General features: G+C 40.3%; 3 protein-coding genes across 6 annotated transcripts; all 3 read left to right on the forward strand.

Annotated features, from left to right (window-relative positions):
- Positions 1 to 575: 575 nt before the first annotated feature.
- smim32 (small integral membrane protein 32) lies at positions 576 to 6,002 on the forward strand. 2 transcript variants are annotated; one of them, XM_042493845.2, is made up of 2 exons: positions 576 to 1,405; positions 1,649 to 6,002. In XM_042493845.2, exon 2 carries the CDS (start codon positions 1,767 to 1,769, stop codon positions 2,103 to 2,105), a length of 339 nt encoding a protein of 112 aa, XP_042349779.1. In that variant the 5' UTR covers positions 576 to 1,405; positions 1,649 to 1,766; the 3' UTR covers positions 2,106 to 6,002. The 2 variants fall into 2 exon arrangements, with proteins under 2 accessions (XP_042349779.1, XP_042349778.1); XM_042493844.2 differs by having other exon boundaries at positions 640 to 1,405; positions 1,733 to 6,002.
- Positions 6,003 to 6,679: 677 nt separating this feature from the next.
- On the forward strand, positions 6,680 to 59,102 carry diaph1 (diaphanous related formin 1). Of its 2 annotated transcripts, XM_042493120.2 has the most exons (18): positions 6,681 to 7,524; positions 36,472 to 36,498; positions 37,308 to 37,472; positions 38,409 to 38,510; positions 39,311 to 39,441; positions 41,636 to 41,719; positions 41,816 to 41,879; positions 42,372 to 42,511; positions 42,823 to 42,928; positions 43,163 to 43,273; positions 43,513 to 43,631; positions 45,116 to 45,232; positions 47,671 to 47,786; positions 51,515 to 51,579; positions 54,130 to 54,309; positions 56,359 to 56,919; positions 58,684 to 58,798; positions 58,957 to 59,100. In XM_042493120.2, the coding sequence occupies exons 1-18, from the start codon at positions 7,426 to 7,428 to the stop codon at positions 58,995 to 58,997; spliced, it is 2,343 nt and encodes a 780-aa protein (XP_042349054.2). In that variant the 5' UTR covers positions 6,681 to 7,425; the 3' UTR covers positions 58,998 to 59,100. The 2 variants fall into 2 exon arrangements, with proteins under 2 accessions (XP_087937202.1, XP_042349054.2); XM_088081076.1 differs by lacking the exon at positions 36,472 to 36,498 and having other exon boundaries at positions 6,680 to 7,524; positions 58,957 to 59,102.
- A 39,943-nt stretch (positions 59,103 to 99,045) lies between these two features.
- On the forward strand, positions 99,046 to 124,295 carry LOC148188898 (protein diaphanous homolog 1-like). 2 transcript variants are annotated; one of them, XM_088081078.1, is made up of 11 exons: positions 99,046 to 99,193; positions 99,329 to 99,423; positions 100,527 to 100,628; positions 101,034 to 101,273; positions 101,702 to 101,831; positions 102,024 to 102,148; positions 102,311 to 102,475; positions 103,700 to 103,832; positions 109,163 to 109,252; positions 121,851 to 122,050; positions 122,190 to 124,295. In XM_088081078.1, exons 1-10 carry the CDS (start codon positions 99,055 to 99,057, stop codon positions 122,036 to 122,038), a joined length of 1,407 nt encoding a protein of 468 aa, XP_087937204.1. In that variant the 5' UTR covers positions 99,046 to 99,054; the 3' UTR covers positions 122,039 to 122,050; positions 122,190 to 124,295. The 2 variants fall into 2 exon arrangements, with proteins under 2 accessions (XP_087937204.1, XP_087937203.1); XM_088081077.1 differs by having other exon boundaries at positions 121,851 to 124,295.
- The last annotated feature ends 8,582 nt before the right edge of the window (positions 124,296 to 132,877 follow it).

Raw genomic sequence — 132,877 nt, forward strand, 5'->3', positions numbered from 1 at the left:
CTTGCTCTCTATGCCTGCCAGCCATCCTTTTGTGACAGAACAGGTGCGGATGAATATGAAACAGTTCGGCAGAGCTTTTAGGGTCTGGCCCTTTGTATGCACACTCATGTCCGAGGCACCATGGAAGAGCAACCTATCTCCCAATCTCCACCTTTCTCACCTTCATTCCAGTGTCTAGCACCCAATGTCAAATCTGTGTCACAAGGAGCACACACATTTATGTTCTAAACACACAGATAGGGTCATGTGAGATGCAGATGCAGTTTTGTTGCTCTTTAAGTCTTTCCTCCAGGAAATGGGCTGCGGATGAGTCAGGCACTAAGACTCAGACAAAAGACTACCTAGCAGACCTTTTCTAAAATGTAATCACCCCACTGAGTTCTTACACGCACTTACCAATCTCACACCCTTTCCTTTCCTCCCATCACCCCAGTGTGAGACATTCCCCACACTGACACAGAAATGGCTCCGAATCAACTTTCTCTGATAGATAGATAGATAGATAGATAGATAGATAGATAGATAGATAGATAGATAGATAGATAGATAGATAGATAGTGACACTCTTTACAATAATAACACACATCCTTGTATCCCTGTCTGGTGACGTGCCTCCAGCGCCCTCCCTTCTCTAGATCTGCAACTCTCTCTCTCTCTCTCTCTCTCTCTCTTTCTCTCTTTGTCACACACACACACACACACACACACACACACACACACACTCAAATCTAAGGCGAGGATGGGAAGCTGTTGACGACCCGGTATGCTGCTGTGTTTTGTCCTTCATTAATCCCTCCTTTCGTCTCGTTTTAGTCAAACTGGATCGATAATTCCGTAAGGGCAGGCCTTTGGTAGCTTCTATCTGACACGTATCGACCCTTTACTGGATAAAATAACAAGCGAGGGGGGTTGAAAAGCACCGGGATCCGGCGTGCCCTTCCTTCCTCTGCGCCCCTGTGCGCACAAGCAAAGGAGATCTTGTTGAAGCCTGCTGCGCACCAAGACGCGCAAAAGGACGTGTATGCGCACCAATGATCGCCGCTAAACTTCGCCACCTCTGACAGACCCTAGAGTCATTTGGATATCGCATCGCAGTCTGTGCTCAAACACACGCGCGGCAGGACGATTTGGATTTAAACGCCAACAAGTGGAATGTGCTCTTTCACGGGGACCCTGATCTGCGCTGACACGTGGATTTGATCAGTTTAATGTTACGGCAGACGCGGCGTTAATATCCCATTACATATGGTCTGTGGGCGCAGGTTTGAAGCTATCGACCCGCCGCTTCTCCACAGCGCGTCCTCGGCGGGGCTGGAGCGGACACAGCCGGGGACGCTGAGGAATGCGGAGCCGGAATTTAGTCTTTTCCAGCTCACCTGCGGAACTCTTCGCAGCGCAAACCAAAGTAAGTAATTCCACACAGAGTCATAGTCGAGGAGAGTGATTGCAGCCTACTTTATGGTGTTTTTATTAAAGCTTATAACATCATTATGACCTAATTTGTATGCAGTGTAGATGATCTGTGTCACTGGTTGTTTATCAGTGACCTTGTCAGACATAAAAGTATTTACGTGCAATGGGATGGCTGGATTTTTTTTTATATTCATATCCTAAAATCCCCAAATTTGTCACACATTCTTCTTCATAGGTGCATTAGAACTAGGACACCCAGACTGCACAAACACGGGGTCAGTAGGCTACATAAGCTTCTCCGTGTCTTTTCATCCTCCAGCCGACCGACGCAGCCGGTGAGCACGCGGGGCGCCATGCTGAGGCAGATCCTCCTAAACTCCACCGACTCCCCAGACTTCGACCTGGTGCTCATGGCCCAGTCCACGCACGCCCCCTCCTCCCTGAACGCCTCCCACGGCGGTTCGGTGAGTGTGGCCGCTCTCCTGAGACCCACCACGGGGCGAGGGGGAGGAGGGCTCCGGGAGGGCGAGCTCCACAAACCGGACCTGATCACCTACATTGTCATGTGCCTACTGCTCTTCCTACTGGTGCTGCTCATTGTGTTCTTCATCAACTGCCAGCTCCGGAACTCTTTTTTCGCCTCCATGCCATATGACAGGTCGCTGAGAGAGGCCCGGACCTCCTACAAGTAGGTTAGACCCCCGGGACAAGTCTCTGGGACTTTGGGTCTTAAGTGAGGCTCTCGTGGGGATTTAAAGGGACAGTTAACCCCCCATATCAAAAATACATATTTAACCTCTAACCCGTAGTGCTTTTTATCTTACTGGATTGTTTTGGTTTGGAGTTCCCCAGTGTTAGATATATCTGCTGTACAGATGTCTCAAATTTAATGGAACGAGATTGCACTCGGCTTGTGGTGCTCAAAGCGCCAAAAAATACATCTGAAAAACAGCAATGTCTTATTCCAGAAAGCTTGACCAAATTACTCAAGATAATCCACGGACCTGGTTGTGAGCAGTTTTATGTAGGAACTGTTTTCTTTCTGCTAAACCACATCGCCAACCTGATCACTGTGCGGAGGGAAGCGTGCATCTACTGCTAGCTCACCTAGCAACACTAGACTTGCTACCGTGACAACCATACAGATCCTTAATGAGTCTTAAAAGGCATTGGATCCATTAGCCTAAACATAGGCTTTAACTGGCATTAAAAAGTCTTAAATCAACCTTTCAAAAGTCTTTAGAATGTTCAGTATTAAGAAGTAGGATTTTTAGGAATTGTTTTTTTCTTACATTGCATTGGAAGAGCTCTAAATAATGGGTAACTAAAAAAAAAGAACAGTAATAGTAAGAATAGTTTACCAACTATCTCTTGCATTAACATGACCAAAAAGTCACATTTTATGTCTCAATATTTATTTAAAAATAAAATGAAATTCTCCCTTGCCTTTAGTAATTGATGTTGGTTCGTGTTGTTTCTCTTGTCAATATTGGCTACTGTAAAATTGGTCTTAAATTTTATTCCAACTGGCATTAAAAAAGTCTTAAAATGTCTTCCCATTTCCCCTAAGCAGTAGGAACCCTGCAGCCAAGGAGAATGTCATTAATGTGAACATCTTGTGCCGTCACGAGCACAAGCCTCTCATTCATGAGTAGGCACACGCTTCCTTCTGCACAGTGATGCGATTTGCAGGTGTAGTTTGATAGAAAGAAAATAGTTCCAACATTAAAACTGCTCACAACAAGGTCTGTGGATCATCTTGAGTAACCAGGTTGGGATTTCTGTAAATTGCTGTTGAGATTTTCAACCGTTTTGCCATCTAGTTTCATTATATTATTGTGACATCTCTACGGCCAATATCTCCAACACTCTGCAACTCACACCAAAATAATCTAGGTCAATAAATAGCACTAAAGGTAAGAGGGAAAATATGTCTTTCTGATTTTGGGGTGAACTGTCCCTTTAAGGACTAACTGGCCACCCCTGAACTGCTGCTGCACGTACTGGACTCACAAAGTTGTTGCCTTGGACACATTGGAAGGCCTAAATAACCTGGAATCCCTAACAACCCCAAACATAAGTAGTCAGGGCCTCAATTAGAACAAGAGCTGCCCACATGTGTCACTTTTAGGCCCACAGCCCCTTCCCCAAAGATAGCACTGCAGACCATGGGGTACCATTAAGAAGATGAATGGTGTGCATGGGCCCACTGCAGGTGGAAAGATAACAGTATAACTCCTGGTCAAATTGGTGACTCGTGTATTTTCTAGTAATGAATGAATAAAATGTGAAACCATCCATCATCCCCTGCACCCCCCCTGTGGTCCCAGCGCTGCACTTCCAAAACAAATTGTGCATTCCTTTACAGTGTACTCCCAAGCTTGTATTAATTCATCTAGCTGCTTTCAAATTTGACCTGGAGAATGCAATTTGGGTCCAAATTCACAGTATTTCACACTGGCCCTGACAAGATTAAGGTTTTTTTTTTCATGGAAACGTGACTTCCGGTAACATAGAGAGCATCTACCGTAGATTGTATATAAGATATTTTGTATGACTGTAACTTAACCGTCTTGTCTTGTGAAATGATGCAATCAACACACAGTTTCCACCCTTTTGTCCGTTGTAAAATGCTGATTAAATTACAGACTGTAGGCCTTTAATGTCACATAAAGAATACTCAAATGTACATTGAAGTGGTAGTCTCTGTCTATGTGTATAAATAGCTGAAGATGATACTGCAGCTGCTGATGTGAAAGGCCGAATGTTAATCACTTAATATGTCCGCAGACGTATTTTCACGAGTACAATAGGGCTGCTAACCTTATCGTGCTCTTTCCCTTTTAATTAACCTCTCCCCCGCAATTTATAGAGCCAATATCCCGGAGAATGAGGACTTGAGGCTGAAGTTTATGACGAGACCTGTGCGATAAACCACACTGTTGTGGGTTTCAGTGCCACCGGTGATGCGCAAATCCTCTCCAATCTTGTTGTTAGAAAACACCTCTCACATACCAAGACAGAGAGATGAGCCTATCTCTGTAATCCTGTGTGTGGTTGTGTGTGTGTGTGCGCGCACATTTGTTTGATTACGTCTGAGAGGTATAAGAGAAACACTGCATTTCGAGTGCTGGACATGATATAGAGATAGCTGATTATTGCTGTGCGTAATTTTTTTTATCTTTTCTCAATCTGAGAAGCGCTGAGACAATACAATGCAAACTGTGAGCAGACAGTCGCATCTGCCTGTAGCGCTGAATTTATAATAACCGGCAAACTAGCCTACATGCTGTTTTTGGAAGACAAATCAGCCACAAATTAGGTCGATTTACTCAGCATATTCAGAACAATACTTGCCTTCTTGGGTCAATCATTTGCTGCAATTACCTCTAATGTCCCTTCACCCAGTGCAAATTGTATCTGTGAATGCAAAGAAATCGTTTTAGAGAACAATAGAAAATAGGCTGCAACAATACAATTGCCTCCAAGTGGTACATTAACTTTTGAAAAAAAAAAAAAAAAAAGTCTGATGACACTGCAGCGTCTGTCACCGCTTGGTGGCGCCCCAAGTCCGATTATTTGTTTGCATAATATGTTTACACGACAAAATGGCCAAGTGCCCAAGCCACACATGTTGAAACTTCACCTTTAAAAGATATATGAAAAAACACCTGACCAAAGTGAAGCAGCGCAACTGGTCTTGTTAGATCACTAAGAAAGGAGAGGTTACTAAATATGACTTTTATTAACACTAACATTTGCACAAGTGAGATCAGATAAGATTAACTGCTTGTGCAATACTGATGAGAGTGCAATCTTACATGTTTGAATAGAGGTTTAAACTTGTGACACAGAGAAAGAAATGACTTTTTCAGTGTGTAAAGGTTACAACAGAAACAGTGGCAAGAGCTTTTACTCTATATGAATCATAAAATCACTGGGAAAAAATAATATTCCTCAGACTGACCTTGGAAATCCCAACTTTCTTTGATTATTTTAGTGCTAAATTGTAACACTACTGGACATTTTCTAGTGCTATAAGTTGAGCTTCAGTGTGATGCCAGAGGTTACTGTTACTGAACTCAAGTCATTGTTAAATAAGTAAAAAGAACTTGACATCTCTACAGTACAGTGGTACTTACAGGCAGATTATGAGACAATGGGCACAGATATGCAAAAAGGCCCCACCACCATATAAGCAAGACACACAGATTTTTGTTTTTTGGCTTTTTTTCTTTGCGGTAATTGTGTGTCTTTTTGAACTCATTCTGTTTCTATTTTGTGTGTTTACTGTCTCTTTATTCATTTTGTGGGTTTCTTTTGGTCATTTTCTGTCTGTATGTGGTATGTTGTTTCTATTTGTGGTCATTTTGTGTCTTTTTTGGGTAGTTTTGTGTCACTTTGTAGAAACTTTTGGTTGTGTCATGTCGCTCTGTGGACATGTCTTTTTGGGTTATGTTGTGGTTAATGGTGGTAATGTGTCTCTTTGTGGACGTGTATCTTTTTTTGGTTGTTTTGTGTCTCTTATTCATTTTGTGTTTTTGTTGGTCATTTTATGTGGTAATTATATGTCTCTTTGTGTAGCCACATTTTGTGTCTATTTTGGTTATTTAATGTCTTTTTGTAGTCATTTTTTGTAATTTTGATTGTTTTATGGGTCTTCGTAGTCATTCTGTGCCTCTTAGTGGTAATCTTGTGTCTCTTCGCGGAAATTTTGTATCTTTTTTTAGTCATTTTGTATCTCTTTCTGCTCAGTACACATGTTAAATCAAGTGCAGTGTTGCAAGTGTAGGCCAGTAGGGCCTCTGGACCTGTGCCTGGTATGCCTTTTCAGTAATCCATCCATGGTGGCACCTTTCTGCTATACTTAGAAACAAGCTGTTTCAATATTCAGATTAAATGCATGCTGGTGTTGGGGTATTCTACTACACTGCTCATTTGACTTTTGAATTGAACATGTGTTTTTTTCACGTTTGTTTACTTTATATTTAGAGCCCTTGAAGTAACTAAAGGGCTAGTGCACACTTCACTGTTCTAGTGCACTAGTTTATATAGTCTATGTCACAAAACGGTGTTGCATCATTTACTGCTTAAAACGTCATGAATGGTGATGTCAACTGGACAATTTCTATTGCAAAAATAAGCAGCTTGGCTAAATTATATGACATCGCATTAAATGTATTTATTTGATCCGTGGATTCACAGCTCAGTCATGGAAAAACTGTCAGCTAAATCCTCTCAGCCTCTCAGGTGTAGCTGCAGAGCGCAGGCTCCTCCCCAACCAGCTCTGACCGGACTGTCAGAAGAACAGGAAGACTCCTCCAGCGCGAGAGACCTTAGTCGCTTCCCCCTGTCATTCAGGGGTTAAAAAGTTAACTTAACTTGTAAGCAGTCATGGAAACTAATTTAGGAGACACCGTCGGACCAAGTCATCCGTAATACCAACTCACCGGCCGTGTTGTAGTCACCACAACAACTCGTGGAAGTCGGAAGAGCGGAGCCTTTTTTTTCTTTCCACGGAGACTTCACCTACTGTAGTCAAACGAGCTAGGCTAGCTGAAGCTAACGGTTAGCTCAGTTAGTACCGCATATTTTCGGGTCTTAAAATCCACATTGTTTATTGCTTCCAATTGCGTTACACGTGGATATTGGCAGAATAAGTCCTCGTTTGTATTTTATAAACGCAACAGGTTGTTTCGTACTTTTCGACTCGAGGACTCGGGGCTGTGCTTTGAATTTCCCTCCTTCTGTGATACAGACAGGCGGCTTAGCGAGGGGCTCGTTCGGTGTAACAGTTGGCTTTCTACCAAATCATTAGCAACGTTGTGCTAATTGTGGCTAAGTTAGCCAGGGCACTAGGCTAGGCCCAAGGGAATAAACAGTTGACTTTTTCGCAAAGTTAAGAAGCACCCTCGGAGGAATCATTTGCTTTGTTTTTCACGTTTGATTGCGAGGAGATTAAAGCCACCCGGGTTTATTTTGACACCCAGTTCAAGGGATTACGGTATAAATATGGATCCACACACGGGGAACTCAGCCTCAGCTTCTGTTCCCAAGAAGGACAAGAAAGCAAAGAAGAGCCTTGAGGATGGAGATGGAAAAAAGAAATTTGTGAGTATACCACAGGTTCAACTTGTTGCACTTCTATGATCTGTTTTTGTATGTGGGCTCAGAAGTGTTTCCTTAAACTCCTGAGATGGTTATATTTGCTTCTACTGTTTCAAGTGATGCTACAGAGCAATAAAGTGCCACCATGCCTGTATTTACCTTGACTCAAAGCTGTGTATCAGCTGTCAACACAGCCTGAACTATTAGGATTCATGATGTAAGACAAAATAGTTGTCAGCATTTGAGGAAGTAGGTGGCTCTCCCACTTTTGAAGTGTTGAACTGTGCAATAAATATTAAGTAATGCAGTCCCGACTAACTGCAACATGTCAACAAATGATTTACATGTTTTTATTTTCAAACAGCATTTATGATATGCTATGCAGACCCATCATATTGTACAATAACACTAAATTATGTCTGTAATTGGTACAGAGAGGGCTGCATGTACACTGTGAAATCTGACAAGCTGATTTTACTTTAAAAATATAGGAAAGTGATTGCCTTAAAAAATATATGTAAACATAATTATTCATTTTGATTTATTCACTTCATATCTAATTGGTAAATTTATTTAAAAGTTTATTTATTTTCACTTAATTTTGTGAAGTTATTTCAACTTCAGAATGAGTTTAAATAAATCAGTCTTTCTAAGTTCTAGTAACTTCAGTAAAGTATACTGTGCTATATATAAATTCTGGTGTTTGCTATCTAATCAGTCATATTTGTATATTCTTGAACATGTTAACAAAACAGAACTAAGTCAGACTAACATGGTTTACAGAAGATGCTAAGACTTATAAAGAACAAAGTAATTTCACTTGTCATTTTTAAGTTGCAACATCTTCGCAAAACTCAGTAAATACAGTTAAATTTCAAGTAAACATAACACTTGGATGTAAAGTAAACATAAATTATGATTGTTATATCTACTTTCCTTTTTTCAGTGCAATTGGTTTGCAACATTATTTTTTTAAGTAAGATCAACTTGTCAGATTTCAGAGTGTATTTTTAACATTATGAAGAATTAAAATGTGTGATTGACCTAACCTATGGTAAGGAGTGGCATTGACACATTGAGTTTTCTCATGATGACTTAATTGTGATGACATCATTTGGTGTCTACCTGGCTGTGTTGGCATGTGTGATTCAGTGTGGGTGTCTTGAGGGGAGCAGCAGAGCAGTAAGTCACCAGTGGTTATGCCTTTCATCAGCCCTGAAACACTGTTGCGTAACATAACCCCTTTGCCCTGTCTAGCAGCAGGTGAAAACTGATATTGTACACACTGACAAATGGTAACCATAGAAGATTCACAGCATAGAAGACACATCTGGTCACTAAGTAAACAATTCCTACACACACGTTGTATGTAACCATAGAAGATGCACACACACTTGCTTTCAGGGACAACTCAGAGAGTTTTCAGGTCCTGTATTACACCCAATCAGAAGCCCTGTTTTTTGAAACACAAGGTGTTTTCAATCTTATCTATAGGAATGAACTCAAACAATTTCTTACATAACTTATTTACATACAGAACATTTTGTTCAGGCCTTTTGTTCAGAACTTTTTCAGGTTGGTAGTACCACCAGGGCATGAGCTCAGTGGCATGTATGCGTAACAGTACTGGTAGGAGGTTGTAGGTGGTAGTTTAATCAGATTTAACATTTTTTTGATACATTGATTCTGAATATTCAAAATGGTCTCATACTCATTTTCCGCAGTATGGATTTTAATGTTTATCACAGTAATTCCGCTATTCTCGCCTACTAACCAAGAAAAGAGAAGTCGTTGTTGTGATGTTCATCTGTCAATAAAAAAAATCTATGCCCTTAATATCAAATTTTCCCTGTGGTTTCAAAAACAGTATCAAAAACAGATTTTTTTCTAGGCATCAAAGTTAAAAAATTCCAGAGGTGTGACAGCACTAGTAAGCAGTCTTTGTTGTTGGCATGGTGTTCATGACAAGACACAGAGGGCAGCATGAAATGTAAAAAAATAAAAATAAATCACATCATAATCATTATGGCACATATTGTGAATGTGGAATGAGTCACGATTTCATTAGGAAGGTTGTTCTTGAATACAATTTTCACTGGTAAAAATATAAAAATGATGATTATCAGATTTTTGCTGGAGTTGTTACCAAACAAGCATGTACCCGTACATCTGAAATGTTATTAGTAGGACTTTATAAGGATTTGTGTCTGTAGCATCACAAATCTTCATTTGAAATGGCTTTTTGTGACACGTTTAACGTTTATTAAAAAACATCAGCTGCTGCAATTTGGATATAGCACTTGGCCATAGTGCAATTTTGATATTATTTGGATAAATAGTGCACAATTGGGTTTTATTGCCAAGTACTTTTACACATACAAGGAATTTGACTTGGTGTTTTGGTGCAAAACAGTTAACATAGAGATATAGCAGAAAATCTGCCCACGCTGTTCTGTTAATAATGCTCTTGTTCTTATTCATCCTTTCAAAACAGAGACAAAGGTGGAAAGTATTTGATGAATGGCATATTCTTACAGTAGTACTTTTGTATGTGCAGGTTTAGGTAGGGCTATAAGTAAACATTAGTCAATGATGGAAATCCATTTGGCAATGTCCTCAGATAACACTTCACACGAGTCTGTGTTTGACTGTCATACTGCCAGATGGTGTGAGTACATACCTGTGTGTTCGGCCAGACTGCCCACCTTAGAAAGAGCCATGCCCTTGACTTCAGTCTGCCTCTAACTCTGAAATTCGAACCCGTTCTGGCAGGATTTTTATTACACCACAGTCAGAGTTCAGAGAGAGGTTAAGGGATGTAGATGTACTTGATCTACAGTGTGACATCGCCTCTCTCAAGTCTCAAATACCTTGTCTGTGGCATTAACTTATCTATGACTTCATCACTCACCGCTTTTGCGTCTTCTCAGACAGTGATTATAACATGATGAGATATATGACTGAATGAAGCGTGTATTGTCTCCAGCCTGCTTGGTATTTGGCATACCAATCTAGAGTCTTCTCTTGTGTGAATGTTTCTCTATTGTGCTGTCTGGGAATGAATGGAGCAGTGTGGGTGGGATATCCACTTTTAGTCATCTCTTTTTCTAGACATTGCCACTATTTTTGGATCACTCTGACATGGGATTGTTGATTTTTTTTCTACAGCGTGTTGTTGGGATAATGCCACAAACAATAGTTAGGTTTGGCGTAAGAATTAATTATATGGTTGTTTGCAGCATGAACAGTTTAGGACAGATGGACATTTTTTCTTTTTTTAAACCAAAATAAAGTGTCTTTATGTTCTGCTGCTCAATCACCATCCAGTGCATCAAATATTGCTTAACCCCAAATTGAACCCCTGTTATGTTTACCACAGCTCGACCCCACAAAAACACAGTGTATTGTTGTAATGTTCCCCTGCTGTTTGTCAGCACGTCTACAAGCCTAAATACGTGTGTGTCTCAGTTCACACACTTTTTTATGACACATGTGACCTTCACAGGAATGCCTAACAGGATTCTCTGTGCTTACAGGTACCTCTTTAACTGAGCATGAACCATGTATTTTGTTTGAAGCGAAAAGCAGGTCATTTTAGCTTTGCTCCCTAAAGCGCTATCTGTGTTCCTCAGGCCCAGAGAGAAAGGATCACCATCCACAAATGCTGTTGACATAAACAGGCTGGCTCAACCCAGCAGGCAGGCGCAGTGTGGATTAGCCAGGGATCACTGCCTTGGACAGTTGTTTGGGATACAAGGTGAACTGTAGATTGCAGATTCAGGCTCCAGGACATCTTGTTTAGTTTGGCAGGTTTTTTTTTTTTTTTTTTTGGGTGAAAGGTTTGCTGAATTTTTTTTCAGGCCCTGATAGTGTTGTGAATATACTGGGATTTCTAACTTCAATACAATACCATAAAAAAAATATTTCAATACCACAGGGAAAAATTGACATTGAGGGCATAAAATGTCATTTTTTATAAAATTCAAAGATGAATATAACAAGGCTATAACATGACAATGCCAACTTTTTTATAGTAGCAGAGAACAGCTACTGTACAGACTGTAGTTAATATTAACAATAAGAGAGAATAGGAAAGCACAGGTGGTACCTGCGTTGTAATGGTACTGCAGAAAATGAGTATTAAAACTCTTTTAGATATTAAGAATAGATATTTATTGATAAATGGATTATTTTACTAAATTAAGCCTTGATAAGGAATAATGGTTATCAAGGACACCAATAACCATTACTTTGAGTAAGTTTTGAACATGTTCCTTTTTGGACTTATTTTGAGGTATAATTATTAGAGATTTTAGGTTGTATCAAACAGTTGTTTGCATGACATAAACTTGCAACTCCAGTTTGAAAGAATATTGCCAATTCTGATAATTTGAAAAAACATCATTAACATTTTACAATATGTATTTTTTTGACTTCTTGTGTAAACCAAGCAGTAAAACAAACATGCAAATGCACATGAAACTTTTTCCTGGAACTGGAGGAGGACAATCCCGTTATGTTACAGTTGTTGATGCCAAACAGAGAACCTTAAAGCAAGTGTGAAAGCAGCACATACTTTTCTGTCAAGTTTAATATTCCCAGAGTTGGAATATATGCTGACTTCCTTATGCATGCTACCCAAACCTACCAGTTGAATTACTTCTGTCATGTTTACAAAAGATTATGGAAGTCATCTGACTTTTCTATAGGAACAGGACATTGAAAATGTGGACTGGAATTAGAAAACAGACACGTATAAAAACAAAAAATTTAAATGTAATAACAATTGTTTTGTAATTGGATTTAAGCACCCTGAATCAAATCAAGTGCAAGGTTTCCTAGATGTAAAGTCTTGATACAGAACACACCATGATATATACAGATTATTTGTCCCTCACCTTAACTGAAGCAATGCATTTGTGTTGCAGCCTCTGAGAAAAACCACAAGCACTATCAATCACGAGAGCGACCAAAAAAAAACTCAAATAAATTATGGGATAGCTGTTTGCTGCTGTGTTTGTTTGACTTATATGCAGAGTTGTATCCAGGGATGGTGCCCAACTTATTGTTTCTAAGAGCTAAAGGCAGGTTAACACGTTGGTGTTTATCATGATTAATTGCAATGATAAGTGCACCTTCCTTCAAGCATAAAATCATGTGCCTCCGTGTGCCTTTGTGCAGCAGTGCACCGACTTCCTGGGGGAACCACCTCAGCAATGCTTGATTTATAATAAGGCCATGAATTAAACCAGTCAGGTCACAACTCTTTAGTCACAGTCTGACTCAAGTCGTCAGAGTCAAGTAGAGTAGTTAAAAATTTGCTTTGGTGCACAGTGGGTCTCTTTTGCCCTCTTTCTTTTATGTACTAGTCTTCCAACACACAAACGTACCTAGTAGGCACACACAGACACACAGTTTCCTGTTCTCTACATCTCAGGGGAAGAAGAGCATACTGTGAGCTGAAGAATAGGATGACTGAGTGCCAGCATGAAACTAGAGTGGTTAATGGACGGCTAGTGGCAGGGGCCTCTTGGCTCAGAGTGAACAGGAGTATTTTAGAGAGCAAGGCTGAGCAAGGGAAGCAAGTGAGCCATGAATGGGCAGGGGCTGGAGGAGACAGAGGGAGAAGAGTAAAATATAGGCAAGAAGTTAGAAACCATAACTGTGGTTAAGGATATCAAGGAAGGAAGACAGTGCACAGGAGTGGGGGTGCAGTCAGTGATAATAACAAGTTACAGTTGTGTGATGGGTATGGAAAGCTTAAATTACTGAGTTGATTCTAAAAAAAAAACAAACTCCAACAGTTGTAGGTAATTCTCCGGTTGAAACTTGTTAAAGATAAAACTCCTGGTGTGACATAACTCATTAGATGTGGACAGAAGTGCTACATGATTGGAAGTTTTAATGCACAGAGAACAGGCCTGCCATTGCAATTCAGCGTGGTCCAATAAATTGTTAATGAGGCACACGACAGATTAACATTCACACAGAGTTTCTTCTTCGAAACTTTTAAATTGATTTCTGGACGCAGTTTTAAATACCCAGCTCACATCTGTTGTCACTCACTCTCGAGTTAGACTAATGTCTTGTCCAGACATCAGTGGCTAGATGAAATAAAAACACTTGTTGGAATAATCTGGCGTGTACAGTGCTCTCTGTCCGCTCTATTCTTGCTGTACTTTACAGGTTGAAAAGGAACGACTGTTTCGTTTGCTCTGAAGCCTGTTCTGACTGGATGTTAGAGTACAGTTGTGTAATAAAAGTGCTGCACAGGCACACAGAGGAATGCAGAGTCACTACACCACTGACATACCAGACGTAGAATGGAATCTCACTTTCACCTGAGCGGTTGTTTGATTGAGATGTGCTTTTCTTTTTAAATCTTATGCTGCACAATTGACATTGTGAGCCCGTATTTTCTGATTACAATACATCAAGTTCCTAATGGTTGGTCCGTGTAATAGTGGTAAATGGACTTGGACTTGCATTTGCATAGTGATTGTCTAGTCGTTTGACCAAAGCACTTTCACACTACGAGTCACATTCACCAATTCACACACCCGGGTCTCTGTGGCTACCATACAAGGTTTATTTAATGTTTGTTTTTAAACATTCCTGCACACTCACATACCAATGGCACAGCCATCGGGAGCAATTGGGGGTACAGTTTTTTGCCTAAGGATACTTTGCCATGCAGACCAGAGGGGCTGGGGATTGCTGACCGCCCGGTCAGTGGATGACCCGCTCAGCATGTTGCTTCAGGCAATTTCCAACATGTCTTTGCTCTTCTCAGTATTCTTTGAATATAATATTGTAATTTGTTGTCTCGTTCTCCTCTTTAGTAGCCATCTTTTTGAGCAGCATCAGTATCCTTAGCAAGGCTGGGCAATATGGCCTAAAAATACCATCTCTGATTTTTTCACACCCAACTCGAATCATGATTTTAAATGATTTCTTTCCCTCTTAAAAAGAAACTGCAAATGACAAAGAAGTGACTCAAGTTTTGCTTTGATTTTAGCAAAAAAAGAAGAGGCAAAGGCAAACTGGAAAAGGAAGAGGGCTTTCAAGTCAGTATTGCACATTGCACAGTTTCGCATTTTGTGCAGTTTTGCGGTCGAAGAGTGTTGAGTATGACCTCTGAAATCATACAATTGTAGATCAACATTAGTTCCATGTTAACAAATGATGTTATTTGTTGTGTTCAAATTACTGAACCATTGGTCTGTTGTAGTGGAGTCAAAGGACAACCTTTCCAGCTCTCAAGTGATTTTTTTTTCTCACGTGTACAGTTGTACAGATGAGGCAGGGCACCTTTAGCACCTTTTGGTAGCGCATACGTGAGGTCGATAGTTTTCAGCATGTGGATAAACCTCAGGCTTTTCAAATATAGGTATGGGCATCATATCTTAAGTGATATGCAGTGCGACTGCATAAGTAAAATTCTTTGCGCTGGGTTGCTTTCCTGTCATATGGGACACAATGAGAAAATGATTCCACTCACACCGGCTATTTTTACCAGGTGCTTGTGGACTGAGGTGGTGTTGTGCATCTCGGAGTGAGACACATTTCTCCCAATTGGCTCCATGCCTCTGTTTGAGATGTGGACATAAGTTGGTCACTCTGCTGCCTGAAGTTGCAACAGCCTTTAAACAAACTTTGTAGCGGATTGTGGTTTGTTTGAGATCTGACGTCGCAAAACCGAACCAGTTCCAAACAACTGTTACCATATATATCTATATTGCAATATGTATTATAGGGCTGAGATGAGAAGTTTATCAGTTTTTCAATAGAAGAATAGTTTGTCTAATCGATAAAGAATAATCATCAGTTGCCTCCCTTGTAAAATAATGTATTTTATGATAGAAGACTTAACCCATATCACGCAGTAACTATCACCTAGTTTTTTAGAAACTATTGTACTTTCTGTGGGCTGTGCTGCTGACTCACTAACTGCCTGACTGTCTAAAGAAGGAGCCATTCAGTTACCTGAATTGTTCATGGTGACCTGTGTCACCATGAACAATTCACAGAGGGCAGAGTTGGTGTTGCTGTCTAATTAGTCCAAACCACTGTAAAGGCATTCTGCATGCTTTAGGGGGAAACCCTTTTCTTTGCAGCTGTCATACTGTCACTTAGTAAGCTAACAGATCAGATTTGTTATTTTTAGGCCGCTGTGCAAAGTTAAGTCCAGCAGTAGCAAGGCAAGACATTTAACAGACAGTAATGATGAATGATTGTCGACGAGAAGGAGAGGGAAGACTTAGGCCAGATGACAGCTAACTTATACTCTGACAAAAAAACTGTCAGTGTCAAAACTCTCCCTTGTCAGATGGTGCAGCTGTTTTTGTGTTACTTATGTGTTGTCCTGCAGTCTGTGGTTGCTTAGTAATGTGTCACATTCTGTCATGCATGTGTTATTTGCTGTGCTCCAGAAAGGCTGTTTCCCTGCATGTCATTCTTTGTCATGTTTATTTACCCTTACTCAGCAGAGCTTTCAACAGATACCTGTGTGCATATTTTGCATGGAGCTGAATATTTATCACAGTCAGTTTCACCTGCTCAGATGTTTGCCGAAGGCCTTCAATAGGTGTAAGTCCATTCAGTTAAAAGCATCGAAATGCTAGTCCAAACAGTGGAGTTTTGTTCACTCTCATGTCTTTAACTTAAAATAAACTGCCACCTCTGTGCATTTTGGGCACTTTATGGCAGTTAGAGAAATGTGGCTCCCTTTTTAAGCAGGGGTTGTCTCTTCTTCAGTGTAAAAAATATGAAGCAACATATTCATTTTGTGTCAAACTAGTCTGACCTCCTGAGAGTTCACCTATTGTTCACATGCTCATTTTGTCAGCTGTTCAATTTTACTTCTCCTTCTTACTTTTCTCTAGTTGTGCTTATGTACATTAACGTGTGCATGCACACGTACACACAGGCACACACAGATATGTCAGTGCTTCCACCCTATTATTATTTCTCAAATTCTGAGGGCTGTGACAGGAAGTTGTGCAAAAATAACGAACAGTAGGCTTCCTTATTCGTCTCCATTATTGCTTACCCTTATCTCTTTCCTTAACTCCTTTCCATCCATTGTGCAAGGAGGTACCAGTGGTCTACTAAACATGTTTACATACAGCCCTGTGTCAAATCTCTGGAGGTATGGATGTCGTTAAAATATAGAACAGAGTTTTATCATTAGAGCCTATAGATTGGATTAAACAGACTCAGTCTCTGTAGTGTGTGGTTGCTTCCAGCTTCTCTGTGTGTGTATTGAGTTTTGCCAAGTAGGCGTATGGCCGTATGGCTATATGGCAGTAAAATAATATCAGGATACTTCAGGTTATTTTTGAAATAAAGATATTCTTGATGATATGACAAAAATACTGAGAATATCTTCAAGAGCATACATTTACAATTAAATAAGTGTATTATAAGTATATTTCAACATAAATGTAGTTTACCTTCAAATATTCAGTAAAAACTGAATGAAAATTCTCTCTGTTCTTAAGTTTGTAAACAACAACAGTAACTCATAGTGAGATTCAGATTGTGTATAAAATTTAAATATTATAACAAAATAATATTATTCAAAAATAACACATTGTAACAGGTACCAAATAGAAAAAGCATTGTCTGCAATCTATAAATAGTACAAAAAATACATGTATGTATATGACTGAGTTACTTTCTCCACCTGGACTTGTGCACTGCTATTTCTCCTCCAATCTTCTTCTAATAAACGCGCTCTGCTGTGGACATGCTACAGCAGAGGTGTCGCGCTGCGTCCATTTCCAATGTACTTTGGCTGTCAGCCCTGAGTTCATCTTCCAATTTCCAGTCAAGATTCTATTAGTGAACCAAATGTCAAAAAATAGTCAAAAATGTCCATGACAAGTTCACCATTCACTTTTTGTTGATAAAAAAGTTTCAGGCTAGAGCACCTTGGTAACTAAATGGTTACAGAGCTTACCACATCAAACTAGGTTTGATCTGAGCTGGGTATCTTTCTGCTATCTGCTATCATACCCTTCTTTCTTTCCCCCATTTCCTGTCTGCCTCTTTGCTGTCAACAATTCAATAAAATAAAATGACAAAAAATAATAATATTAAAAAAGAAAAGGTTGCAGGCTTATTATGCAGTCTAAACACTGCTTTACCAGTAGGTTTTGTGCTCCTGACTGGACACATTATAGTTTGATTTCTCCACGTTTTAATGATGAAGCCTGCAACAGAATTTGCTCTGTGCTTTCTTACTGCAGTATCTCTGATTAGCTTTCTACTCTGGTCGTTGTAAAACACAGAATTGCTCAAGCAGCATAGATGGTATGTTTTTGACTTTCAGCTTAACGTCTTTGACTTTATCATCGTACCATCATCATATCATATTGCTTTTCATCATTCTAATTCTTTCAGGGTGAGTTTAGGTATTTTGTGGATTTCATGTTGAAATCATTATAAAACACTCTTTTTTCACACCTTTCTCTATGATTCTTGCATTTTTCTCTCAGTCATCCAGCAATTTACCTGTATTCCTGTGTGTGTGTCCGTCTGAAGTTTTGAGTTTATGCTGTTAAAAAAGGCTGACTGAACTGGCTAAGATGAATTGAACTGAATTGAACTTCTACAGAGGTGCGTGTTGAAAGTCGAATAGCTTCAGAAACCCCTCCCCCTTTAGCTTTTCCATGTCGGATTATGGGGGGCTATAACCTTATAACCTTGTAGGACTGCCCACTGTATTTAAACATAGCAGCCAAACAGAGGTCAGTAGAAGGCTGTTTAGATAAGAAGCCTTTTGAGATTTTCTATAGTGATGATAAATTTCACTAGAAAGGTTTGCAGTGCACTAAAAAAATGTTCATTTATTCTCACCCCTATTTATATATGACCCTTATGTCCCATTTATGTTACTTTATGATAAAGATATTATATCACAAAATCTTTGTTAATAAACATTTTTTGTACAATGTGCTGAGATGTGTTTTGGTCATCCCATGGGGTAGTTTTAACAAAATGACTGACATTATTGTAAATGTACAGAGATCTCAGCTTGTATTAGGCCCACTTCTTCCACAATGGCACATGGTACTGTGTCCTTCCCCTTGAGATAGGTCGCAATGTCACTGCCTCCACAAAGAGATTGTCAGTGAGTAGGAGATACTAGTTGGATAAAGATAGTTATTAAAGTGAAAGTGGTTGAGACAATAAATGCATATGAGACAGATGAAAGACAAAAAGACATTCAGTTACACTTTCATGGGATCACCACAATGTCTGCATAAGCTCATACAGGGTGATGCTCTTTTTCCGTTTATCTTTCTGCAGTCAGCCAGCTAGTTAGGGACAGAGGGCAGTGTTGTGGCAGGAATTTTCTATAATGCACCCGAACTTTCTATCTTTATAACAAGGAGTTCACTTGTAAGCCGAGAGGCGGATAGTTAGACCTGTACGCTAATCTTCACAGATATGAATGCTCTTGACTGTGTTACCTATGCTGTGTATGGGGGGCTTAGTTGGGATTACAGTGTCAGTCCTCCTCTGTGACTCTCCCCAGTCTCCCCTTGACAGATTACAGCTAATCTCAGACAGCTCTGTGTTTCTCAACACCATGACTGTAAACAGCATGGGTCTATGTTTTGCTCTTACAACTGACTGTCTGGAGGGCAGCAGTCTATTTTTGTATGAAAGGAGCAAGACTTAAGACATTCAGGACTCTGGGAGAAATTTAGCTGCTGGACACCGATGCACATCCTGCGGTGTCTTGGCGAGGAGTGTAGGAAGCTTAACCTGAAATCTGTCATTACTTTACATTACAATCACTATGTGAGCTGATGTATAGCAGAAGCTTTAGAGCCCACGGTCTAGAAACAAGTAGTTGGAACAGTGCTAGACCACAGGCAATAGTAATAAAGTTAAATAAATCCCAAGTAAAGCATAGTAATATTTGAGGTTCTCTTTTCAACTAAACTCTTTGTCTCTACAATGTTTTTTTCATAGCTCCATAACACTGAATAAATAGTCTCTTGCCAAAATTGGCTTGGGGAATAGCCGGAGGGGAACCTTAGGCAATAAGGAAGGGAGATTGTGTCTTCACAGGTATGTTTGGGGGCTGGAAAATAACAGGTGAATGTGTCGCTTGTTTTAATTATGTGTATTGAAGTTTTGAGTTTTGAGCACTTTTCAAACAACTGTTAACGCTTGACTTCATTTCAACTGTAGTGAGCAACTTCATTTCCCATTGGTTGTTGTCAACAAAATCTGTTGACAACAACCAATGGGAAATGTCAAAATTGCATAAAAAAATTGACTAAAGCTATTTTGTGAGTATCTTGAGTAACTTGAAATACCAAAATATAGAAGGTAATATATTTCCAATGACTGGTAATCACCACACAACAATTTTTAAAGAGATACCTTGTCGATATTATACTCCCAGCTTTGTATTGTAGCAGTGTGGATAGTATGTGTAAATTAACTGTGTTAAATTTACCTCCATCCTACCAGTGCCTAGGTTTCCCTGCTCATTTGAAAATCGTCTGGATGACACGTGGGATGCTCTCCTGCTGTTGCTTGAACTACAGATTGTACTTTCTTAATTTTGTACACCTACTGCCACCACGTATTCAAAGAGTGTTGAAGCAGATTGAGAGAGAGAGAGAGCTGCCAAACATGTTAGTGCTCTGTTTGGCTGTTTTGTGAGATTTTGTGGGAATGGCACCACGGTGTTTCCAAAAAACGGAGGCAGAAGAAAATGAGATCAGGTGGTAAAACTAGGCAGTGCTGATATAATATGAACCAAGATTTTGTTACTGTATTGCTTAGTTCTTGCCTAATATGTTGCCCAAACATATCTTGATTAATTGGTACCAACCGTACCATAGTGTTTTTCGATGGGCAGCTCACATTACATCACCCATCAGTGAAAGTGTTTATTGGTCTGGTGTGGTGCAGTGCATTGTGGTAGTTGTAGGTATTCTACCTTTTGAGCAAAATTGAATGCCCCAGCCCTTCACTCTGGTCAGGTGTCATAGACAACCTAATTTTCTTTTCTGTAGAAAAATACTTATTTAAAAAAATAACTCAAAGATGGAGTTAATGTAGTTGAAATTACATTGTACATTGTCATGAGTGCTGTTGTACTGTGGATACATGCAGTTGTTTGGCTATTACCTCCTTTTTTTTCAATTAATTAATTTTTTTTACCCAGGTTGAATTCTGTCACTTTACACCCCCACTGTTATTTAGGTACTGGCTTGTATTTATTAATAGTTTACATTATATTCCCACATCTTAATCATCTGTGCTCACAAGCCTGTAATCAGTGGCTTTCAGCGTGCTTGAGTTCATGTTGTGGCCGTGCACACAGCAGTGGACAGGGACACAAAAACTTACAGAGAAAGAGAACCTTCATGTGGTTTCCCTCTTTAGCTTTTTGCAGTTTCATTTCTAGGCAGTTTTTTAGGCAGCTGTTTGGCCTCTAAGCTACCAGCCACCAACAAAACCAGCCCCTGTCTCTGTTGATTCAGAAGGCTACAGTCATCCATAGATCGATGATGCACACATTGTCAGCCAAGTCTCTGTGTGCTGTTACACAGGACTTAGTATGTGAGGGTAAGAGGGAAGTGGTGAGAATTTTTGTTTGTAGAGACAGTTTATAGGTCTTGTGGTAATATGTAGGTAAAAGTTTGGGGTTTTTATGCATTATGTAAACTTGTGTTGTGTGTGAGTGATGTTTCTGTTAAGTGCTTTGATGGATGCTCCATTGTGCTTGTGCAGGCGATGTGTGTAGGTGGAAGAGTTTAAATGTGCTGTGTGGCAACCGCATCACTTCTAAGACTCGAGGCTTCAGGATACAGACGTTATTTAAATGACTCTGAAGGTCCAACACCCCACCACCAGGTTTTTTAATCTGTTATGAAATGACGGTGAAAGTGTAAAGTAAGCTGAGCTCGGTGAAGCGTGTAGTCATGAAACAAAACAGCTAACAAAAGTAAAGTCTTTTTGGAGGCATTACAGCGTCAGGCTAGGTGACAGCACTGGCAGTGAACCAGTGGAAAACAGTATAAATACTCAAGCAGAAATGACACTATCAGGAAATATAAAATGGCTGTGACATTGTGCACTAGTTCCACAAATTAAAAGGAAACTTACAGAGTAACTCCACCCAGTCTAATTATGTTGATAGCCTCATTATTTTGTATTTTGTGGCAACTTTTCAATTGGATGTATAAAGTTGTTCTGTCTGGGTGTTGCAACTTTGGCAACAGATTGCTTGTGAAATGCTTTTTAACATCATGACTTTGAAAATAGCCAGTGGAATGATTTGTGAATATCAATCTTAGAAATAAATGACTTTTTATTGGCATTGTTGGGCACGGATGCTACATTTTGATCACTTGTAAATGTCAAGGATTAAACAACCACTTTTAGGTTTTGTTGTTGGTGATGATGAACTAACATGAACTGTGCTGTTGATATTGCAGGAGAATGGAGGTGGTAGTTGTGGGTTGACGGTATTATTTAAGTGCTGCTTTTGTTTTTTTCCTGACCCATATGAACATAGAGTATGGGTGAATGAGTCATCGTCGAATGCTAAAGTTAGTTTATATGCATTTGTTGCGGTGAAACTATTTACATTTGTAAAACATTTTTATGTGACATCAAAAGACATGTTTGCAGGTTAAGTTTTGCCTATTTGCACATCACTTTCTGTTTTTGGGATTCTGACTTTACACAGCACAAATGAAATGTGGATAGTGAGATATTGTGTATCAATAGTACACTTTAGTTGATTGTCTTCTGTGAGTTACAGCTATTTAAGTCCAATTTTAACCTCCACACCACTCTCTCTCTCGCCTTTCGGGGGCATAATTGAATTGCGTAGTGGTGATTCAGATATTTCCTTAAATATCTCTAAGTGCTCTGTGAAACCCATTTGTAAAATCCTGCTCAACACCAAATTATAGGTTTGGGCTTAGACTTGATGTTTAACGCACGCACGCACGCACGCACGCACACACACGCACGCACGCACGCACGCACGCACGCACACATGCACACGCGCACACGCACGCACACATGCACACGCGCACGCACATTTTCTACTGTTGTTGGTGTGTGACATTTTACCTTTGTTATTGTTGTGTTTATTTGTTGGTCTCCTTGGTTCTGCTCTCCCAGAGTTAGTGGTATTTCCTTAAAGTTAGATTTTATTACATTACATTATATATTACTGGATATACGTAGATATATTTCTAGATATATTTTTTTCCTAATAATGTGCGCAGAATGTGATTGAAATGCAGTAAATGGTTTTGCAATTGTAACTGCATAGTGCCTGGGGGTTGGAGAAGCATCAAAATGGTTTACTATATAATGATTTGGGAGAGCAGTTTGTCTTATATATGGTGAAAGTTAAGAGTTAAGCACACTGTGCACAGCTTACCCGTATCAGGTACCAGGTATCTGTGAACTAAGTGTGCTGTTGGATTCACTTTTAGTCTCCTGCTGTACAGCTTTTGATTTAGACAAAAATTTTGTGACATTTGTGAGTTAATTATTGGTAATCCAGCAAGAAAGTCTGAAAAGTTTGTTTGATTGTCAGGAAACCTGTAAGTAAAAGCCCTTTTAATTTTTGCCAAACAGATCACTTTTCTGACGTGGATTGTCATAATTACTCATTTGAACAGTTATGGGCAAGTGTTTTGGTTCTTTTAATGAAAATAATAAAAGGGTACAGCAACACTTTTTTTTAGAGCTCTGTAAGTACATGCAGCAGTTTCAATAAATTTAATGTGATGTTGCATTTTGTTCCTCATTGCAATGGAGAAGTTTTCTGAATTGGCTAATACTCTGGCTGGTGTCTGTCATAGCAACAGCCACTGAAGCTCTGGGGACCTTTGCAGTTGATTGGTTAGATCCTGTTGCCATTCAGTACATATAAAATAAATCCACAATAACAAAATATGTGCTAATAGCAAAAAGCTGAGCTAAAGAATTACTTTTTTTTTTTTTTAGTTTTTAATTCAAGTTAGTCAATTTAGTATACATACAGTACAGGGTACTGACATTTTCTTTCTTTTTTTGTTTTTGTTTTGGACAACACAATTCAAGAGAGATAAATTAGAGTACAAAAATATGAAGCCTATGTTGCAAAATCATTCATACAAGCGACCACAACAACAGTAGTAGTTGTTGAGAAGCAACCAAACAAAAGGAAAGAGGGGAAGAAAACAAAGAAACAACAAAAAACAAAACAACAAAAAAAAACTAAACAAAAAAACAACAACTAACTAATATAAAAAATCAAACAAATAACATCAACAAAAAAATAAACAAAATAAATAAATAAACGACAAAATAGAATGGGCGGGGCAAACAACTCTAAAAAGTAAATAAAAGTATATAAAAAAATATTTGATTATAACAATTTGAAAGGAGGAAAGGAGGCTGCATACATGTGTTCCTTAGGAAAGAAACAATAGGAATACAAATAAACTATGAACCATTAAAACTTAAGTAGCTCATAATGAACTTCCGAGAAATTATGTCATAAGTATATCTTCTTCGATCATGTGAAGTCCCATCTTAATGAGGATATATGTTCAGTCCAACATGCCCAACAGTTTTTAAACTTACCCTGTTCGAGTCTTAAAAAAATGTGAGTTTCTCCATCACATAAATATCATGATTAACGTTGATCTAGTCCTCGACCTCAGGTGTATCTGTTGTCAACCACTGCCTTCTTACTTACAATCAACATAATGTTAAACATATATTGATTTACAAATCCCTTAACAGTGTCTATGTACAATGTACAATGTCTCGAAACTGAACGGGATAGTCACCTAAAGTACCTTTTCCATTAAGTTTTTAATTTGTGTCCAGTAATTCAGAAGCAGTGGGCATTGCCAAAACACATGATAATTATTTGCCTTTCTCTCCCCACAGGACCTCCAACAAGAAATATTTTTATTTAAGAAGGGCTGTGTGCCATTGTTGTTTAATCATTTTTCCCATATTTTAGATACTCTAATTTTTATGATGTAACTCAATTTAAAAATTACCTAGATATTTTAAAGGACATGTTTATGTCCTTTAAAGGTAGTAGTTGTGTCTCTCCTTGTTTGCCCTCTTGGACATAATGACTGTAAAAGACTAATTAAATGGTTAGAACCTGAGGTTTCTCTTAGAAGGATTCATTAAACATCATTTTTGGGCAAGTTTGACAGCCCTGGTGATATGCAGGCCAGTTCCTTTGCACATGTGAAAGTAAAGAGAAATTAAAAAACACAATATTTGTAAGTACCTTTGTATTGGTGCTCCATGTGTAGCAACACAGAACTTTAACTCGTGACAAAATACCTAGAAGGAGATACATTGTGCAACCTCCAGTGATATGTTTTAAAATCTAATGACAAAGTAGTTTTTCAGGTTGAAGTCTGTCTGTATGACAGGAGCGTCACTTGCATAAAATGCAGTAAAGCAGCTAATAAGGGACAACTTTCACCAGTTTCTCTAAAGGAGACATTGCAGATACACAGTTTCTTTGGTGGCCAGTTGTAGTTAAGAAGTGGGGCAGGATGTTGGTGGGTTGTGTTTAGTTCACTTCACACTGCAAGACTTTGAAAGTCATCATGTCTCAGAACTTGTTACTGTTCACAGCTTGCTGTCTTGTAATCAGGAGTCTCAAAGTTGTTGTGGTTTTCACACAACATGACTGACCTGCCACAGGGGGTCTCACACTGCAGAATCTTACTTCAGAAGGAATCCCCAAAGAGTTTGTCATGTGATGTGTGTGTCAACCCACAACTGGGGGTCGGAGTATGCTTATCAGAAAATATCACAGTCGAAAAGAGGCAAAGCAGTGTTTGGAGTAAGTTATTAGACTAATAGCTTACAGCAAGTTTCTGTGCAACAGTCCACCTCCTCTTCCCCTGTCGTTCATGTCCTATCTCTGCCCCTCAAACAAATGCATGCATGCATGCATACTCACACACACACACACACACACACACACACACACACACACACACACACACACACACACGCACACACAATGAAAAGCATCTAGTTTCAGTCCCCAACCCATGTCTTGCGCTCTCATTGCCGTTAATTTGCTGACAAAGTTCTAGACAGTTTCAGATACTTAGCATGCTAGATGTGGGGAGCGTCTGCGATGCATCAGTGAGCCTCTTGGCTTGTGGCTAAAAGCTAATTATAGACAAGAGGTTGACCAATTTTTTTGGTTTGGCTGGTTATTATATTATTTTATTATTGGCAGATTAACTGACTATTCGCTTTATCCTCCTCCAAGCTATTGTTATTATATAGTCAGTGAACCTCTAATATAAACTGCACCAATTTCCACCAAAATAGTCTCATTTTCTCAACAAATAAAAACTCAGGGCATCAGAATAATTCGAAAGATGCTTTTGCAAATGTTTCTAATGGCAATTTTCACTAATAATAACCAAACATTCTCAGGGTACTATTTAAAATTTAAATACCATTAAATCTCCTTAATATGGTTGGGATATTTGTGCTGTGCATCTCTGTGAGCTGTTGAGCTGTTGAGATGTTGGTAAAATGCATGTGGTGTTTTATAGGATATAATTGGCATTTTGAAAGGTGTTGCATAAGTGGCTTGATGCAACAGAATAGAAAAACCTTTATTGTCATTGTACAAGTACAATGAAATCTGAAAGTGCCACTTCCAAAAGAGTGCAAGTATGAAACATATTATTGTATTAACAATGAATTAATTAAACAGGACCATATAACTATTTGCAAGACCCTTGAAGTAATTTATAGGGCAAGATGGAAATTTATATCATGCAACACAACCCCATAGAAATAGGATGTTATAAAGCACTAGTGGGAAAGGGTATAGTGTCTCAGAACAGCTGTCAAAGTAAAGAAATAGTCTGTGAAAACATGGGAAGTGATGTTTTCAGTTATGTCAGCTGTTTTTCTGGGGGATTACTATTCTGTTGTGAACACAAGAGTAAATTACGGATTTAGGTTTAAGAATTACATGTTATTCATTTTACCATTGAACTTAATTGTATTCCGTTTGTTAAGTTCTAGAGGACAGATAGACAGGGAAGCAAAAAGAGAGACATGACAACAGTGCCCTCCCTTGTTTATGTAGAGGCGGGTGGGAGGTGCTTGGGTTTTGTCTCACAATTAACAACAGTAGACCAGGGGGGAGGAGCAGTCATGCAGCAAACATGCCCCACTTGGACTGACATACAGTAATAACGTCTCTCACACGTAGACAGTCAGTGCACTCAGATACCTTGAGTCAGTAGGTCAGTGAGGCATGTAGGAGTTTTACAAAGTGCAAACTATTGTGGGGTAGTGGAGAGAAGACATTGACCTCTGAGGGTTTGACCTCACAGTCTTGGTTAAATATTGCGTCTTCTGTTGTTGGGACTCTTGCCAACTCATAACTTTGCCCAGTCTTGCTCTTTTTATGAATGTTTGTGTTTGTCACAGGTTACTTGGAAGTTGTAACTCACCTGGCATGTGTCAACAGGCAGAGTTTCTCTGAAAAAGTAGCTACAATATTGTTATAAGTAGCTACAATACATACCCCACTCTGTATAATGCCAAAATGAGCATCTGTGATAGATCAAAATTGGCTACCTCATTTTTGTTTGGGATGTTATGCTTTTTAGCCAAGGGCAAAATCAACTCTTAAAAGTGGGAGGCAATGTACTTTTTTTGCTTAAGAACCCAGTTCACTAGCTTTGTGTGTGTGTGCATTACGTCAGTCTCTTTGGTCATTTCCTGCTCAGGCTCTATTCATAGGAAACTTTTCTGCTGTTTCTGGGTGTGCCTGTCCCAAGAACTGCTTCCCCAGTGCGATATCATGAGTACACTCTGTATGTAGCCATGGCAACGTTGTAAGCAATACAATGACAAGCCCACTGCTCTGTGACTCCACAACTTTTAAGGTTCAGTGGTCAGAGGTTATATATAAGATCTAAATGTTGCACCCATCTTTCTTCAGAGCCTAAACAGTAATATATAATAATAATGACATACTTCTTTCACACTTCCATTACCTTTCATCTCTACCTTATTTTCCCCCCACTGCCACGCATCATACACTCAGCACCTCATCTGCCCCCTCTACACATTCATGATACCATCATACCGCCGTCTCTTACCTATACTCCCTTCTCCCACCTAACTCTGTCTCCCAGACCTATTCGCATTAATTTCCACAAATGTTACAAGAGAAGACAAACAGAAATGTGAGTGCAGTAACCCCACATCCATCTTAACAGACAGGTCATTTGTTTTCACTGTATTTCTATGAATACTCTGTGAAAGCATAAGACCAAAGTGATTTCAGTGGGATTATTTTGAGCTTCATACTTTTGATAGTCGGAGACAAAGGTTTAAAGTTTTGTTAGAGCCTATATATAAACTCTGTTAAGCATCCACCATTACTTTTTATTGTGATTCTTCATGTTTTTTCCCATATTCCAGTTCATCTTTTTTTTTTTTTTTTTAAACATAATGAAAATAACAGGCCTGCCCCTGGCTGCAACTTGACTTCTATTTTAGTATTGAATGGGTGTTTATGTGTGTGGAGCTACATAATAAGACCAGATGGTGATTGAGTGACACTGCAGGCAAGGCTGAGACAGAATCAAAGCCAATAAAATGTGTACACTAATGGGCACGGCTTTACACTAATTCTTGCTTGGAGATCACTGATAAGTGACTCATGCTGACAAACAAAAATATGTAAATCCACTTTAAGTTTGACTTTTAAGACCTTCTGTCCATTTATTTGAACACAGTTGATTGCTTAGGCCTTCCCCTTCTCTTGGGTTTTTTTTTTACTTCCAGGAAAGTGTAGCATACAATGGATACAGTGTTAGTTTGATGAAAAATGTATTCATTAAATATATATGTAAATGTACTTATGCCTAACAGACTAAATTAAAATTGAACAGTATTATACCAGATCTCTGACAGCAAAAAATGGCATGGGACTAGCATAAAGTGGGCATGTCTGTAAAGGGGATACTCATGGGTACCCACAGAACCCATTTTCATTCAGATATTTTAGGTCAGAGGTCAAGGGACCCCTGTGAAATGGCCATGCTGTTTTTCCATTGCCAAAATGTAGCCTAGCTTAGCCATGTTATTTAGCTTCCACCCCGAGACTCTAGCATAATATAGTTGGTACCACTGGATTCAGGTCTTCCAGTTTCATATGATATCCGTATTATCACTCTAGCTGGTGATTAACGTGATGAACAAAAAAAAAGTGTCATGTTCTGACCTTAATCGCATCGCAGTTAACATTGTGTTAATGTTGACGCTTACATCCTTAATCAAAAGCTTTCGCCTTCTGAATATATTCAAAACTATAACAAACTCGCCATTCACTATTATGTAACATGAAATGTTAATTTTTATTTTTTTTGCAATGTTGAATATTCAAATACATCTGTAGACACACTGGTATTGGTATTTCTCAGGAATGAAGGTAATGTAGGATATAAGATACAGGCTGTGATAATAACTGCATCCCGTGATGCTTCCACAGGGATGAGGTCATCACTGTCATCATCACTTTTGTTTTTTGGTGTGATTTTTAATAAATATAATAAATTAATGGAAATATGGGCTGCTTTGGCTCTGATGTAGCCCCTTTGTTTGCAGTCAGCACTATGTAGCCTCGCTCAGTGTCCCTCCCACAGCACTATCTGACTGGTTACACCTCACGAGTAACAGCCTGTCAGCACTGAAGGCTGCTGTTCCACTGATGGCAAAGACTAGAAACTCTCCAGAGAGTGAGCAGATTTGCAACTGTGTTTTGAACTTAAGACAACGGATACTACTGAAGTTGTAATAAACATCACAATCATACTGTAACCCAAACCATGTTGATGTGTTACTTTTTCACCCTGGTGAGAGAAGTATCCATACATTCACAGCCCTATATAAGATTGACACAATACACTAATAATGGAATGTTATTCAATTAATTTGTAAATCTAGCCCTAAGACACATACAGAATATGTCCAAATCCTCATAAAATTTGCAGTATCTGTCAGAAAAAAATCATATTTTTCCCCTATGGTGCGGCCCAATCATTGACTTAGTGTGCATCAATCAAATCATCATCTGACAGAACTGTCAGTGCTTCACTCATTTGCCTGTAAAAGTGGCCACTCTGCTCTCTGCCAGTCTGCATTTACTTGGTTTTCTTGCTTTCTTTCTTGCTCTGATTTACATAATCTTCCTCACCACTCTCAGGACCTGCTACTTAAATATGTATGCACAGACAGGTGCAGGGACTCACACACAGAGAAACATCAGCAGCACTGTGGCTGTCTCATTATTTCGCTGTCACAAGCCAAATGCATCTGCTGATTTTGCATCCTCTTTAGCTGTCTAGTTGAACAGACAGACAGACAGACAGAGCCCAGTCCCTGTCCTCCTTATTTTGGTGCCACCTCCGAGGCTGTGTAATAAGGCTCCCTTTGGAATGTTTATATGTACTGCATGTACCGTGCGTGTGTGTTTTGTAAAGCATTGGGGGACTGAACGCCGTTTGTCCTCACTTATGGAAATTATAGCCTTTATTGAAACAGTCATACATATCACAACTTTACCCACTACATTTTGGCAAACTTTTCTGCAGCTTTTTGTTAGGATTTAGACCTCCAATTACCAATTTTCTGGGGGTTACCCTAATATTATTAGGCAGGTCTATAGATAATATAGTGCAGTTTAACTTCCCTTTTGTAAAATGTATAATAACTTAGCATTATAAGAAAAACAAAACACTAATGTTCCTAGCCCCCAGTGGTGGTGAATCAAACTCCTTCTATGTTAGAAACTCCAGACACTGCACCACGTTTATCTGGCTGAACCTGCTACTGTTACTTACAAGCCTGTTCCTGTCTCGACCCACCTATGGGCATGATGTAAAAGTCGCTTACTCTGGTAAAGTGTTGTTGGCTTGATGTTCACCCAAACTGTCATATGAGAAAGCCTGCCACATGCACCACTTCATCTAATCAGCTCATTGTGGCTGATTAAATGAATCGGCTCGCTCATCTCACAGCTGCTTATCGAGCCCGCTGCGTTATAATTGAGAATTTTTTGAGTTTGGTATTTGGTCAAAGTCTACAAAACCTCTCTGAGCCCCAGTTGGGGGAGCTTTCATTTTTTAGTGATGCCATTTCCTTTACGTAATAATTTTCTAATAATTTGCTCCATAAGATGTTATAAAATTGTGGAAAATGCCCATCACAAAATCACCAAACTCAAAGAGATGTCTTTGAGAAGCTGGCCCATGGTGGGCAGTTATGCTTGATAAATGTAGATCTGTACCAGACTCAGAATTATGCCAGTCGAATTGGATTTGGCTGTTCAATAGGAATAGTCAACGATTCTTTTTGTTTTCCATGTAAAGTTAATAAGTCCAAACAGGCTCTGCGGGATGTTCAGTGTGACTGTGGCATTCATGTCATATAGTAAACAAGCTAAAAGCGCTAACAACGAATCGCACATGTGCAACAACTTTTTTTGCTGATACTAGATATCAACAAAACCTAGAGACTGTCTCCTATTAACTAGCAGTTAGCTGTAACTAAATTACTTCTTCACCTTACGGTCTGATCTCTCTCTCCCTCTGTGCCAATGCCTGCATGTCCGCAACTGCGGAAAGTAGCGTGAAAGACAAAAGCACTCATTCTACAGCAAAATCTGGGGACCAAAAGGTCCCCAGAAGTACACTGCAAAGAAAACACGACAGCTAAACTTGATGTAATCTCAGTTGACTGAAGGTCTCCTACTAATCATTCAATCTCCACCTTTCAAGGGACAGCCTTAGATAAATGATTTATTCTACTGTCAAAGTTCTGATTGTATTTCTTTTTAGATCGCTGGTCACTATTTGATTAATAGATAGGGCCCTGACACAAAAGCCATCCGATGGCTGTTGGTCAACGCTGGACATTTGTGACAGTCTGTTACCCTGTTTCTGAGTGTTATTTTGTAGGCAGCTTGACTTGCTTGGGTTTCTTAAGGACGTTTCACCTCTTAATCGAGCAGCTTCTTTAGTCCTGCTTCAAGCAACTCAAGCAAGCACCTAAAATTACCGTGACCTGGATGACTAAGAATCTTCACCTACGTCTGTTATCCTAGTTTTATGTGGTGTGTCCCACATTGTCGGCCCTTGTCAGCACTTGTAGGCCCTTGTAGACTGCCTGAGATCGATTCGGCATGTTGAATTGGTGGCGTGGCCAGCAGAGCCCATCGATGAATAAAATCAGTCTTATTGGCTGTTCAGCTCAGCGGGGGAGAAGAGAAACAGAATTGAGGAAAGCAAATTAGATTGAAACAGACTTAATATATAAGATAATTATTTTTTAAGGCATTGAGCTCGTATGCTTTGTTCTTTCAACATTAGACTGTGTTGTTTATGAGCTAACTGACTATCGTCTTGAAACCGTTCAGTCGGTCCTCTGGTGTCCCTTGTAGAATGGCGAATTCAGACTATCCCCTGCTGCTATGGAGAGTTATCTCGTCCTATGCAGGCGCAGAACGTACATGCTAGTTGGCCGTGTGCTGCAGTATTGGCGGTGCATTCGCATGCATCTTTTTGGCTGAGACACAGGAGATGTGAGGCAACACAGAAGATAGCCTTTGTTGCCACTAGTTCTTTGATGTCTGTTTGGTGTGTCTGGAACTTAAGGGGTAGGACAAAATTGAGAAAAACGCATACCACTTCCACTTCGACAGAAGTGGTGGTGTGTAGATTCCATGCCAAGTACTTGGACTGTGTTATTTCTTTATCTAAGTTAGATTACGTACTTTTGTTCTACTTGCAGTACCAGTTTTCCCCTTATCATTCAAAAGTATGCTGGAATGCTGCCCCAAATATTTTTCGTTCTTTTGTCAATTTTAATGGCGTCAGTTTGTTGGGGCATAGCCTTTCGCACCACAGGCTGAGTAGATTATTTTTCAGTATAATTTTAAGGATCAGTTTAGCAAACATACATATTCAAGCAGAATTTTACTTTGGCATTATACTTTTAGGAGTAGCATAAAATGCTTGGACTAGGGAACAGTTCAGTATTATTGTATATGGACTGTCAGTGGATTTTACGATCATATCATGTAATCACTCTAAAAAAAAAAACGATCAGTGCAATAATTCCAAGCTGATTGTAATTAAAAGATAACAATTTAATTTAAGAGTTTAAAAGAGTTTTTTGTCATACAGTGCTTAACTGTGAAAACAGTTCATTGCACTGAATAACAAGTAGATTATTCGATACATAATTTTGCATTCATTGCCATATTGTGATATGTTGAGCATCTAAAAAATATTCTCATTAATATTGGGGTATTAAATTCAGCTCTATTGCCTAGTAGTATGAATAACTAAGCTGTACTTGGATCATGGCCGGTATTGTCTCGCTCATTTAACAGAGGGTTTGATGGCACTCACAGCAGAAAGTGGTTGTGAAGGTGTTCATCGTTGCCTTTATGGTTCCCCTCAGACAGTGAGACAGTACTTATAGGCCCATTTGACCCCCTTAAAGACAATCCTTGCTCAGACACTGTTGTTAATTTAAAATATGAGTGCATATAACTGTACTTGTGGGTTGAAAAGCGGAACTTTACCAATTCAGAAATGGTTTCTGTCTCTTCCTCCACCCTCTATCTCTATCACAGTCTTCCTGACGCACTCGTTTTCAGTTTCCCGTGTGATTACCCAGAATCCACTGTGCCTACTGTCAGCTGTGCATTTCCGTTCTGTGGGCTGCACCACAGCATTTGTGTGTGTTTTTCTGCTCGTGTCTGATCCAGTGTGCATGGGTTGAGGGTCTGTTATTTAATGGCAGCTGTGTAAGCGGAAACATCCTTCTCTTGACTGCTCTTCTCATAATCAGACTGCCTTCTTTCTCTTTCTTTCGTCCTCCTTCCTCCTTTACCTAGTCCCCTGCTGCAGAAAAATGTCCATCTTATTGTAGGTATAGTGTATGTCCTTCCACAAGGGCACAGGACGTTTTAATAAAATCTGTACAATAAGTGTTTAAAAAAATACTCCGTTCTCTTTTCAGCTGGTGTTTGTTGAGTGAGGCTATAGTTTTGCAAGGCCATTTTTTACATTGTAGAGCTGGAGACAGCTGTAGAACAACCACATTTGCTACCTGTGCCCCTAATTGAATGCATTGTAAAAACCACAGGTGATTAAAAGATGAAACGAAATGCAACACAATTGGAACAAAAACTTGCAAGCAGCGCATCTCACTGCAGCCTCAAATCATTTCATTCCTCAACTTCATTCATTTGATCTGATTTATTTGGATGTGAAGGCTGTCAGCAGGCACACACACACACACACACACACACACACACACACACACACACACACACACACACACACACACACTCACACTCACACTCACACACATACACATATGTATGTGGATCCAAGGAGGATTACTAAAGGGATAGTTCACTGGCAGACATTTCTTTAATACTGATGTAAATGCAAGCCACAGTTGTAATGCAAATATTAGAGAAAGCTTAATAACCATTACAGTAAATGTATGCAGATGGGCATCTGACACTAGTTTGTCCCCTTTGCAATATGTTTTAATCAAAGGTATTGTGAAGATGAAGTTGTGTTTGTGTATTGTGCATTTACCTTTTGATTACTGCCACAAAGCTGTTAAGTGTTAGGCGAGACATTCTTTAGAGCAAAACCTGATCCTTTGCCTTGTCCTGTCAGATTAATTAATGACATGGGAAAGATGTCCTTGCCACTAGATGTGGTCCTTTATTACTCCAGTGTGAGTTCTTATTAAACAAATCAAAGACTTTTTGATGTTGCAGTGTGTGCTCCCTTTAGGACTTTATAAGCCATGTGTGAAGGTTTTTTATGACTGTTTTAAGTGTCTCCTTTAAGGGTTTCCTAGGGAGGCGTTATCAGGCGAGCCTGACATCTAGTAGGCAAGACATGTACATTCACACCAGTGTATTTGACAACAGACAAAGCAAACTTATCACAATGTATTACACTACAGTTCTTTTTTCCTGCATTGTATTTTGTTCTTTAGTATTTATCATGAATGGTAAATCACTCAAGACATATCTTGATTTAGAGTTTAGAGGAGATGAGCAACATCCGGAGTTCAAAGAGAGAATAGAGAATAGAAAAAAAAGACAGGTTCTCTCTCAAAGCTGAAAATAAGTGGAACTTCACTAATTAAAAAATAACAGAATGGTAAATCTGAGATACAAAGGATGTAAGATGGTCATCACCAGATATATTGCTGAGTAAATGGTGTCACTTTATGCTGTTGAGAAGCGGTTTTTCACATTCTTGGTCCATACATTTAATCAGTAAGTTGGACCTTAAGGAAGAGCACAATTTTTCAGAGAATTTCTCCTGGTACGTGTCATTGTGTCTATACCGGCCTCCAAAACACGCATACTTGTCCTTGGAAACACCAGGCTTATTGAAGTCTGTTGTATTACATGTACAACATGATACTGACAGCCTCCATATCCTGCCTTTAGTTGTTTTTTCAATTTTTTAGAGATGACTTACAATTTTGGCAAATCCTTAAGAAACCCTGCCTTGACAATACAGCAATATTCTTTTATTAGTGGAGGTATTTGGTGCAATGTTTTTAATCTGGGATCGTAAAAGTGTTATTAAAATTGCAGATATGCTGTTTGTTGTTTCCACTTAGGATATTGTACTTCCTTAGAGACAAAATTGACTGTGTCCTCTTCTGCATTTTATTCAAAATACAGTGGTTTAATCTAAGTAATATGGCTGACCATATTAATTTTTGAAGCAATGTTCACAACAGACAGCTGATGTATTAGATGAAGAAGCACCAATTCAAGGATCTGTTTTTATGCTTTTATGCTTTCAATTTTTTTTTACTTCAACTGCGAAAAAACGTCTCCTACATTAACCTCATGCCCGGTAACTAAAATTGTTGAGCGTGGATTTTGTCAAAAAGCATAAAGACCAGCATAAAGAGGCTAGTGCAGCACAGGAGAGGGGAAACAGCCATCTATATCAGTGAATTTAGTCTTAGTTTGTGTGTGGTCCTTAAATTAGAGGACTTAAAGAACAGCCCTCCTGTGTTTGATCTTGTGACCCTTTGACTCTCAGACTCCTGCAGCCGAGACTAACTCTTAAGATCACACGCCATTTAATGTTTTGTAGGTTGTTGTGACTTTTGCTGTCTCCTGTCACAATAAATGGAAAACAGTATGCCTCTATTTTACAAGGCAAATTTTTTTGAAAACATTATTTTCAATATCATTTATCTCCATCCCCTTTTGTGATAATAACAAGAGTTCTGATTATTCTAATTGGAGACATTTTGATGTTGTCTGTTCTGCATGGACCTTGTCATGACATGTTTTTCTCCAGTTTGAAAGTTACAGCTAATAATGTCATATGGGGACATTATTGGAAGTAGCCTGACATCTAGTGGCTAAAACATACAAGTGTTTTTCACATGTGTCTGAGTCATTTTCCCCTTTTAAAAATGAATAATGCCTCTCTGCCTTCGAATGTTGACTGCTGATCTGCTTCTAATAGGTCACCATTGTATTTACTTTCTTACAGATTCTTGATTACCTCAACTATGACTATGACTCTCTAATTAAATTGTAGTTCTCTATAGATGTTTTAATGAACTCATTGAGTTTTACCTGTGATTTATTTACAGTGCATCCCCTTTTCCTTCTGTGAATCACTTATGAACTCTCTAGACAGTTTCACTGGATCCATTTCCTGTCATAAATGATTTCTGTCTAATTATTATTATTTCTCTTTCTCTCCCTCCATCCGCTTCCCCTCTTGTCACCGTTGTTCCCTGCCGTCTGTTTGATTTTTCCTACCCCTCTGTTCCCTTTCATCCATTCATCCTTTACAGAAACTCAAACGCCTGATTCCTGATGAGGTAGGTTCGGTACTGCTTTCAACCGTCACCTGTGTGCTTGACTTTCTGTCATAATTATCTTCCATGAACAACTCACTATTATCTATTTAATGTCACGTCACCGTCTGTCACACAAACCTAATCCACCATAACAAGTATCTGTGTTTTGTCCTGTGCTGTACTCATGTTGTATGTGCATTCTTTTGAAGATGCACACTAATGGCATGAATAGCTTGGCACATAGACTGGTGATGCCCTTATGTGTCTTCCACATGAGATGTCAGAATCATACACATTGACTGATTAGTATTAATGAATCGATATCTAGGATCACTATGTCAAAATGTGCCAAGACTGCATGTATCCAAAAGTCGTTGTTCTTTTTCATTTGGCAAGAAACGATATAAACACAAGTTTTGGCTATTTTCCACACGGAGTCATTAAAACCAGAGGGAAAGAAATCCCCTATTGTTTGTTAAAATTCAGTCTTATGTTGTGCGCCTGCCAGTGTTGACTGCATGTTGACTTTGTGTGGCAATGTGTTGGCAAAAACCTCAGACTTCTCTAATCCCTAATCATCATCTCACATTGTTGACAGGCTTCCACTGTTGTAGAAAATACAATATCCCAAAACTACTGGAAAAATAGCCCTTTTGATTTTTGTTACTGTCCAATAATCTATTGGTATTGAGAAAGTAGGCCAGTCTTCAAACTGTGAGTTGATTAGGGATTGTTTCCTTGTCTTGTGGCATTACAGCAATGGTTACACTTTTCAGTTTTTCTGCCTGACCTCTTTCCTCTGACCCATGTCATGTTGTCTGCTGATTCAGTTGGAGCGTTTCACCAGCATGCGGATGAAAAAGGACAAGGAAAAGCCCGGACATGCGCCGGGTCAGCGACACTCTTCAGCTGCCAGCTATGAGATCAACGCTCAGAGTGCTATGCTGCATGATCATACTGATGAATACGTCCTGGAACTCTTCGAACAGATGCTGGTGAGAAAGACAAAGCGTTTTTGAATCACATTAAACATGGAAACTTGTACGTTGTATTTTCCTCTCTAAGGCTGCAACTTACGTTTTTTTTTAAATTGTTGATTAATCTTTTGATTATTTTCTTGATTAATCGATTAGTTTGTTATCTGTAAAACGTCAGAAGATAGTGGACAACGTTGGTCAGTGTTTCTCTTTCCCAAAGTGAAGGACGACATCCTCAAATGTTTTGTTTTGTCCACAACTCAAAGATATTCATTTTGTCACAGAGAAGTAAAGAAACCAGGAAATATTCACATTTAAGAAGCTGTAATGTGACCTTTTATTTATAATATTTATCTATAAAAATTACTCAAACTGATTGATTGTCAAATTAGTTGGTGAAAAATTTAATAGCTGACAATTGATAAATTGTTGCAGCTTCATTGCACTGGCATACTTAATCGCTCCCTGATTGATTACCCTTCATTTAGAAATACCAATGCCTTTAAAAAAACAGCTAAAATTTATTTTATTCTTTCTCTGTGTTTGCTCAAAATAGGTGTGCTTTGAAAAAATGTGAGTCCTATAACAGCACAGAGCTCTTGAAAGTGCAGTGTTTGACATTCTAAATTGAACGTTTTTCTAAGTAATATCGTATTATCATCTAATAATTCTGCTCAGTATCTTGGCACATTAAAACCACTCCAGCTCACACTTAAACCAAGCATCTGTCAGCATCTCACTGGGGGCTTTATATTCCTTGCCTCCAGTTTAGAAGAGACTAGTTGAAATACCCTTAGGTAATTCTTCTAAGCTATAAATACAGTTTGATTTCCATTTATTAAGTGCTTGAGTCTACAGATTTTTCATCAGGCTATCTCCTGGTGTTAAAATACTTGGTTTACCCCTCTAATCCTACTTTTATTCCTTTCCTTTTTTTGTTCTGTCTCTCTCCAGGTGGATATGAACCTGAATGAGGAGAAGCAGCAGCCTCTAAGGGAAAAAGACATTATAATCAAACGCGAGATGGTCTCCCAGTACCTCCACACATCTAAAGCTGTCAGTACCAAAATAAATGTTGCTAATACAGTGTGCTGCAGGGAATTAGCAGCTTCGTGCAAGTCCTTTTTTTCTTCACTGGCTAAATCAGCACAAGCTACAAAATGTTTGGTCCTTTACATGCCATAATGTCCTACGCAAAACACATAGTGATACAGTATATATGGGTTTTGTCAAATTTACTTTTAAAACATATCGAATGAAGCTAGACTGAAGTGTTATAAGGCCCAAAAAAGGGGGATCAGATCATAAGGTGAAACTGTAATCTTAGACTGATTGGTCAGACATGCAGACAAGGCCGTTCCTTTATGCCCGTGTTCAGGATTTATCTTTGCTTATGCAGTTGTAGTGTGTCCTTGCTCAAGTGAAGACTGGATTGTTAAAGACATTTTACAAATGTATACACTGATAAAATGTAGTCAGTGAAATTTTACAACCACGATTGGGAGGACCAGCTACTCTTCTAGTAGCTGGGTGAATAAAAGCAGCAGGTGTAATATAATCAAATATATAAAAGCGAGTAGCTCAAAGGACCTACATAACCAAGCACAGATGGTTCATAGCACAGTTCATTTAACTGTGAAACAAGCTTATTAAGAGAAAATCCTACACACAGTAGCCTTTAATTCTGTAAATCCAAATTTTAAATTAAGCTTGACTGTCTCCCTCGGTGCCCTGTTGTCGTGCTTTCTTGTGGAAATAACACCAATTACAGCATGTCATAAGACAAATATAAATGCAGAATAAAAAGTGATTTTGTGTTTGTATACTCACTTTGTCTGTTTGGGTTTGTCAACTAGGGTCAAAACCAGAAGGAGAGCTCCAAATCAGCTATGATGTACATCCAGGAGTTAAAGTCAGACTATCGAGACACACAGCTGCTGAGCTGTCTGGAATCTCTGCGAGTCTCACTCAATAACAACCCTGTCAGGTAACGCACACATGTAGTTACTTATAGATTAGGGATATATAGGCTACAAAGAGGTCATAGCTCGGTATGAGTTTGGCACAGCAGGAAAAAATAACAAAAAACAAATGCATTTGTTTTTTTGTTTTGAACAGATAGTAGTGCAAGTCTTTAAGATAGAAAATATCCTCTTGCTGGGTAATGAGGTAAAATTTTGCCCACTGGCAATTTTGGTTAACGATTTTGATTGCAAGAGTAAGCAACATTTCGAAGACTTCTGTATTACACTGTGAGCAAATGCATTCCCAAAAGGCAACAGGTCACAACAGGGTATAAAACTATAAAACATAATATGAAATTTATAATACAAAATAAAAAGGATGAAAAAAGATAAAACGTTCACATTAGGAGGAGTGTTCGAATAAGTTCCACCTGGGGTATATGCCAGTGTAAATGCCAATTGCTTCAGTAATTGTATTATCCCAGAGTTGGGTTCCGCTTGTGAACTTTGGTTCAGTATTACGTGAATCAGTCTATATATTGCGTATTCTGTGTGCAGCTGTGTGCAACGAACTGTGACCCCTGTACCATGACATTTCGGCACAAATCCACAAACTGTTACAGCTCTATTACAGTGCCTATGAAAATAAAACACTGAACCAGAAAAATGCAGGTATTGCTTCCACTAAACTGTGTCAATATCTAGGTGTGGAGTCCAGACCTTAGTCCATATGATGCCACTTTGCAGCAAAGCTTTTAAAGCCAAGTTCAGAGCAAAGATTTGCGATGGAACAAAGTCTTTTACAACGTTGCAGGGTTGCAGCGGTGGGAAGTTTCCAATCTCAGCTCGACTTAAACTGGCTGATGCTGTTGCCTGTGACCCAGCTGTCAAGTCACCACAGGCTGGTTTTAGAGCATAACACATGTCAGCCAGTCAGCTTGTAGCAAAGTCCACTGGCCCTCTGGCATTCTCTGACAACAGCCCTCTGTACCAGCCAAGCCTGAGTCCATTTCAAACATCTCCACAGCTGTTGCTATGTATGTTGGTCGCCGTCCTAGCTGTGTGCTGGTATCATACGGGGGGTAGCTGCTGCTGCTGGCTGTATGTGGACATTTCACATACATAATAAAAGAACTAAGTATTTACAGTTACTTGTACCTGAAAAGCCAGAAATTGAAAAGGAAGTTCAGAGTTGTTGCTATGGAGATGACGCACCGTATCATCTAGTCGCATTGGTGTTAGTTCCAAGTTTCAACTTGTGTCATTGCGAATCTTTGGTGTGGACTAGACTCAAAAAACTGATCTATCATGTTCACCGCATAACTCTGCAAAGCTTTAGCCGTTTTGCCAAGAGTTAATCTCACTGATTGTGGTGCCCTGATGTGCTGAGGTGACCTTTTTACAAATGATTCAGTTCTCCTAAAGAAGCTTCTGATAAAAACTGGCTTAAAGGAAGCAGATTCTGATGCAGCCCCTCAAACTGGTGATCTCTAAAAACAGTACATACTAGAATGCTGATTGTATTTGGTGACTGTGCCATTTAAAAGTCCAATCAGTATATTTTTTACTATATACATTACAGGTTTGACCTACAGATAAATCAGGTGTTTCTTGGCTATTATAATTGTAAACACTGGGCCATTTGTGCTTTATTTCAAACATTACAGCCCCAGAAAACATCAATAACATAGGTTAAGTCATGCGGTGATGGTCTGTTTTTCAAAATAGCTCTAATGATCTGAAGTTTTGGACACTGGATCATTGGATTGTTCCTGTATAAGAAGGTGAAGAGACTATAGGCTGCAGCAATACCTACAAACACAAACTAATAAGTGACTATTGTGCCATTATAAAATCATTAGAGTCAGTGACATCTACAGGAGTGAAGTTTGATTCAAGGCAAAAAAGACAAAACAGCTAAGTGTCATTAGAAAACAACAACAGATTTTTATAATATTATGAGATTTACTTTAGTAGGTCATGATAGTCCTTAAAGTTTGGCTGTATGCAGTATGTTGCTGAATCATGTCAACATGGCTTGTCAACAATTAAGTGCAAATTTCTTATTCAGTAAGTTAAAAGGCATACCAAAAAGACAAAAGAAAATGTTCAAACTAAAATGGGATATTGACATTGTGATGGCAGTGAGGAAAAGGGTACAGTTAAACATGAAAATGTCAAAAGCACAGAGCACTAATCAGGTGGTGTCACTTACAGCTGGGTGCAGAACTTTGGAGGTGAGGGACTGGCCCTGCTGCTGAATCTGCTTCGAAGACTACAGGAGGACAAAGACGAGTACCCGTAAGACTTGTAAACAACAGAATAGCAATTGTACTCTTTAACAATGAGTTTTTAATGTCTTTCTGTATCTGTCTTCCCCTCTCATTCCCCATTTAGAATAGTGGGAGTGAAATGTCAACACGAGATTATTCGGTGTCTCAAAGCCTTTATGAACAACAAGGTAAGAAAATTAACTTTTTTAAAAATAGGTTATCATTTAGTTGGCGTGATTGCACATTGTTGTTGTTGTTGTATGTAGTTTTAAGTAATAGATTTAGTAAAAGAATAATATATATCTCTTTTTCTGTCCTAGTTGTAGTGTAGCAATTCTTCCTCTAGAGGGCAATATGAACACAGTGTGACCAACTTTGGTCAGTTCATTACAATGAATGCAGTCAATGATAACCTTTGAGAGGGCTTCAGTGTGTTTTCAGTTTTCAGTGTGGTGCGGGGTCTAACCATAGGTAATTAGTATAAATCTCCTCAAAATAGATCAGATTTAATGATAACACATTAGTAATTTAGCATCATTGATGGGGTGCCTGCTAGAGACAAATTGATTTTGAGTCATCTGACATAACCATGAACGCCTGGTCTTTGCCTTGCTGCTGAAAATAATAGACTTAACATAATTCTGCTTTCTGACTTTAAACTTCCTTTCTCTCCCCTTTAGTATGGTCTGAAATCCATGCTGGAGTCAGATGAGGGAATTCCTCTGCTGGTCAGAGCCATCAACCCCAGGGTGCCTCATATGATGGTGGATGCTGTCAAGCTGCTTTCTGCCATTTCAATTTTGGAACATCCGGAGAACCTGTAAGTATCAGTGAAATGCCGACACTAGTTGAACACACAAAAATTATGACCCCCGGACAACCAATTCTTCCCCACAGTTTAAGTTTGAAGCGCAGTTCTCTAGTCACAACAAATAGTAACTTAGCATTGAAATCCGAAATTGAACAAGTACATATCTAATGCTTTTGTCTTTCACTTGCAATAGAATGTACTTTTGAATTCGATTTTGTATTTATTTATTGTTCTTTGATGTAACAAAATGTAGCCAACTTTTACATGATGTTCATAACTGTCTGTTTTTTCTTTTCTTTTTTTTTTTTTTACTTTTACAGTCATGAGCGTGTTTTGGAGGCCATTACAGAGGAGGCAGAGAGGCGTGACATTGAGAGGTTCCAGCCTCTCATTGCTGGCATGCAAAATCACAACATTGCTCTTAAGGTGCACATGAACACACATACTTCACTCTGTATAAATCCCCATGTATGTTTTTGTTGACAAATGACACCAACCCAGTTGAATTTGATAGGCAGAGTTACTCAATGCAATCTGCAGTGTTACTCGACTGACAAATATTGTGTTTTGTATTATAGTATAGTTTAGTATTATATCATCTATCCAGTTAGTCTAAATTGTGAAGCTGACTTTCTGAATTATTATTATTTTTTTTGGCAGGGTGGCTGCATGCAGCTAATCAACGCCTTGATCAGCCGGGGAGAAGAGTTGGACTTCAGGATCCATATTCGCTCTGAACTGCTAAGATTGGGACTCAGAGACCTGCTGACGGTACAGAAAATACTCTGGTTTGATCTTTTCTCAAAGTGACTCTAACAACACACATGTGCAAATCCTTACTCTTTGTGTCTCACTCTTGATGCCTCTGTCTTGCTGACTGGCTGAGACACGCTCATATGCTATGAAAACTTTCTCTCAACTGTCCAAGCTCAATGTTTGTCACACTCTTCCTGTCATTTTCCCCCTTGCCTTTTCATCCCTCCACCTACATCCCATCTCTCTCCCTGCAGGAGGTGCGGATGATAGAAAACGAAGAGCTGAGGGTGCAACTCACGGTGTTTGATGAGCAGGCTGAAGATGACTCTGAGGACCTCAAAGCACGTCTTGATGACATCCGCATAGAGATGGAATATCCTTTCACTGAGCAAAACTGTCAGGGTGTTTTGACCTTGAAAATCTATATACCTGGTTACAACATAACTTTGCACGTTTGTGGTTTGGTTACTTTACTTGTTTCATAAGTGAAAAGAATAATCATCATAATTGTTTTGTATAATGAAAGAATATTCATGATTCACACAGATGGGATGTAGAATTATATGCATTTATTCCTTTTATTTTAAAAATTAATGAAGCAATATACACTAAAACAGATTTCCTTTCTCTTCCCAGTTATCAGTCTGACCACTTACTTTGTTCCAAGACAGATGCAAAATGTATATTTTCATACTGATAAGCATAATCTTCCAGGCTCCGGGGACGTTGTAACCCTGTGTGAACTTTTTAACATTCAAAATCTGTCTTTGCCAATTAGCATGTCACAGACATCTGCTACTCATCTGCAGTGCAGTGAAGAATCAAACATCCAGCCACCACCACCACTATCTGTTTTTGTTCTACAGATAAGAGTCAGTCCAATTATTAACACAACAACAACAGCAGCAGAAACTATGTAGTCAAGTGTCTATTTCTTTTGTTTTATATGGACTTGAAGGTTCATTCCTCAAGTTTTTTGGATTGCTTTTTCTTTTCACAATTAAACAAACGCATTCAAGACATGAGATTGATGTTAGAACTCCAGTCCAAGCTGTCAGTTAACAGCAATATTGGCAAAACAGGAGACTTTCCCTTCTCCAGGAAGGTCAAGGGTAAAAAAAGGGTAAAAAAAACAATCAAAAAACAAAGGAAATCACCATGGGTGGGGGGCTGCTAGAATATCAATCAGTATCATTCTACTACACTACACTAGATGTGAAAAGAGTCCCTTCAGAATTTTATTTTATGCCATTATGATCTATCGCCATCAAACCTGAAAGCCTATAATAATCTTGTCCTGATTTGATACATATTTACAGAGAAGGATGGAAAGGACATTGTTTCATCTTTATCTCACAAGTAATGTTCTGTACTCTTTGCCTTAGTGTGACACCAAGGATGGACAAGATTTATGTAACAATAAAGTCCCCCTTACTGTAACAGTGTACTTTCCAAAAACCCTGAAAAAAAAAAAAAAAAAAAAAAAGACCAACTGCTTTAACTCTGCTTTTGACGTGCAGTTCTAATTTTTAACACCAGGTGTCTCCCAGGAGTAACCAGTACAGTGTCAACACAGTCAGCCTTCCTTATTGCAACACTGAGGTCAAATGAAAGTTGAAATCATAAACATACATGTGTGATAAAACTGATTGTGATAGTTTTACAAGACATGTTGAAATTATATCACATTGTCCGTCCTTACACAACAAAGATAATCACATGGACTATAAATGAGGTCTCTGTTTCATTTACATGTAACTACAATTCTGAAGTGTACAAATGACAGATATTGTGCTCATGTTTTTTAATATATATTTTTACATTGTCTTAGTTAAGCCTTAACTGTCTTTGCTTCAGTGATGTGAGGGAAGTGTTTGAGATTGTTGTCAACACTGTGAAGGATTCTAAGGCTGAAACCCACTTCCTGTCCCTGATGCAGCACCTGCTGCTGATCCGTAATGACTATTTGGCCAGGTAACACATGAACATGACACATTCATACATGGCGATACGCACTCACACATACGCCTCTTCACACATTCACATGTTAGAGCTGATACTGTACCGTCTTGGATTTACTTATCGCAGCTTTTCTTTTCTTTTGATATTTGATAAATTGTCTTTTATGGGTAAGAAATACTAGAGGAAGGCTAGTTGTTAAATTGTTCTAAAAGACTGATAAGCAGATAATAGCTGCATATAGCATAAGGCAAATATGCAGAGGTGAACTTCAGAATCAGGAGGAAGAATTCAGACTCCTTACTCAAGCACCGTGCAGCCATACCATATATGTATACATAAAAGTTCTTATGTAACTGTCACTGGAAATGTATTTTGCAGCACCAATGCAAAAAAAAAAAAAGCCAAAATAACCAAGACAGAGGGAAAACGTAAAAAGAAATAGTTCTTCCTTCTCTTAAATTCCCTTTCAATTCCCTCTATTCATTCGCCTCTCCTTCCTCTCAGCCCTGTCCTCCATTTGCTGTTTGTTTTCTAGAGCACCGTTCAAAGGCTGAGAAATTAATACATGCAAAGAAGTCCAATTCCATTTTAATAGAAATGAATGCCATCACCTCTTATCACCAGAAATATGCTAATGTCTCTCCCTGTGTCTCCCAAAGCCCTTGGGGGTTTAGCTAGGGAAACAGAGGAGAAAGGAGGAGTGAATAATTGAATGACAAGACAGGGGTAGAATAATGTTGAGGACAAGTCAAGAGATGTTCGCCATAGTGTATGCGCATTCACACATGCATGTCCACTTCCACACTCAGCAACACAAAAAGGAGGAATGCTTTGCTTTACTTAATTTCACAGAAAACCGGCAACAAAAACAACGTGCAGGCATGCACATATCTGAGCTGAGGTAGTTGTATTGTTGGTCACTGTTGCCTTAAATGTACTAGACAGGAAGGAAATGGTGGTTTATTTTTAACAAGGTTTGGGGAATAAATTGTGATGATGGAAAAGGTAGCTCGAGCAAATAGTCCCAGCTGAGGTCTTTTTAGCTCCTTTCTCATCCATCCCTCCCTCTTTCCTAAACTGCTTTCTCATCCAGGTGATCCAGTGGAACACAATGGAGGTGGTCTGTAATGGACTCCACTGAGACAGGAAGTGAGGGTGGGAGGGAGAACTGTAGAGGGGCTGAAAATACAGCTTGATAATTACAGAGATGAAGAGAGAGGTGGTGGAGGGCGAGACGATAATGGAGATGAAATTGAGAGTTGAGGTAAATTGCTAGATAGATGTTGAGAGAAGAGGGAGGGATGTGGAGGGAATGGAGGGTTTGGCATTTGTGTGGGAATAAATGAAAGTACCTGCTTCTCTGGTCTATTTTTAATTCTCGGTCTCACTGTGTTCTGTTCTCATGTGGAGATGGAGGCCTGGTAATTAGCTAGAATACACAAATGGATTCTTTGAATTGTCATACTTATAGACATACTGTGCATAAACGCAGACTGTACAGGGCCTAATGACCAAATGGATGCAGTTTAAAAATCCAATGACACGTGGATTTTAGCAGTAATCAAAATGATATCGCCTTAGGCCTACTAACTGGCTAACTGGCTTTTCCCTAATATGCCTGATGTCTAAATTTAATGTGCTCAGGATAGTGTAGAATACCAAATTTAAGATACAGCCAAATACAAATCTATTTCCACTTTGACTTCTTTTTCTTGAATGACACTAGATGGCTCTCTCGCTCCACGGATAAATCTGAGCTTCAGGAAAGGAAGAAAAAAAAACAAAAAAAACCTTGAAGTATAGTGAAGGAGTGGAATAAGTGTTAGACAAAGGCAGAGTGACTAACAGAGACAGGGGAGGGAGGGAGACAGAATAAATAAAGTATTGAGTTTGTGACTCTGGCAGCATCTAATGGGGTCAGGGAATAAGACACCTCCAAAATTGAGTGTCTGTGTGAAGTTGCCTTGATCAGACACGGGGCGCTGGACATACACCAACACACTCTCACGAAACACAGTTGCACACAATCAATCTTTGTGACAAGAAACTCAAACTGTCATGCTCACACAGACAGCCAATCTCACTCGCAGACAAAGTGACAAAGCATGTGTGTTCACACATTTGTCTGAACAAATGAACCGACTTGCTCTTTGTCAGTCTCGTCCTCTGCTTAGATGATGTGACAGATTTTTTATTAACGCAGACTGCACTGTTATGGTACAACACATACATTTGATATCATTATTGCTATTGTGGACACAACATGGACAGTTTTTTGTAAGAGTGACATGTTCTTTTTTTTTTTTTTACCCCAAAGCATCACATTTTGACTCTCTCTTTCCATTGTTACCCTCCTTCCATCCTTCTCATCTTATCTTCCTCTTGATTTTACTTTCTCGCTGTCTCCTAATCTATCTCTCTGTAAATCTGTCACTTGCTCCTTCCTGCAGGCCTCAGTACTACAAGTTGATAGACGAGTGCATCGCTCAGATCGTGCTTCACAGAAATGGAGCGGACCCTGACTTCAAATGCCGTAACCTCAGCCTCAACATCGAAGGCTTGATAGGTAAGTTGAGACTGAAATGCACATATGATCTTTCTTTTTCTTTCTCAAAGTGTGTATGGGCCTTCTGAACATCAACCAACACACGTCAAATGTAGAGTTGTATGTATGTGTTTCCCTAATCAACACAAAATTCACATGGACCAGAAAAATCAAACCTTGAAACTTTCAGTCAAATTTAACGTTTGGTCTTCCCCCTCTAATCACTGACACGATTACCGTGATACTGTCAATGTCATACCTGCCCTTTGTGATTTAGCCTTAATTTGGTCAAAATACACATTATGTAGTACAGTTGCATGGTTTACAAATGTGCAGTGGCCCAAAATCACCACAGGATGGAGCCAGAGCGGCAGTGTGTGTTAAAGTGTGTTAGTGTGGGCTGAATATTGCCACAGGTTTCACAGTCATTGGTTAGTGGTATGAAATGAACTTTATCAAGAGGATAAAAGCTTTATCTCAAACAAAGCAATCCCAGAGTCTGATTTCACAGTGTAGCAGGTGATATTTCTTTGTCCTTCTCCAGTGTTTGATCCCTGACACACACTGATAGATTGGTTTGATGCTATCTCTCAGGCACAGGTGGTGAATTTATTAATATAACAAAAGTCAGTAGAGCTCATTTTGCAAGCAAAAGATAGGTTCACCCTTTTTTTTAAAGTCTTTTTGAAAGCAACAATGAACAATGTTGATGACTGTCTAAATGCAAAAAATACCCCCCCCCACACACACCCAATATTCCTGTGAAGTTAATGAAAATAAATATTCCACTAATATTCCAGTTTACATGCCGCTGAGCATACTCCGAGTAACGTGCAGTAACGTGTCGTTCATCATGCCAAAATATAGAAGAAAATATGAAGGCATCCAAAACTCCTTATGACATTTTGCTTCATTGCATCAAAATAGGATTTTTTTAGAGGTTGTTTTACCGATGGTGGACTTGTTTGACCATGTGAACATAGCCGCTCTCTTTAATTTCTTAAACCACCTTATTGAAAAGGCCAGCATTGTGATATTTTCATACATCCTAAAAACCTGTGGATATCAGTCGTTCATGATGTTTAAAAGTCGTCGTGTTTCTCCTTCTGACCATAAATGTGGGATTTTCTTTTGGGCATTTATTTCTACCACAGCCTTGCAAAGTGTTTGCTATCCATGACAACGAACAGAGCTGACCGTTAACAGGCAAGATGGCATGTGTTCCAATCTGCGTTAAAAACCCATTTGAGGGGGGTGCCCAGTAGCTCAGTTGGTAGAGCGGACGCCCCATATACAGAGGCTATGTCCTCGCCACAGTGGCCGCTGGTTTGATTCCAACTTTGGCCCTTTGCTGCCTGTCATCCCCCCTCTCTCTCTCCCCTTTCCCGCTTAAGCTGTCCTATCTAATAAAGGTGAAAAGCCCAAAAAAATCTTCAAAAAAACAAAAAAATTGAGACTCATATTCCCAATGTGCTGTTTACAAGCCCAAAAGTGCTTCTAAAACATGAGTAATACTAGCTCATTCCACATGTCTTATTCAAAAAATGCATGAATAATAATAGTTCTGAATATTAGTCGGCATGTAAGCATTGTCAGTGTTTTTTCTGCTGAATTGACCACTCTTTTTCATTAATTAAAAGATTCTTTGCTTATCACTTGCAATGGGAGTGATGTTGAACTAAATTTACGGTCCTTGTTCTGTGCAAAAATACAATCTAAAGTTTATCTGAAACTAATATGAGGCTTCAGAAATTTGAATTAATCAAATCCAGCTGAGTACCTTCCAGAGTTACTGACTTTTCAGCACAAAGTTCCCTCTTTGTGTTACGATGCCTCTGCTGCAGCTCAGCAAGAAAACAGTGTCGGGGGAAACAGAAAAAGGGAATTCTAAAAAGACTTTAGAGGATATTCACTTGATTTGATTAACTCAGACTGCTGAAGCCACATTAGCTTCAAATAAAACATTTGAATACATTTTTGCACAGAATGAGGACTGTAGATTTTTCCTCTTTCGCTTCCATTGGAAGTGCTTTAGAAAAGGATCTTTTAAAGGCTCGAATGAAAAAGAGAAATGATTATAGCTAGCTAAAACTGCTTCAACATGTATGCGCTACCTGACCACAGTTTCAAGACAGAAATGATTAAATGTGAACCTTTTGTCTAAGTGCCTGTGAGCAAGACGCAGAATCTAGACGAGTTACAGGGTTAACACAGACTTTTTAGGGGGATCAAGAAAGCATTATGATTTCACTGATGTTTGTCATTTTTGTATGTAAACATTAAATGCTGAATTATGATAAAAAGTGGTGCACGTGCATGTGGAATTTTGGACTTGAGTGACAACACTCAGTGTTGACTAGGAAACACCTGCTGACTATAGTAAACTAAACCAGAGCGTAATGGAGGTGCAGGCCATGTCTCAAGAGTTCAATACTCCTTTATGGCAGGTCTCCGTTGCTCACCGCAGGAGGCTCTAATTGCACTGCTTCTAAATGCGTCCTGACACACACACAGGCTGGCTGGCCTCCTTTAAGGCTGCTAGAGTTATTATCGGTGGAAAGCAGCCCAATTCTGCCCTGCATGCATTATTTAGTGTTTTTCTTTGAACTCTGAAATTCAGCACAGTTTTTTCCTCTACATTCTGGCTCCCTTAGTGCTCTCTATTCGAAGTTTGTCCCATTTAGCCTAGCCACCATGACAGAAGTATACCCCCCCTCCCTTCCATTACACATCCAATAACCATGTAAACTCGTACACAAATGCACACTCCGAAATTATGTGTGGGTTGGCATATTATTGTGAAGTTCTTTCATCCGGCAAAATCTTCTCTTTCACAAAATAGACTTCTCATTTTGCTCTGCCTTGCTTACTAGCTTATCTAGATATAAAGAATCCTGCATAGTTTCAACTCCTGTTTCTATAAGCCATATTTTCATTTCAACTGAAGACTCAAATTTTATCTCTTCACAGTCTGTGCAATTTACCATCTATAAGTCAATGCAGTTTCTTCATTTTCTATTTTAGCTTTTCGCAGCTCTTCTCTCATTGCTATCTATCTGTTTGATCCCTCTCCTGGGCATCATGATTAGCAGTCTTTGATCCAGTGACTTTGTGGCATTCATCTTCATGCTAATTAGTTCTTTTACTGCACATGCTCGCTAAGCCCCTGGGCACTGAACCACCTGTAGGCCCTGCAATTATTCAGTAAAAGTACCCCGTTGGTCAGTCTGTGTCCTTTTCACCTTGTCCTCTGCCAAGCAGAACCCCTGATAATGGATTACTTCCAGACTGTTATATGGGCTTTCATTTTTGAATATAAGAATTTGATATGAATTGGTGTGAGGTGTATTTCGCATAGAGGGAAATTAGTGTGCTCCCACTTCATTCACACATACACACAGCCAGACAAAGGTGTGTGTATTGGAGGCTCAGAAGGTAATGATGTGTACAAGCAGCATGCAACAGATGGCATCCTGTTGTAATGAGATGCCTCCACAATCTTCTCACGGATCTTTGAGTAGTGTGATAAGGGAAAAATAGGGAGACAGATCGGATGCTTGCTCTGTGTGTACGCATCTGTTTGTGAATGTATGTGGGCGCACAGCATGTGCCAGACTGAAGGGTGCGATGTCTTCACGCCCAGACGTGTGCAGGTGCATTGTCTGAAACCCTTATCTTATCCACCACCTTTTTTTGTTTTCTCCTCCTTTCTTTTTTTCCTGTCTTCTGTCCTGTCTGTTTGGCCATAGACAACATGGTGGACCAGACCAAGGTTGAAACCAGCGAGGCCAAAGCAACAGAGCTGGAGAAGAAGGTGAAATGCACACAAATAAATAAATAATTTATATTGAAAATCATAAATGCACACTCACACACAACACTATGGAAAGACATATATACATGTCATCCCAGAGGCACACAAGCTATTAGACACAAAGAAAATAATTTATTGTAAAACTAACATTTTCCCCTCACACACACACACACACACACACACACACACACACACACACACACACACACACACACATACACACACATATGCTGGGACTGTAATGAAATTCTATGCGGCCGGTGTTTGACATGAAATGGCAAATGAGAAAAATGAGGGTCTGAAGAGAATGAGCATGCATGTGTCTAATAGCCACCCAACAGACACATACTCTTACCGGCTTGCAAAAAAACACATGCAACACACACATTCACACAAGGGGGTAAATGCCTTGATTGCGGTGTGCTGCTGCCCTGATGTTTCTGTCCCAGTGACAGGATAATTGCAGAGAGGGAGCTGAAACTAGCCTTCATTCAGGCACACATAAAGACACACACACTCACGTGGGATCTTATCCATTGAAGGCACGCACGTCCACACAAACACACATTACACGAACACACTTGGATTCATTTTCGTTGACCACATACACACATACACACCATATTGCTAGTTGTCTATGATGGGGTAATTGCAGGCAGTCTCTTTGGCAGGAATTAGGGATGAGGCTGTCAGGACGCTGACAGCGAGAGTAACGGATCTGCTGTTGGCAAATTAAATGGCCATGTGTGTCGGTGTGTTCATGTAGTCATGTGTTTGAATGCTCCTCTCCTGTTTGTCTCTGTCCTACAAGAAAAATCCTTGAAGATATAAGAAAGTGAGAAAATTAAAATTGGGGGTAAAATGTTTCTCTTCCCTTTTTTTTTTGGGATGTGAAGGCTTTAAAATGCAAGTGAGAAGTGAGCTCATACAAGTGCACTGAAGCATCCTAACTCCATAATTGACACTAATTTGCAGTGTAAATTATACAATGAAACTGAAAGCACTAGACTGCAGGAAATGGCTTCTGCAGGTCTTTGAGATACGGAAACTGCTGCAGCTTCAAGAGGAAGGCTAAAAGCTTGTGCACGCAAACACACTTTGCTTCCATGTTTCATTGGAGAACCCGGGTGTTTTTGTAGCCTCAGGGATGATATTTATGAGGTTTATTTCAAATTACTTTACTGCTTTTCAATCATCCTTAAAAAGAAATGGTTTATAAAGCGATGTAGCCTTTGAAGTGCTCAACCTTAATCTTGTAGTAGCGTGGCTCTGAATTGTATTAACATTATATTCATTCTTTGTTCATTTATGTAGTCTTTATTTTATAACAAGGAATTCTTTCATATTTTAAAGATCTAGTTTGTAGGATGTAGTGGCAACCAGTGGTAGGGCTGGGTATCGCTTAAAATATTTTGATACCAGTACCAACACCCTTCAGGTGATTCTGAGACCAATTGGATATTTAATTTGATTCCTGTAATGTAAATGAAGTGGCGTGTAGCATAACCATACTTTTGAATGTTTTGGTGGCGCCTCAGCACACAGAACTGCCAACTCAGTCATAAACACTGCACTCGACAGTGGCGGAGCTAATTGTTAGCATCACATGGCTATTGTTACATGATGCTTATTTACAAAATTATCTGCATAGTCAAGCTGTTTTGGTGTCAGTTTGAGTTTGTTGGGATTATTTATCAGCTCAGTGTTGGATGTTAGCCACAGCTGCTGTGTTAGCTCGAGGTAACCACCAGACGTTGAACTGAACAGTAACAGAAAGTTTACTGATCTGGCAGAGGAGTCAGGACAAAACTGAACCTTCTCCTGCATGCCAAGCATGTAGGAAAACTATGGTGGCTGCAAAATTATACGAATGGCGTTATTGGGAGAGCCAGAGTCTGGTCTGTCTGTTATGCTACTGAAAGACAACATGACGAACTCGATGGGAAAGGGCCTGCTATATATGCAGATATAAACAACTCACTCTAAGGTAATGAAAACATAGCAATTCTTATTTTGAGGGGATTAGAAACCATTCCTGCTAAAAGATCCCCACTAATACACACTGGATCTTTAAGATATTTCTAGAGTATTATATTTCAGGACATTAATTTTACTCTGTATTTATTTTTTAAATTTATTTTTAGGGTACTCAAGAATGTTGGTTGTTTTTTCCTCACACAGTATCATTATGATATTACTATGTGCATGGTAGGTTTTCATGGTCTGTGCCTCCTGTCCAGGGGAAGAGATTTGTTTTGCAGGTGAATGAGGCTGTACTGCATAAGAAGAAGTTGTACTGGATTAGCTGAATATTCATCACACCAGCACATCAGGAACACTATTTTCACAACAAAGGCGCAGTATCCATGCAGTCCTGGTACCAGTGGGACCTTTTGTTAGAGCCTGAGTGAAATCTGAGAAAACATTGTTCACTGCCCTCAAGACATGTCTCCGTCTTGAAGTTTACCACTTCATTAAAATCTGGCTGTCACGTTGAAGGAAATTGTAACTGAGTCTAATGCTTTCTGTGACCCTTTACATGTGCATTAGCTGGATGCAGAGTTGACAGCACGCCACGAGTTGCAGGTGGAACTGAAGAAACTGGAGGGTGACTATGAGCAGAAGCTGCAGGACTTGAGCCAAGAGAAGGAACAGCTGTCCACTTCTAAGCAGGAGCGGGAAAAGGAGAACCAGGGACTACAGCAACAACTAAGCACTCTGCAACAGCAGGTACACACAAACACATACACCCACCTACCCACCTGTCTATGGGGCTCAATGCCTTTTAAATTCCACTAAATCTGAATCTTGATTCTAGTGCGTTTTTTACTGTAGAGTATTTAGTCAATAAGTTTAATATGACAACTTCTTTCAGTACGTTTTTGATGTGTTAAGTATTCTTAAAGTTAATGAGAGAATCCACTGAAATAAAAGTGAGTTGAACCTAGTACGACACTTACAGAAATCTTTGTGGTAAGTGGATCAGCTCAAACACAATTCAAACAGTATTTCCATCATTGCTTGATGCCATTGTCAATTAAAAAAGCCACAACATAAGGACAGAATCGATAAAGTTTGTGTCAGATAATCAGATCGGTCTTATTTAATGTCCTGGAAACACATACACACCAAACAGAAGTTTCTGTTTCTAAAGCTGCAAGAAGGAAAAATATTTTGAGGCTTAGCGAAATACAATATTGCAGAAGTCTAAGCACCAAAAAGTTGTCCAACATCTATGCACACCCACACAAACACACAAGCCTCCTGGCCTTAAATGATTTAGCCAACTGCTAGCACGGCATGAAAGAGGGGGGAAAAAAACAACTAAAAGGATATCGTGAGAAGAAGCCAAATCCTTCGCAGATTAAGAAACTCAATAAAAACATGGATAGTGGGGGAATGGGAGTATAAAGAGTGACTAAAGGGAGAAGAAAGGGAAAGAAGGGAAGGATGGAGATGGGACAAACGGAATATTTAAAGGCCAAGATACACATGCGGGTGTGTGTGTACATACACACACATACAGTAGGGAAGCAAAGATGAGGATTGTTTAGCTGTCAGTGTCCTGCTGCCACACCAGCTGGACTCTGCCTCACAGTGACACCCAAATTCACAAACACACCAAGTGACCCAGAACAGTCTGCCTCTGTGCATGTGTGCTCATAACCACATGAAGATGTTTCTCTGCATGTGTTTGTGTGTGTGTGTTTGCGTCTGTCAGTAAGAGAAGTACACAGCTTCCAAAATGAGCCTCATCCAAAGTGGCTGATGCCAGCAGAGTCATCGTCTCACCACGCGAGAGCCCAAACACGCATATGCACACACAGTTGTCCAACGCATCAACAGCATCACCAGCCAGGCATCAGACAAGCTTCTCATACTAAGATGGCTCACTTTCTCTGTGTTTGAGGCACTGCCCATCCAAGATTTCTTCACATGTAGAGATCTCTCACTGTCCCGCCGTGTGATGCCGTGCCCAACTTTTCATCTGCTGCCTCACTAAGAAAGCTTGCCTCGGAGGCCCTTTATGTCTGTTACTGTCTTCTTTTCAAAGTCCGAGGAAACGACACAAACAATTAGTTACGCTGCGTACACAGACACACTTTCACATGCACACTGTTAACACTTTAATCACAACTAAGAACACAGAGAGTAAATAAACTTCTCTATACTTTAAATTGCATATAGTATATCCACATTCAAAGCCTAGTCCTCTCTCATAGGCCACTTTTTACTGGCTTGCTTTAATGGCTTGGACGGTTTCTCAATAATTGTCGCCTCACTGATGTAAATACTGAAATTAGTATTTCAGTGTTGAAATAAAAAATTGATTTCACCCCCACTTCTAATTTAGAAGTTTGTCCTCCTGGTACAAACTTTTTCTTTTGAATTCCTCTGTGGACTTAATTCCCCCCTGTTATGTTTTTCTCTCTACGCCTTGTCCTCCATTCTCTCCCATCTCTCCCAAAAGTCAATCCTACCCAGACTTTAATCCCTTTTTATGTCGCTCTTTCCCCTCTTTTGTTCTGCTTCTTTTTCTCTCAAATCTAATCACTCTGTTGGCATGGCTATTCATGGGAAATGGTGGAAGTTGCCAAAGCTTATACAAAATTAATGTCTATTCAGAAATAATAAACAACAAACAACATACAGTGAAGTCATGCTAATATTAAAAAAAAAACTGTGTATGATGTGCAGATTTACAATAGCATGTCCGTATGTCCAGTGGTATTTTAATTCACGTTTATGATAACATACTGTATTGTTACCTCCCTGCAGATTGACAAGTTGTCTAAAGATCTGGAAGAGGCCAAGACCAAAGTTGTCACAGTTACTGTTCCTGTGCCAACACCCGGTTTGCCCCCTCCACCCCCTGCCCCTCCTCTCCCTGGCCAGAATGCTGGTGGCCCCCCTCCACCTCCACCTCCGCCCCCACCCCTTCCAGGCCAAGCAGGCATCCCTGCTCCTCCACCACCTCCTCCTTTACCGGGTCATGCGTGTATTCCTCCTCCTCCTCCCCCACCTCCTTTACCAGGCATGCCAGGACCTCCGCCACCCCGCCCCTTCCTGGCATGCCAGGACCTCCGCCACCCGCCCCTTCCTGGCATGCCAGGACCGCCACCCCCTCCACCCTTACCTGGGATGGGTCCTCCACCACCACCACCACCTCCTGGGTTTCCTGGTGCTCCTCCCCCACCGCCAGGCCCAGGCATGCCTCCACCTCCACCATTTGGAATGGGAGGCTGGGGAGCCCCTGCACCACCTGCACTGCCTTTTGGGCTCCAGCCTAAGAAAGAGTACAAGCCTGAGGTCCAGCTGAAGAGAGCCAACTGGAGCAAGGTCAGACCTGAGATCGATGGTTCAATATGTTCTAAATTTTCAAAGAGGGATTGTAAAATTGCAAGTTTTATTTTTTTTGCAGGCAATGTTAGCCAAAACGCAATTAAGCCTAAAAGTTTATCTCCTATGTATGTGATAAACTTTTAGGCTTAATTAGGCTGTTTTGAGAGTGAGCAACCTGTAGAGAATGAAGCGCACGATGAAAAAGGCCTTGAAAGTTAAGCTAAAAGCAGCATAAACCAGCAGTTACCTTCTCACTTAACTACGAATGTCCACTTTAAATCATTTGATTTAACTTAACCGTTTATATTTTTGTGGACACTTCTTGCCCCAGGTGATTTTTTCTGAATTATGGTTTTTACATCTCCAGAAAGTTTTTGATGTTGTTGTTGTTATTGTTTAGCACAATTAGATGATGTTGTGCTTGCTTGTCATTGCATCAATCTGCCAAAAATAAGTGTTGAAAATTAGGTGGTTGATGGCACATCAGCATACTGTATTTCAGCTTCTCAGTGTCCACATTAGTTTAATTCTCATGTAAAAACAGGGAGGGATTTTTATTGTGAATAGTTTTAGTGAAATTTAAAGTTTGTATGTAATTTACTGTGCTAGGCTATACCATGCAGTTGGTAATAGCTTAGGGCATTCTTTAGTGTGAGATAGCGCGTTAACAGCGAGATTCTGACCCAAAGTGACTTGCATGCACACGTGTATCTCATGACTATGTGCTTCATGTTCTTCTCCACCCTCTCATCTGTGATGGTTAAAACATCAAAACGGGCCTCTGTCTTTCTTTAGCCTAAAGCTACTGTTTAATGGCTTCAGCAGACTTCATCAGCATTTAGCTTCTCTCTCTGTCTCTCTCTCTCTCTCTTTCTCTCTTCTCTCTCGGGCTGGTGAGAGTGTTTGACGAGGATGTCACAGAAATTGCTTTTTAATAAGCCTTCTTCTTTTAACTGCACCACTGAAAGATAATTAAATTGCTGCTAGAAAGGACAGTATTCTTTTGTAATTTAAATTAACTTTTTTTTTCTGGCTTGGTCTCATCGTCCTTTTTGCGTGCTCTCTTGCTTTTCTTTCTTGCTCCTTCAGCTCATCCCCATATCACATTTCCTTTCCCTACTCTCTGTCTTCTCCATCCTACACCCCCATCCCTGAGGCTTTGTCCATAATGAAAGGACTGATATCTGTAAATTTACTACCACTGCTTTCTCTCTGACTCTCTCTGTTTCACTTTCTCTCTTTCTCTTCTCCTTTAATGAGAACACTCAGAAAGTGGAGGAAAAACACACAAAGTTAATTGTGACTTGTGACCAGAAGAGAGAGAGGAGGGAATAAAGAGAGAGCGACCGAGTAAAAGAAGGAATGGGAGGAGGAAGAAAAGCAGAAGCTTCTTCCTTTTTTGCATTTCTGTGTGTGAAGCTCTAAAGCGCAAGATGTTTTGTGGTAGAGACAGTGTGCAAAGATGAAAGAAAATAACTACCTGTTTCCTCCTCTTTCTTTCCTCTTTGTTCCTTCCTTCCTTCCTCAACCCTTTTCTACCATCATACCCCTGCCTCTTCCTTTTACAGCCCGGCTGTTGCTTTTGTTGTGCCGACTTCTTTATCTGCTCATCTCATTGTGTGCCAGGTGCACAGATGACCATTTTTGGAAAACTGAGTCAATTTGATGATATGGTTATCTAACAGATACAATACATCTGCCTCTCTCTTTCTCTCTCTCTCTTCTTCATTTTATCTCTTCATATATTTTTATCTCTCTTAGATCGGACCCGAGGACCTCTCTGAGAAGAGTTTCTGGACCAAGGCAAAAGAGGAGAAATTTGAAAACAATGAGCTCTTTGCCAAACTCACCTTAACCTTCTCCTCACAGACCAAAAGTGAGTGTGTAGCTTGGGTGTTTTCACTACTGCTGTTATCATGTTCTGTTTTACAGTAATGACCAACATTTTTTTCCCTCTTTCTCACCTCTCCCACATCCCTCCCCCCTTTCCCCAATTCCATGTCTATTTTGATTTTCCTGCTCTGCTTCCATCAGCAACTAAAGGTAAGAATATCACGCACACACCTCCAATTTAGTTTTTTTTTCACACATTCTCTCCAGCCTTTCTCACCTTGCTCTTCCTCTGCTTGGAGGACACACAGCACATTTACATTATTCAGCAATACTGTGTCAAAACAGCATCTCGCACAAGTTCATGAATAAACCAGCCACACCTGTGTTTGTGTATGTGTTCATCTCCTCAACAAGCCCGTGACTTGTGCGGAGACAGAGCACTAGGTGAGATGAACTGGGACTTGGGGACAGAGGGAGAGATGGACAAAGAGAGGAGGGTAGAGGGAGGGGATAAAGAGAAGGTCACTTATGTCCTTTGACTAGCCACCTGCTGTCCTGGCACAAAGCGCTGACACACAGGCGTACGCTCACGCACGCACACCTGTCCACTCCTATCACCTTGTCCCTGTGTCACCGAGCCTTCTGCTCTAACTCCTCCATATTCATATCATAACCAGGACACCAGGAAATCACAGACAGACAGTGTGTGTGGTTGCGCATATAATTCTATCTGACCTTCAGAATCAGACTCAGTACACATACACACACCGACTCTCGCCCATGTCATATACATAAACAGAAGTGTGCATGCACACGTGGCTGATGCAAGCTGTTGATGTCAGTTAAATGTCAGTGTTGGCAGCTGTCCCATCTGCATTCACCTGTATGGCAAGTCCTTACATCTGCCTGTCACTCCTTGATTTGACCCCTCCACCCCTTTGGCCTGTGCACCCACGCCTCCACTTTTTATTGGCTGAGACAGCCGCCTGTTCCAGTTGATGTCTAATAACCTTTTCTGAGAGCTGACTATAAAGACACCGTGGCCTTTTCATAGCCCCACACCTGTCTGTATGTCTGCCTGTGCGGATGTACTCTCTGTGTCTGTGTGTGTGTGTGTGTGTGTGTGTGTGTGTGTGTGTGTGTGTGTGTGTGTGTGTGTCGGGGGGGCAGAGAAGGGTAGGAGAGCGAGAGAGACGAGGTCCAGTCTGTTTATTACTCTCTATGTTTTGTTTTTTTCTTTTCTTTTTCTTGAGTCTCTTGAAGTTTGGTAGTTAGGAATAAAACATTATTTTCAAAATGCAAGTGGGATTTTATTAAGCTGTTGTGTAAGCATCTTGAGTTTTTGTGAGTGCGCATGTGTGATGTAATCCACACTGTGTCTGTGTTGTCTGTGGCTGTGCATGCAAACACGCCCAATAAGCAACCAGCTCTGGTTATGCACATCGACCTTTAACCTGTTGTCCTTCCTTCTCTTGCTTAAATACACCGCTCAAGGCGTAATACAATCCTCCTGACCTCCCTATCCTTCTCCTAATCCCTCACCTCTGGAAGCCCGGCTTCACTCTTCCTCATCCTCCTGCTCCTCCTCCTCCTCTTGCGCCTCCCATTCCTCGTTACCCAGCAAACAGACCGACACCACACCGAGCCACCGCTGACCCTTTCTGACCTTTCTTCCTCCTCTCCATCAGCTGCCCAGCAGTGCTGCTGGGGTTGCACACACACACACTCACCCACACAGAAAACAGACGTACGGGAGGGGGGGTAGTGTGCTCACGGCAGAGTCAGAGGTGCTGACCTCTGAGGCTTGGTGGAAGAGCACAGAGCTGATGGTCGGAGACACGCCCTCTGGCTGCACATGCCTCTCATGGACACAGTTCCACACTTTGACACACACACACACACACACACACACACACACACACACACACACACTCAAGTGTGCATATATTTTATCTTTTGGTTTTTGTATATTTAGTTATTTCCATTTTTAGTCTGTATATCTCTAGCTATGTCTGTTCTCTCTCTTACTCATTGAAAGGGGACCAGGATAAATACTTAATCTAGGGCTAGTTTTCCTTCATGTACCTGTCCCATCTGCTGCTGAGCATGTCAGAATTTACCTAAACAGATATAGAGCAATCCTGAAAAAATCGTCAAGATTATAATTAAAACCTTTATTGTTTGTATTAGTTGATGTGACATTACTTCTGTCATGTTAAGATGGATTTTGCTCTAACAAGAGCAGCTCTTGTGAAATCCTATTTACAGTAGACATCCCCATAAGCCACTGAAGCTGTTATCAGACATTGAGCATCAATTATCTGCAGTTTGTTTATGTGTGCGTGATGAATCTATTTGCATCTGAAGAAAATCTATCACAAAACATTTCCTAAATGCTTCCAAGACTATGTGATGTTTGGCTGATTTCACATTTTGTTTTTTTGTTGTTTTTTTTAATGTAGTAAAATGTAATGGTCTCACTTAGCTGCTTTTAACTTCACATACATTTGCAGACCTTTTTTTTGCCTGTTACAATTGTATTTCAGCGTTGAGCCTACTTGGTTACATGTTTTCAATACTGGTTCTGAGGTCAGACAAGAGCACAACATGTCCAGACTACTATTTGAGAAAAAGCTCCATCTTACTGGATTTATTTCAGTCGGGGCTTCTTTACCTCAAGACTTTTCACCTTTCTCCTCCCAAACTACTTAACTTGCCTTGCGAACAACCATTGCAGCCAAGGCCACTGTTAGCACTTCTGTGCTGCTCAACAACTTTATTCATCAGGACTGAAGTACAAAATTAAGCTGTCAACATGGGAAATGAGAAGCATACATTATAAAGTCAGTCAATAAATAGAGTCAGGTTTTGCTTTTTTAGGATGCAAACTGTCAAGGTTTTCAGAAGGTACATCACCTTTGGGAACAGCAGGCTACATGCTGGCTTTCTTTCTATGGTCAAGCTACATTTAAGTGGTGGATGTCTTTGTTTTACCTAAGCACCACTTATTGGATAGAAACTATATGATGATATATTCTTAATAAGACTACATGCTGCATTTTTGTTATGTAACTGAGCTTTTGAATGCGGTTGAGCTGATGCCCAGTCTGAGATAATAGCAAGCTGTTAACACTGTACATCTGTACAGCCTGATGACAGTGGTACAGCTTGGTATTCACAAGAATTTATTATGATGAAACTAGCCAAATTCCACTGCAATATGTGTGATAGAGAAATCATGCATATATACCACCATCTTCTTCCTGTAGACGTCTAGAAAAGACTGCTATTATTTTCTCCTGTTGTTGTGCTTTTCAAGTAAAAGAGCTTATAGTCAGAGAGCTGATATGACTATTTCCAATTGCAAACAGCCAGGTTGTTTAGATGAGAGAGTACGTGTGTGGCTGTAAAGTGTTTATTGTAGTGTATTAGGTTTCAGAAGGCAAGCTTATCCGAACATTCTCCCTTAAGCTACTGCTTCTCAATGCTTTACTTTGAAGTGCTTCTGTCTGTTTTCTGCTTTTTAGTGTTTGTTTTCCTCTTTCTTTCTTTAAATAATAATAATAATAGTAATATGAAGGGGTGGACAGAATCCAAACACTGTTTTTATGCGGTTACCCATTTTTTGGAAAGTGCAGAACAGTGGCACGGCTAGAATTCAAACACTGTTCATCTAATATGGGTAAAGATATCCTGAACTGTCCTTTTTTCACTTTTTTTTAGACTGTGTTTGATAGCAGGTGCCTTTTGAAGTCGGCACCTCAGATAGCCCAATTAGCAAAAGAATGAGAGAGAGAGAGAGAGAGAGCGAGAGAGGAGGAGGAGGAGGTGGGTGAAAAAAAGAAGAGTGAGCAGAGGGAAAGGCTGGGCTAGGGGGAACGTTGGTGATTAATTTGATTCGGGAGAGAAAAGGAGAGAAAAGGGCCAGGAGCATATATGATTATTAATCCTCATAATGTGAGGATCATTTTCATATCCCAATTCTCCAGCCTTTACACCCGTTCTTCTTCGGTGTCTCAGTCTCTGTTGCTGTGTTTCTGTGGTCTGTTGTATTATAGCCACCTCATTTTTTTTCTTCTCCGGCGGGGTTGGGGGTGCCATCCATTGTGTATTGCTGCCTAACACACATATGCAACAGCACCTTTCTGCATAACGTTCGCCTCCTGTAAAATAACGACAAGTTTATTGCAGATGAATGCGTGTTTGACGGTGCAAGGGTGCCTGTATGCTGGCGTATGTGCTCGAGAGAGTGGGTGGTGAGCTCAACCACATTTACAAACCAATTATAATAAGCCTTTTGATCTCCCTGTGTTCTGAAGAAATCAATTTCCTTCTCTGTAGGTGTGTGTGTGTGTGTGTGTATATGTATGTGTATTTGTATTTGTGCGCTTAGTTTCCTCTTAGGTCTGTTCCATTCACTTTTCACCTTAATGAGCCACCAATCAGCAGGAAAACACCGTGTATGTGTGTGTGTGCTCATGCTTGCCTGGGGCCTCTCTCGGGTTGTAGACCAATCAGTTAAAGGGATGAGATGTGTCATGTATTAGCAATAAGGACCAAGAGGCATGGAGAATTATGGCGCAGTGTTGTTGATTAGGTCATTACATCTTCTGCTGAACAGAGTTCACAACATTTGGTGGCTTGTTTTTGTTGCAGTACACTGGCTCAAGGTCATTGTAAGCAAAAGGAACATTTCCATGCTAATGAAATAACTTAAGCAAACACATGTCTCCTGGCGCTGTTTTTAATTTTTTACATACAGCAGACTGATTGCAAGGCCGTTGCAAAAATGTCAGCTGTGTGATATATTGACACAGTAGATTTACCCCATGGTCATTCATAAGGCACAGTTCATGCATCATGAAAAAGAGTACTGCACCTTAGTGCAGGGGTGGGAATCTCGAGGCTTCTCATGGTTTTGATTATGATTTTAAGGTCTACGATGGGATAAAACATAACATATTTGTAATGATCCATTATTAAGGAAAACAGATGGACTTTCTTCCATAAACTTATATTAGTTACATGTAGAGTTGCATCATTGGTATGAGATTTTCACAGTACAGCAACAGATCAAAGATATCACATTATTATTATTATCAGTTAATTTGACCCTTAAGAGATTGAAAACAGAATGTTTTTTTGGTTTGGCAAACACTATTATAATTGAAACTTGTAAACTTTTGTTTTAATGGAAGTTTGTGTAAAAAAAAAAAATCAAATCCTTTTTAAAACAAATAAAACAATGGCGAGATCATCCATGTGGTTGCATTGTTTTTCAACATGGTTGATAAACAAATTTTCATGGTCTTATTCCAAGGTACACCTTGAAACCAGCACACGGCTGCAACCCAAAACACAATAGTAGATAGAAATGGAAGAAAATAAATGTAAAGCACATCTTTACATTTGTTCCGTTTTAGCATCTAGTTGGCTCAGCCATATGAAACATACAGCCCGTTTTGGTTACAGGTGTTACAGTGTGATCATAATGTTGAAAATTGGTTTTCAAATGTTCTATTATTTACTTTTTTTGCATTGAGAAATAATCTTAAAAGAGATAATCATGATGCATCTAAGAATTCATGTTTTTTAACCCCACCCTAGTTTTAGTGGTCTTTGATTCTGCACCTGATGGCCACAATATTGCTAATCCATATTTGACAGGCCTGATAAATTACATGCAAGTTTTTGTTGAAAATGGCTACAGGTTAGAAGGTGAAGACCCTGCTTTTCTCTTCAGTGGTCTTCTTTCTTGCCTCCCTCCTCCTCCTCCTGCATCCTAGTTTCATAATCCCCCCACATCCCACTTCTCGGAGATGTTTGTTTTTCACTGTTGGATCCCCTCTAGGTCACAGCCAAGAAACATTTGTGAGTTTGTGTGTGTGTGTGTGTTTGTGTGTTTGTGTGTTAGTGCGTACATTTGTGTGCATGATTGTGTATAATTAGGGAGAGTTTTAGATAACAGTTTATGGGGAGTGTAGACTCAGAGCTGCAGTCTCCTGAGACTATTTAAAATATGTACTAATAAAGCACTTAGATGACTAAATGAGGAACGGGCACACTTTATTAAGCCATAAGAGTGTTTGTGCGTGATTGTGCTAAATTAGTATTGGCTTTGAAAAGCTTGTGTGTAATGTGTTTTAAGTTCTCTGAGAGTGTGTGTGTGTGTGTGTGTGTGTGTGTGTGAGTGTATATCACTGTGTGTATGTTTGTACTTGCCCACAGAAGCAGGCCTGGTTAATAAATCATGCAATGTTCAGGCTGGGGCTGCAGAAAGAGAAGCAGGTTAATGCAAGGGTCACTAATGCTGTAGAAAGAGCTGGGAAAAATATTACACTATTCTTTCCTTCTATTCTCTCTTATTCATTCCATTTCTGGATGCAGCCATTTCTCCACTCATATATGTAATCCCAGTTTTCTCTCCCCACACCTTTTTGCCAACAACAAATGACCACACGATTGGATAACCATGGGTCTGTGCACAGTTGTGTCTGTGAGAGACATAAATGGAAACGGCACCTAAAGCCCACATATAGACCAGCATTTCAATATGTAGGTATAACCTGTAAATGAAAGATTTGATGTTTATAGGTTGTGTTTGTGCTTACGTTTATGTGTACCAGTGCTTAAGTTGAAATCCTAACTATACCTCTTAAGCCCTCAACAGTAGCGGTGCATTAGGTTGGCTCGCTCTCTAAGCCTCGGTGTGTATTCTCAGTGCGGCAATAGCAAGCGCTCCCTCATTCACCATCTCTTTATGGTTGAGGAACAGCCACAAAACGCCGCTCATTCATCAGGCCTTATCAGGTTCAAACACATCTGTGTGTGCTCACATTGGCTCTCATTGCCAACTGCAACAGCTCACTCACATACACTTATGCATCCACATGTAAGCATGCTCTCACACAGACACAGACACACACACACACACACACACACACACACGCTTTTGTCCCACTCATTCTCTTCATTCCATCCCTCACTCCATCCCTCCCTCGTTATATCTCTCTCCTCTGTTTTACATGCAAATGAGCTAAGTGTACTCATGCTGGAGCATTACCGCTGTGTGTGCCTAATCTCCTTGCTGCCTTTTCTCTTTCCTGGAGATTATCCTGTTTTTAAACGGAATAGGCTTTCTTCGCTTCACTCGGCTCCTCTCCCAACCAGCCAGCCAGTCGGTCAGCCAGCCAGTGTTCCAATGTCTCATCCCAACACCATTACCATTTAAATGTTCCCAGTGATATGACAGCTGCGCGGGGACTGAGAGAACCTCTGTGTGTGTGCATGTGCTTGTGAGTGTGTTTTTAACCTTTGTGAGTGTGTGTGTCTTTAATTGAAGGATTGTCTGATAAGCTCAAAAGCTTGTTACAGATGCTAAGTATCCCCAGTGTTCGTGATTCTGTCTCTTTGCGCCCAGGCCAAGAGGGAAAAAAATATGAACAGAGATGGAAGGATGTGGGGATGAAGCGATATATGTATGCACACCTACACTCCTTCCACCCACTCTTCCTTCCTGTTTTGCTCCTCTTGGTAACAGTGGCATACTCTTTTCCTCCCCCTCTGTATTTCTTATATAGCTATGCTTTTCATGTGTGAGTGCAGACGTACATGTGCGCGTGCCCACGCCTCTGAGGCGTTACAGTGTTCGTGAAGGTAGAGGTGTTTTAATTTTTGTATTGATGGGTTGAGTAGGAAGGGAAGTCAAACTGAGGCTGCAGCTATGATTAGAAAGCATGCTAATCATGAGAAAAGGCAGAGATAAAGAGAGGACAAGAAAGAGTCAAAGTGTGGTGCAGCTGAAAGTGCACATCGACTGTGGATGGCTGTGCTTCCCCGCCTCAGCGACTCCCTCCCTGTTTATTTTTTGCAATATTAGCTACCTATCCCTGAGGGCAGTGACACACACACACACACAGGAGGCTTAGCCCACTTTGATGTCACTGATAGCATACATAAAAAAATGGAGCAGTAAAGAGCAACAACTTCAAAGATGAAGTTGACAAGATAGGAGCATTAACCCCCATCTCCCTTCCTCCTTTTCCTCTTCCTCTTCTCTCTCCTGACTTCCTCGTCTCTCTTCTCTTATCGCTGCCTGATAAAGGGTCTCTTATGAAAAGAGACAATGAACGAGGGATGGAACCAGAAAAATGACGGAAGACTGGTGGGGGGTGAAGATAAAGCAAGCTGTAAAATGAGAAAAGGCAAGATAGATGCCAGCAACAGAGGCATTTGAAAGTGTCCTTTAAAGTCCAAAGCTGCTATCTCAGTCGAATTGTTTAACAGTAGCCTTAAGCTGCTACTGATGCGGTGTTCGCAAGCCAGTGAGTTATTAGGGTGCTATTAGACTATCTTCCCCATTATGCTGATGGCTCAGACCATGTCTTCGGGGTTCTAGCACAATCGCACATATTAAAACTATCAATTTCACCAAAACTTTGCACACATTTGTACCAACTTTTTTAACTTACACATTATCTTGTCTGTTTCCGTGTGTGTACACAAATGTGTGTGTGCATGCACTTTGTGTTTGGCTAGGGTGTATGTGATGTCTGTGCTGTAACCTGCCCAGTTTTTATTGCCGCTGGTGTAGCATGGCCCCTGGTCTCTAGCTGTGGAGGCTGTGTGTAATACGGATAACCCAGTGGCATTTACACCCGACACCAGTGGTATTTACAAGGGTTGGTGGACCAGGCCATGCTCCACTTTCTGACCTTAATTTGCTACCAGTAACTGTGAGACAGTGTATGTGTGTGGACTAAAATGTATGTGTTTTGTCATGGATGTGTAGGCACAAGAATTTAGACTTGAATAGTTTATGTGAGTGTGTATGTGCCACTTGGTCAATTACAGTTGGCTTGCTCCTATGTGTCTGTGCTCATAGATGCCTGTTTTGTGTGTGTGTGTGTGTGTGTGTGTGTGTGTGTTTGCATGCTGGAGCCCGTGCTCCATTACTCAGTATCTGCATGTGTCGTGTTCTGCGAGACGTGGGTTCTGCTTCGCCCCGCAGGCACCTTAATTTTTCACTATGCTGTGTGCTACACTACATTGCACTGCATGAAAGTGCGTTCGTCTACACCCTCTACCACTCTCTCCTCCTCCCTCTCTCTTCCTCTACCACCCCCGTCCTCTTACTCTTTCACCACAGACACCACCCACCCCTCACCACACACACGCACGCCTAATCAAAGCAAGGAGCTCTCTAGATTAGCACTTGAGAAAACTCCCTAAAGACATTCCTTCATTTTGACCATTTTCAGGTACTCTCTTTCCTCCCCGCACCTCCTCCCTCCTAGCTTTGAATTTTTAACCTCCTCACTGAATAAGAGATGTGGCCATCCTCATGGGGAAAGGAAAGTTGGAGGGAGGGCAAGAAATGAAGTAAGGGAGAAGGCGGGGGAAGCAGGAGGGAAAAGGTTGTCCCTAAACATGCTTTCACAGTTATCCCCTAAAAACTCCACTCTGTATGCTCAATAATGCATGGCCATCACTCACTCCCCTTCCCCCTCCTCTCATTCCCCTCTTCCTTCATCTCCTTCATCTTCCTCTCGTTGGTTCCCCAAGCACCCGTCACTTCACCCAGCAGATTAACTGCAGGGTGAAACTGAGACTGGCAAAGCAGGGTGATGGTAGCAGGGCATCAGGGACTAACAGTAAAAGAAAGAGAGAGGGAAAGCAGATGAGTAATTTGTCATCGTGTGAATGGAGTTACTACTTTAAGTATTGATCTGAGTGAGTGGGCTTTGAAGTTGCACTGTTTCAGTGGGGCTGTAGAGCTTGACTGGGCTTGAAAATTGGAGTCAGACTTCACCCAAAGTTCTGTTCTAGCTTGAACAAAGCCTGTGTTGTGAGTAAAACTCCATTCGATTGTTAAATAATTTCTCTGCTTGTTTTTGACCACTTTCAGAGACAAATCCATCCTTGCCTTATCCCAAATCCGCCTATTACAGTTTCACTGGGGCAAGGACATGAAATATCAGTCTAGACACTGGAACGCTGTGATGAGCAGTGCTTGTAGAGAGTAGTCAAAAGGATGGCTTGAAGCACTGTCATTTCAGTTGAGATTAAATTACACCTTCCCAAACAAGCTACAGTACACAAGGCATACGGCAGTTATTACTAATGCGAGTCACATGTTTTGCATGTGTACTGTCTCTATCTTTTGTGTGTGTATTGTACTTAGAAGTGCTTTGTCTGCTGGAACTGTTACACTGTAGATGTGCAGCGAGCGGAGTGAACCTTTCAGGACTTGTTGTGCATGCACATGGCATCAGCAGCAACTCCTGTCTGTTTGGGTGAATGGAATGGTACGCCAGAGACTTCTAAAGATCTCTCCAAGAATGTTTTTGTCAAGTCTGTTCTGGAAAGTTTTTGAAGAACCAGAGAGAGTTTTTTTTCCTTTCAAAGTTTCATGTTGATTTTTGCTCTGAAAGCTTTACCTCCTCCCTTTTTTTGTGTCTAGCCTCAAAAGAATAAAACAATTTAAGACGGCAAGAGCAACAGACCACAACAACATTGCAAATAATACTGATATTAAAATACACATAAATCAAGTATTGGAGGATCTTGAAAACAAATCTTAAATCATCAAAGTGATGTATTCTCTATATAAAAACAGTATTTTTTTCTTGTGAATTTCATTTCAATATAAATCCAAAATTACACGTTATTATTGGCAGTTTAAAGGATATTCAGAGCTGTAAAGCTGCCTGCGTAGAACTACAAACATGCTGCTTTCCCTTTCTTCCAGACTGAAAAATGGGGGTAGCACTTGATATAGGACTGCAGCTTTTATGGGAGAAAGTTACTAAAAACGTTGTTGTTTGTTGGCTCACAAGGTAGTTGTCTAACCCAAGAAAGATAAAAGCTTGCCGCCACTATAGGAAAAGTGCAAATTTTTGGGAGCTGGATTGATGATAACAAGTATGCTGCTTGATTGAAGCCAGTTGAAGGAAAAAAAACATGAAGGCCCAGTGCATTGTTTGCCAGAAAAAGAGAAAGAAAAATAAATTAACATAAAGAGTCAAATGAGAGTAGTAGTTTTAAACTTGAATTCTGAGACTTAAGACTGCTATGAGAAGCCCAGAGATCAATATTTTCCATAGTAGAGTTCAGTAATAAGATTAGTAGCTTTATCTTTCTTTCTTTTGTGTATTTGTCGAATGACTCTCAGGTTTATTCTACATAGCATTAATATGGTTTTTGAAATCTGCAGGCACTATTCAAATAAAGGCAGGAGAGATTACTGTCAAAGATATAGATGGATGGAGACTAATCTTGGTTCAGTAGACGAGAAGACGGATGGCGTTATTGAGGGTAGAGTGAAGGAGAGAAGCACAGAATGAATGAGGCTCGGAGAAGGACGAATGGAGGCAGAAGTGATCTGTGTAGGACTGAAGAGAGCACTGAGGGAGGGAATGAAGGAATGACGAATGATCAAAAGGTGAAGAGACATGAAGCGATGAGCGTGATTGAGGAGATGGAGACTGAAGTGAGGTAAAATGAGGAAGCGGAGATAGGGTAGCTGCGGGAGCATCTGAGGGAGAAAAGGTGAAATGAGAGAGTTGGGCAGAGACTTGAGTTGTTCAGGTTGGTCATTGTGACGTATTGCATTGCTGGCTGCTGCAGGAGAGACGACTCTACTACTCTCAACAAAAGCGGACTTGATCAACATGTGTGTCCTGCCTTTTTCTCTGTCAGTGTACACTATGTGAGAAAACAGACGGGCACAGACCTTTCTCTGCCTTTTTAATATTTCCCCTCTCCTCTCTGCTCTTCCTCTCTGAGGAGAGGTGCACGTCACAGCCAGCATTTTAATGCTTCGCTCTTCTGACAATGTTTGGCTCTCCACTGAATCTCTCCACTTCCCCTTCCTCTCTCTGTTCTCCAAATAGGTTATTTAGGGCTTAGTACTTAACTGTACACAGTTAGCGGTCAGTCAGCACACACATGCACTATTCCAACGGGCTTCCTTAGAGATTGTCTGCTTAATACTGCATAGCACTTAGAGGCATCAACAAGCCCCATGGTGCTCCACTGAGGTGAAGAAAGCATGAAAGCATGCTAATTCCCCCCCAACCACTCCATCTATCCCTTTGTGACCCCCCTCTCCATCCATCCATCACACTACTTTCCCTTTCTGCCCCCCAATCCTCTCTGCAGCCAGCATGGTTTAATGAGCACAGAGAACACAACACTGTACACACACTAACACGGAATACAATATGTTACACGTTATTAATTCATTCTGTGGTCCAAATGTAGCTAGTTTTTCTAGAGACTGTTAGTCATAATCAATTGCACTTTCTGTAGGCAGTTATGTGTATCTACTATACTCAAATTCACATTTCGTGTTTTTTTTTTTTTTGCATGATAAGATTTCATCAGTGACCACATAAACATAAATGTATATTTCTGTTGGGTATAAAAGATTGTCGATATAAATTAGAAAAATTAACAGCTTGGTCACAATGTGCATTTCACAGATCTGTCCTCTATGTAAGTGTCCTCCACTACCTAAACAGCTGAGTCTTACTAGAGGAATAACACAGTTTCAGTATATCATAGGGGTAGACCATTATATTAGCTTGTTTACAATAGGCTAATGGGTTATTGTATTTTGCAACAAAATTGTTGGTACTGTTAAAGGTAAGAGTCTCGATTCATGATATTTTCAAATAACTTCAGTACATTCAAAGTGAACGTTATATTCAAATATGACAAATCTATTCTTGGCTGTTTCAGAGGAAAAAAATGCACTGGTGTACATTTGGTGCATATGCCCGTCTGCCTGTTCTGTCATATGAGGAATTTTTACTGTTGGTAGACATGTTATATTTATTATTTTTAGCAAAAGTGTGCAAAGTTGGATGTGGAGAACAGTGGGAAGTGTGACTGCAGACAAATGTGATTTATTTGTCAAATTAGATCTTAAAGACAGACTGTCCACACTGTTATTTGCAAGTAATTTGATCAGATTTGTGACTAGACATCACCAACCTATCTGTCTTCATTGCTGTGGTAATGACGTAGGTGTCAGTAACTACATGGCAATGCTGGGGAAGCAACTTTTCAGGGGGGAAGCATGGAAAACGGAGGTCCATCATTTTGCCAAACTATTCCAAACTATTTATTTTGACGTCTGCCCTAAGACTGTTGTTCTTTATGTTGTTCTTCATGATGTCCTTCATGTTTTTCTTCATGTTGTCCTATTTAGCTTTCTGCTGGTAGCAGCATGAATCTGCTCAGCACTTCAGTCTCTCTGGTTTTGACGTTAACATTGTGCGTTGTGTTAGAAATGTTTGAAGTCTGATTTGAATGTGCTGATCACCAGGACCAAGGCAAATTTCTAGAAATCAAATTGTAATGGCATTTCAAACCACATTCAAATCTTATTTGAATCAGTTTTGCAAAAAAGTCCAGACTTCCTAAAAGCAATCCGGATACAGTCTGGCCAAAAAAAATGATTTGGGCTGGTAATCTGAACAAGGCCAAATGTCCCAGGCCAGATACAATGTGTCATGGTATATGTTGTATATATTAGTATTAGTTTCACAAATTTGTTCATAATGCTGCAGTCACTACTACATCCACTAACAGTTGGCGGATATGTGGATATAATAACTAAGGATGAATGATAAAACAGCTCGAACAATCTGGTAAGTTCAAAGGTTATTTCACTTTACCGTAACGCAACCTTTTAATCCAGGAAAATTACAACACTTATGATATTACAATATCCACAGGCTCAGGCAATATCTAGACTCATATCATGAAAATGATATAATGTTGATATACAGCCGAGCCTTACATCCTCTTTGGTTTAAAAAATCTACGAACTCGCCCTATTTTCCATATACTTTTGACATTAACCACATTGAGTCTATTTTTAGTGGTTTTTAGCTCATGTTTCTCTGCCAGAAATGACAGAAGTGAACAGAAATGGAAGCTTTTTTTCTTTTTTTGCTATAAAATACTTCTCGGCTCGTCTACAAAGCACCATAGAACATAAAATGAATTCATTAGTATTGGTGTCTGTAAAGCCCTCTGGTTTTATTTCAGACTGCAGTGTAATGCAGAATACATCACATGGGACAGTTTGTGTGGCAGCTTTTAAACCAGGACAAGTGTGTGTGTCAGGGGACCTGTGTCTGTTATGTGAGTAAGCACATAGCCCCCATGAGTCCTCACTTAAAATGTGTAAAGTAACGCTTTGAGGTCTTGTCACTCACCACAATAATTCATAAGCGTTTCAAGACCTGTAGTCTAGGGACTCCTTGAGCATTTGTGTGTGTGTGTGTGTGTGTGTGTGTGTGTGTGTGTGTGTGTGTGTGTGTGTGTGTGTGTGTGTGTGTATGTATACACTTGTGTGTGTGCACGAGAGGCATTGAATGTGTGTGAGAAAGAGTGTATGTGAATGCGTTTGTGTCATAGGGGACCACAGACACTGTCAGCTTCATTTCCCAACATCATGTAAGCGAGGACAGGCCGGCCTTATGAGACCTCAAGCTGAAAAACAGTAAAGTGACAATACACACACACACACACACACACACACACACACACACACACACACACACTCATCAGGGTGAAGGGTGGAATCCTGGGCTTGTCATGCTCTGCGCCGTAATCCAGTTTAGAAGGATTAATTAGGAATTAAGGAGTGTAATGTTATCGGTGCGTGATCCGTTCACATGCGTGCACACCCGTGCACACACATATCTCATGCTGTTTGAGTGCGTATATAGGGCAAGGATCATTCAGAGCTGAGAAAGAAAAGTAAAGTAATTTTTTTATGATTTCTCAGACTTTATTACTTTAGTTTTCCTCTCTTTTCACTTTCTCTCCACCCTCTTTCCCTCCTTCTCTGACTGCCTCACTTATTATCCTCTGTGTTACTTATTACCCTCTCCTGCTCTTCATTCTTCCTCACACTCTTATCCCCTCAACTTCCTTCCCATCATATGTTCCAGGAACATCCATAAAATGACTTTTTTCAGTCTTCTCTTCGTCCTTGTTTTCTGCTGCTCCTTTCTGCTTTCTGTGCCACCATTATCCTGTCCCTTAAGGTCCTGTGTAGGCTTTCATTCAGTGCTTTCATCCTTCCAGCCTAGCTTTGTCAAAGAGAAAAAGAGTGTGAGAGAGATCTCTATTGCTCTGCTGCTCTTTCAAGAAGGCTACGGCATTCAGGTGTGCCTCTCTGGATGTCCATTTTGTGTCTGGCTTTCCATTTTTCATAGTTTGTCTTTATTTCTGTGGTGAATAGTGCGACTGGGGAGCCGCGCTACTTACAATTGGTCGACTCAAGTCTCCCTTTGCTGTATGAAGCAGCTCTGCTTTCAGACAAGGGTTGAGTGGCTTACCTTTGTCCTTGAGACGACGCTTTCAGTCTTCGCTCTTCCGCCCATCTAGATGCTCATTTGTGGATTTGTGTGCACTTGTACGCTATGCCCATACTCTGTTTGTACTTTATCTTACACAATGATTTAAAAGGTAGATTGATAGATGAAAGGCAATAAAAGAGGAAATGAATGGAGACGGAGTAAAACCAGGAAAAAAATACGATGAGCGATGAGGTTGTTTATGTCTGCATGTTTCCTAGACTGTAATTTTGTGTGTGTGTGCCTGCCTGCCTGCCAGATTCATTGAGGTGTGTGTTGATACTTCCTCAGGCAGACAGTAATGATATTGTTTTTATTAATGCCTGATTAAAGTTTTAGCGTGTGGCTGCTGGGGCTCTTAGTGCTTTTATAACAGTGTGCCTCCATCGGTCGTCAGTCCTCTTAACACACAAATACAAAATGCTCCCTCTCTTCAATGTTCCATCCGTCAGTTTTTCCATAAATAAGGAGAAACAAGCATTTAAATCAGAACAAGCCATAGTCATTCACTGACCACTGTGCTCACCATTGTCCATCCATCTCTCTTTTATGGTTTCTGCTCTTTCTTTGTCTCTGTTCTTTCCTCTTCTCCCTCCTTCACTTTTTCTTTCTCACTGTCTGCCACCCTCCCTCTTTCTTGTTCCCTCTGGCACTATTGGCAGCACTCTGTCTCTGTCAGGTGTGTGTGAGATAGCCTTCACGCCATTGACTTGGAGGAGATAGGCTTTTGGATGCCTCAGCCCCTATTCGACTGGTTCCTTAACTCTTCCCTTCCCAACCGATAAGAAGAAATCACTTGTTCTCATCACTCTCTGTTGACATGATTGAAGGTTATTAGACGTTTAATAGATCCTACAGGGTGCACAGCTTGTTTCAGCCCACTGCAAATCATGTCACCTAAATTGCCACCATCCATTTCAATGTTGTTGTTTTTTTAAATGTTTTGATTGCTTTTTTCTTACCCTCCAGGTATATGTTCTGCCCATTTCAACATGGTATAAAATCAGAGTGTAAGGATTTTAAACTTGGTTTAGATAAGTAATCCATCAGTAAAAGTTGTCTTTGTATAGTCATGTAAGGAAAGATGCTGCACATTAATATATTCAGAACATATCAGGTTGTCAGAAAGCCAAAATCTGAGATAATAAACATAATGTAAGGATTATTTGAGGTAATGTGAGTTAGATAACTTCTCTCCAGGTCATAAACACATTACATTTGCAGTTTCATGGCAGTTTCACTGATGACAATAAAGAAACTTTTACAAAGAGGCAAAAAAAGCAGGCGTAGAGTTAGCTGTGATGGATTATGTACCTCAAGCAAGTTTCAAGTTTTAAAAAGTTGACGTTTATTCTGCACTGAATCAAAAAAGTTTCCAAAACCAACTCAACTGCAAACCTTGTTGCACTGTCAGCTTGTCAAGTTTATATGGCTAACGGGTGGGCAATACAATGCACAATGCATACATTTACACATACACAAAAGTCAGAGAAAAAGAGTCTTAATGGAATTAAGTCTCTGGCCATGTTTGTAGGTTTAAAAAAGTACTTAACTTTTGCCCTCAGTCTACTTACTCCAAAAATTAAGATATCATATCAGTCAATCATGTATTATCAATTACTGGATAACATGCAGTTGCCATGTCTGTGTTTGTATTATAATAGAGCTGCTTGCAATTTTAAACTGAGAACTGTTAGGACACAGAGGTTCAACCTGGTTAACCAGAACAATGAGCTGAAACGGCACATGGCTCTAAAATTGGGTGTAAATTCTCAGGCGAATCAGCAGTGCTAGAATCATGTGATTCAATGTTGAAAATAACATGCAATAGAGCTTTAAAGTCAGAGAGAGAGAGAGTATGTTAGAGATATGTGTTGTAGAGGTGGCTGCCTTCTCTTTAATATAATAAAACTAGATGGCACTCTGCTTATTGGTGCTTTCATGGTACTTAAACCACAAAAAATAATAATAATAATAATAATTAAAAAGACTCAACGGCAATGTCTCTCTCCAAAAACCTGACCAGGTTAATGAAGATAATCGGCAGACCTTGTTTTGAGCAGTTTCATGTGGGAACTATTTTCTTTCTTCTGAATTACACCAGCAAACAGTATCACTGCACAGAAGGGGAGGTGTGCATCTACTAATAGACAAGATGTTCATTGATAGTGGTGCAGGTCGGTAGAAAGCGGAGATGGGAGTAAGTCACAGAGGCGCAAGTCCCAAATTACTGTGGTGTGAAAACAAGTCAAGTACCTGCCATAAGCCAGGCTTGTTACAAGTTAAGTCATATGAAATTTTGATGATTCATTAAGCAAATAAGTCACCTAAAAGGACATGTCAAGTACCTTTCTTTGTGCTTTTGTAGATTTGTAGATTTTGTAGATGTTGATGTTGTCATAGTCATGTAACTATTTTTTGAGCTACACACCTCGCATACCACTGTTTTCTTCTTACTACCTTTGTTGACAACATCATTATTTAATCCAAATGTTTTGGGTTTTTTTGGACTGAATGAAAGCTGCTTGTCCTCTGCTAGTCTGCAGCGTCCTTACAGGTTGCCCCTAATCATGTTTCAAAAATAAAACTTAACTTCTCATTATCTTAAAATAAAATTCAGATATTTAATGTTGAAAAAGTTGAGTCTTTTCAACTCATCTGTTTCAAGTGTAAGTCAAGTCTCTTGTCATGAATACTAAGTCAAAGTCATATCAGTTTTGGTTAAGCAAGTCTCAAGTCCTCAAATTTGTGACCTAGTCTGACTTGAGTTAAGTCATGTGTCTCAAGTCCCCCACCTCTAGTAAAAAGAATATAGTTTGTACTGTAAACTGCACACAACAAGGTCTGTGGATTATCTTGAGTAACTGGGTCATGATTTCTGGAAAGAGATTTTGCAGCTTTCAAATGTATTTTTTGGCGCTTTTAGCACAACAAGCTGGATGCCATCTAGTTCTATTATATTCAAGAGAAGGCAGTTTGATAGATAGCACAACAGGTAAGAGGAAAAAACATCTGAGATGAACTGTTTCTTTTAACAGGCTAAAATATACAAACCCATGCATGTGAGACTGAAGTATTGATTGGTATAGTAATTGCTTGTGGGATCTCAAGACATATTTAACAAAAATTCAGTGAATAGTTATTAAAAAAAAAAAACAAATGGATATTCATTGTAAATATTTTAACATGTTTTCATGAGTTAGCCATATTGTTATGATCTGAGGTTCAATGCTCAAAATGCTCTGCTTTTTACGGTGGCTGTAGCTGTGTTAAATTTGAGATTGTGTGTTTGTTTATGTGAAAAAAGAGTAACAAGGCCAGTTCTGCCTCCAGGCTGTTTGGCCCCAAACTCTCATCAGCCTGCTGGTGCTGAAACAGAGAACCTTCTGCCCCTTGCCACTGTACCACCACACACGCAAATCATAGAGCACTACAAACACATGCACACATACAGAAGCCCACATGCATTAATGACACACACAATCAAATTCTGTGACTAAATCTTCTTCCCCATCTCTCGCCGTCATCCTTACTTGTTTTATCAGTGCATCCCATCTTCTTTTATCCACCTCCCTAATCTGTCTGTGCCTCTATCAGACACTTTCTATTCCCATATCTTGCCTCTGAGACGAGCTCTCTTTTCTTACTCCTCCATTCCCTTCATCCTTATCTTGTTTCCTCGCACCCCCATACATCCACCAGCTTTAGATTACTTTTAGAATGTTTCTTGTACCCTCTCTCCTCTCTTCCATTTCTCTCTCTGTGTCTCCATCCCTCTCTACCCCCTCTCCTCATCTTTCTCCTCTCCTTTCCATGTCTCCCTCTCTTCTCAGCGGTGGTTTTAATGCATTATGAAAATGGACTGGGGCTATGAAAGCGAAACAGGACAAGTTTGGCTGTTTAATGTGACTCCTTTCACTCCTCATCTGCCTCATTGGCACCCTGCGTTTGTGTGTGTGCGTTCATGCTGCTGTGTGAAGTTGTGCTTTTTGTGTGTACATTGGTATGCATGTGTGCACACACATGCACATTCTTTGGCTGCTACTTTTTTTTTTTTTCCTGCCGTTAACACCAAAACCTCAATGTGACCAATACATCAGCTGGTCGTCAGACATGTAGTGACATGTTCCTGCTCTTTAACGCACACATGCACACACTTTGGGCAAGCATTAAACTGCATGAATAATAGAATAGACAGGCAGACAGCGTGGAACACATGTTTCTCTCCGAGACGTGTGTTAATGGAAAAGAGTGTTAGGGCATTGGATTGAAGGATGAAGGAAGCTGGGAAGGGGTGTTTATGAGACACAGGATAAGTTCCACCCTACAGGGTGGTGTGACCTGGATGTAAGTCTCCCCATTTCCATCTTTCTCACTCTCCCTCTCTCTCACATTTATGCCAACCTCTCCTTCACTCCCTCAACTATTTCCGCTTTGTTAATTTGTGTGAAGTTAAAGCTCTTCATCTCTGGAGAGAGGAAGATCATCCTGTGGAGAGATGGAGCCAGATGAGCTGATTAACTGATGGTGGATGCAGAGTGGGAGGAATACAACTGATAAAAGAGAGGGGGAGAATTAATATGATAGGAGTATTGAAACAGAGACCAGCTGGTAACAATACAGCGACTGTTGGTTAGCCGATGTATGGTGTTTGACTATAAGATAGATAGACGGTAGGGAATGTGTGGGTGTGAAGAGGTCTCTGAGCCACCTCATACCCTAATGTCAAGTTAGAGTATTTAAATAGATTTGAAGCTGATTGTGTTTGAGCTCCAAGTTTAATGAACTTTTACTCTGCTACTTGAGAGAACAGTAACATTGATTTAAAATAGCCTCAGTCTTTTCTTGTCACTTCTTTTCTTTTCCTTCCCAGACTCCCCCTCTCTGCCTCTCTGCCACCTCCTCTCTTGCTTGCTCTTTCTCTCTGATGTTGCGGAGCGAGCGTATGTGTGCATGAGCGCGCACGCGTATGTGTGTGTGTGTATGTGTGCGTGTGTGTGTGTGTGTGCATGTGTGGCTGGCGATGGATATTCTGAGCGCGGGCGGCTTATGTGTGTGCATCAGAGTTTAATTGCGGTGTGCATAGAAACGAGTGTAATTAGCCAGCGCTCGCTTCCCTGCCGCCCGGCTAACAACCAGCATCCCCTCTGTGCTTGCTCTTTTTCTCTCTGCCTTTCTTCTTTGTCTCCCTCTCTCTCTCTCTCTTGTCTCCTGCCTGTTGCCACAACGACAAGCCCCACTCCGCCATTGTTCCCCGCTGTTCTCCAAGAACAAAGGAGGAGGCTATTAGCTCCCTGAGAGAGGAGTGGTGGAAATGGAGGAGAGGGATAGAGAAGGAGAGAAAGGATTGCTGTGAGGGTGGGATGATGAGATGAGAGTGTGAGAGCGAATTGGCGAACAAGAGAGGGAAGGAGAGAGACAGGCACGGAGGAAGGGAACAAGGAGACAAAGAGATGGAGCTAGCGAACGAGAGTTTTGGAGATTTACAGAGAGGAGGAGAAAGAAAGAGAGGAAAAGCTACAGAAAGAAAATGGGAACAAGACTTTGAGAGCATTAGAGGAGGAGAGACAGATTAGATGAGGAGAAAGGCTCGTGGGGCAGCAGTTTTTTTTCCTCCTTCAGGGGCAAAAAGTGAGCTTGAACAAGTTATTTAATTTAATTCAGAGAAACATACTTGTCTCTTACTAGTCTCTACACAGAGTTTTATCTCATCTACCTTTCCTCTTTATGATCCCCCTCTCTCTTTCCCTTCTCCCTCCCCTTTTTGCCCTTTCTCAGTCCATTACAACCAGAATTTGTATTTTTGTGTGTCGGCGTGTATGCGTATACACTTTGTACTTTTTATACACTCATAGCTTGTGTGTCCTTGCTCTCCGTGCTTGTGAGCGTGCGTATGTGTGTACTCTGTGTGAGGGTCATTAGTAGCGAGTGTAGGCGGGTAATGCGCTGTCTGCAATGCTGGCCATCTGAATGTTAACAGATTGTAAAGCGGGACAGAAAGTGAATTTGGTTTCCCAAGGAAAATGGAGCAAATTACACTTTTATAGCTCTCTGCCACTATCCTTTGCACCCGCCATTACTCACTGGGTGTAGCAAGAGAGAGAGAGATGAGGGGAGGGGAGGGAGAGATCGGGGGAACAAGTGATTGGGAAGATGTCCTTACTGAAGAGGACGGTTTAGGTGTGATGGTGGAACCGTGGTTCATGGAGAGATGCAGGGACAGCCTTTTAAGTAATTGATAACCTCTATCTCTTTTTGACCTTTCTTATTGAGATATAGCTAAGGGATGAATGCCTGCTATTATCCCAGGGGATATTGAGATAATTGTTAAGATTTCCATCCATAGATGAAATTTGCAACACCCGCAGACATTTAATCCTTAAAGTATATCCAAATGTGTGCATGTACTGTACACTTATTATGTTTGGATTAAGATAGCTAGATGTCATTTGCGCTAAATTTTAAACTAAAGTAGGTTGAGTGCTATGGCTTCACAGACATTTCAGTTTCTAATGATGATGTAACGTCATACACATTGTGATAGTTCACAATGATTATGAAAAAAACTGGATGTACATATCCGTGACCTGCAAACAATCCAAACTTCAATGGATCTATCTCATAGGCTTTTTAACAAGGGAACCAGGATGATGCTTACTTCCACATCAGCCTATAGAAAATGTCATTGTTGGAGCACACTTTTTATTTTGTTTCCTCACAGATTCTTCAACACTTTTTAATTTATTTACAGTTATCTGTGTAAAGACGTTTTTTTTTTTTTGTTTTCTTTATGCAATGTGAGAAAATCTCCAAAACTTGAAGGTTTGTTTTTTAAACATCAAACAAATAAACATACTTTGTTATGGTTACTCGGCTTGCTTGAGTACATTGTTTATCATAAAGAAAAAAAAATGGAACCAGCTCTCGAGTCTCATTCTCAAAACAGTGAAACTGCAGAAGATTATAAGAGAAATTATAAAGCCAGTCTAAGCCAGCTGTACAATTGTACTCGACTTCAAAGTGAAAATTCCATCATGACGTTCAAAAGTTTATTTGTGACAACTACATATGTTCTCCCCTGATAGTGACAAATTACTGGTAAGTGATTGCTAATGATGACTGACAGACAGTAAATTATACTGACAGATCTGAACTGTAACAGATTGAGATAACATTAGCTTCATTGCCTGACAGGACAAACTGCTTCACAGCTGTGAATCCTTGAGATCTCAGTTAAGCTTTAAACATGAATATGCTTAAATTTGTTAACGTTCATTATCTACCACCTGTTGATCATTTGCACTTGGTTATATTCTTAAGGGTGCTATCTAAAAATTATGTGTATGTAAAAGATTTGGCATAGCATGTGATAATACATGACCAGTTCTGCTTTATAGAAGGTAAAGCCAGATTTATTATAAATCTACCTTAATTTGTCCTTGACCTTGCTACATTTTTGGAGTTGAAGGATGTGTTGAGTAAAATCACCAGCTACTGTGAAGATTCCAGCTGATTGCTTGGTCATGTTGCTGCCGGTGGCATCATTTTTTGAATGTACAGCAAATCTTTAATTACTAGGCTAAAACGACATGTTGTACAGTATCTGTATCTGTTTCACTGTAGAGGATTCTGTGATTTCTGGTTTTGAATAACCCTGGCTCCATCCTATTGACCTTAGGTTAACTTAAAATAGCTGTTAAAATCATTCAAGTTTGATTTCCTTTTAAGATTCACATTGCTCATGTTCATCCTAGCAGAAAGCATACATTATCTAATTCACTACTGACGTATGCTTGACTTTTTGACACTGTTGAGGGTTTAAATTTTAAATAGTGTGGCCGAAGTTCAATAGTTTAATGATAGAATTATAGGACTGTAGATGAGAATTAGGCATTATATTTATCTTTTTTTCTGTAATTAATGGTTGGTTTCTATACTTGTGCTTAAAACTTATTAAGCACCAGGTACCATGAGGTAGTATTACTGAACAGCTAAAGAGGAAAGCTACAAAGGCGATATGAGAGATCATCCACATCCTGTCTCACCGCCGGGTCGTGATAAAGTAGCATGGGAGAGAGGAAGAAATGGCTTTTGATTTGAGAATTAAAGCAGAGCTTTGCTAGAGTAAAACAGCAGTCAAGGTTGGCTCAAGGGCAACATTTCTCAGCCAGGCAGTGAATGTGTTAGTGTACAAGCGCACACATTTACGCACACATGTATACGCCATCATATGAGGATTCACCCGCCTGACCTGGCGGCTCGGTTTCCCTCCAGTGGGAGATGGGGAATATCTTTCCTGGCGATGTGTTGCTTCTTAGCATCAGAAAGATTGTATTCCTTACTGCTGGAGGGAGCAATGATGGGGAAGTGTCTCCGTCACTCCAGCCCCACCTGTCTCCTTCTGAATGTTTTGTTTCTCCTCTTTTCCTCTCCTCCCTCCTCCCTTCTTCCTGCATCTCTCTCTGTCTCGCTCTTTCTCTCTCTCTCTCTCTCTCTCTCTCCCCCTCCATCTGCTACCCTCCCTGAGCTGACATTTGCTGTCAGGCAGCCTTATTATTTTGTTCTTCAGGTTTCTGATTAGGATTCTCTTGTTCCCTCTCTTTCTTGGTCCCTCTCCCTCTCTTTGTCTGTCTCCTCCCTCCCCACCAACAACTCAGTCCAATAATGTTGCCTTCCCTGCTCGTTCTCTCACTTTTTTCTGTCTTTCTTTGCCGCATTCAATTCGGCATAATCTCATTCAGTCCATACCCCGCTATCCCATCTTCTATTACACCTCTCTCATCTCTCACTGTTTCTCTCCCTCTCACTCTGTGTTTTTAAAGGTCAGTTTTCCTTTTCTTTTTTCTCTGTTTCTTCCTCCCTCATTTTATCCCCTTCTCCCCATAAAGTTCTTGCTGCAGTTGCTCCCAAGGACTCTGTGTCTCCGGCTTTTAATTATACTCTGTGGGCCTTCTACCCTGTCACTGAAGAAACATGCACACACGCAGGTTTATGCACCCTCCCACACGCACGGACAAGGAGCAGGCTTGCGCTGAGTAAACAAAGTAAGCTCAGTTGTGATTGTCCAGCTGTTGTTTTTCCTTCAAACACACACTTAGTTTGAAGTTTGTTATTAGAAGTATGTTGGAAGTTATAACAGGTAAATATAACCACTGATCGATTATCGGGCTGCAATAGTGACTGAGTATTTTGTCCGTGCTGAGGTCCATGAAAGAAGCAGGAGTTCATCACGCAACTGGACAGCAAAGGAGACAGGAGAGGGTTGTCATGGTGATAAGAGTCCCTCAAGGGTATATTTCCCTCCTCATTCTCTCCACATTCTCTGTCCACTTGCTGTATTTTTCTTTTTGCTCTCTCTCGTTGCATCTTGCTGCCTTTGTCTTTCTATCCCTTGTCTTTTCTCTGCCTGTCACACTGTCTGTTTACTCCTTTGTCTTCATGTCTCTCTCAGGTGTTTTTCCCCTTCTTTCTCTTAATGTCTCCTTTTGTTCCCATCTTTCTTCTTGTTACTCTTTCTCTCCCTTCTTTCGTCCCTGTGGTCCTTACCTCTTGTCCAGCCGTCGAGGGAGGGAGAAGCAGAGGAGGGAAAGGAATGCTAATTTTATCACCACAGAGATGGAGTGCAGAAGGAGAGAGAGAAAATGTCACTCGTCTGAGGAAATGAGATGGCCATTGCACTGTGTGTGTGTGTCTGTGTGGGTCTTAACAGAAAAGATCAGGATGACAGTCTGACTGACATTTCGTGTATTTTTCTTCTGCTTTGCCTTGCTCCCCTGCTGAGTAAATGATATAAGTATATAGGTGTGTGTTTTTGTGTGCAGGGGGCAAATGCTGATGTATGTGCGTGTGTTTCTGCACATTTGCTTTTTAAAAATTTTTTTCCATCCAATACAAAAAGCTGTTTTCTATCCTCTCTTTGTTTTTCTAAGTCAATCATCTGTCTCTCTCACTTTTTTCTTCATTCCACGGCTCCCTCTCCTCACCCCTCACTCATGTCGGAAATGTAATCACGTTCGGGGGCTGCGGTGAGGGAAAGAGGGGGATCATGGTGGGAGGAAAAGAGGGGGGAAAAAGAGAGACTTTGAAGCGAACGTGGGGAAGGGAAAGAAAAAGGCATTTGTATGTGTACCCAATTACCACTCCAGCCAGCCCAAAGTCACCTTCGCAGAGAACGGACGCACACGCTCTCAAAATAGCTACTTCCATCCCGCCTCCTCTGTGTGTGTATGTGTGTTGGTTACAGTGGTGATGAGGTAGACTGAATAATGTAATGGCCTTCCTCTCGTCCGTCAGCTCAGGGCTTATTACGTGTGTATATTGTCCCTGCGTGTAACTGTAGCTGTGTGTGTGAATGAGGAAGTGTGTGTGTGTGTGTGTGTGTGTGTGTGTGTGTGTGTGTGTGTGTGTGTCCTGTGTCTGATTGCACTGGCTGATTGAGTCCTAGCCCTGCAGATTTCAACCTAGGTCCTCAGCCTCTGATTAGGTGTTGTGATGTGTGAAAAAAGGAAATTGTGTGTGTGTGTGTGTGTGTGTGTGTGTGTGTGTGTGTGTGTGACCTTAGCACAGTGATATTTCAGTGTCTGTTGGTCTTCTTTGTGAGCATGTACTGAGTGCTTGTTTATCTGTGTGTCTATTCTTGTGCTTCTGTCTTTGTTAGGAAGAATTTGAGTTTTAGTCCAAGGGAGTGAAGACAGTATTGCAAAGTGAGGACATTTATTGTATTAATAATATTAATAATATTAATGGTAACAATAATGATAAACTTTATTTGCGTATTACTTTTCAAAACACAGTTATAAAGTGCGTTAGAGGACAAGATAAAAAAGTGTACACTGTCAAGATAAAAACAGAAAAAACATAATTAAAAACAGAGGACATAGGCTAAGACCAGATAAAACAGACTGTGTAATGAAAAATATAATAAAACTGATAAAAGAGGGATTGAATCAAAACAGATTAGCTGTAAAAAAAAAAAAAAAAAAGTTCATCCTGTAAAAGTAGGTGGGTGTATATAGGGCTTTAGAAGTAATTAGTAAAAGTTTAAAATCATTTCTATACATAGCAGGTGTAGCCTTTAGACGGTAGGAGCTATGTGGTCTTGTCTCTTGGAATTTGTTAAAAGTCTCGCAGCCACGTTTTAACGATATTTAGGGTTCGTTTATGCTCAGCATTAGGTAAGACAGATCGAGCCGTCTGCACTCGGTGTTCATGTTGTATGTATTTATGCACGGTTTTTGAAAGCTCACGGATAGGAACGAAATAGAGCTGTACCACCTAAAATCACATGGGCAGCGTAGGGTAGATGGAGCGAGATACAACCTTAGGAGACAATGATGAGATTTTAAAAATGGCTAAACAGAATGAATCAGTATTACAGTGAAAAAAATTCTCAGTCTCACAACCACCACCATGTACAACACTACCTATTTTAAAGGTACATTGTTAAGACTTCCTCCACCGTCGCCACATTTGTTGCTGTCTGAAACGTTTGACTCTGCCCTTAGTGCCATCTGTTTGGCTTTATCTATGGTTCAATAAAGGACCTATGATGGCAGTGACGTTTACAATATTTGAAATCAGCAGATCCATTTTTGTAGGTAAAGGGAGCATATTAAGGGTTAAGACTGGGTTAAGATATGAATCAGGTCTAGATCAGTGATAGAGGGTACCGGCTCAGGTCAGGCATGATGTTCTAATGATTAACTTTACAACTAAGGCCTGTAGACAATGTGGGTCCTTACAAGTAAAGCAATGCAAACATGTGTGTGTGTGTGTGTGTGTGTGTGTGTGTGTGTGTGTGTGTCCTTGTTAACTGTGGCCTCGTTCCGCCTTGCTTCTTAATTAAGAGACCGTAGGCCTCCCAGCACTGCCTGCTATCCCACACTCCACTGGGGCAGAAAAGGACAGGGACAGAAAGAGAGAGAGAGCGGTAGAAAAACTAGAGATGGAGAGAGAGGACAGAAAGATGAAAAATCTCTGTGTCAAAAAATATTGAACAGAAAGAGTGATAGATTTAGAGAGAAGGGGAGGGAAACTATAAGAAGGGTTGCCTGTGAAGGAGTGAGAAGCCAGAGCTGATGAGGGAGAAAGTAATAGAAAGTGTGGAAATGTGGATTTAGAGAGGGGGGTAGTGTAGACTGATAGGGCGCAAGGCCCATACACGTTCTCCATTTCCCCTGCTGAATTGATGTCACTCATTTCCACCGCCATCTATGCATCAGATGTGTGTGTACGTGTGTGGTTTTCCAGAGGTAATCTGTTCCATCTTATTCTTTACTTTCCATCTGTATTGGATCTTTTGCTCCGTCGCTCCCTATCTCGTGCTATCACATCTCACACACACTCCTTGGGATGAGTGTGTGCGCAGTTGTGTGTGTGTGTATGTGTGTGTGTGTATGTGTGTGTGTGCATATCTGTGGTTGGATACATGCCTCTATACCCTTGTATGCCTGCCTGGCTATCTCTGCCATTCTCTCCCTCCTCTCTTGTCAGTGTGTGGTGAGTGGTGAGATAGTGGGTTAAATTTTAATGGTGCTGCCATCTCTCAGTAGCTTCTGAAAGAGGGCCAATGCAGTCTGACATACTCACTGAGCCGTGAGAAAAGACAAGACAGAGAGAAGAGCAATAGCTCGCTAGACATACACACATGCTAGCTAACAAGTGCACAGCACAAACAACAGGTAGAGTGAAGAAAATACTACACAGTCTTGTGTTATAGTATTTGTGGGACGTTGACTTACTGTCAAACCTTAAAATTCAAATTCTGGTATTTTACAACCTGTTTCTTATGTTGTTCTACTACTACTACAAGTAAAGCATAGCAATGCACTCACTGCTTAGGCAGGGACAATATGCTTATCATACCATTCAGTTTTATCATGATAATTGGGTGCCAATTTGGTAAGTATTCTGACTGGATCTCATGATTTATTGTGATTTTTGTTTACTTTTTCATCAATAGATCATGGGAAGAAGTCAAATCATACTTTTTTAGAGACTGTATATCCTGAGACATATTTCCGAAACAATGCACATCCCATGTAAATCAGTCTATCTGACTTTTTTTTCCGCAGCATCATGTACTGCATAGAAAAGTGGTAAACAACCTTGTTTTTATTGTCTTAATTTTATTCCAGTCTGGCACTTAGCGACCTTGCACTGTGAAAGGTGCTATATTAAATTAACTTTATTTACTTAGTTTGGAAAATGTTAAATGTACATTAGAACGAATAAAAATATGCTGTTTAGAGTAAATTTAAACTGATACATTTAGCTGTCCCTGCTCATCAAGTTTGCAGTGTTTCCCATACAGTGACTTTATTTATGGCAGTTGCCATAATATCAACATTATTATTAACTTAATGATTTTTTTGTTGTTTTTTTTGTCGGGGTGACAACAGCAAACTCATGTCATATTTCTTTCTTCTAAGTTCTTAGTGTGTGTGTTTGTGTGTGTGTGTGTGTGTCTTTTTATCATTCTGTCCCCTGTTGAAATTCAGAGGTTTTCCCATATTTGTGAACGTAGCATAGGCAGAGCTCTTCGTGAGTTTTTTTTTCTCAGCAGCAGTTTATGACTCACAAGGTGGATAATTGATGTGTCAAACCATTTACAGCTAATCTTATCAGATTGATAGATGAGAGGAGCAGCTGCTGCGAGTGAATGCAAACTGTTAGACCCAGCTGAATGAACGGTAGTTTCACTTTTAATGCGTCTTATGTTCCAATACTCCGTATGTGCCCAGAGTATGTTCTGCGCTCTGACAGAGTGCTGCGATCAATAAGCAAAGGATATGTAGATTCCAGTAGTTCTCCTGATGAGTGGTCCAGCTCCAAAAATAGAAAATCTATTAGTTACGGTAGATGTTCTACTCGTGTACAGGCCAACTGGGGGCTCAGAGCTCATAGTAGCAGATATAGCAACTCGAGGTTGCTTATCCAGTAGAGACTTTGCGCTGAACTGGCTGAATTCTTGTTGCTATTCGAGCAGCTGAAGGTCCATCTTTGGAACGTCCACCATTGTTGGCTGCATTGTCGGCTTTGTTTTTCTTGAAACAGATATGACGTCACATTGTTCATAGATTACCACAATAAAAATGGTATTTTTTTTCCACCTCTGCATTTAAATTAGATCAATTGAGGCATTAGAAAAATTAATTAAAAAATCTTAAAAGGAAAAAAATCGCAATACTTAAATGAATCGATTCTTTACCCCACCCCTACTCACTACTGCTGTTTTAGAGATAGTGGATATGAGTGATCTACTGTCTGATTGTATTAATAATACAAGAAAAACAAATGATTTTCTGGTCAGCCTGCAGGTTGAACAAAGCAGCTCTGCAGTGCAAAGATAATCCTCACATTATATTCATTTTGCAGACGCTTTTGTCCAAAGATATGTGCACAGCCTCAGTGAATCCTAAAACACGGATTCTTTTCCTGCCACTCTTACAATCATACGGGTTTAGGCACAGAGGACCCACAAAGTCTCTCCACACACAGTCCCTCCAGGAATGCATGGGGTGAGCACAGAGGCTGGTCTCTGGTTGGCATTATGTGTGTATGAATCTGTGAACTCAATCACACTAACACGCAGACACATGCACACTCTGTTGCCCGCACACTCTTTGCCATATTGTGTGTTGCTCCTTGATTGTTTTCATTCGCTCAGCCTCACATAGCCGTCTGATTGGCAACACGTCCCCTGATGGCTCACTAAGCACATGGTGGGATTAGGTGTGTACTTCTGTGTAAGTGTGTTGTTTGTTTGTGTATTTGTGTACATGCATGTGTGTCTTTTTGTCTAGCCCCAACTACAGCCAATTCCTGAGAGAGGCCAGCAGACAGATGTTCTCGGAGAGGATTTGCAGGTCTATCTCTCTGTTTAAATATCCGTTTCTCTAGTTTAGTTTATTGAGGGTGGTTGGGTTGTTTTTCTCTCTTTTTGGGGAGGGGGTAATGCTGATTTCACAAACTGGAAACCCTACAGCACCCCAGCGGATCTTTGATGAGAGAGACTTTTCCCCAGGTTCCCACGCAGAGGTGGAGGTTGCCAGATCATGGTTGTCATCCCCCTCCAGCTACTTAGCTTGACTATGATCCAGCTGTATTGATGTATTTCAAACACCTGCAGTAGTTTTCCCAAAGCTTTTGCAATGAAGAGAAAGGTTCACAAAACACAAATGCAAAGAAGTGCTCACTGTGCTCTCAGCGGTGCGGATTGCAGGATCGGTATACTTTCCGGTTTTTCAGTAATTCAAAGCAGTAAATAAAATACACTAAATTCAAGTTCAAACGGGGAGCTTTGGGTTTGTTCTTGCATGGAGATGACTGTGTGCCTGTCAAGGGTGTTAATTATCATAATTAAGGCAAACTCTTTCTGAAACTGTGCTCCCTTAACCTCTTTCTTCTTATCCTATTGACCATATCACGCTGTCTTTCTCTGCAGCCTTGTCTTTCATCCTTTTTGCTCTATGGCCTCTATCTCACAATACTGCCTCCTCTCGCAATTTCTCCACTTTGCTACTCATCCCCTTCATCTCTCCTCCAGCACTGCTCTCCACATATCTTCTCCCCTTTTTTTCTTTCATTTTTTCCCTCTCTCGTCTCCTCTCTAGTTTTCTTGGCTCGGTCATATTAACATGTTGGCTGAAAAAAACCCATAGTGACAAGCACCAGAAAACAGCCCAATCTTTCTGCCCGGAGTCAGATACACTTCTTCAAGTGTCTGTGAGTGTGCATGTCCTGCGAGCGATGGCTGACATTAGAAAAGGCAAAACTCCCTCCTCCTCTCCAGCCTGCTTATTGTCTCTGGGCCCTCCTCGAGGGGTAATTAGACCTAGCAAAACTGGCCCCTGTCCCCCTCTTTGCCACATATGCGTGTACGCGTGTACATATGTGTGTGCACATGCTCCCGTGTGTGCTTGTGCATGCGTGCCAATCTTTCCACCATGCGGTCAAGTCACAATTGCTAATCAGGCCTGCAAGCCTTGCCTGAAGAGACCAAGAAAAGGAGAAAGGAGGGAGGGGGAGAGAGCTGGGGAGGGAGGGAGCAAATGAGTGAGTGCTTTCCTTTGTCCTCATCACTGAAGCAGAGATAAAAACGAGTGAAGGGATGGATGGTTGGAGACGAGAGGACAGAAACTGAGGGATTAACAGAGGATGAGTGTGCGCTCCAGCCCTGCAACGAGCTTTTAACTGTCCTCCATGGCATGACACCGTGTAGACCTCCATTTTTCTCTGTCCTCCTTTCATCTATTTTGCTTTGCATAAGTCAGAACTGCTTGTATTCATAAAGTGCCTCTCTATCACTTACTCATGCTCATTTTTTGCACTCTCCCTTTTTCTTGCTCCGTCTTGCTCCCACTCACTCTCTGTCTGCTATCTTTCCATAAGGTAATAATGAATATTTGAGAGCTGACAGGAGCGCGGCACCTAATCCTTTTTGCCCAGGGCAAGATGGGCCTCATGGGGTGCATGTGTGTTACAGTTCATCTAACTTTTTAATTGAGATAGAAACCCAATTTATAAGTTTTCATTTCTACCTCTGTGCTCATGTAAATGAGACTTTCTGCATGGTTGTGCATATGTCATAGAAGCGGTGAGGATGGGCAGTACACTTGACAAGCAGGGAAATGTCGGTACGTTCAGCAGGCAGTTGGAACTGTACATAGAGTAACATTCAACTGCATGACCTGAGTTCACGCATCTGACAGGATAAAGTGTCCACAAGGCAGGAGTATGTGAGCCCCCCCCGTTTAATGAACGTAACACGGGGGTGCTAACTCATCTTTCTCAAATGGGAATGATGAAGTATCAAGTTATTAGCTGTTCTTAATTGCTTCTCTCTGAGGCTATATTCAAATATGAAAGATTGTCAGACCTTCACAGATGGCTGTCGGTGAGAACACTAATCTCATCAGTCAGTCTCACACTCACACACACACGTGAAGTATGAAAGTGTCTGCAAATGTCACTGCATGTCATCCGTAGCACTAGGAGCAAGGATCAGGGTTGATTGATGCCCAGCATAACAGTGAGCGAGTCTGCTTAATGATGTAATTCACTCTCCTCCCCGTAGAGGGAGCACTGTGTTGTGAAGGCCAGTGCAGCGTCAAGGACATTCACACTGTGAATAACAAACACCAGAGCGCCATACAGACTACCACGGCACCACAGAAAAACTACTTACATACTCAGTGAGTCACTCAGTCAGTGAGGTGCACACACACAGCTGCTTTGTGAGTTTCAACATTGAACCGTTGTGTTTTTGCGTCGTCTCCATACACCCCATTCAAGGCTCAGGTGTTGTGGCTGGCTCCAAGGTCACATCCTCATCATCTCTGTCCTTTAAACTAACTTCTCTCTATCTCTCTCCCCTTTATTTGCTCTCTCATCGTCTCAGTTTTCACACCTTTATTTGCTCTCGCTCCTTTTGATTTGATTTCCTTCTCTCCTTTACACTCTGTAGCTCTCCCTCACTCCCTCTTTCTCTCCTCCTTGTAATTAGCCAGTGTAATTGCTGTAGTAAATCTTTTCTGCTGTCCCAAGGAGACTGGCTGATATAGGACTGATTTAATAAGCACACCAGCAGCTCACCTCTCCCTGTGTGTGTGTGTGTGTGTGTGTGTGTGTGTGTGTGTGTGTGTGTGTGTGTGTGTGTGTGTGTGTGTGTGTGTGTGTGTGTGTGTGTGTGTGTGTGTGTGTGTGTGTGTGTGTGTGTGTGAGAGAGAGAGAGAGAGAGAGAGAGAGAGAGAGAGAGAGTGAGTCTGTGTCCTCTGTTATTTGCTATGGGGATTTATGGGCTGTTTGTGTGGTTTCAGCAAGTGCGAATTCGAGTTCAAGGTAGTGCTGTGTCGGTGTGTCGACAGTAGTGCACCTTATCAGCAATGCAGGCAGCATACTTCGTGCGTGAGTGTATGTGTGCCTCATCAGTGATGCCGTTACGTGCCGTGTGTGCGTCATCGCCGAAGACCTTCATGGCCAGAAGAGCATAGAGAGGTCAGAATGGCCCTGGGAGAACAACACTGACACACATGCACAGACACACACTCACACACAGGCCCACTGTTTCCAAACCTCTGTCCGTTCTCTCTCACTTCCACCTCTGTCTCCCCTGTTTGTACCCCGTAAACTGTCGCACACACACACACACACACAATCAGCATCTTCTTTTGTTAGCTTTAGTCTTCTCTTTCTATTTCACACACACAACTTGGATAGTGAGTGAGACTGAGTGTGAGGGTAATGAACAATGTATCCAGGTGGTGCGGTTTGCCAGTGTTATGCTATCTAGCAGCAGTACACCAATGTCTCCAGTGGAGGGCACTGTGACTCCACACATGAACAGTCACCTTACTGAGGGACTCACACTTTGTGCCCCCTGTAGTCAATACATCTAGATTTAAAAAAAACACATAACTCAATATTACACTTTATTAAAATATTTTTAATAAGCAGCAGAGTCAAAAATATAAAATTGTGATTTCAAGGCTAATATAGATAAGGTAATTTCAAGGAGTTAACATTGAAAGTTTTTGGCAGATTATTGTAAGTAAAGAGTTCTGCCAGTTTAAAGAATGTTGAAGTTGTCTGTAATCCAAAAGTAAACTAACTAAGCAAAATTCACAACATCCATTTGCAACCTGCTTTCACAATAACATTAATTGACAAAACATTAAATACACAGACAAACAATTTAAAACTAAATCATATCCATAAATAAAGAGGTAATTTATATGTTGAAAATCGCACTGATTGGACCTCGAATGAATGATACAAGATGCCATGTTGCCATCATTTATTGACAAAGTGCCAGAGATATTTAAAGTTAATTTAATCAAATAGAATATAAACAAGTAATCATACTTGTATTTGTGCATTATGAAAGACCTTTTTTTTTTTACATTCTAACAAGCTTATTCTTATTGACTTGAGATTTAAAAATAATTGGAACCTGCTTTAAAAAAAAAACAAAATTTCAGAAGTGTGATGCTCTTTAGTCTTTGTTGAAAGTTTTTAAGTTTAAGTGCAATGAGTAGATGGTAAAACAAAATCAAATTTTGTAGCCTAAATTCTCTAGATATTTTCAAGTATTAATATTTGTTTTTTCAACATTTCTAAAGTAAATATAGTCTGTTTGTATACAATTAAAGTTTATTACAGAAAATCTAAGCTGCAGTTACACTGTTCATGCACCAGGGGAGCGCAAGTGAGCACAGCCTTAGCCCCTCCCACAAGCCCTCCCCCTGCAGCCTGGCCCTCCCACATCCTGCCCCCGGTCCCCCTCCTCTCTGCCCCACCCTGCCATCTGGTCCTTTTCACACAATCACAGACACGCACGCACACACACACACAGTCAGGATTTTTTTTCCTCTCCTCATTTCCTTTCACAGTGAAAAACAGGATGAAGGGGCTCTTTCAGACTTGAGGTTACCGTGGAAACCCCCTTATTCTTCTTCTGTCAAACTTGCTTACATTGTAACACACACGCACACACAGACACACACACACACACACACACACACACACACACACTCTTATACAGAGAGTGACAGAATGTGTTGGACATTTAAAGTTTAAAGGGACCAAGGCTACAGCTGTCCTTCTGTCTGCCATAGTTTTGGCCTTCTGTCTAGTTTAGACAAAGAACTTTATGCCCCCCTCCCCTTTCTTTTTTCCTTTGTCGTATTCCTCTTTCAGCTCTAATACATTAGTATTCCTAAGAGAGGCTTAAACAAAAACATATGATGTTCTTATTAAGTTTTCCAGAAATGTGTTTCATGACTTTTAAAGCTGGCACAACATTTGTTTGTGTCTCTGTGTGGTTCTTTCGATTGGGCAACCGCAGCAACTTTTTCCAAAGAACTGCTTACCCCCGAGATATTGATGTTGACACTATAAACCCTCTCCTCCGCTCCAGTTTAGACAATCTCCAGCCGTGGAATGCTGAATGGAAAAAAGTTAGTCTGAAGTTATATAAAGTTGGTGTTATGCTTTTCTCCTATCTTGCCACCAGAGGGCCCATGGAAAAACACATTTGGCGCCACAGATGTACAATAGAGCACATCATCTGAAAGCTTTTAGTGGGTTAAAAATAAACTGCAGCACTCCACAAGCAGGGAGTGGTGATGAGAGGATGAATAGACCACATGAAAGGACAGGAGAAGAGATTGAAAAGAAAAGAGGTTATGCTTTCTGGGACAGGACTGGAACTATTCTCTGAGTTGAGGCGATAGTTCAGAGTGGTCTGGGATGAAAGTGTACTATACATTTTTTTCTCTTTTGTTTCCCTCTCTTTGTGTTAATAGCTTGTTTTTTTCTTTCTTTACTTCTGTCTTTGTCTGTTTTCTTTCTTCAAGCTTAGCTACCCATCGCCTTCTCCACCACACGTTTTTTCCTTTTAAGGAGAGAGGGAATGAGGGAGGAAGGGAATAGGAGGAAGGGGGGTTGAAGGACACACTCAGGTCTGCTGACTGATAAACAGACTCCTCTTTGTGCAGATGGAGGCAGACACACACACACATGCACACGCTTAGTTATATATTGACAGAGACCCCTGCATGACTTGGCTCCTCATGATTCTGTGGACCCCTCCTGTGCCTCTTCTACTTCTCCATCTCTCCGCTCTCTTTTCTCTTCTTAATTAAAAACAGAAGTCAGAAATGGAAGAATTTAGTTTTTCTTTCATGACACACACAAGCGTGTCTATGTACACAGACACACACACACACAAGCACAAGCACACACACACAGACCTAACCCCCCCACACACACACACACATCATCCCTCAGTGCCAAGCAGCTGTTGGGGAGACGAGGGGGGAAGTGTTCCAGGAAAGTGTGTGTGTGTGTGTTTGGTAGTCGGGGTGGTAGTGATTTGTTTCCACAAAAAGCCTTCTTTGACGCTCTAACAAAAAAGCAGCTGGGACCATAAAACATGTGGATGTTAAGATGTCTATGCTCCACTAGTGTTAGTATGTGCTTGTGTGTGTGTTTTTCTGTGTGTGTGAGTGTGTAGCCACACATGTGTTGTGCCTCTGTCATCTCCTCTCCTCCCCCACAATGACTAAGTGTAACATGGTGCAGCGCTCCATAGCCACCACTAGGGGTGCCATCGGATCATAAATGAAAAAGAGCCTGGCGTGCGTGTGGAAACCACAGAGCAGCCATTTTACAATCTGCACACCAGACCCCATTTTATGAATCAGCCATGATGTCAACATCGCTAAGCCTGATTCCATTGGCTAGAGCGCAGCTGGCACCGTAGCTATTATTGCACGGATGCACACACTCACACACGGTGTCTCACCGGCTCTCCATCTCACACACACAGGCACACACTGACCTAGTGACATGATGCCGTCACTAGGTCACTAGTCTTGTCCCAGACTAACTGGATTGTCGCTGCTTGAGATTATATGCTATTGAGATAAGACTGGGCTGTAGTGTGTGTACTTCTCTGTCTCTTTACAAGTCTGCATGTGCATATTTATTTGTACACACACTCTGTTAGCAGGCTCAAGCTTTTACTGATATTTTCATCTCTGTTTCTCTCAGTATTATCTAATTTCGCTCTTTCTTTAATGCAGTTGTCTCAAAGAAGATTATACTGGGCCATTATCATCCATCGCCTTGCTTGTGTCACTGCGCCAAGATGTTTATTTGTAGATGCTTGTCACTTCCTTTGAGTTTCCTCCTAACCTTTCAGCAGTGTTTATGTGCTTGTGGAAAATATTTATGTTGTTTCCTCTCAGATGTCCGGATGGATTTTCCTACCCTGTGTGCGAGTGATGGTTGACTTCCTGCTTTGGTTTCCTGCTCTCTACAGGGACTTTGGCTGAAGTGTTGGACACACAATAGTATTATTGATTCATGGTAGTGATAAACCCAGCTGATTACACGGATATTACACACTCATTGTATGCAAACAGTAGGGGAGCAGATTTCAAAATCATGAGATTTCCCTAAAGTTTGAGTCAAACTTTAGTCACAAGTGATGGCAGATTCTGAGAGAGGAGTTTCATAAAGCTGAAGCTGACACTGAATTAAACAATGGGACTCATTGAGGCTACAGTCCTCTGACTGACTGACTGACTCACTGTTTGGTGTGTACTGTGTGCTGTAAATGGAAAGACGAGGAGCTCATTAAGAGGCCTGGACTCGTTACCAGCCTGATTGGCCTCTCCAGTAGAGACAAAGCACTACTTGACTGGACGTATGGAGGGATGGAGAGATAGAGAGATAGAGAGATGGAGAGATGGATGAATGACTTGTTATACTGTAGTGGCTATCTCTGTGTCTGTGTGAGAATACCTACTGTGTTGTTGTTTGAATGAGACTATTTTTTTAATAAACTACAGTTGAATGAGGACAGACTGTGGAAAAAGATGGTGGGTGACTGTGTGGAAATGAGATGCAGTACAGAGAGCTGGGTGTTGGGTTAGCCTAAATTACAATAGATATTAAATATTAGTAACTGTGATATTTGATCAGATGCAAGGAGGTCTGTCTTTACAACAACAAATCATTATTTTACAATGGTTACGACAGTTTCAGTCCTGATAGTCCTGTCTGTTGCAGTGAAACTTAATTTTAACTTCGGATGTCATAACATGAGCTCATCACCGGGAATGGAAGCAGGTGGGCAGCTCAGCGCACAGGGGCTGATTTTGATTTGTATTGTTTGTCTCTGTGTGTCAGACAGAAAGTAACAAAGAGAGACAGCATGCTTGTACTGTACATGCTGTGCTGGAACTCCTGCTGGGTGTTTTCCACACAAAGATTCCTGTTTCCTGTTACTGTCTGCTTTTTACAAAAATAACACACAGACAAAGCCATATAGACAATTACTACATGTAAAGACGGACTGGAGAAATGTAGTTGGTGTAGATCTTCCAGTGTTTATAAACTTACAGCTATACAGAAAGTACTAAGGGATGAGAAAGGCCATTGTTTCTTATAGGATTTTCTTTTTTGTTTAAAATGCCGGATGAACAGCAGTAGTTATGGTATTGAGACTGAGACAAACTCTCCCTCAGGCTTTTTCCAGTACCTGTTCAATTGTTATTTATAAACCATCTAAGGCCCCTCCAAGGGCAGGGTACTGTTCAAAAAATTATGATACCAGTACCAGTACTAGTACCCTCGAAGTGATACTGATACCAATTAAGTACTTCATTTTATAATTTTTTTCTTATTTATTTTGATACACATCAATTGAATAGAAGCATCCACAAAATGCCAGAGGCCACATGTGTGTAATATAGCAATACTTTGACTACACTCAACACACCACAGACTATAGGGGTTTTAGTTTTTGCTTTAGTGGGCCAATCACATGTTGCATGAAATCAAAGAATATGTTTGGTGATTGTAAGCAAAACCATACAAATTCCTTTTTTCCCTTCTAAATCTGGGCACAAAAAGGATCAAATGCAGGACTCTGACTGGAGAGGTTCCGATACTACTTGGTATTTGATTATTTCAGTCGATATTTTAATTTTGATTATGAATCGGGGTCATGGAAAACCTCTAAAATGTGTGGAATTTCACAATCTAATTTCAAGGCCTGGAAAAGTCATAGCATTAGTGGAAATTATTGAAAGTATCATCAAAGTCACGAAACTTTGTTTTGTGTAATTAAATAGTTACAGTAATCTGTGGATTACCATCCACGAAATGTATCATAACTGCAAATCTCATTGCTGTAGCTTTCAATTTAATGTAGCTCTACTTTGCGTCAATATGTGATGTTTTGTTAACCATTACACACATTTCTCCATTTTCTCCCTGTGTTTAGTCTTTTCCTGTTTGCCAGCTATCTGAAATATGTTTGAAGGGAGTTTGAATCAGTTATTTTTGAAAAACACCAGGAAAGTGGGAAAAGAAAATATTTAAATATTATGGGTCCTTGAAAAGTCATGGAAAAGTCTTAATTCTATTCATGAAAATGTGCGGGAACCCTGATGACTGAATATTCAGAGTTTTTGTTATGAAATATCAAAAAACATGTCAGATGCCCATCTCAACATCTTTACTTACCTCAGCCCAGAACACCTGACCTGCAGCTCATAAGGCATTTCCTTTATAATAGAAATTAAAGAAACTCCTCAAATTTGAAAGTCTGTAAACAGAAAATGCATAACAACATTCTTTCGTTGATCAACTAATGATTTCAGCACTAATCCTGACACACAGTATTTGTACTGCACTCTCGCATGATTGTTAGATTGAGTACGAGTGGTTAGATAGCATTTGCAGACTCAGGTGAACAGCTGTGACGTCAGTTCTCTGCAGACCTCAGGTCTGTGTTTCCTGTGTACAGTTGGATATCATGTGGTCAAACCCACGTGCTTGTTCATCTTTCACTCCTAATTCTCATCCAGTGCACAGTCACCCCCCACACACTGACACATCCTTACAGTCACAATCCTGACCTTGTCAGAGCAAGTTAGTGTGAAGTATTTCTGTCAAGTGTGTGTGTGATAGAATGCACTGTATATTCATATGTGTACGCTGATTGCGAACTTTAAATGCCTTACAGCGAGAAAACGTCTGACCGTATTTACCAGGCCCACATACACCAGGGATGTCTTTCCCCCAGTGTTACAGCCATTTCACAGCAGTTCCATCATACCCAGGGCCAGTGATCCAATAATCCCAACACCTCCGTGACACCATACAGTTGGGAGGGGATGAAAAAAGTCAAGGCCGTGCCAAGTCTGTCGGTTTTTATAGCCATCACACAGGCCCTCTGCCCACCCCTCATATCGACTTCTCTCTCTGTTACAGAACTCATTGAATTTACCACTGTCCTTCTATCCAGCATTATTTATATTCGTATTAAGCTATATGTTCTCATATTCAGAAAATTACCCTGAAACTTCTAACTGAGTTTCCTCTGTCTTCTGTCCTTCTCTGAATGTCACCACCACCCTCCCCATCTCTAATCACCTCTCCAGCCAAAAAGGATCAGGACGGCGGCGATGAAAAGAAGCAGCCGCAGAAGAAGAAGGTGAAGGAGCTGAAGGTTCTTGACTCCAAGACTTCACAGAACCTTTGTAAGTCCACAGATGTCCATCTGCTTTAAAACGCCTCACACTGCTCTTTAAATGCATCCACTGAACACCAACACACTAAAGCGTGCTCAGCTGGGTCCTTATCGGTTTGGCTCTTAATTGTGTTTTCTCATACAGCCATTTTCCTGGGATCGTTCCGTCTCCCTTATGAAGACATCAAGAACGCCATCCTGGAGGTTAATGAGAAGGTCATCACAGAGTCCATGGTCCAGGTACAGAGTTCAGATCTGCCCCAGTGCTGGTATATAAGGCTCTGTATATATAACCATTCATGTTTGTTCTAGCTGTATAGTTTGGGCAGTGAAAAGTTAGGTTTCTTTGTTTTATTCTCTATGTTGCCTTTCAGAGAAGAACAGTTTAAAATGGAAATACACAAGTCTTTTTGCTTTCACTTATCATTATGAAGTAAATCTTGATTGTAAAGGGTGATGGCCATAGAATAATAACACCACGGTTTCCCAGACGTCCATTTATTACTGGCAGTCTGCCAAGATTAAAACATCTGTTGTTATGTATTGATTTTATATTTTTGGAATTGAACTATTCATTAGGAGCACTTCTGAAATATATTTACTTTTATTCATTGGAGCACAGAGCCTACTCTGGACACAGAAGTCAAACTTTTCCCTTCATTGCACTGGGTCTAAAAGTTTGCTTTCACTCAAGAGGATGGAGCTTTTGATTTTCTAAGTAGCTATCAGTTGCTATCCCAAGTCACCAAATCGTATCAATGTAAATTCTCTGAAGTTACTCTCCTCAGTAGTTGAAATGGTGAACGATGGAACAACTGTAGTGTGGGAAACATAATGCAGTGTGTCCTGTGTTGCTGGTAGTTGGTAGGTTCTTAGGAAAACGGGAAGCGAGCCGGTTTTCTTAGCAACAGCAGCGCCAACAATAACACTTAATAGAAATTCTAGAAGGGGAAAAGTTGTCTGTTTTTAATTAAATGTGTATAAAGCTTTTCTCAGAATCATGAGCAATTATAATGAGAGGGGAAAAAAAGTATATTAAACTCACAGTATATCCTAGTGATTGCCAGCATCTGTGCCTCTTGATGTGACATATTTAATGTTAATATTTAAGTATTGTATGTACTTTTATTTAACCAGGAACTCTTTTGAGATACTTTGTTTTTTACAAGCTAGACCAGGCAGCAGAAGATGGGCATCACATAATTGCGCAAGTGCACATGAACTTTGGGGTCTTCACACACTGACTCTTAAGGGCTACTGAGCCCGCACACTGACTGTCAGGGGTCAGTCACATTAGTGTCTCCAGATCCTTACAGTCCTTGTCCGTGTTTTTTGTCATGTAGAACATGATCAAACTGCTGCCACCAGCAGATCAGCTGAACGTCCTCGGAGAGATGAAGGATGAATATGACGACTTGGCTGAGTCCGAGCAGTTTGGAGTTGTGGTGAGACAATATAAACACAAACAAACACAAAACTGAAAATTTTGTTTTTGAAAAATCAGTATAGTTTGAGCTCGCAGCTGACTTGGACATGACTAACCACAAACAAAGCTGTGAAATCAGTGTAATTGCAAATGAGGTGTAGAAAATGTAGAAGTACTGGGACAGTCATACCATTTTCGACATATTAGACACAGAAAATCCCCACACTGTCAAACACAGAGTTCTTTGTTCAACTGTGGAAGATGTGAGTAATGAAATCCTGTTTCACACCACAGACAACTACACACACGCACACACACACACACACACACACACACACACACACACACACACACACACACACACACACACACACAATCTGTGGCAAAAGATATACCAGGAATTGGTCCCTCTTTTCTCACTCAGATGTCCTGCGTGAAGCGGCTGATGCCTCGGCTTCAGGCCATCCTGTTCAAGCTGCAGTTTGAGGAGCAGCTGAACAACATCAAGCCAGATGTGGTGTCTGTGACTGCAGCCTGCGAGGAGCTCAGTAAAAGCCAGAACTTTACCAAGCTGCTAGAGATCATCCTCGTCGTGGGGAACTATATGAATGCCGGCTCCCGCAATGGAAAGGCATTTGGTTTCTCCATATCATATCTGTGCAAGGTAAAATAAGGTGTAGACATAGTATATGAACACTCAAAATGAATGAATGAATGAAAACTCGAGTTTACCTGCTGGTGTGCACACCATGTAACCTGAGTCCTTGGCAGGTTTGATTCTGACCTGCATGCCTCTGCTCAGCTTCCAAAAACAGAGAGTAAATGGATTCATAGGTACTGCCTTTAGTCTTACCTTTTGGATGAGTTGTATGCCACTGAATTACATAAAAACTGGGTCTCATGAGAGTAAAGCTGTTTCCCTAAAGGAACAGTCCACCCCAAAATCCAAAACATACATGTATATTTTTCTTCAAGAATTTTTGAGACCCATAGTCTCACTCGACAGCTGTTTATACATATCTGTAAACAGAGAAGTGCAAAGCATTGACCTTTTCAGTGTGACATTTTGAAATCAATTCTTCTCCCAACAAGCTGCGTGACACGAAGTCAGCTGATCTGAAGCAGACCCTGCTCCACTTCCTCGCTGATGTGTGTCAGGAGCAGTATCCTGATGTCATGGGCTTTGTAGATGAGCTCATCCACGTGGAAAAGGCCAGCAGAGGTACACGGGACATCATACTGATCTGTTTACATCTCCATTTCTACATAGTATCATCCATTACAACCCCTGGTTACACATTACATTCTACTTATTGATAGAGCGTGCTCTCATTTTTATAGTCATTTAAAAAAAAACAAGTTCATTATAGGCTATGTGTATATGTGCTTTGCGTCATTTTTGTTTCCCCTGCAGTTTCCGCTGAGACAATTCAGAAGAACCTTGAGCTGATGGGTCGTCAGATCAAAAACCTGGAAAAAGATCTGGAAACTTTTCCTCCTCCACAAAATGACAAGGACCTGTTTGCTGAGAAGATGTTGATATCCTTTTCATTCAGTTACATATTTAATATTATTATTCAGCAACTGTTCTGTTTATCTGTAAATTTCATCTATAGATCTCATCATCATAAATTATGATTTTTATGTATTGTTCAAATACAGAGATATATATGTTCTGCATTCCTTAACACCATGTATCACAGTTTCATTGGTACTGCCCGTGAACAGCATGAGAAACTGGATCTGCTGCATAAGAATATGGAGAAACAATATAACGACCTGGGGGAGTACTTCGTCTTTGACCCGAAAAAAATATCCATCGAGGAATTCTTTGGGGATCTCAACACCTTTAAAAACATGTTCCAGGTGTGTTTTTATAAATGTGAATGAACTGACACCAGTCTGATCTGCACAGTGGTGGATGAACTACCTGAAAGCCATACTTGACTAAAAGCACAGACATTTTATCAGAAAATGACTTTGTCAGTAGTTAAAGTCACCTATTAGAATATTTCTTGGGTAAAATTCTAAAAGTATCTGACAATTACTGCAATAAAGTATCAAAAGTAATTTTATGATATTAAATGTACCTAATTATTGATATTAGAATTACAAGTAAATGTTGGTTATAAAAAAGCAAGCGGTCAGAATTTTGAGAATGACATTTACTGAGGTATCCAGTAGCTCAGTTGGTAGAGCTGACGCCCCGTGTACAGAGGCTGCGTCCTAGCTGCAGCTGCCACAGGCCCAATTCTGGCCTCAGCCCTTTGCTGCGTGTCATCCCCTTTCTCTGTCCCCTTTTCACGTTCAATCTATCCTGTCAATAAAGGCAAAAAGGCTATTAAAATAATCTTTAAAAAATTATGATGTTTACTTCTTCACAACATACAGTACTTTAAAAATGGAATGTATATTACACTCTTTTGCAACTGGAAGGATTTGAAGACCAAAATCCAGATTTTCCTCCCGTCCTTCCCTATTTTGTAGTAAGTAACTAAGATGCTGAGGGGAAATGTGGTGGAGTAAAACTATACATTTTATTGAGGAAATGTTTTTTGAGTAAAATTGAAAATTGTCAGAAATGTAAAAACTTGAGAAATGTAAAGAAACTCCCAAAAATACTTAAGTACTTTATAAAGTATTATTACTTTCTTACATTACACCACTGGATCTGGAAGTGTGGTTTTCAGTCTTTATCCACTAACCGTAAATCAACTCTTACACACACACAGTACAAAGATACACACAAGTGGAGGCGACAAAAATTTGACAGCTGAAAGATGAAAGATTTCTTTCAAACCAGGAAGAGAAGAAACGGCCGCACACCTGTTCATATTGACATAATAACGAATGAAAGCGACTCCAAAACAGTTAACTTGTTTTACCAGTTAATGTGGATAACTGCCATCCACTGGTTTTGAGGTTATGTTTACATACACAGATATCCATCAGATCCATCATACACCTGCCTTCTAACATTGTGATTAAAAGAATCACTCTCATTGATTTCCCACTAAGTTATCCACACCAAAAACTCACATTTGCATGCATACACTGTCAAATGTCTTTTTCTCTGTCTTTGCCTACCAGCAAGCAGTGAAGGAGAATCAGAAGAGGAGGGAGGCTGAAGAGAAGATCAAGAGGGCCAAGCTGGCCAGGGAAAAGGCAGAGAAGGAGAAGGAGGAGAAACTCAAGAAGAGCCAGCTCCTTGACATCAACGCAGGTCACAATTTTTGGATCATATGTGTTCACCTGTGTGTGACTGAAAGAAAGAGAAACACTTCTCTCAGTTTGTATTTCCCTCAGACTCCAGTTGGGGGCAGTCAGAGTCCATGCTTCTGTGGAATATTTTGTGTGTGTGTGTGTGTGTGTGTGTGTGTGTGTGTGTGTGTGTGTGTGTGTGTGTGTGTGTGTGTGTGTGTGTGTGTGTGTGTGTGTGTGTGTGTGAGAGAGAGAGAGAGACCAACCCATCAGTATTTATAGACCAGAGTTAATCTAATGTTGATGACCTGTGTTTTGAAGAAGAATAAGCTCCACAGAAACTGAGAACAAGCAGGACATATATAAGGAACTGCTTGACCTCTTTTCACCACTCTGGTGAACGGGAGGATTTGCCTCCATAAAAGAGAACTGAATGATGCCTAAATCTCTTTATCATCAAAAACATATTTCCACTCTTCTATGAGATGCTCTTATACTTTGAAAAATTCTCACAGCATATTGTCCTCTGTAACACACACACATATTCTCACTCGCTCGTCCTCGTATACACACAGTTAACACTCAAATCCTGCCTTGCAGACACACATTTATGCACAGGCACTTTTTCCCTCCATCTCTCAGACTGTGACCTAGTTTCAGTGCATTCCTCCTCTCTCTGGCTCCAGTCTTTTTCTCCTGGGACTCCACAGTTCCATAGCCGAAATTTGCTACAGCCTCAGTGCAATCTGTGTATGTGTAGGCATGCATGTGTGCTACAAAATTACTTTTCTCTTCTTGTGAATGTTTGTTTTGCTTTGCCTATGAGTTGGAGAATGCTTGTTTTGGCCAAAGTGTTTCTGCTTTGTGTATGTGCGTGCGTGTGTGTTTGTGTGTACGAATGTGCATTTGTGTGTCTATTTTGTGAACCTCTTTTACAAAAGTCTTCCTGGCCTTTCTCCTAGTGCTCCATGTTCCAGCTGGCTTCTCCTCTCCTCTCTCTTTTTGCTTTTGTTCCATCACTGCCTCTTCTTTTTTTCCTTTCCCTCCCCCCGTCAAATCATTTAAAGGGTACTTAAAGACACAGCCAGCACCGAGGCTCCACTTGGAATATTTTTTGCTTGATGTTAAGAGCAGACATTTTGTGGTAGAAAGTAAGTTAGTCAAATTTCATGTTCAGTCTCTAGAGGCATGCTTGAATGAAACATAATAGTGCTTCACAGTTGAGTGTGTGTGTATGTGCACTACTGAGCGAGAGATCATTTACATACAGGTGGCATATTTGACTGCCCCTGTAGGCTGGAGTCATCCAACACCCCCCTATTTAAATTCAACCCTGTACAAAACTACCATCCACACACCTGGTCTTTGTTCAGTATTTGTTTATAACCATCATACTGGATGGCTTATACACAAAGGCTGTTTTCAGCCTTTTACTTTCACACGCTCACATCATCCTTGTTCCCCTTTTTCTTTCAATTCCCCACCCATCAACTCACATACCCTCGCAATCTCATGAATGTTCCTCTTTCTCCTTCTGTAAACATAATATCCAAGTTGGTGGTTAAACCCTGGAAGGTCAGTGTGTGTTTGCACTTTGTGGCCTTGTCATTCCTCTGTGAGTCAGACAGACAGACGCTCACCCAGTGGAGCCTTGGTTTGCACATGTGCTAAGAATGTGATGTTAGTTGTTGTGAATAACTGATCCTTCAGAGACTCTTTGTAGATTATTGCTTATTTTATCTGTTGGTGATCAAATTAGCAGATGGACCACAGCAGGCTACTTTGCATGGGAGCATTAAAACAACACAGTCATACACACATCACGCTAGAAGAGAAATACATATTGATAGAAAAACAAAACCTTTGCATGTTCTATAAGATACATATCTATAAACTATACAATATAAAGAATGTACCACAGTACACTTTAGACTACTAAAATACAAATTCTAAAATATAGAATATATCCATAGGATAGCATAATACCAATATGAATATTAAATGTGCAAAAATCTTGAAGTTTATTTTTAGGAATGCAGAGAGGCAGAGTGGGAGAATAAGATGTGCAAGGTTAATGAAGAGCAAAACAGAGTGACGATTGTTGGGACAGAAAAATGTAAAGCTGACAGTGTTCTTCCATGCATAAGTGAGATGTTGCACAGAATTATTAAGTTATTAAGTGTTTTTACTTGGCTTTATTCGGCTCTCATGAAACATGGACATTCAGGACATTCAGTCCACATTCACCATCTGTGCTTTAAGTAAGAAAGTGCAATTTGATCTGATGAATACTGTCTACCACTAATGAAAAATCCATCCCTGGCTGTCATACACTCCTGTTTGGAAACATGCCAGGCTACTCAACAACATTTTTTCTTATTTCTACAGCTAGGTGTCAGTACTGCCTGTAAAAGATTGTGTGAGACCGGGTGTTCTTGTGGCAAAGGGTGTGCGCATGTGTGGTTTCCACACCCACTTAGATGCTGGCATGGGAACTGCCACTAGGAGTGCTCGTGCTCCACACAGAGAGCAGGAGTGAGGGAGTGGTGTGGGGGAGGGAAGGGAAAAAAGGGTAGTAGGACAGCAGATGCTCTCCCAAGGATTATAGTGTGTGGTTGTCTCTGAGAAAAGAGGGTAAGAGGAGGAGAGGAGAAAAGCACATGGTGAGAGAGGGGATGAGATGGAATAAGCCTGGGTAGCCTGTCTCACCTCAGGCCACTGTGAAAGAGGAGCAAGATCAGATCATGGCACATTAGGAATATAGAAATTCTGTCATCAACCCCCTTGAACACTCTCTTTCTTTCTCCTCACCTTCCCCTTTCTCTGTTTTCCCTCTGTGTTTGCTCCTCTCTTCTCTGTAAAATTTTCCATTCATGTCCTCCTCTGTCAGTGTGTGAACGTCCATTAGGGGTGCTACTGCTCCACACAAGATGTTGCCCTCTGTTTGTGTGTGTGTGTGTGTGTGTGTGTGTGTGTGTGTGTGTGTGTGTGTGTGTGTGTGTGTGTGTGCCAGATAGAGTCTGTCAATGTATGCGCATCCAGTGTGGATTAGATCTAAAGAGACATCTTTAAGAGCTCATGATCTAATGCCATTACACTAATTTATCCGTCTTATGTTCTTACTCGCTTCAGTCAATACCTTGCTGTTTGTTTATACACTATACTGTAGTTGTGTGTCTGTGGAGTATGTGTGCGTGCTTGTGCTGCTCCCGTTCCATGTCATTGTCATACTGATTTTGCCACCACAGTTTTTTAGCCCATTTCAATATTGATTTTCTATTGGTTGTCAATAATAACACCACTAAACAGATATGTGTTCTACTGAAAAGTCATGTGATTTACTAGAAGCACATGATTATCAACAAGCAATTGAACCCTGGGGTTTTCCCTGTTATTAGCCCCATTAGTTGTTGCTAACAAACCATACACTGTAAAGCCTCCCTTTGATAAAAAAAGACTCTCATATGACTTTATGACATAGTGTTTCCCTCGGCCACACTCACACAAAAACACTAAAGTGCTGTATGTATGATGCTACACAGTGTACTGGTCCTGGGACACTCTAATTTTAGTTTGGAGTTCACTCTGTCATCAATGAGCCCGTTTTATACACAGCTGGGTCATTGTTTAGTCCTTCTGTTGCCTCCAGTACATACTCACAAATAGGTTTGTGTGTCTGTGTGTTTCCACCAGTAGTTCAAGCCAAGCATGTGATTAGTGTGAGTGGAAATGTGCCAGATGTGTTTCCCCGGAAGGAGAACAGCACGGTCGGCATCATTCTGATCCGTCTGTGCAATTCCAGGACATGGACGTGGAGGGGTGTATGTGAGCTGTGGAGTGTGTGAGAGAGACTTTCTCTGACGTGACAGGCAAGACCACAGGCCATCTGCTTCATGGCTTACTGCAGGATTAGATATAGTGTGTGTATGTGTCTGTGTGTGTGTGTGTGTGTGTGTGTGTGAGAGAGCAAAGCTATGTGTGTTTGGGGGTTGGGGAGGTGACGACATAAACCTTTAACCCCCCCCCCCCCTTTTTAGACTCCATTCAGGTTCAAAAAGAAATAATTAAAACCATCTGCCTAAGCTCTGAGCTGTGCCACTGAATCCTGCCCAGCAAAACAATCATGACAACACACACAGTTGTACACATAGGAGCATTGCCGTGGAGCCCCCACCCACTGGCCCCCCCTCCCCTGATCCCTGATTTTAGAACCACCAGACATTGAGTCTGTGCAGTAAATGTGGATGTAAACAAAAACACAAACAGCAAGACCACCCATACAAGCTTTACCTGTACATATATACAGAAGCAAGGTTCCTTTCCTGTCAGCACCTTTTTTGACTACAACACACAATTACTTATTCATTATGTAGTATTTCGATGTTTATGAGGAGATTTGGTCTCAGTGGGAGTGTCTTTTCATTAAGGTCCGTGTTTGTGTAATAGAGCTTATCTCTCAGAAAGTGCAGTGTGTAGCCCCCAGCAGAGACATATCTGAACTAGGTCACTGCCTTTCTGGGTTAATGTAGCTAATTTGCCAACGTGGCCACGTGGCTGGTAAATAACCTCCCTGCCCACGTGTGTTGGTGTGTGTCAGAGAAACAGGGATAGATATAGGGTTTAGAAAAACCATCAATTACTCCCCTGTTGCTGGAAAAGAAAATTGGTGTATATTTCAGTGTTGTACTGATTTAAAATCACATCTTTGATAATAGAAAAGCATGTGTGACGTAAATAAAAGTTACATTGTGACTCTATGTGTTGATTTAACCCTTTGAAACCTGAACAAATTGTCTTGATTTTTTCAAAAACCTCAGTAGTAGAAACAAGTTGAGAGCTACAAGAACATGGCCTAAAATGTAGCAAAGAATAAATAAATAAAACATGTTAAAAACACCACAATAATAATAATTATAATAACAATAACTGATTGATTTATATTATATAAATCAATCAGTCCTTTATTCCAGACTTAGGGTCCATATAAAAAAGACAAACATTACATGCAATGATAATAATAATAAAAAATAAAGATTTAAATGATATTTACATATTGATTTCTAGATATTTTATTATCTTCTAATACTTTTCTTTGTCTCTTTTAAAACTAATTTTCAGTTCTTTTTTATTTTCCTAATTTCTTGCAACTTGTGGAACATCTCTTACAAAGATGCTTATTGTCTTTTTAGCCATGTTTCAAAAGAAATCAAACCAATTAACACAGATATCAAAGGTTTAAATGCATGTGGAAGCCATCTGAATGCAGCACTAGAAATCTGATGTTCCAGGTTAAAAAGGGTTGATTTAGCATTTGTTGGTGCATTGCTGATTGTTATGTTGTGTTGTTTACAGAGGGTGATGAAACTGGTATCATGGACGGCCTGTTGGAGGCACTGCAGTCTGGTGCTGCTTTCAGGAGGAAGAGAGGACCACGGCAAGCAGGTACTCATTCAGCAGCAGAGTAGTAAATCTTCACTCAACATGCAGATGTTTCAAAGTGTCATGTATAACCTGATTTACAGATTTCTGTTTCCACTCACACACTTTTGAGGTATTCGCACTCTACTGAAACACGTGAAGCATATGAGATGCATTTATTCCATCTCTGTCTTCCTCTCTGTTTCTATGTTTCTATCAATACACAACAACAGATTTGTTTGTTTTCCCTGTGTGTCTGTGCCGTCTGTTGCATGGCTCAGAGACTGTGGGTTGTGGTTGTATTCTCTGGCCAGGGTTACAGGGGGGCAAAGCCAATTCCACTGATGGTTGGCACAACAACAAAAGAAGGGGGTGGGTGCCAAGGGATGGGTGTGGACACCAGTATACTTCAGAGAGGAACTACTGGTGAGAGTGTGGTTGTGGAATAAGAAAATATAAGTGGAATAAAAATGTAGAGCTAATATAAACCAGAGTGTGGGTAGAAAGTTTAAGGAAGTGAGTGAATGGGCGATATGCAAAACATACTTGGACAACTTGCTATAGTATAAACAAAATATAAGTAATGGGAAGTAGACTTGTTTGCTTCAACTTATCATTACAAAGTAAATGTTGATTGCATAATGTGTAATGGCTACAGAAGAATGACATCCGTGTTAAGATTGGTTCCCTATAAGCTTTGCTTTAACAATGAGATGCATATGAAGGGAAAATGAAGGCTCAATTTGTAGCGCAAAGACAGTGCATCAACCATTGCACAACCAAAACAGGAAGAGGATTGTATTTTTGTTTTCCTCTGCAGCTACAGGTAGCCATCTCCACTGACATCAATTTAAATTCTTTGCCGGCATTATCTGTTGCAGCAGAAATGCTGAATGGTTGACCAAATGAAATAACTGTGGAAAGCAAATGCAGTGTGTCCTGTGTTGTTGGTAGTTGCTAGGCTCTGAGGAAAACGGAAAGTTAACCAGTTGTTTTGTGACAGCAGCGCCAACAATAATACCACTTGGAAATGTTAAGGGAGGAAAAGTTGAAAGTTTGTCTGTTTGCACTTTGGAGTCACCCTCCACTAAAAATGTGCATTGCTTATTGTACCTTAACTTTGAAGTTTGACCCTCACTGTGCAGAATGATGCACGTACCATCAGTGTATGTTTTCAAATTCATCTACTGAAGAGGGGAAGTTTGTGCTCAGCTTTTAACTTTGAAATTCCTTTTAAATAACATGAAAAAGAAATGTTGGAACAACTTTATTTTTACGACTTTTAAAATGTGTTTTCATCAATATGGTAACTTGTCATTTAGTTGATTGGCACATCTTGTTGATGTCGCTGACTTTGTGTTAGTATGGTTGTTGTGCCTCAATTCACAGGCCCTACAACAGTGAAGTGACACCGAAATGCCGCTTTTGTCTCATACACAACACTCTCTCTGTTGCCTTTGTAGCTTGCCAGAAATCCACAGTCGGGTCTTCCAGCCCCAGTGATTTATTTATGCTCGTCATAGTTTGACTCATAGGCCATTCCACTTGTGCTAACCACAGCCCATCTAACTAGTGGCTGCGCCTTAAACTTTTTGGGCAGAACTCACCCTTGTGAACTTTGGTTCCACACTATGTGGATATGTCGACATTACGTGTACTCTGTGTGCAGCTGCATGCACCAGACTGTGACCCTTGTACTGCGACGGTTCAATGTTAGTACACAAAACATTATAGATCTAGTGAACACCTTTTTCCCATGATTTATGGTAGCATTTGAAAGCCAAGCTCACGGTTAATGAGTACAAGAAATTCTCTTAGAAAATCTTAAGTATCCGAATCATTTGACTCAAAATCTTTTTCCATTTATATGTTGGAACAAAGAACTAGAAGCACTGTTTCTGTCATTACTGGACCAGCCAAAGGTCCATGTCCTGTGTATTAGGACATACTCCTGAGCATTAATCCAGTATGTATTGACTTTCATTCAGGCCAGGTTGTTCAGTGTGTAAGCGCAGGCCAGTAATCTAGTTAGCTACTTATTCTGCTGTGTGTCCCACTGCCCAATCCAGTTACATTCACTTATTGGAGCCTAAAGTGAACTAAATGGAAACTAAATTTTTTCTGTTTTTAAACTTGTACATGTACCACATTTTGTGGATCGTGTGTTCTGGTAAAATCATACAAATGAAAATGGGGCAGTGTGAGCTGTTAGGATAGTAACTTTGTAACGTGATATCTTGTGTTAGGAAACTCGTGTGTAGCTATGTGAGTGGGAAAGTGTCCACTGCCCCTTAACTGAGAGAGAGAGAGAGAGAGAGAGAGCCTGTGTGTGTGTTTATTCACATGCACTCATGTGTGGGTCGAGTATTCACACATAAGAGGCGGGAGAAGAGTGTGTGCAACCCAATACCTCCCTCAATAGAAGCCAGATGTGAAGCGGTGTTCCAGAGTGGAATAGCACAGAGCTGTAGGGCAGACTGCACTTTCCTTCTTTTTTACTTCTCTCTTTCTGTCTCTGTCTTTTGTCTTTCTGTCTTATTTTAATTACTAAATGCATTTATGTAGCGTTTTAGCTGTAATTGTCCATAGTAATTAAAAAAAGCGTTATAACAAGCGGTCCTCAGTGGTTCACTAAGTCACACTGAGAAAATGGCTAAGTGCAGCAAACTTTCTTTAATCACACACAGCTCAGGCTCATCACCACTAAACTGACTGAGACAACAGTAAAAGGAGGAAATGGAGGGAGTGGGGGAAAGGAGCACTGTATGAGAGAAAAATGGGGCCCACTTGAGGGCTCAGTCAGTCACCCATAATACAGTTTGGCCACCTCACACTCCTAACAGGAAATACCTTAACATGCATGTCGGAGAGAGAGAAAAGGGAGAGAGCGCCTTCGTCCCCACACACACTTGTCTGTGGTAGGAGAGAGAAGGAAAATATAAGTGTCTGTATGTATCACATCTCTGCTCAGTGCCTCCTCCCTGTCTCCTCTTTTCCCTCCTTCTTGTCATTTTTGTTTTCTTTTGCCAAAGTTCAGGGTTTTCCATGGCTGATGTGGAGGGTGTGAAGCCCTGCTGTGGTTTTTAGGCAATCTCTGCTTTTTTAGTTTATATTTTCGTCATGCTTACAAGGCTACTCCTTTCCAGTTAATCTGCTTCATACACCCAGGAAGTTCTTCGCCCACACACAATAGGAGTGTGTCTTTGACTGGTTGGTTGAGTCAGAGGTCTTAATTTAGTGGAGCTGAAGTAGGAGGGGGCACATCCTGATTCTAGCTCTACTGATATCTGGCACTGCTGGGGCCACAGACAGCTTGTATGAGCAAAAACTCCTCTTTCCAGCTCATGTAGGCATGAAAAGTACTTTTACTTTTACTCTATGTGTAATGTGTTATACATTTATACAGTTTGCTGCATAAAGAGAATAAATGTGGATAGGGATATTTAGATTTGAGGGAAAATCACCTCACTAAATGTATTCTGTGCCAGTTATAAAATAATCACAGTTGGAATGTAACTATTACATTTACCCAAGTACAGTACTTAAATGCAGTATTTATATGTTATGTAATTTTATACTTCAACACCACTACATTTTGGAAGCAACTATTGTTCTTTTCACTCCACTACATTTAATTTAATAACTTAAGTTACTTTGCAGATTTAGATTATTAGGACAAAATATAATCAACTAATAAATTTGGATATATTTTTATCGATTAACCCAGGGGTCTTTAAAGTAATTAAAATTAGCTCCACTTTTACCAACTGTTACATTAAAGTGATGAACACTTTAATGCATCAATAATAATGATCTAATAATATAATATATATTATTCTAAATGGGCCATACTGCACACTGGGTACTTTTACTTTGATACTTGAAATATAATTTGATGCTGATATTATTAGGAGTGCGAATGCTGGACATTTAACTTAATACAGAGTATTTCTACACTGTGGTATTAATACTTTTACTGAAGTAAAATAATATTTTTTCCACTACTGATGATAACACAACACAATATCAAATAACCACAGCTCTTGAAAAAAGTACTTAATTTTAGATGTCATCATGTGGCATCATTTTGGTTGGATGTTTCCTCATCCCTCTCTTGCTGATGGTGAGATGTAATATGTCACCAGCCCTGAGGCCAGTTGCTCATTTAATCTGATTGTAATTACTTTTCCATGAAGTTAAAATACAATTGATTTGAACTTGTGGTGTTACCCATCAGATGTCACGTAATGAGTCTGCAAACACAAAACAAAGGTTCATGCGCTTGAATGATCTATAAAAACACAAGTGGAGGAGGGGTCATGGTTTCTCTTAGCAAGGGATTACAACATCACAATGAAGGCAAACATAAAAACAGGAGTTTCAATTGTACGATATCCCAAGAGAATCACATTAATACATTAACAACACATGTTGAGACTATAAAGGTCTGCATTCAATGTTGCTATAGGTATTAATCAGGAATAATGTAACTGTCAAGTTTTCCCATAAGAGATGATAATACATCTGGTAGTATTAATGTTAAATATAATAAGCAGTACATAAAGATTTCCACCAAATGTGAAAAAGTGTCTAATTATTAACATGTCAGTCAAAACACTAGTGAAGTTGGTACTTTATGTAATACACAGGGAGTTCGTTACCTTTCACAGTGTGTTTAATCTGGTAGAAGAAACTTGCTGTCTTAAATTTTTTGTAGCACTATTCAGGACATTAATATAGCAGCAAACACCCATTTGCTATTGAAACATTTAGTGGAGAAAATGTGTCCTGATCAGAAAATGAAGTCACACAGTCTCTGTGTATTTGTTGTAATACAACCTTCTCTGTTTGTTGTTTTGGTAGACGGTCTGATGGTGCTGCATGTCTATTTTGGTGGGGTCCTTAAAGCATCGTTTAGTTGTAGATACAATTTGAGATATATGTAGTATGTGCAGGTAAAGTGGTTGATAAAATGCTAATTCATGCATGAAGCTACTGCAGCCTGTAACATTTCGACTGATCAGTTACTCTGTATAGCTGAGCACCCAGACGTTTCATCAGAGGGCGTTTCACATCACTGTCTGTACCAACATGCGTAGTGTCTCAAGAGTGAGAATTTGCTTTTTTATTTGCTGTTTGTTAAGGAAACGATCAAATATGTTTGGTAACAGTCAGCTGGTCCAGATGAGGTCAGGAGCAAATGAGGGCTATTAAACAAGGACACAGTAATCCTTTCACAGCAGAGTGGGGGCGTGAAGACTCACTTGGCCCGAGGCATAGTTACAAAGTTTGACTTTATCTATTTTTTGTCACACAAGGTATTTATAGTTCAACAAAGTTCAGTTCAGACAACTTTACTGGTCCGAAAGGACAATTTATTTGTCGCGTTACCCAGTCTATATCTAACATCATTAAGTAGCCATACATACAACATGCAAAAACTCAAAAGAGTCACAGGTGGGGCAATTATATGTCGGAAACACTGGTCAACGAAAAAATAAATCCTACTAACTAGGATTTAAGCTTAACAGTCTGCAGGGCAAACTTAATTGTGCAAATAAAGTTTCATAATAAGTTGTTTTTTTCTATGACTTAAAAAAAAACACTTTTGAGGACAACCTTGTGGAGTGGCCTATTGTATCAACAGTGTATATTTGTTCATAAGGCAACACAAAATAGAAACATTAAATAAATAAGAGGTAAAAAAATAGACTGTTGTAGTTTAGGGACAGTGTGCTTATTATGCATCTACCTGCTGCAGTTTTTGGTATAAAATCTATGTTGAAGCTTCACATGAATCTGTAGGAAAAGTTCAAATAACAGAGAAATCTGATTTCAACCAAAGAATGTCAAAGATACCGTCTGTCTCATCCCCAGACATCTGAGCTATTGCCTGTTGATCACTTTACAGTAATTAAAGTTTCATCTAAGAACATATAGGGGTAATTGTACTTCAAATTTGAGTCACTTTACCACAAATACTGGTCACTGAACTATTTTTACATTCACATCCTCTTTCAAATATATTTACAAGTAACTTCCATTCACATAAGAGGTGTAACATGTGGATAAAGCTTGAAAAGTAACAATTTTACATTAAACATTAATAATGTGACATATTTTGTAACCACTTGCTGGGATTTTTGTTAGTGCCATGTAGCTGGCTTCTGTGACATCATACAGTAAACAGAGATAGGCTGAAACATAATATCATCAAAATTTGAAATTGTCAAATGCCAAACACTGCTCCCAACTTTTATGATAACCTTAATTACAGTACGTTTAATAGCACTCGCACTCTCTGCCTAAAAAGAGTTAGACTTGTATTAACGCTCAAATATGTTATAGATGTTTTATGTGGTTTTAAAAGCATAATTTTATGATGCTGTGAGTGTATATCTACCATATTCTGATATAAAACAGCATATTTGTTATTTTATTGTTGTTGTATATGGAGCTAGTAACCACTATTGTGCATGTTTTGGTCTTCATTACGTGGAGTGTGTCTGTCCCTTCCCCTCCTCTTTCTGTCTTCTCCTCACAGCTGTGGCAACTGCATACATCACTAACTTTATCTCAAAGGACTTCTAAGGGCCTATTGATTGTGTTGTCATGCTTTTTGTGTCACAGCATTGTGACTGAATGGAAAGCCACGAGGCTGCGGTGGCTATACTCCACCTCACCTTTGACCTGTACCTCAGCTCACTGTGTGTGTGTGTGTGTGTGTCTGTGCTGGTTGTATAGAATGAGCAGACTACATGGGGTATCCTCAGCTGTCTGCCCTCCGTCTGTCTCTCCTCCCCCCTTCAAAAACACACAGACAAAACGTACACACCAGATGTTTGCATGCCGATACAAAGAAACACATATGTGTTTGCATACCAATACATGCACCCAAACAGACACGTCGCGTTCCAGAGGATAGACAGCCTTGCACTGTTTTTCAAACACTATCACACCGTGGCTCTCTGTTTCAGAGAGTAATTCAAGATCTGTCCGTCCTTTTGTATGAACAAACACTTGTCAGCTCAGCTACATTAGGCTAATATGTGTGTTTATATGTTTAAAACAATTAAAGGGCAGTCGTGTGTAGAGGAATGACGTGTTGAAACACTCCCTGTAGACCCATCTGCTGGGTCATGACCCTTGCCAGAACGACCAATCCCAGTAGCAACTAGTTGACAAAGCACCAATCACAACAGAGAGATGGAGATAAAGGGGATAGCAACAATAGAGGCACACGCTGGCTCTGCAGACGGTCTGCTCCTACACAAAAAAAAGACTCCTGTAGAGATCTGTGATGTCACAGATGTTCACACAAACACACACACACAGGAGGAGATAAATTAGACCAATAGGAGAGCACTCATCAATCAAGTCATTACTGAAACGGTGGTGATGTCACATGCATACTAAACACTCACAGAGACAATACACATAGCCACACATGGCCACACATGGCCACACATGGGCACCAGTTGCGCCCAGTGGGTGACATAAAAGGCATGCCTGCACATCAATACTAACCCACAGACACAAGCTAATAGTGGTGCCACATGACGTCACTCTTCCCACAGTCCTCTAGTGCAGAGCATCAGTGTGTTATGCAGTGTGGCCTGAGGAGGGCGATATGAGTCCCTGCTAAGCTGGAGACGCTGATGGAGGTTCAGCCTACATCTGCAAACACACCATCATGATAGTCGTGGCACTGTTACCATGCTGTCACGTGACTGTGGCTTTGCTGCAGCTGCTGCACTGACAAAAAACTAAGGGAGGAAAGATGGCTGCTTCCTTGCCGTTGGCATCACACGATGCTGAATCTATCTTAATTAATTGTCGTGCAGGTAGTAGGTATTCTCTGTAAACCTCAACAAAGCTTAGCTTTTGATGTTAAACTGCCCCTCACCAGCATGGCTGCAAATTCTCTCCTCACTCTTCTCCCCGTTTCTGTAATTTCCCCTCACACGATCAGCACACACACTGTACAACAAAGCCTTCTTTCCCTCATCAGGCAGTCATTATTTAGTCTCCTGGAGTGTAATTTGTTACAGATGATCTTTTCACTTCACTCTTTCTGCAGCCTATCGCCCCTTCATTTGCAAACACACTCAGTCAACCTCACGCCCACCAGTAAACAAACCCCTAAACGGTCTTTGTTGTCTTGAGAACCGATGTCTCATTTCCTACTGCTGCACACACCAGGCTTCATGCCAAGTGCATGGATCATTTAGTCAACATCGCAGCTAGTTTCTGGATACACATGCTGAGAATTTCCTATGTTTGTAGTGCCACGTGGTAAAGAGGTACTCCAGTGATTTTTGTATTGCAATTCCACAAGTGGTCAAAATTGAAGCAGCAGAGACAGAGATATCCTGACTTTTAGCCCCTGGTGTGGGTCACGTTACAACATCTGCACCCTACATTTCATCATCAGTTTTTTTTATTCTCAGGCTTTACATGACTCCTTCCAGAGCCACATAAGACATGTAACCACTGTTTACAATCTGACTGGACATGGCGAGAGATTATTTCTTAGTTGTGTTAGTTTCACCTGAAAGTTACAAGATTGTTTCACTTAAGTTCACTTTCAGTTTCATTTCCAGTGGAAGGTAACTTAGCTGCTGGAGCTGCTTTAGAAAGCCATTCATTTAGGGATAAGTCGCAAGTCTGCAACTTATGCCACATTTTCTTTACTGCTTCTTGGTCGACAACTCTCTAAAGCCTTTTGATGGATGCGGACAAAAATCAGAAATCAAACCTGCAATGAAAACTTAAATGACGGACAAATGTTTCGGAGTCAGTGTGTAAACAGTGTGCTTGACACAACAGGAGGTTGAATTTATTTTTAAACTTGTGATAATTCACATCGGAAACTTAGTGTGCAAAAGCCTTCACATTTACTAAAAACTGAAGTGAAAACTATTTTCCTCTTTTATAAATCAAAACATATATTCCTCTTGACCTGATTTACATATGTAGTTGGAACAAATACAATTAGACGTGAGCGAACTTTTGAGAGATGGAGTTGCATGTGGCTTATTTTGTTTTTTCATGGGATTTGTTGCCAAAAGGAAATATATAGAACATCGCCAGCCTTATTCTTCATGCATTTTTTTTTTCATATTTTGTCTGAGATATGCTTTGTTTGAAATTATCTTGCTTTGCTCATTGAAACCTGTCTGTTAGGTGACGTATTTGCTTCTGAAGTGGTTTCAGATCATGAATTTTTACTATAGAGTACTGTGCAAAAGTCTGAAGTCACCATAGATTTTCTTATTTTCTTACAAAGATACAACAAAGAATACAGAAAACATGTACAGTACATTAAAACACCAAAAAAGTCAGAACAAAATGGCCTCCTCAGACTGAAGTCAATACTAAGTGTGAAACATGGAATAAAACCATAACAAACGGCAGCTCAAACAGTCATTATTGAGCTTTGGACATGTCTTGAATGCAGATTAATATTGTAAATCTTATATTGTTTTTCCAAGAGAGTTCAAGACATGCTAAACGGAAAAGGAGTTTACACTGAATCCTTTCATCTTTATCCTGTTGAAGTTGTTTTCCTCTCAAATATTTGTATTTAATACTGTATATATATTTCTTGTATGTTGTGGTTATATTTTCGTATAGAGACTACTGAGAAATAAATATGTATGACTGTTATAACTTTTCTAAAATCACAAAGTTTAAGGTGGCCCGAGACTTTTGCGCAGTAATTTAAACGTGGTGAAAATTTGCACATCTTTTCTGAGAATTTTCTTCTTGATACTTTAATCTACAGGTTTCTGTCTAAATTCATCTTTTTTCCCATGCTGCCTGCAGTGACACAACCCTCTGATCCTGACTCTTATAGCCCTCTCTTCCTCCTCTCTGTCTTCTCTCTCTGAGGGAGTGGAGGAGGATGAGAGAGGAGCTGGGCTGACAGCCTTTGAAGAGCTTTTCTCTACGGGTTTGATTTTTTTTCTTTTGGGACAAACTTGGCACAGTACGCATAGAATAACACCCACACTAACGCACACTCTTTCTCTCGGTTTTTGGGTCATTTGCATAATTTCTAATTAGTAAGTTTTTGAGTAAAGGAGAGAGGTTTGACAAGGAGACCAAAATAGATATGAGGACATATTTGAGAGCTGGCAGAGAGAGAGAGAGAAAGTGTTCCCATGTATTGGTGTTTGTTAGAGATGAAGAGTGATCTGTGCACCTCTCCAAGGAAAGTGTGTGAAATGATGATTTGACACCCCAGCTGTCTGCACTGATCAGACCAGCTGAGACTCACCAGTCAACTGTGACTCTAAATCTTCAAATCCTCCTTCTCCTCTTTCTCCACAGACTCAATTGTGTCATTATCACAGCTAGTTCTGGAAACCTGTTCGGTAACTCGTGCTTTTTGTGTGTGTGTTTCTTTCCCTCCTTCAGAACCATGTGTCAGGTCCTGGTTTGTTGTTTATGTCACCATGGTTCATTTGCATGTGTGTTGCTGCTGATTTGCATCATGACAGCGGATTGATCTGTTTTTTCCTCATCAGTAGCAGCAGGAACACATTACATCCGTGTTTGTGAGTTTATGATAACTAATGTGTCCTGTACTGATGTTAACCTTTTATTCAGAGCCTCCGAGCTCCGCGCATACACACAAACACACAAACACAATCTCCCACTGACCTATATAATTCAAAATGGCCGCTGCCGCACAGCTGTCCTCCCACACAGGAGAATGAAGAGTGGTAAAGGATTGGGGGAGGGTGGGGGGGGTAAAGGCAAGGCTGTTGCTGCTGGTGTGTGAGTGTGTGTGGGAGGAGGAAATAACAGAGTAAGCAGGTAGAAGAATAAAAACGACAGCATCCTCGGGGCACAATCTGTCACACTCGCTCAGCTTCTCTCTGCGTCCCTCTGCATCTCTTATCCTTCCTCACTGCATCCACTATTTGTCTGCAATCTATTTTACTACTTCCTTCCATCATTTTTTTATAGCTCCTTCCTCCTCTTACTCAATCTCTCCACCCATGCTCATCTCATTTTCATTCATCCCTCCCCCTGTAATCTTCCCACAGCATGAATCACTCTGCTCTTCATGGTGTCTCACTCCTTCTTTCTGCTGCTTCACTCACCATTCCTCCATCCCATCACTTCCTCTCCCTCTAAAGTCTCTTATGCCTCGTTTTTCTTTCCCCTTTTCCTCACTCTTACCTCTTCGTCAAGATCAAGTTGAGTCTAATCTGACATTAGCAGTGAGTAGCTCCAGATGTTACAGTAATCCACACACAGACGCACCATTAAGCCATTTGTGTGTCATGGTAATGCATGTGTGTGCATGTTGGACATAAAGGGAGCATCCATTTTGTGTTTTATCATTCAAAGCACAAGTCTATGGTGTCCTTGGAGGCACATACTTGTGACTCTGTGTTCAGTCAGTGAATATGTTAAAGGAACAGTTCAGCCCTAAATCAAAAATGCATCATTCCCTCTTACCTGTAGTGCTGTTTATCAATCTGTATTGTTTGGGTTGCAGAGTGTTAAATATGTCGGCCAGCCACACACACAAAAAATATTTGAAAAATTAAACAGCCATATCTCTTCCCAGAAACCAAGACCCGGTTACTCAAGATAATCTACAGACCAGAGGGATTGGGTACCGAACTCTGTATTTTTGCCAAATATCTGTCGTGAGAGAAAATTTGGGTGAAAAAGCCGGGTTTTGACAACAGGCAGAAGTGCCATAAAGTGCCCTGAAGCCGAGAAAGGTAGTCACAGAGCCCCAAGGCTGGGAACAGAGCACCGAGTCGAAAGTTTCATCTCTAGACAGGAGGCGAAATAGCCACAAAGCCAACCCCGGAGCTCCAGCGGTCGCTCCCTCAGTTGCTCTGACGGTTGCTATGATGGCCGTTTCGTCGCCTTCCCAGTGAGCCAAAAGTATCGCTGCAGCACCAATCTGCCTTAAGGTTTTACATCTGATATTCTTTCCCATATTGTTTAGTACTAGCCAAGTATCACTTCTCACCTAGCACCACTAAGATTGCTGATGTTACGGCTCAACCGAGGAGAGCGCCATTAATGTTTACGTCTTGCGCTGTCACAAGTGCGAGCCTCTCACGCGCGCTTCCTCTTGCGCGGTGATACGGTTGGCAGCTGTAGTTCAGTAGAAGGAAAAACAGTTCCTTCATGAAACAGAAACACAAGGTCTGTAGATGGTCTTGGGTAACTGGATCATGATTTCTGGAAAGAGACATTGCTGTTGAATTCTTCAAATATATTTTTTTACGCTTTGAGCTCCACAAGCAGAGTCCCATTTAGTTCCATTATATAGTAGAGAAGGCAGACATCTTTATGGCCGAGATATCCAACAGTCTGCAGCAGAAACCAAAACAATCTACATTAATAAATAGCACCACAGTTAAGAGGAAATGCATTTATTGTTTTATTTTGGGCTGAAATGTCCCTTTAAGTTTCTGTCTGCTGATGTATTGTTTGGCAGAATGACATATTTTTACATGAGTCTCGTGCAAACATCAGATATGTCTCTTCATGGCATGCGCTGACATATCTGCATGGACTTGTTATGATAAACATTACAGCCGCTTTCTTTGTTTATCTCACTCTGTGTCTCTCTCTTCCTCAGCCAACCACCGACGAGCTGGTCATGCAGTGACCAACATCCTGGCCAAAGAGCTGATGCAGGAGGACACGCCTTCATCCAGCAAACTGCCCACTAAGAAGAAGAAGGCAGAGGAGACAGACGAGCCTAAACTAGAGGGAGCTGAGTCGTTAGAGGAGTTACTGGACGCTGCTCCCACTCGGTCCAATTAGGCATCCAGGGCAGTAAGTTTTTTACTCTCAGAGTCAGTAATATCCAAACGCAGATGCATTTCATAGCCATTCCAGGGGCCAATATCAATCTGAGATTAGCTCACAGAAAAAAAGTCTGTGTTTCTCCAACCCTTGTCCTACCATCTTTTAGGGAAGCATTGACTGTGTCTTCTGAGAGGACAGGGAGTGCAGAGGATGATTGCGGGGCTCTCACCTCAGCTGCAACCCCTCGATGTCCCTCATCAACCTTTGGATCTTTGCCGCTGTCATAAATGTTTGCTTTCTCCAGCACGTGCACATATCACTTCATGTATTTTTTCTGTTTCACTTGATTCGCCTGTCATTCATCAAACGGCATCTTGAGCGATTCCAAAGACTTACTCAGGAGGGATCCACCCCTTTTTTTGCGGTTATTTCCAAATCCCAAATTTAGACTGGGAATGTCTGGAATTTGGCACATCCTACAGGTGCTTTACAGCGCTTTCTCTGGATGTTCCAGGCCAAGACCACATTGCGCATTTTCACTTTTTTTTTTTTAAACCCATGAAACATATTGCTTTGTATTTTTCTGATATACTGTATGTTACTGTTTGTACATGTTAATCATTTTTTCTGTGTTATTGAAACAAGTGCCAACCAATACAAATCCAGTCTTTTCATTTCACTCCCAGTCACAGTTTGCACTGAGCTGCTGTGTGCGGACCAGGCCAACAGCAGTCATCACCTGGGTGTTTCAGTGTGTTTTGTATTTTAGGGATTACAAGGGATTTAGTTCACTGGTGTGCATGCTTAAGTTAGATTTCACATAAATATGGAGATAATTTACACAAACATGTCTACGCTACCACATGTGCCCACAACAGCTATATAAAGAATACTTGCTTACATCCACAAACATTCCTATAAACTCAAGAGGGACGTGGAGATAGATAGGAGGAGAAAGTTCTTCCACAGTCAGTAAACCAAAAAAACTTTCTTTTTGAAAGGGTGTTTCCATACATGAGCAGTTTACATGCCTCTGTGTTTGTGTGTGTGAGAGAGTGTGTGAAGTAAGCGGCCTAAATTTAGTTTTATGTGCACACTCAACTTCCTACATGTGTGTGTGCGTTTGTGCATTTTGGTTTGGGTGCGTGCGTGTGTGTTGCCATCTGTAATTACTGTACGGTACCGACCATGCTGTCATAAATCCTAGGTTTCATAAACAGCTTTGTGGTCTTTCTGCTGAGGATATAGCACACTGGAAAACTGCCCAAAAACTGCTGAGACAAGTACGTGTGTGTGTGTGCGCCTGTGTGTGTGTGTGTGTGTGTGTGTGTGTGTGTGTGTGTGTGTGTGTGTGCGTGTGCGTGTGCGTGTGCGTGTGCGTGTGTGTGTGTGTGTGGTGTTCACCCACTTTCCCTCCCACTGAACTGCAGCAGTAGTTTCTGAATGTCTGGCCTTGCTCTTACTTGTATTCAGTAGCCATCAGCATACATGTTGCCATGATGTTGTGGTTTAATATCTGACAGGAATCCTGAGAGGTGATGTCAGCTGCTCCATGCAATATTTATAACTATGCAAATACAATACTGTAGTGTGTGTACTCCAGCCCTGAAACCCAGCCAGCCTCAGGATGCAAAAACTACTAGCTAGACTCTTATTGTCTCAATAGACCCACTGATTCAAGATTAGTGTGTTATTTTGCCTGTGAGTGAGGAAAATCTATGTAGCTTCCAACGTTAAGCATTGCAGGAATTAAAGAAATGTATATTTTCTCAACAACACCAGCTTATTAATGACATCTTCTGTAAACAATTGACTGTCTCTGGACGTGGTAAAAAGAAATTAGTTTAATAATTTAATCCAGTAACAGAATAATCAGGTAAAAAATCCTACACACTGTTGCGCCTGCTCTCAAGCACTGAATGTGTCGAAGCTGTTAAACCACAACTGCTGTTTTATCACTCTGCTCGTCTCCTCAGGTGGACAGTGCCAGGTGACTGTGTGTACCAGATACATGATACTCAACAATAGGGAGAAAAAGATTTTAAAAAGGAAATCAGATTATCACTGGAACATTTTGTTTTCTAATTTGAGTCATTCCTTTTGTTCATTAATTTTTTTTAATGAGATTGTTTTCTATGTGAATTTTTACGGTTGATTATTTTAATGTATTTGAATGGAGACAATATTTTGTTTTTTTTGCTCTATGTATACAGAATAATGCACATAGTCATTCTGTTTGCTACACAAGAACGATTAAAAGTGTCTTAAGTAATTTAATGATGTAACTGGCTTATTCTTTGTGGCTTAAAACGTGCACTTTGTCTGTTGATGTGATCAAATGTCCGTGTGTGTGTGTGTGTGTGTGTGTGTGTGTGTGTGTGTGTGTGTGTGTGTGTGTGTGTGTAGTTACTAGCTGAGTTGTATTCTTGTATTTCTGCCAAAGTGAATTCCTTTTGAGGCACATTTCTTCAATCTTCTCGCTCTTTCCCCCTCCTCCCCTCTCCCTCATGTAAACACATTGTGCTGTAAAATACCAGATTGTTTCTGCACTCTGAAACTTTGATTTTATTTCCGAAAGACAGGACAAGAATGGATAAACAGTTTAATTAGTTATTTAAAAAAATTAATTCTAGGATTTTTTCCACAGCTTCAGGTTATTCCGGAGACATTTTCCAATACTGACTGCCAGTGTTCGATGTGACCTCTCACAGTAAACTGTGTATGCGTGAGAGAGAGAAAGAGAACAGCTGATGCCTTAAGCTGTTTTTTTATTATTTGTCACCTCTCCCTGTCTGTCCCAACCCTTCTGTCACTGTCAGTAATGCTGTATGACCTTCTCCTTTTTTGCTCCAGTATCTTTATCTTTATAAATGCAATATCTAACATTTAAACTGGGATAGCAAAACTCCAAACACTCACACACAAAAAGACTGCCTTCAGTTTATCCATTTTTATACATTTTGTTTGTCTGTCTGTCCGTCTTTCTCACTCTTGTGAATGTGATAACAATATTTTTCTCAAGTGATTCGATTTTGGGGGCCAAAGGTTAAGGTCACTGTGAACTTACAACACATTTCTTTTCTTTCTTTTCTTTCTTTTTTTGTGTGCCACAACTGAAGAATTCATAATTATGACTTAATTTCACACAAATGTCTCATAGAATAAAATGAGAAAAAAGACATTCTATATCCAAAAGGTCAAAAGTCAGCTTCACTGTGACATCCTAATATTCTGCAAAAACACTTTTCTGGCCATTACTTAATGCCATAACTCAGGAACAGAGGGGGAGATATTTGATCAGATACTGAACAGGCTAACTTGAAACTGCTGATTGCACAGATCTGTGATGCTCTGTTAAAGTTGTGTGAAGTATCCATATTTTAGAAACATAGACTGTAAAAAAAGGACAATAATAATGCCACCCATTTGTTTGTTGAATGTTTTGAAGCCTTGAATTTGGCACTTTTGCCATCGCTGTCTTTTTTTGTGGTTTTTTTTGTTTGTTTGTTTTTCTTTTGTAGCCAGAAGTGACCACATGTGTACAAGAGGCTGGCGCTGTGGAGGAGCGAGGGTCGGATCTGACTGAGAAGCCAAGGACACTATTGGCAGACAGGATGTCATTCAAAGCAGCCTGCTCTTAATAATGCATAACTTTTGGACCTAACTAAATGTAAACAGGTGAGTTATATAAAAAGTCACCCCTGTGCAGTTGCAATGTGTTGAATTCAGCTATAGAGACCAAAGCTGTTTTTTATGTATCAGCCCATAAACATGTTTATTTCTGCTGTGAAATTAAGCATTTTAACAATGTTGTCTATGAGGACTAACTTTGTTTTAAAGCCAGCTGCAATGTACCTCTTAAAGAACTGCAGTTTTTTGCACGAATACATAAGCTTCATTTTTCAGCCTGAGGTTGCTGCTTAGTCTCAGCAAACAAACTTTCAGTCAGCCTAAGAAATCAAAAGTTTAACTAAGGTCAGAGTGTTTGAGATGCCAACTATGCTATTGTTAATTATAATTATTTTGAAGATTGAAAGAAAACAAGGAGGATTAAGGATTAAACAGCACAACATGTGGTCGGTAGTCTAAGTGTCTAAGTCTAAGCGGGATGTGAGGATTCTTAAAATAACGCGTGCAGATGTGACCATAGGCTGTCTGTCTGATCTGCACTGAGAGCTGTTATGATGGTTTTGATTTATTGATGTAGTTTGAGGGCGACAGATGCGCTCAGTGGATTTATATACAGCAGCATATTGATATAATGCTGATATACATCAGAATTCATGTGGATGAAGGCTGAACCATGAACAGAAATAACAGGTCGCCTGTATAATATTTGAAACGTTTACGTTGTCCATCAGTACAATAATTGGAGACTATTAACTGATAAATTGATATGATAAGATCAGAATCAATAGGAACCCAATCTAACAGGAAGTGGGTGCTTCTTTGACTTCCTGTACAGACTGAAGGCTGCTGGAAAAGTCTGAAGACTTGATCACAGCTTTTTTGTCACCGCCTCCTGCTGCAGCCGCATGCTCTCGTGTGCTGTCCACGTGACGCGCAGTTCAGCTCCAGCGAACCGTTTAAGAGTACACTATCCTCCATCTAACAATCACCAAGACCATCAGCTGAGTCTCTTTTATTTGGCAGCACTGATGCAAAATCTTTCATAACATAAGCTATGATAAATCATGACTTGCACTAATCTCCTTCCTGTAGTGGTCAGCCTAACCAGTACCGGCCTGCTCTGGGAATACCCTGGCTGCTGTGTCATACCAGCTAACCGGATACAGGCTGAGAATAGCTGGAGAAGTTTCCCTGGCCTCAGCTTTGTTGTGTAAGGTGAGTTGATTCATTGCTTTGAAAACCTTTCCTTCCACATCTCCTAAATCTCTCTGATATTATTGCTGGCTGCAGCTTGTTCAGACTGAAACTTTTTGCATCTGCTTTTTGTTTGAATCCAAAAAAGAAAAGCATCAATCAAGTCCTTTATTCTCTGTAGGTACTGTTAAGTTTAATATGCCTGAAAAGTGAGCCGTGTTGTGTGTACAGGTCAGTTTATGTCAGTGAAGATAACAAACTTAAGCCACAGTTCGAGCTAGAAGAAAGCTTTTTATTGGGCAGTGAATCTCTACAGCGAGAGCTGAATGGGGCACTCAGTTTATGGATAATATACCTCAGTATAAGCATGGTGAGGGGTTTCAAACTCTAATATCTGATGTTCAGTGCTCTGTGTGTGGTGATACCATATTAAATAGCTATTTTCAATCTTTGACAAACATACACAGTTTTGTTTTTAATGCCAGCAGTGACTTTAATTGGGTGTCAAGATGTTCAAACATACTTCTGATGCACAAAATTGGATTCCTGGATAACTCTTTTAAATGGAGCATTTTCTAATGCTGTGTCACCTCTGAAGTCAGAGTGGAAATAATGGGTTCTGTTTTTGGAAATCATTTCTTGTCAAACACTTGGAGAATAAGGAATCCAATTCCTGTGCTCTGTGAATGAAGGCCTCTGCTCTTTGGTGAACCTGAGCTGCTATACTGACGTCCTTTCACCTCATTAACCGCCCCGTTAATTTAACCAGAGTGCCCTGATTTCCTTTCATCATTTTACGATCTTTGTTTAGGCACGCACACACACAGACCATAGTGCAGTTATGGCTCTGGCTTGACACCGAAGACTATAAATCAAAATGTCTGTGCATCATTTAATGTCTTTGTGTCCATGTGTGCATTTTGTCATTCTTCCTGTCTCTTTGAAGACAGAAATAATCATCACTGGCAGTCCTTCTCAAGCATCTGATTCTAATCAGAGTAAAACTATAACGGGGCCAGTAGCCCTTTGTTTTTCGCTGGTGTTTGAGTGCATGTGTGTTCCTTATGTTATCACAGTATCCTGAAATTATTAATGTCTCTCTGCATGGTAACTGTACTGAGGATGTGTGTTTATAGCTATGTTGTTGAACAGAGAAAGTTTCTGTCTTTGACTAAATTTGATGCTGCAGCTGCACAAATATAAGTACTAATCATAAATATTCCTATAATCTTAAAACTCTGGTGTCGAACGAGTCAGAACTTACCCACCAGTTGTGAGGGACAAGATGTGCCAGGTTGCTAGAGCAAGTTCAACATTTACATCATGTAAAATCCTTCTTCCAGTTTAGTTTGGTGCAGTGATGCCAGCATTACGCAGGAGTGGAAATGTACAGGAGTGGAAATGTACAGGAAAAAGCACATTTAATGTCACTGAGAAGAGGAATGACTGAATGTGAAAAAACTAAAACATATTGTTCAAAGTGAGTTTATTTCTCCTAACCTGTTCAAATCCCCTGTAATGCATAAGTATCCCAATGAAAAACAATTTTTGCTAATGATTTCTGAATGCATTTAGAGTGGGAATTTACTGTTAAAATATTTTTTTATGTTTGAAACATAATTGGGTTCTGAACAGGCTTTAAGATATGGCAGACTTTTCCTCATGTTTAAATGGGTGAACATTTTCAGAATGTACTTGAAAAGGGGAAATTTGAAACTTACTATGCAGTGGTTTTATTGGTCCAGCCCTTTTGAGATCACTATGGCTGTATGTAGCCCATGACCTAAAATGAGTTTAATACCTCTGTCTTAAACTTTTTGAGTGACATTCTCAAAATACCTGAAACTTTTTGATCAATGCAAACCTCTTGTTTATTGGACTTCACAGTACCTGCTAGGACAAAGTAGAAATATGTCTTCATAGGTACTTCAAATTAAGTGGTTGGCCTCTTGGGGAGCAAATTCACGTGGATCTCTTTCAAAATGTTTAATCTTAATCACTAAGGCTTTTAAGATAAACTTAAAAATGCTTTGTCCCAATGTCTTTCCTAAAAAAGTGACTACAAAATGGCCTTTAATGTTACTTCCTCAGATATACTAAGGTTTTATTGCCAGAGCTTCCTTGAAATTACTCCAGGTGTTTATATACATCCAAGAGATCTGTAAATAAATACTAATACTATATGATGACACCAACCAGTAAAAATGTATGTTTTTAGCAGTTAAAATTACACCCTAAGTAACAATTTCATTTTAGGTTATTCATTCTTATTTGCAGAAGTTGAAGTTCAAGTAATTTGCAGCAAAACTCTTGATATTCTGCCATTGTTAAATCACAGCAACAATGTTCTCGACAAAACAGTTTCAACATCCATATAAAGGTTCTTGTATTTGTTTTCTTCCTCTCCTGGCACAGCTGTTTGTGATCTTTTTGTGGTCTCTCCTTCATGTTGTCTCTCTTGGCACAAACAGGAACTTCACTTCTGTCAGCAGATGAAAATGAACCTTTCATTCAATCACCATGATTGTCTGTCCACCGTGAAGGAAGGAAATGTCAGGATAAGATAGGGACAAGGGTAAAAGCAAAGGGGAGGGAGGCTTTCAGCTGATGATTTACACAGCAAAATGGAAACCATCATAAAAAGGTCTCCTTAATCCAGGAGAAGAGAACTTGAGTGACTACACGAGTTTTGAATGGAGGGGGAGGGCTGCAATTAAACCCAGCAGGGAGGTCTGCGAATGAATGAAATGATCATTTACTGTAGTGGAGCAGATGAAAGAGGTTGAGGGAGAGTAGATGGGAGGGAAGGCTGGCTGTGATGAAGTGATTGAATGACAAACAAAAGTGGAAGTCTGTGTATTAAAAAGCTGAGGACTCAGTTCACACCAACAGCACTGTGAGAGCGGCTGAGAGCAGACCGTGTTTCTAAATGTGTGTGTTTTTGTTGTCTCTGAGTGTGTTCGGCACATTTGCGTCCTTGGGTGGATGTAGCCTGTAGGTGTGTAATGTGGGTGTGTCTGTCGGTGTTTTTTAATCTCTGTTACACCTGTTCTTGTGACTGTTGACACACACTGCATGGGTGTGTAAACATGTGAACACATCCTGTTCGTGGTAGCCACAGGGAGCTGTAAGGAGACAGAAAGTTTGTCTGTTTGACTTTTAGTCTGAAGTTTTATTGTGCACAAGATGTTATGTTTGTATCTGAAAGCAAGACAGAGAGGCATGTTTTCATGCTCACTGACTGTTTGCTGACTGACTGCTTTATTTATTCATGTTGCTTGTTAAACTTTGTTGTGTCCAGTGTTGCCAGATTGCAAATGTTAAACTATTGTACCAGAGGCTCAAAATTATTGTATGTCAGTCACAATCATGAGAATGAATAGGTTAAATTTATAACTTTAGTAAATAAGTATCTAAACAACTTTTTGACACATCTGCAAATCTACCGATGTACCACTGTCTTAGAGGGAAGCTATTTCTCAGTCTCCACGGCTCAGCCCATAGCTGACGGCAGGTTTTTTTTTCCAGCACTCTGATTGGCTGTAAGGAGATCATGTAAGAAGTGATGCATAAACACAGATGTAAGAGCCAGAAAATGAGTACAAATGAGACGTGTAAACTAAATGAAAGTGCTGGTTGTAAGTTTCACAGTGTTCAAATTATCCTACATAACGGTTATTTATGAATTATTGATCGTACAGAAGGCAAAATTATCATACCAATACAATAATTATGGTACATCTGGCAACACTGGTTGTGTCATTCTGCTAGCAGGACTTAACTGTTTGTAAAAGTCACATGAGTCAAAGGTGGTAAAGTCAGATGGACTTCACACTTCATTTTGTAGCCTGTAATGAAGTGAGCCTATGTTAACGTCAACAGGCTGCTTAACTCTTGTTTAGCACACTATGCTCCTTTTTAACAATGTTTTCTGTTATCTGTCCTTCACAGGGAATTGCATATTTTTTTTCTTTTTCTGTACCTCACAATGCGCACCACAGATGCAAAGTACTATTGGATAGAATATGCATGCTATTTTGAGATAATTTGTCATAATACGACGCCTTGAACTTTGACCCTCTTGCTCATATAGTCATCACAGTCCATAGCATGAAATTTGAAGTAAATAGAAAAAGGTTGCAGTTTGGAATCCAGCAGATCATAATATTATTTCTTACCATTACTGGTACCTTTGAGGAACAAATTGCCATTTGCCGAGCTCGCCATAGGTAAACCTATAGAGCTCTGCTGTTGTTAATTTGCAATGTTTAGCTTTTGACTTATAACTGCACATAATGATTCTAACATATTACATTCACACGGCAAAATTATATAAGCTACGACCCAATGTCACTTTATTTCCATCACATATAAAGAATGCAAAAGAGGAGGTGCTTTAAGAACCACACAGTGTCAGACCCCCCAGGTGTGTTCAACGGCCATGTCTGACCCATGTACTGGAAACACAAGAACAAACCTCCTTCACTGTTAATATCACAGAAATGTCCTCTTGTTGTTAGTGGTTATCTTTATGATCATTATGTCCACTTATACAGTGCCTTTTTCTGATCTGTTTGACTGGTCCTCAGTCCCTTGAATGTACTATCATCCATCACTACAGTTTCCGTCAGCTCTCTGGTTTGCCCGCTGCAAAATGCATCCTGATGCAGTAGGACATCTTGGTATTTGTCATACTACATTTGACATACTGTTGTATGTATCTGGACAAACTAAAATCTTTTTCTGGCATTTTAAATAGTATGATAGTTTGGGCATTGGAACAGACAGTTATTCTTTGTTTTTTCAGAGATAATGTTCACGCTAACTGGTTGTAAATAACTGTGAAAACATCATCATTGTCATTGTTATCATCAGTGAAATCATGGATTATTTTACAATTTCTGCTTATGGCAGATGCGATTAAATAAGTTATATAAATTAAATCAAAACCTTTTAAAGTAAAAAACAGTTTTTGATTGCGTAATAAAATGGTGGTGCTGACTACTAGAATGCAACAGGTGTTCCACACCTTTACTTTTCACCGGACTGTATAAAGTTAACATGCTACTTTCTAAATGTTGCAGTTCTATAAAAATACAAGCATAATTTGTGTCGGTTGCATTATAGATAGCCCTCAGTTATGACAGTAGAACAATTATACTGATGGTTAAGGTTTGCATAAAGTTAAATTATTCAGGCTTTGGCTCAGTTTAAGTGAGCAGTTTGAAATGCTTCTGTCTGCTTTTCAGGGTTTATTGAGGTTCGGGTCAGGTCAAAGATATAGGGTCGATCTCTTTAGAATGATGTCTCATTACTATGAGTTTCAGGTTGTCCTGATTCCCAGACTCCCTCAGTCTCTTGTTGTGACATTCTGGGCAGTCGAGGGAGATTTGTATGCGTGTGTGTCTGTGTATGTGTGTCTATGCCCTTATATGCGTGAAGGGGGTCTGCTGGAGAAAAGAGGTCTGAACAAAGAAAGGGGGCAGTATAATTGGCTTCAGCACTGCCAGACGACACAATGACACAGCCATTGATAGTGGAATGAGTTCCCGGGAGCAGCCGACCAATGGCAGAGCAGAAGTCTGTTTTTCACAGCCTCTGATTGGCTGGTCGAGGGAGGCTGTCGGTCTCCAGGTAGCAAAGTGAACCTTGGAGTATATCTGCCACCCCTCAGCCTCCTGGAGGAGGGAGGGAGTGTTAGATGTGGAAGAGGAGATGTGACCTCTGTGGAGAGAAGAAAACAAATGATTTACATGCACAACATATTATCTTTTACATTCTGTTTTCCTTTCTCCAGCTCTCTTCTGCAGCAAGCTCTCTTCTCTTTTCCTCAGACCCAGAAGTCTTTTTCTTGTGTGTGCATTTTTCTGGCTGCTATCAGTGTCCACTTTGCCAGGGCTCTGAAATAAATGTGTTTCATTTGTCTTTAACTTGGCTGTACACTCCACGGCTTCTCTCAGTCTCCGTTTTCTGAGAACTGTGGATTAAAGGTTCACTTCATTTGTTTAGATTGGCCATTTCTCAACTTCC

This window comes from Plectropomus leopardus, chromosome 8 (genome assembly GCF_026936395.1).
Source record: "Plectropomus leopardus strain MGB_pleo_1.0 chromosome 8, ASM2693639v1, whole genome shotgun sequence".
NCBI classification, from domain to species: domain Eukaryota; kingdom Metazoa; phylum Chordata; class Actinopteri; order Perciformes; family Serranidae; genus Plectropomus; species Plectropomus leopardus.

Excerpts from the sequence above, each read along its gene's own strand:
- smim32 (XM_042493845.2), top strand. The coding sequence starts at position 1,767 with ATGCTGAGGCAGATCCTCCTAAACTCCACCGACTCCCCAGACTTCGAC.
- diaph1 (XM_042493120.2), top strand. The coding sequence starts at position 7,426 with ATGGATCCACACACGGGGAACTCAGCCTCAGCTTCTGTTCCCAAGAAG. Across the intron at positions 36,499-37,307 it reads AACGCCTGATTCCTGATGAG|TTGGAGCGTTTCACCAGCAT; the intron begins GTAGGTTCGGTA and ends CTGCTGATTCAG. Across the intron at positions 41,880-42,371 it reads AAGCCTTTATGAACAACAAG|TATGGTCTGAAATCCATGCT; the intron begins GTAAGAAAATTA and ends TCTCCCCTTTAG.
- LOC148188898 (XM_088081077.1), top strand. The coding sequence starts at position 99,055 with ATGTCACCACCACCCTCCCCATCTCTAATCACCTCTCCAGCCAAAAAG. Across the intron at positions 99,194-99,328 it reads CAAGACTTCACAGAACCTTT|CCATTTTCCTGGGATCGTTC; the intron begins GTAAGTCCACAG and ends TTTCTCATACAG. Across the intron at positions 101,274-101,701 it reads CCATATCATATCTGTGCAAG|CTGCGTGACACGAAGTCAGC; the intron begins GTAAAATAAGGT and ends TCTCCCAACAAG.